The 144,179-nt window shown below is 36.2% G+C and overlaps 2 protein-coding genes and 3 long non-coding RNA genes across 5 annotated transcripts; 3 read left to right on the top strand and 2 right to left on the bottom strand.

Moving 5' to 3' along the window:
* The first annotated feature begins 4,148 nt into the window (after positions 1–4,148).
* Positions 4,149–9,111, top strand: LOC128207692 (uncharacterized). Its single transcript, XR_008256753.1, has 6 exons — positions 4,149–4,259; positions 4,666–4,785; positions 6,332–6,447; positions 6,854–6,973; positions 8,517–8,632; positions 9,039–9,111. It is a non-coding gene; the product is annotated as an uncharacterized LOC128207692 (long non-coding RNA).
* A 14,141-nt stretch (positions 9,112–23,252) lies between these two features.
* Positions 23,253–27,300, bottom strand: LOC128209441 (uncharacterized). Its single transcript, XM_052913466.1, has 2 exons — positions 26,905–27,300; positions 23,253–25,944 (listed from the first exon to the last, which is right to left on the bottom strand). The coding sequence occupies exons 1-2, from the start codon at positions 27,225–27,227 to the stop codon at positions 24,549–24,551; spliced, it is 1,719 nt and encodes a 572-aa protein (XP_052769426.1). The 5' UTR covers positions 27,228–27,300; the 3' UTR covers positions 23,253–24,548.
* A 14,247-nt stretch (positions 27,301–41,547) lies between these two features.
* Positions 41,548–44,244, top strand: LOC128207399 (uncharacterized). Its single transcript, XR_008256697.1, has 3 exons — positions 41,548–41,592; positions 42,419–42,508; positions 43,704–44,244. It is a non-coding gene; the product is annotated as an uncharacterized LOC128207399 (long non-coding RNA).
* Positions 44,245–67,325: 23,081 nt separating this feature from the next.
* LOC128207888 (uncharacterized) lies at positions 67,326–68,659 on the bottom strand. The gene is made up of 3 exons (XR_008256770.1): positions 68,627–68,659; positions 68,133–68,216; positions 67,326–67,513 (listed from the first exon to the last, which is right to left on the bottom strand). It is a non-coding gene; the product is annotated as an uncharacterized LOC128207888 (long non-coding RNA).
* A 20,443-nt stretch (positions 68,660–89,102) lies between these two features.
* On the top strand, positions 89,103–126,638 carry LOC128208461 (uncharacterized). The gene is made up of 8 exons (XM_052912024.1): positions 89,103–89,185; positions 98,955–99,170; positions 100,134–100,201; positions 105,418–105,493; positions 106,449–106,768; positions 117,083–117,298; positions 125,787–126,026; positions 126,399–126,638. Exons 1-8 carry the CDS (start codon positions 89,149–89,151, stop codon positions 126,636–126,638), a joined length of 1,413 nt encoding a protein of 470 aa, XP_052767984.1. The 5' UTR covers positions 89,103–89,148.
* Positions 126,639–144,179: the final 17,541 nt, after the last annotated feature.

Raw genomic sequence — 144,179 nt, 5'->3', positions numbered from 1 at the left:
AAGATTTCTGAAAGCTTATCATTACAACCTGGTTTTGTCACATAGCAGCATTTCTAGTTTATAAATAATACCCTACAATGTTTTTCATTTTATAAGAATATTGCATATTGATCCAATATGATTGGTATCTTTTCCTTACAGACAAACTTGAACTGTGTCATCTTGGAAGAGTGTGTCAACAGAATTCTATCCAACCGCCAGTCGGTGACATTGCCAGAATTAAAACTGCATTGGGCCACTCGCAGGAACCTCCTTATTCATGGTACCTTTTTTATTTATGGAGCCATCGTTTTTAGAGATATGTCTGTTTTTATTAGCTCACCAGAGCACAAATTGCTCAAGGTGAGCTACTGTGTTCAATCTTTGTCTGTCTATTGCCCACATTAATTTCTGGTGCCACTCACGGTAAGTCTCCATAATAATTTTAGTGGCCCTCCTCGGGTGTAAAATACATATTTAATCATAGGACCAGCTTATTATTTACTTATGGGTGTACCCAAGGGGTATCCCCATATATTAATTGATGATGCCACCCATGGGATTTACTCAAAGAAATCCTTTGACTATGGATTGAGCCGCGGAGTATTGCCCAGATTAATTTCTGGTGCCACTCACGGTAAATCTCCATAATAATTTTAGGGGCCCTCCTCGGCTGTAAAATACATATTTATTTATAGGTGCCACTCGTGGGATTTACTCAAAGAAATCCTTTGACTATGGATTGAGCCGCGGAGTATTGCCCAGATTAATTTCTGGTGCCACTCACGGTAAATCTCCATAATAATTTTAGGGGCCCTCCTCGGGTGTAAAATACATATTTATTTATAGGTGCCACTTGTGGGATTTACTCAAAGAAATCCTTTGACTATGGATTGAGCCGCGGAGTATTGCCCAGATTAATTTCTGGTGCCACTCACGGTAAATCTCCATAATAATTTTAGGGGCCCTCCTCGGGTGTAAAATACATATTTATTTATAGGTGCCACTTGTGGGATTTACTCAAAGAAATCCTTTGACTATGGATTGAGCCGCGGAGTATTGCCCAGATTAATTTCTGGTGCCACTCACGGTAAATCTCCATTATAATTTTAGGGGCCCTCCTCGGGTGTAAAATACATATTTATTTATAGGTGCCACTTGTGGGATTTACTCAAAGAAATCCTTTGACTATGGATTGAGCCGCGGAGTATTGCCCAGATTAATTTCTGGTGCCACTCACGGTAAATCTCCATAATAATTTTAGGGGTTCATGGTTGTAAAATACATATTTATTTATAGGTGCCACTTGTGGGATTTACTCAAAGAAATCCTTTGACTATGGATTGAGCCGCGGAGTATTGCCCAGATTAATTTCTGGTGCCACTCACGGTAAATCTCCATAATAATTTTAGGGGTTCATGGTTGTAAAATACATATTTATTTATAGGTGCCACTTGTGGGATTTACTCAAACAAATCCTTTGACTATGGATTGAGCCGCGGAGTATTGCCCAGATTAATTTCTGGTGCCACTCACGGTAAATCTCCATAATAATTTTAGGGGCCCTCCTCGGGTGAATAATACATATTTATTCATAGGTGCCACTATTGGGATTTACTCAAATAATCCATTTAGTATGGATTGAGCCGCGGAGTATTGCCCAGATTAATTTCTGGAGCCACTCACGGTTAATGGACGGTAGGCCCTCAAGCTTGCCTTGGAGGTTTGGTCTGACTAGTAGATGACCCCTTTTGATTTTGGGGCATTCAGGTGGTGGGGGGGCATAATGTTTAACAAACATCTCTTGTTAACTTGCATGTGCTATCCATGGGATATCTCTTTATTTATTGAAAATGCCACTCCTGTGTAAAATAAATATTTAGAGCTTCATACATATTTTTGGTACCACCGTAGAGGTGTCTCCCTGTATATTTATGGGGCTAGCCTTTTGGTGAATGTGAATTTTTATTTATAGGACCATCGGTGGGAGGCGCTGTATTTAATTGTTGGAGTCAATGATCTTGAGGTCCAACCGTGACAACATCTACATACCTGCAGCAGCCGTCCTACTGACTTGTACATTAATAGCCGGTAAGAATTGTACCCAAAGAATCTCAGAAACAACATTACTGCAAAAAGAAGCATGACTTGTTTTGAAAATTTGTACTTCAAATTCTACCATACTGATTTTCATCTCTTCTTGTTTTCAAAGATGTTTACATTGTGTGCATGCATGTGCTGGTAAATATCTTTGATTTTGTGCAAAGATGTCATTGTGGCACAGCAATGCATATGAATAGTAGTGAAAATGATGTTCAATACAGCCTTGTATTTTGGACACGAAATTTCTATTTGGAAGATTTCTGAAAGCTTATCATTACAACCTGGTTTTGTCACATAGCAGCATTTCTAGTTTATAAATAATACCCTACAATGTTTTTCATTTTATAAGAATATTGCATATTGATCCAATATGATTGGTATCTTTTCCTTACAGACAAACTTGAACTGTGTCATCTTGGAAGAGTGTGTCAACAGAATTCTATCCAACCGCCAGTCGGTGACATTGCCAGAATTAAAACTGCATTGGGCCACTCGCAGGAACCTCCTTATTCATGGTACCTTTTTTATTTATGGAGCCATCGTTTTTAGAGATATGTCTGTTTTTATTAGCTCACCAGAGCACAAATTGCTCAAGGTGAGCTACTGTGTTCAATCTTTGTCTGTCTATTGCCCACATTAATTTCTGGTGCCACTCACGGTAAGTCTCCATAATAATTTTAGTGGCCCTCCTCGGGTGTAAAATACATATTTAATCATAGGACCAGCTTATTATTTACTTATGGGTGTACCCAAGGGGTATCCCCATATATTAATTGATGATGCCACCCATGGGATTTACTCAAAGAAATCCTTTGACTATGGATTGAGCCGCGGAGTATTGCCCAGATTAATTTCTGGTGCCACTCACGGTAAATCTCCATAATAATTTTAGGGGCCCTCCTCGGCTGTAAAATACATATTTATTTATAGGTGCCACTCGTGGGATTTACTCAAAGAAATCCTTTGACTATGGATTGAGCCGCGGAGTATTGCCCAGATTAATTTCTGGTGCCACTCACGGTAAATCTCCATAATAATTTTAGGGGCCCTCCTCGGGTGTAAAATACATATTTATTTATAGGTGCCACTTGTGGGATTTACTCAAAGAAATCCTTTGACTATGGATTGAGCCGCGGAGTATTGCCCAGATTAATTTCTGGTGCCACTCACGGTAAATCTCCATAATAATTTTAGGGGCCCTCCTCGGGTGTAAAATACATATTTATTTATAGGTGCCACTTGTGGGATTTACTCAAAGAAATCCTTTGACTATGGATTGAGCCGCGGAGTATTGCCCAGATTAATTTCTGGTGCCACTCACGGTAAATCTCCATTATAATTTTAGGGGCCCTCCTCGGGTGTAAAATACATATTTATTTATAGGTGCCACTTGTGGGATTTACTCAAAGAAATCCTTTGACTATGGATTGAGCCGCGGAGTATTGCCCAGATTAATTTCTGGTGCCACTCACGGTAAATCTCCATAATAATTTTAGGGGTTCATGGTTGTAAAGTACATATTTATTCATAGGTGCCACTTGTGGGATTTACTCAAAGAAATCCTTTGACTATGGATTGAGCCGCGGAGTATTGCCCAGATTAATTTCTGGTGCCACTCACGGTAAATCTCCATAATAATTTTAGGGGCCCTCCTCGGGTGAATAATACATATTTATTCATAGGTGCCACTATTGGGATTTACTCAAATAATCCATTTAGTATGGATTGAGCCGCGGAGTATTGCCCAGATTAATTTCTGGAGCCACTCACGGTTAATGGACGGTAGGCCCTCAAGCTTGCCTAGGAGGTTTGGTCTGACTAGTAGATGACCCCTTTTGATTTTGGGGCATTCAGGTGGGGGGGGGGGGCATAATGTTTAACAAACATCTCTTGTTAACTTGCATGTGGTATCCATGGGATATCTCTTTATTTATTGAAAATGCCACTCCTGTGTAAAATACATATTTAGAGCTTCATACATATTTTTGGTACCACCGTAGAGGTGTCTCCCTGTATATTTATGGGGCTAGCCTTTTGGTGAATGTGAATTTTTATTCATAGGACCATCGGTGGGAGGCGCTGTATTTAATTGTTGGAGTCAATGATCTTGAGGTCCAACCGTGACAACATCTACATACCTGCAGCAGCCGTCCTACTGACTTGTACATTAATAGCCGGTAAGAATTGTACCCAAAGAATCTCAGAAACAACATTACTGCAAAAAGAAGCATGACTTGTTTTGAAAATTTGTACTTCAAATTCTACCATACTGATTTTCATCTCTTCTTGTTTTCAAAGATGTTTACATTGTGTGCATGCATGTGCTGGTAAATATCTTTGATTTTGTGCAAAGATGTCATTGTGGCACAGCAATGCATATGAATAGTAGTGAAAATGATGTTCAATACAGCCTTGTATTTTGGACACGAAATTTCTATTTGGAAGATTTCTGAAAGCTTATCATTACAACCTGGTTTCGTCACATAGCAGCATTTCTAGTTTATAAATAATACCCTACAATGTTTTTCATTTTATAAGAATATTGCATATTGATCCAATATGATTGGTATCTTTTCCTTACAGACAAATTGAACTGTGTCATCTTGGAAGAGTGTGTCAACAGAATTCTATCCAACCGCCAGTCGGTGACATTGCCAGAATTAAAACTGCATTGGGCCACTCGCAGGAACCTCCTTATTTATGGTACCTTTTTTATTTATGGAGCCATCGTTTTTAGAGATATGTCTGTTTTTATTAGCTCACCAGAGCACAAATTGCTCAAGGTGAGCTACTGTGTTCAATCTTTGTCTGTCTATTGCCCACATTAATTTCTGGTGCCACTCACGGTAAGTCTCCATAATAATTTTAGTGGCCCTCCTCGGGTGTAAAATACATATTTAATCATAGGACCAGCTTATTATTTACTTATGGGTGAACCCAAGGGGTATCCCCATATATTAATTGATGATGCCACCCATGGGATTTACTCAAAGAAATCCTTTGACTATGGATTGAGCCGCGGAGTATTGCCCAGATTAATTTCTGGTGCCACTCACGGTAAATCTCCATACTAATTTTAGGGGCCCTCCTCGGCTGTAAAATACATATTTATTTATAGGTGCCACTCGTGGGATTTACTCAAAGAAATCCTTTGACTATGGATTGAGCCGCGGAGTATTGCCCAGATTAATTTCTGGTGCCACTCACGGTAAATCTCCATAATAATTTTAGGGGCCCTCCTCGGGTGTAAAATACATGTTTATTTATAGGTGCCACTCGTGGGATTTACTCAAAGAAATCCTTTGACTATGGATTGAGCCGCGGAGTATTGCCCAGATTAATTTCTGGTGCCACTCACGGTAAATCTCCATAATAATTTTAGGGGCCCTCCTCGGGTGTAAAATACATATTTATTTATAGGTGCCACTTGTGGGATTTACTCAAAGAAATCCTTTGACTATGGATTGAGCCGCGGAGTATTGCCCAGATTAATTTCTGGTGCCACTCACGGTAAATCTCCATTATAATTTTAGGGGCCCTCCTCGGGTGTAAAATACATATTTATTTATAGGTGCCACTTGTGGGATTTACTCAAAGAAATCCTTTGACTATGGATTGAGCCGCGGAGTATTGCCCAGATTAATTTCTGGTGCCACTCACGGTAAATCTCCATAATAATTTTAGGGGTTCATGGTTGTAAAGTACATATTTATTCATAGGTGCCACTTGTGGGATTTACTCAAAGAAATCCTTTGACTATGGATTGAGCCGCGGAGTATTGCCCAAATTAATTTCTGGTGCCACTCACGGTAAATCTCCATAATAATTTTAGGGGCCCTCCTCGGGTGAATAATACATATTTATTCATAGGTGCCACTATTGGGATTTACTCAAATAATCCATTTAGTATGGATTGAGCCGCGGAGTATTGCCCAGATTAATTTCTGGAGCCACTCACGGTTAATGGACGGTAGGCCCTCAAGCTTGCCTAGGAGGTTTGGTCTGACTAGTAGATGACCCCTTTTGATTTTGGGGCATTCAGGTGGGGGGGGGGGGCATAATGTTTAACAAACATCTCTTGTTAACTTGCATGTGCTATCCATGGGATATCTCTTTATTTATTGAAAATGCCACTCCTGTGTAAAATACATATTTAGAGCTTCATACATATTTTTGGTACCACCGTAGAGGTGTCTCCCTGTATATTTATGGGGCTAGCCTTTTGGTGAATGTGAATTTTTATTCATAGGACCATCGGTGGGAGGCGCTGTATTTAATTGTTGGAGTCAATGATCTTGAGGTCCAACCGTGACAACATCTACATACCTGCAGCAGCCGTCCTACTGACTTGTACATTAATAGCCGGTAAGAATTGTACCCAAAGAATCTCAGAAACAACATTACTGCAAAAAGAAGCATGACTTGTTTTGAAAATTTGTACTTCAAATTCTACCATACTGATTTTCATCTCTTCTTGTTTTCAAAGATGTTTACATTGTGTGCATGCATGTGCTGGTAAATATCTTTGATTTTGTGCAAAGATGTCATTGTGGCACAGCAATGCATATGAATAGTAGTGAAAATGATGTTCAATACAGCCTTGTATTTTGGACACGAAATTTCTATTTGGAAGATTTCTGAAAGCTTATCAATACAACCTGGTTTCGTCACATAGCAGCATTTCTAGTTTATAAATAATACCCTACAATGTTTTTCATTTTATAAGAATATTGCATATTGATCCAATATGATTGGTATCTTTTCCTTACAGACAAATTGAACTGTGTCATCTTGGAAGAGTGTGTCAACAGAATTCTATCCAACCGCCAGTCGGTGACATTGCCAGAATTAAAACTGCATTGGGCCACTCGCAGGAACCTCCTTATTTATGGTACCTTTTTTATTTATGGAGCCATCGTTTTTAGAGATATGTCTGTTTTTATTAGCTCACCAGAGCACAAATTGCTCAAGGTGAGCTACTGTGTTCAATCTTTGTCTGTCTATTGCCCACATTAATTTCTGGTGCCACTCACGGTAAGTCTCCATAATAATTTTAGTGGCCCTCCTCGGGTGTAAAATACATATTTAATCATAGGACCAGCTTATTATTTACTTATGGGTGAACCCAAGGGGTATCCCCATATATTAATTGATGATGCCACCCATGGGATTTACTCAAAGAAATCCTTTGACTATGGATTGAGCCGCGGAGTATTGCCCAGATTAATTTCTGGTGCCACTCACGGTAAATCTCCATACTAATTTTAGGGGCCCTCCTCGGCTGTAAAATACATATTTATTTATAGGTGCCACTCGTGGGATTTACTCAAAGAAATCCTTTGACTATGGATTGAGCCGCGGAGTATTGCCCAGATTAATTTCTGGTGCCACTCACGGTAAATCTCCATAATAATTTTAGGGGCCCTCCTCGGGTGTAAAATACATATTTATTTATAGGTGCCACTTGTGGGATTTACTCAAAGAAATCCTTTGACTATGGATTGAGCCGCGGAGTATTGCCCAGATTAATTTCTGGTGCCACTCACGGTAAATCTCCATAGTAATTTTAGGGGCCCTCCTCGGGTGTAAAATACATATTTATTTATAGGTGCCACTTGTGGGATTTACTCAAAGAAATCCTTTGACTATGGATTGAGCCGCGGAGTATTGCCCAGATTAATTTCTGGTGCCACTCACGGTAAATCTCCATAATAATTTTAGGGGCCCTCCTCGGGTGTAAAATACATATTTATTTATAGGTGCCACTTGTGGGATTTACTCAAAGAAATCCTTTGACTATGGATTGAGCCGCGGAGTATTGCCCAGATTAATTTCTGGTGCCACTCACGGTAAATCTCCATAATAATTTTAGGGGTTCATGGTTGTAAAATACATATTTATTTATAGGTGCCACTTGTGGGATTTACTCAAAGAAATCCTTTGACTATGGATTGAGCCGCGGAGTATTGCCCAGATTAATTTCTGGTGCCACTCACGGTAAATCTCCATAATAATTTTAGGGGCCCTCCTCGGGTGTAAAATACATATTTATTCATAGGTGCCACTATTGGGATTTACTCAAATAATCCATTTAGTATGGATTGAGCCGCGGAGTATTGCCCAGATTAATTTCTGGAGCCACTCACGGTTAATGGACGGTAGGCCCTCAAGCTTGCCTTGGAGGTTTGGTCTGACTAGTAGATGACCCCTTTTGATTTTGGGGCATTCAGGTGGGGGGGGGCATAATGTTTAACAAACATCTCTTGTTAACTTGCATGTGCTATCCATGGGATATCTCTTTATTTATTGAAAATGCCACTCCTGTGTAAAATACATATTTAGAGCTTCATACATATTTTTGGTACCACCGTAGAGGTGTCTCCCTGTATATTTATGGGGCTAGCCTTTTGGTGAATGTGAATTTTTATTTATAGGACCATCGGTGGGAGGCGCTGTATTTAATTGTTGGAGTCAATGATCTTGAGGTCCAACCGTGACAACATCTACATACCTGCAGCAGCCGTCCTACTGACTTGTACATTAATAGCCGGTAAGAATTGTACCCAAAGAATCTCAGAAACAACATTACTGCAAAAAGAAGCATGACTTGTTTTGAAAATTTGTACTTCAAATTCTACCATACTGATTTTCATCTCTTCTTGTTTTCAAAGATGTTTACATTGTGTGCATGCATGTGCTGGTAAATATCTTTGATTTTGTGCAAAGATGTCATTGTGGCACAGCAATGCATATGAATAGTAGTGAAAATGATGTTCAATACAGCCTTGTATTTTGGACACGAAATTTCTATTTGGAAGATTTCTGAAAGCTTATCATTACAACCTGGTTTCGTCACATAGCAGCATTTCTAGTTTATAAATAATACCCTACAATGTTTTTCATTTTATAAGAATATTGCATATTGATCCAATATGATTGGTATCTTTTCCTTACAGACAAATTGAACTGTGTCATCTTGGAAGAGTGTGTCAACAGAATTCTATCCAACCGCCAGTCGGTGACATTGCCAGAATTAAAACTGCATTGGGCCACTCGCAGGAACCTCCTTATTTATGGTACCTTTTTTATTTATGGAGCCATCGTTTTTAGAGATATGTCTGTTTTTATTAGCTCACCAGAGCACAAATTGCTCAAGGTGAGCTACTGTGTTCAATCTTTGTCTGTCTATTGCCCACATTAATTTCTGGTGCCACTCACGGTAAGTTTCCATAATAATTTTAGTGGCCCTCCTCGGGTGTAAAATACATATTTCATCATAGGACCAGCTTATTATTTACTTATGGGTGTACCCAAGGGGTATCCCCATATATTAATTGATGATGCCACCCATGGGATTTACTCAAAGAAATCCTTTGACTATGGATTGAGCCGCGGAGTATTGCCCAGATTAATTTCTGGTGCCACTCACGGTAAATCTCCATAATAATTTTAGGGGCCCTCCTCGGGTGTAAAATACATGTTTATTTATAGGTGCCACTCGTGGGATTTACTCAAAGAAATCCTTTGACTATGGATTGAGCCGCGGAGTATTGCCCAGATTAATTTCTGGTGCCACTCACGGTAAATCTCCATAATAATTTTAGGGGCCCTCCTCGGGTGTAAAATACATATTTATTTATAGGTGCCACTTGTGGGATTTACTCAAAGAAATCCTTTGACTATGGATTGAGCCGCGGAGTATTGCCCAGATTAATTTCTGGTGCCACTCACGGTAAATCTCCATAATAATTTTAGGGGCCCTCCTCGGGTGTAAAATACATATTTATTTATAGGTGCCACTTGTGGGATTTACTCAAAGAAATCCTTTGACTATGGATTGAGCCGCGGAGTATTGCCCAGATTAATTTCTGGTGCCACTCACGGTAAATCTCCATAATAATTTTAGGGGCCCTCCTCGGGTGTAAAATACATATTTATTTATAGGTGCCACTTGTGGGATTTACTCAAAGAAATCCTTTGACTATGGATTGAGCCGCGGAGTATTGCCCAGATTAATTTGTTAGTCGTTGCTACGTTGACATTTTGTGTAGAATGACTGAGACTTTCACGAGTCCTAAACGCATATTTTGTAAATATTATCATTGATATGATTATCCAAACAATATTCAAATGATTCACCAATGCACATTTGTGCTTATGTAAAAATAACACATGGTTTGAAACTATGAGCATTTTGCATATAATGTCATTGTTAATGAGATTAACAGATGTGTTAGTCGTTGCTACGGTGACATTATGTGTAGAATGACTGAGAGTACTCTCACAAGTCCTTATGATACGCATATTTTGTAAATATTATCTTTGATATGATTATCCAAACAATAATCAAATGATTCACCAATGCACATTTGTGCTCATGTAAAAACAACACATGGTTTAAAACTATGAGCATTTTGCATATAATGTCACTGTTAATGAGATTAACAGATGTGTTAGTTGTAGCTATGGTAACATTATGTGTAGAATGACTGAGAGTTTCACGAGTCCTATACGCATATTTTGTAAATATTATCTTTGATATGATTATCCAAACAATATTCAAATGATTCACCAATGCACATTTGTGCTCATGTAAAAACAACACAGTTTTTAAATCTACGAGCATTTTGCATATAATGTCATTGTTAATGAGATTAACAAATGTGTTAGTCGTTGCTACGGTGACATTATGTGTAGAATGAATGAGACTTTCACGAATCCTATACACATATTTTGTAAATATTATCTTTGATATGATTATCCAAACAATATTCAAATGAATAACCAATGCACATTTTTGCTTATGTAAAAACAACACATGTTTTAAAACTATGAGCATTTTGCATATAATGTCACTGTTAATGAGATTAACAGATGTGTTAGTCGTTGCTACGATGACATTATGTGTAGAATGAATGAGACTTTCACGAGTCCTATACGCATATTTTGTAAATATTATCTTTGATATGATTATCCAAACAATATTCAAATGATTCACCAATGCACATTTGTGCTTATGTAAAAATAACACATGGTTTAAAACTATGAGCATTTTGCATATAATGTCATTGTTGATGAGATTAACAGATGTGTTAGTCGTTGCTACGTTGACATTATGTGTAGAATGACTGAGACTTTCACGAGTCCTAAACGCATATTTTGTAAATATTATCATTGATATGATTATCCAAACAATATTCAAATGATTCACCAATGCACCTTTGTGCATATGTAAAAATAACACATGGTTTGAAACTATGAGCATTTTACATATAATGTCATTGTTAATGAGATTGTGTTAGTTGTAGCTACGGTGACATTATAATATAAGATATATATATATATAAGATTAGACGAGAAAAAACGAGCATCTTTCAAGTTATTACGGAAAACCTGTTAGCCAATCAGTGCACGACATGGTAAAATTGGAACATCTTGGCCATTATCCTAATAAATATATCAAAGTTTACTGGAGATGGCAGAGTTGTAGTGATCGTGAAGGTCAATGCACCTGGAATAGTGATTATTATATATAGTACAAACATACCATGATATCTAATTGATGCTACCGAATGGTGACAATGGAATCACCTGGTCAAAAATGTGAAGGTTCTTAAAATTATTTATTGTTCCACATGAATTATTTTAGCTTCAATAGATCAACTTTGTGCCCTTTTTACTTTAATGTCAGTCATTTGCCAGGTCACAGTTCATCATAGCCAGTTATATGGCTTTCAGGAACATAATAAATTCTGTTTTGCCACAAATAGAAGAATAAAAACATGAAAAATTACAGCTCTTTTATTAAGATATGTGTCAAATTTCATATTATAACATTAAAATAGGGTTTGCAAACATATATTTGCTTGATCAATGTTGAATTCCAAACAATAACGAAAGTCGTGAAAATATGTGACAAACAGATTTCTTAAGTAGAGGTGTGGCAATTTTGGTTAATTGATATGAAATACTTTTATACGTTTTTTGCATAAATACATTCATGTTTTTTAAAGGCATGAAATCTGTTCAGTACCTTATATCGCATTCCGTTGCTGAGAATTGATCAACTTGTTCTGTTATCGGCTATCCCATCGTGACGTCATCAAATGGCAGATAATTTAAAATACGGTATAGATTATATTCGAAAGGGTGTATACGGTGAAGCATTGTAATGGAATCACACACTTCATGATTAATTTTTGCGGACACGAAAAAGAAATAGATTATTTGTGAAATAAAGCAAGTATTCATCTATAAAAATCATAGGCCCGCCGGGCGTACTGTCTACCTATTTTGAAAGGCCAGACGGATTTTTTATACGCCTCGGGCATCGGCTTATTTCGCAGACTGCAGTTTTAAGAAATTATCAAGCTGATCATAGTTTGAAATGATGCTGTTTTTGCCCTTCAGGGTATTATTACCTAAACAAGTGACACTCTTATTCAAAATCAATACATACAAATGTATAACAAACATGAATTTTGAGTGATAAATATTTAACTTCTTACTAAATAATGCATTAACGGAAGTTATGAATTACTGATAACAAGATTGTGACCACGTATTTAATAGCTGAAAGCGCAAATTTTTTAAATGATTGGTGAATGCTTAAAGATTTACTGTGATCAACTATAGTCTCATAAGGTAGAAATACTGTGTTTTCTGCACTTTTCTGTCAAAATTAAACTCTGTTTCCTTCATTAGAACCATTTTTTTGACATTTATTCATCCTTTCTGGTATATTTAAACATTTGTTAAGCCTTAAGGACAGTTGCCACGAAAAATAGCATGAGGAATACGAGCATTAGTTTGTGTTACTTTTTCATTAACAATAACCCGCAAGGTCAACGTCTACTTCCATTTCCAGAAAAGGTACTAAAATGTTGCGTACATGTAGATAGATTATGTGTGGAGTTTAAAGAAATAAGTCAACCAAACGATTATAAAAAATAGTATTCTTAATAAACAGCGATTATTTCCATATCAGAAGTAAATTTCATTGTTGTTTTAGCACGATGCGAAAGGAGACACTGAGGTGCTTACAGGAATTCAAGGTCACCAAGCCGAGCAAGATCTTGAAGTACTGTCAGACACGCTGGATGTCCCTCTAGCATTGCGTTGTTTGTCTGCTAAATCAGTGGCCTGTACTGCGGAGCTACTTCGAGAGCCATGATGAAAGCAGAATGGAGTGCGTGTAGAGTGTTGCATTGTTTGTCTGCTATTTGAGTGACCCGTACTGCGGAGCTACTTCGAGAGCCATGATGTGAGGGAAAATGGAGGGCGTGTAGAGGGTTGCAGAAAGTGGCTCACCAGAGACAAGATGTCACAGGCTGTATTACGCCTTCCATGAGACGGCACTCTTTCTCTTAAGCGATTTCAACAAGCAGTTTCAGCTATGTCTTTATATCAATTGATTGTATAATTATAAAAAGACAACACTCAATTTATTTGACATCATATTCTTGTCATTTTTTAACGTCATTATACTCTATTTAGTTATGTCATTATAATTGTAATGGGAAGATATGGGATAAAAACAACAACAAATAACAGACTCGTGGTTATTATATTATTTATTACTTATCATAATTATAAATTTAGTATGAACACATTTTAATGAATTGATCATGTGTAATGTTACAGTCTAACAGCAGTCAGATGAGTGTGATGGTCAGTGAGATACGTCGACTGCTGCACAGTCTTCACGGGAAGTTTGTGCGGACGAAGGTAATCATGGCTGCCTCAAATATCACGAAGGTCGACTACACCAATCACCTTTATCAGCACGAGGACAACAACATCGCTTTAGGTTGGCGCGCTTGCCAGTTCCTCAAGGAACACGATGTTGCGCCCTACACAATGGAGAATTTCTTCAGGTTGGTGAAGTCATATATTTAAAAACAAATTGAGCTACTTTCTTGGCATTGGCATTTCATGATAATTTGTCTAAAAAGCATATGAACAAGTTGAAATTCTTCTTTCAGCAATAGAGACATCCTGTGGGGAAATTTAATCAGTTTCGCGAGTCTCTGACAGCTTTTATTTCACGATTGGCCTTCACAACAGCCTTCAGTGGAGGATTGAGAAAACCCAGCCATGATCATCGTGGGCTGCGTCTGTCATCTAGCGAACCTATGTGTACAGGCTGCTTCTATTAGAATTGAAGACCTTGCCTGATCCAGTGTTAAAAGTCTGCACAGACATCTTTTTTAATTCTACCACAGGTTAGTAAATAAATGATTTAAAACACCACGCCCCCATATGAAAACAAAAGTGAGATACATTGCATATGGGTTTTTGTTTCTTTTATTTTCAGTGCTAAGCTGAAAGAAGTATACAAAGAGTTCTGGGCCTTCACAGACTCTGAGCCTATGAAAATCATGAAGCACTGTGCCATCCCATGGCTGAGCCTGGAGAAGTGTGTCAAAAGGGCCCTCCAGCAGTGGCCAGCGCTAAGAAGTTACTTCAATTCACATGAGGACGGTGATCAACCTGGCCGGGTGCAGCCTCTCAAGGAGAGCCTGACTGATCCACTGACACGGCTAATCTTCTCCTTCCTAGAGTACATCATCCCCATGATGACTGATTTTAACACGACATTCCAGGTAAACCGTGTAAACCTTTGAAAAAAAATGATCTAAGAATGTGAATTTGTTTGTCATCATTGCTTTACCAATTTTTAGCTCCACTGGCCGAAGGCCATGGAGCTTATGTCGTCACAGATTGTCCGTCGTGAGTTCGTGCGTGCGTGCGTGCGTGCGTGCGTGCGTGCGTAAACTTTTACTTTAAACGACATCTCCTCTGAAACTGATAAGCGGATTTTGACAAAACTTCACAGGAATGTTCCTTTGGTGGTCCTTTACCAAAATTGCTCAAATGGTTCCGGTCCATTGCACAATATGGCCGCCAGAGCTAAAAATAGCAAAATCTTTAAACGACATCTCCTCTGAAACGGTTCGGCAGATTTTGATGAAACTTGACAGTAATGTTCCTTGGGTGGTCCTTTATTAAAATTGCTCAAATGGTTCTGGTCCATTGCACAATATGGCCGCCACAGCTAAAAATAGCAAAATCTTTAAACGACATCTCCTCTGAAACAGATAGGCAGATTTTGATGAAACTTGACAGAATTGTTCCTTGGGTGGTCCTTAACCAAAATTGCTCAAATGGTTCCGGTCCGCTGCACAACATGGCTGCCAGGGCAAAAAAATAGAAAAACCTTTAAAGAACATCTCAGAAACCGATGATCAGATTTTGATGAAACTTAACAGAAATGTTCCTTGGATGGTCCTTTATCAAATTTGCTTCAATGGTTTCGGTCCACTGCACAAGATGGCCCCCAGAGGTAAAAATAGAAAAACCTTTAAACGACTTCTCCTCAGAAACCGATGATCGTATTGCAATGAAACTTGACAGAAATGTTACTTGCGTAGTCCTTAACCAAAATAGCCCAAACAGTTCTGATCTGCTGCACAACATGGGCACCAGAGCTAAGAATAGAAAAAAACGTTAAACTACATCTTCTCAGAAACCGATTATCAGATTTTGATGAAACTTTACATAAATGTTCATCGGGATGCCCTTTAACCAAAATTGCCCAAATGGTTCCGGTCCGCTGCACAACATGGCTGCAAGAGTTAAAAATAGAAAAACCTTTAAGGACTTCTCGTCCGCAGTCTTCACGAAAAACATTTTAACCTACTAGCCAGTTGGACTAGCATAATGGCATATTTTACTAGTCCGAATGACAATCTAGTAGTCCGACTATTTTGCCACATTATAAAACTGTATGCTTGAGGTAAATACCTATTTCAATTGAGCAGCTTGCAGTTTGAGTAAACATTTCTTTATTATGATGCTCATGCAGTGATAGGGAGTGACATCCTTCTGTTGGGAATAGTGCTCCTTGTTTTTCAGAACCTATGGGTACAATGTTTGTTTGGTGCTCCTTTACTCAAATTGCCCAAATCATTTCGGTCCACTGCACAACATGGCAGCCAGAGCTATTAAAGTAAAAAAATTTTTTAAATAACTTCTCCTCAAAAATTGATGATTGTATTTCTATGAAACTTGACGAAAATGTTCGTTTGGTGGTCTTTGCTTGAACCTTTTGGCCAGTGGAGCACAGGCACTAATGTGCCTCTTGTTTTATGACAGGCTGGTGCCCTTCAGTGGTCCAGCTAGGAGTGAGACTCTTTCCTGAGGTGAACCCTGACAGCCTTCAGGAAGAATCAGAGGAGTTTCTGCTCTCCCCCCTGGAGGACCTGTCACCATACAGGGAAAGGGTGGAGATACAAGACATCATGGATGAAGTCACTGTCAGGGAAGAGGTCACTGATGACTCCCTGTAGAACTTCTGGCTGACGCTGAGAGACAGGTAATCCCAGAAACAGTGTCCCAACCTCAGCACTATTGCACTGGCATGCCTATTCTATTCTTCATTCAAATTCTGACATGAGAGGTGTTTCAGCATAATGAAAACCAATTCAAACAGACTGTAGATCAAGGCTGATAGTGGAGAGCATCCACAATATCATGAGTAAGAAGTTGAATGAGCACAATATTATGTAGCTCATTTTGTTGCCCTTAAAGAACTAGTTAACTTAGGCAAAAAACAATTGTAATTGTATTTATTTGATCAGTGCTTTAAGACATCTGTGAATGTGCTAAGTATAGTTCTAGTGCTGTAAATTCAAAATGTTTTCAAAATTCATGTGTTTTCATTGAATTTTTTCATATAAATATATATATATATATATTTATTGATGATAAGTTCATATGTATATACATGTATAAGAGAATAAATAAATGTAAGTCAATATTCATTCTGTATAGAGTCTTATGTCAATTGGGCGCAAAATACGCCGCATAAAAATCCCCTGTTATGATATCAAAATCCCCTTAGAATTCAGACCAAAATCCACTGGAAAGCCTCTCGGAGGTATGGCATGTATGCTGTTATGAAAAATAGAAAAGGTATCAGCATGTCAAAGTAAGTGAATGTTGTTGTTGAATATATTGTGTTAAACATATTGAGCCATTTTCTCATAAATTGCATAGCAAACAAATTTAAATATAATTTTGAAGTTTTACAATTGAGTGGTGTCAATCTCAAACTCTAACTGAGGATGTTCATGAATAGTTAGACCCAGATATCTGCTGATAATGTGCAGAACACTGCAGAACTATAGCATTTGGTTTATATAATTAAAATGAATAAATTATTATATTAAATGATCTGCTTTGTAAAGAAGAATGTTTAATTGGTATTCAGTGCTGTCAGCTTGCAATAAATTTAACCACTGTCATTATAATGCGAAAATAGTTTAAAGGATATTCACATGAATCTTTGGAGTATGAATGTTGCAGCAAATCTAAACATTTAAGATACTTGATTGTGAACGTTTTTCACTTATGTCTCTTTTTCATTTAAATTATAGAGAAAGAGTATTGCTGACTCTACGAGGTCAAGATCCCCGCATTAAGGCGCCCCCTACATCCGAGACTATTGACTACGTCTGGTCACCATCCCTGAAAAGACAAGAGTCAATGCGATGTAGAACAACAATACTCGAGTATACAGATGCTTGTTATAGTGCACAAAAAAGGTATTATAAATGTAAATGACGAGGAAGGTCACTGAAGCTGCCCTTATTTAATACATGCCCAATTCAGTGACATCAGACACCCAGTCTGCAAGCAGTGAATATCCAATTGCTAGCAGTGCTTTGATTTTGTATGTAGGTACCCCTGGTGTACAAGATAAACCAGGGTGATACTGCAGACCAGTTCTCCATCAACTCTGCCAATGAAAGATTGGCTCTTGCTCAATCTCAAGAGATCAAGGACGTGTACGCATATCGAGTAAGCTGATTTTAAACATGTAGAGTACAAGGGTTTATTTTATGTTATGATTGCAGTAAGTTTCGGTTGAACCGTCTCAAATAGTAAAGTAACCGACCAGCTTCTACTTATTCTACTGAAAATTCATTATGTTTTCCAAATTTGAACCGGCCCTATTGCCATTTAAACCATCCATTTTGGCCAGCAGCCGGTTCTTATTTAGAACATTGCTGACTGTTGCAAAATGTGGTCATGTGTTTTGAGTGGAACAAGAGTGCCTGTATAAAACACCACCAACCAATCTCACATTACACCAAGGCCGGGACTTGACCTTGAGATGCCTTGTTGAGTGTGCTAACCACTGAGCTAACCTGACCACCAACCAATCTCAAATACACCAAGGCTGGGGCTCAAACCTGAGATGCCTTGTTGAGTGTGCTAACCACTGAGCTAATCAGACCACCAACCAATCTCGCATACACCCAGGATGGGACTCTAACCAATGAGATGCCTTGTTGAGTGTGCTAACCACTGAGCTAACCAGACCACCAACCAATCTCACATACACCCAGGCCAGAACTCGAACCTGAGACGCCATGTTGAGTGTGCTAACCATTGAGCAAACCAGACCACCAACCAATCTCAAATACAAACTGTCCGGGATTCGAACCTGAGATGCCTTGTTGAGAGTGCTTACCACTGCGCTAACCACACCACCAACCAATCTCACATACACCCAGGCCGGGACCCAAACCGGAGATGCCTTGTTGAGTATGCTAACCATTGAGCGAACCAAAGTGCCTTTATTACAATGTTCTTTGGGAGAGGTTTACTTTTGAATGCTGGCTTGCCTTGGTAAGTTGAGTAAACTAATAATCATATTGTCATTTTGTGAATTAATCATTGTTTATTATTACCAGGAAATGCATGGTTGAGATTTGATGGCATGGAAGCTGGTACCAGCAGAGATAATGGAATATTTCTATGAGGACATGAACAACCGTCTTCGCACCACTATCAAAGGCCTAAGTGAGGATTCTGTCCTACGCATCAGATACTGTGAAATCATTTATATTCGTTGGCATGAAATTTCGTGGTGTCACGAAAAATTACAATTTAGTGGGTACTTAATTGAATTCGTGGTTTTTCGTTTTTGAAAAAAAAAACACAATCAGAACTGCCATCATTCTAGATCGTCTGCATTATCTCCATGTGCTGGCCCATGATTTCTGTCTTCTACGTCACTCGGTTTATGACACTCGCTAAAGTTTCATGACATGCCAATTAGTGCATATACCCATGTCAGTAATCGATTTAATTGGAAATTAAGGTCTTAAAAGAAGATGTACCGTGATCATAAATACAGATAGGTGAAGCCATTGAATGCCAATTAAGAATTGTGCAAACTGTGAAAACACCGAGAAGGTCCATATACTTGAGTAAACAATTTCTGAAGATTGCTGATGTCTAAAAATTTAATCACTTTTGAATATTATCTCATTTCAATATTTATTCACACTTTTTGTTTAATAAGTATATGGAACACATTGTTTTGTACATTGTCACGTTGGAAGCTCAGTAACCTTAACCTCCCATGTAATTGAGTAATTATTTCATTAAAGAAAAAAATAGAGAACCAACACTCATCACTCACATCTTGTAAACATGTTTAGGCCCGTGCTCCAGTTAATTTGTTCATTAAACACAGTAAAATGTTTTGTTAAAGGCTGTTATAGTATATTAACAAAACAATGATAGTAAGATTTACAGTGAGACGGATATTTACGCTGTATACTGTGGCCTCTGTAACGAATAAATTAGACTATGTACATTACATGGCAATTGAAAAAGTGAATAAAGGGTTTATATATTTTGTGGGATCTTGAATTCCTGGATCACCCAACCCATGAAAACCACGAACATTAATGCCCCACTAACATTAATGATTTCACAGTATGTGGTAAGTTTAGGTTTTTGAAATTGGAAAATTACTCCAATTTAGAAAAAGATTGAAATAAGGTTTTCAAGAAAACATTTGTTGAATTACTACGCACGAAAGTATTTAACCAACTATTATACTCATAATTTAAAAGCTGGACTTAAGGCCCTGGTTGGAAATAAGCCTCAGAGGTTTTATAGGCAATCCTAGGTCCATTATACACTTTTTTACCTTGACTATTCGAAGAATAAGGAGAGCTATCCTAGTCACCCGAGCGTCGGCGTCGACGTAACCACTTATGATAAAGTTTCCAGACCACTTCAAATATTTTCAAAGTCCATTGACATATGGCTTTGAAACTTTGCACACTTGTTCACTATCATGCCCCCAACCTGTACACAGGAGGAGGTAACTCTATCAAGCATTTTGACAAAATTATGCCTCTTTTTCTACTTAGAATTTACGTTAAAGTTTGCGTACCACCTCAAATATTTTCCAATTCAATTTATGTAAATATCTCAGCACATCATGTATTGCATGCATGTTTCGCCAAAACCTTTCAATCCATACACCGAAAAGCGGTGGAATAGTCGAGCGCGCTGTCTCTATGACAGCTTTTGTTTGAATTTTTTTCAGATGAGCAATCAATAATGTTTAGGCTTAATCATTAAGAATTTCATCTTTCGCAGGTGTTTAAAGGCACCGCCTACTGCCACTTGTCTGATACACACTCCTTGTGTCAGACTTTGCGTTGACAATGTGTCAGCCAACCTTCTTAGTAAGATGACCTCAAGTAATACCTTCATGATTAAGAAAGCCTTGTTTAATACACTCACTCCGCCCATTCTTAATCGTCAAGATTTTATATCATATCATCTAACTATTACATAAACAAAATAAAATGTATGAATTACTTGCATTGGTTGAGGGCAAGATATTTATATTAATTTTTAAGTGTACATTTTGATCATTTCAAAACTTAAATCTTTACAACTTGATAATACATTGCCATTATTTTCAGTTCTATGTTGTGGCTGCAGACCGTGGAGTGCCAATTCTGCCATTATCCATCGATGTTACTGTTGTATGAAAAGGAGCATTCTGCAAGTGATGCCTGATGATGCTGACATTATGTAAGAAGGCCAAGAAAAAGTTATCTTTATTTTTTTAAGGAATACATTGATTGTCAAAACTTGAGGGGAGAGTGTGGATTTACTTTATTTCACTTGGTATTTTCATCGTAATTCTGTCGTTATTTGGCTGCGATATCATCTGGTTAAAACTTGAACCTTAGCCATAACTCAGATTTTTGTCCAAAATATATACAATGAATATGGTACACGTGTTGCTTAATACAAAATAAGGGACGAAGGTTGGCCTTGCTATATAACACTCTTACTCTTATTTTTCCATCCAAATATACTCGGATATGTACCTCAGATATGCTTCAATGAAATGGAATTTATATTTATATGCGTAATAAATAAGTTTATGACCATTGATTACTACGGATAAATTAATAAGTGGTAAAATGCAAACATGAAGAAAAAAGGCAGGTTAAACAAACGTGTAAATAAAATGTAAAAATGGTAATTTTGTATGTATTCGGACAGCGAAAAAAATAATTAATTTAAGGTGTCCGAACTCTTAGGTGAATTACTGTAAATGACTTTCTAAAGGGGTCTTAGCCAGTTTACGAGTAGACACTAATCGTCATTTCCTGAAGATGTAATTGCTGCCATTTTAACAAAGTAAATGTTTGTTAGATTTTTCGCCAATCATAAAATGCAGAATTGAGGGAAGTTGAGTCAATCGCTATTACTATCGATGACACGAATTCGCCCTTGTCATTGTATTGGCGAGGTGCTCATGTTTACGATGATGTTACGATAATGTTACAATTTATTAACTTTGAATTAGCAAACAACTAGTTGTCTAAATAGATAGGAAGTCTTCTCTACTTCATGCTTATCGGTATCCTCATGTTTCTTTGAAGAACCAGTAACACGTGTACCATATTCATTGTATATATTTTGGACAAAACCATGTTTCTTTATATTTTCATACATGCTAGACTTCACACTGTACTAGCAATTGATACAGAATCAGGAAATGACAGTATATGGTGATACAGATTTTTCAACACGGCTTGCTGTATTTTCCCTGTTGGATTTTGGAAAGGAAATTGATAGGCATTTAATAAGTCAATATATGCGTTTCTGAGTATATTTATTTGCCATCTTGCAGGAGGTAGTAACGATACAAGGATGGCGCCACCTAGAGGTACAGGACAGGGGAAAGAAAAACTCTCGACATGATACAGATAACACTACAGGTATTGTGAAAACTAGTTCTTATATGTTGTCTGTATGTATGTTTCATGTCGTCTGAGAATCATGGCAGACACATAGAGATGACTTTGTCCGGCAGCAGCCGCATCTTCAAACTTATCATTTAACTTGAAAGATTTGGTGTAGAGTCCTCGAATTTGGTATGAACATTGGTCATGGTCACTAGATGACCCCTATTTGTTTTGGGGTCAATTGGTCAAAGGTTAATTTAATGGTGACCTAAGGTTGGCAATCATTGCTCAGAAAATGCTCTTAACACCAAAAAGCATTTGTAACTGTATTGGAAATGAAAAATTTAAGGCTTCAATTTACACAGTATTTGCCAGTTGCTGTTTTGTGAATGTTGTGTAACTTGATTTCATGTTTAATTTTGTATAACCAACATACATGTTGAAATTGAGTGCCTTGAAATCCTAAAGAGCAACTTGAAATTGCTAGATGCAATATTTAACTTGCGAAGATTTAGTGTTGCAAAACATTTGAGTAACAACAACAAAGTCTAGCCATTGATTTTTCCTGGTGTAATTTTCTTAACAACAACTCAACTTCTAGCTTGGTATATATTACAATCTCTATAAACTATGTGTCTTTAACCAAAAGGTTCAAGGTACTCTTAAACTCTAAAGTTGAAATCTCCAGTGACATTTCAAAGGCAGTAACCTCAACTTTAGTAAATGAAGATATTTATGCATGTATGGTCTGTCCATGTTGTTACGTACGGTGTGTGTCTCTTATGTGTCCGTTCTGCCATAGCCTTGTGACTCTTATCAGTGCTTTCTCTAAAGATTTGGCTACTGGCCTTGTCCCTTTAGTTTCCATTGTATGATTAACTCGGAGAGAGGAGTCTTACAGAAGAAGATCCCTGGCATGTATGGTCAGTCTATGATGTTTCTTAGGTTCTGCATCTCTCATGAAAGGTTCTGCTATAGCCTTATGGCTCGAAACAGAGTCATCGCTTAAGTTTTGACCGCTGGCCTTGTCTCTGTAGTTTCAATTGTACAATTAACTTGAAGAGAGGAGATACAGAATAAGAAAGGTTGTTTTATACTAGAATATTTAATATGTTTTATATACACACAAATATTTAACATTTCAAAACTGCAGTTTAAATGATTTTACATTTAACACACTTAACAATGTACATGTTTATTCATATTTTTTTTAAATGATGACATCCAGAACTACATATCAGTTGTACATCTGCTAACCCTGACCCTGTATAATTTGATAAATTCATGTGAGTGGCGTAGTGTATCAAGTTATATTTTGTCTACTGGTCCTGATTTAAATATTAATGGAAAAATATAATGGCTGACTTGAGTTACCAACCATACCATAATTATTTTCAGCATATTTGAAAAATACTGTAATAAATTTATGGCAAAATTACTGCCATCCCATTCAACAAAAATAATATGAAACACTAACAATTTTTTTTGGACGCTATGCTGATCAAAGGTTTAAAGATTTCATAGTCATAAGTTAGTGAAAGATAAAGGCCAGATAACATTAAACGTTGATAATAGAATATGGTGATAAACTTATTTTATCATTCATCGTTTGTTAATAATAACATCATCACCAATCTCCTTGATAAGAGCGGTATAAAATGATGATTAAGTGTACCCATATACATTCAACATACCGAATGGTTATACCCAACATACACACATATCATAAACAGCAAACATGCATAAAACTGCATCAATCTCATTTTTAACCTTATCCAAATTTTTAACCTTATCCAGATGAAAAAGACATCACCCGAGAGACAAGAACAATCCTTTATTTCAATTTTTTTTTTACATTTTGGTAATAATTTGGTATCAGAGTAACAAGAAATATATTTGCTTTCAGAAGTAATACATTATTGATCACATCACCAACAAATATAATCATACTGTACTGAAATAGCCATAATTATACTAAAGCATTAAAATTGAAGAGTTTCAAGTGGAGGTTTTCATTAGGGGTGTGCTACCTTAAATATAGTACTATCAAAAGTAATGTCTAAGACTTACAAAGTGATTAATATGTCACAATTATGTGTTATAATGTAATGAATAAATATAATACAGAAAAGATTGATGACTTCTTTATAACAATTTGATAGACAAGAGTTGATGCACGATGTTCATGACATTGTAGAATCATTGAAGTGATTGAAACATCTAGGACATCCTGAACAATAAGAATTTAAAAGATTGAAACTGCTGAAACTGGTTATGAATATACATGTGTAGGTATTGATAAACATGGTGGTTTCTTCTAAAAGCAACCATTCAGCTGGTAAGCACAATTTTTTAACTGCATGCTTTTTCCTCTGACAATGTCTACTTAAGTTTCATCACCAGAATGTCATTTTGTTTTCCCCCAACGATAAGCCTGCTGGGGTTGGTGCTGTACCAGATTGAACTTGGATTGTTGATGCCATCGCCCTTCCTGACCAGTGTGGCCAGCTTCTTCCTGCCTTCTTGGTCAACTTGCACCACTGTACTGGATTTAGTTGAACTTACAAACACATGTTTACCCTCACTTGCATGTATACTGTAAGGCCAATCCAAGTCAGGGTCCTGCAGGGTGGCCAGAATGTTGCCTTGGGTGTCAATTGTGACAACCTTTCTGAGGGAAGAGGCGGATATGTATATCTGGTTTCCATCAGTGTTGAAGGCATAGCGGTTCACTGTAACTTTGGCAGAAGTGTCTTGATATACTTTCTTGACCAGCCTACCTTCTGTTGTGTATTGGTACAGGGCAGTGAGGGAGCCCACATACACCTGACCCTCATGGTGCCTGATGGAGTTACAGTAATGGTCAACTGAGAACATCCTGGTCATCTTGATGGTGTCAGCTGACACAGTGAGGAAGTGGACCTCATGTCTGACGGAATAGTGCCCGTCCACAGCTACTGCCACCTGATGGTCTGAGATGTTGCAGATGTCCCGTGGATACTCAGGGAGGGCATAGTGGGCTGTCACTTTGTATTTGCTGTCTAACACCTTTACTCTAGAATTGTTAAAGTCTACCAGAACAATCTCTCCACCTGGAAGTTCTGTCATACCAACAACATTACAGTCATGACTGTCTGTATTTAACTGTACTTTGAATGTTTTCTTCTCTTTCACCTTGTAAACCTTTGATTTATCCGAGGACTGTATGATTTTACCAGGTGACTGTTCAAACTGTGGATCAGGATTCTTCTGGATGTTTGCCAGTGTCTGCAAATCAGACAACAGTTGTTCAGCATGCGTGTCCAGCTTAAAATTGACAGTTGCCTCTGGTTTGACGGACTTCTCTTGAAGCAGTTTGTTGGCCTCTGCCATCTTGTTCTGGCAATTTCTGAAGCCAATGTAGGAGCTAGACTCACTGTCCTTGCCCCGGGCTTGGATGGTGTCCATTAAGGCCTGGAGCTGATCATGTAGGAGATCACAGTGGTCAATGTCCTTCTGTAGTGACCTATCCAGTTCAGCCAGGACACTGTTCATTTGTTCCACTGTCTTCTTCTCCAGCTCATCTAGCAGCTGGTTTAAAGTCTTCCTCAGATCCTTGATCTTGGTCAGCATGGACTTGCCTGAGGTCTTCAGGGAGTTCTGGTTCTCCTTTCTAGCATCTCTCACCTGGTTCAAGCTGTCTGTTACCTTGGTAATGTTGGCTGGAAGCTGCTTATAGTCAGCCGTCTGTTGTATGCCCCTGGCCAGGTCAGATATCAATCGGACGCTTCTGCACATCCTGTTACAATTATGAAAGGGAGATAATAAGCAGTTTAATGACATTTCGAATGTTAGCAGTGTTTTAGAATAGAATAATATTTCAACTAGGGATGCAAACGAATATTTGAATATTCAATCGAACGTTTTGCCTACTGTGTTCTTCGTCTGTCTTGTTTTGACAATGATTGGCCCGTTATGCCAAAGGTGTAAATTTGATGACACTATACACGCGTCATATCAGATATATTGTAATAATTCAATAAATAAATATTGTAGTAATTTTGCATTTACTGGCTGTTAGACAAGTGACATTAATCAAATTCCAATTATTTTGGGTACATTCAAATGACCATGCCAATTAAGGGTTTAAGAGATCGGCCTGTGTACCAATGTGTTATCTTCACTGCTATCAAGCTTGGCGATATTGCTCAAATCGCCCTGATGGTATGAAGGACATGTGCTAGTAATGTGCTTTTAAATAAAAGCTATTTTCCATGTTTCGATATAACGCTCTTGCCTTGAAAAGTAACTGAATGGTTTAGCGTTTAAGAATATAAATTATGTCCTGCATTGTTGTACAATACATAAGTCAAAATCGAGGTTTGGTCATGGTGTCGTTTTCTGTAAATATATTTTGTAAACATCAATCCCAGAACAAGGCTGCAAGTCTTACGTTGGCCCATATCGCCATTTAACCGGTCAAGTACGAAATTCCCTGATCTTATTTTGCATTGTTTACAAATATAAACGCACAGGAATTGGAATAATTTGATATTTTTAAAAATGTATCGCTTTAAAACAACTATAATTAATGCATGACTGAACCAAAAATGTCTGTAAAATGTATGGAGGAAGATACAAAAATTGTAAAGGGTGAATTTGGACAAGTTTTGGCTCTGAAATAGGTCTATAAATGCCTTGTGTTTCATGATTATATACTATACAAAACTTGTAAAGTACGGTAGAAATAATTACTAACCTATGGTTCACTGTAACGCAGAGTTGACAACAGAGCTCATCGTGTTCCTCACACAGCAGTTCCAGGACATTCGGATGGTGTAGGTGGCATAAAGCCAGGGTGTTACCCTGCCCCACCCACTTGTCCTCATCCTTGCGGCCTAATACAACATGGCGTTTGTGTATTTTGGCATGGAAGGTCAGGCACTTGTCACAGTAAAATTTTGAGCAGTCCCCACAAAAATACTTGGCCTCTTTGTTGAGATGTTCATCTTTACACACAGAGCAGGAAAACTCATGTATCTCATCAGAGGCAATTGAAATAGAATGTCTCGATGATGCCATTTTGTCCTTGTATTCCAGCTAATATCGCACTTGGTCAGTTTTCCATTTTAATTTAGATATAACGAGTTTGAAACGGTTGGGTTCAAAGTTGAGTTTGAAAATTCTGTTTTTGGATCGCTAATGTGTTTCAAGATAACTTATCACAAGCCATATGTCCCATTCACTCTGGCTTTATCAGGTTTTAACAAGGTATTCGAGCTGATAATTTTTTTAATTTATTTCTGTGCAACCTTAAAGTCGAAAGGAAACGTTGTCTTTTTTTAATATTTTCATGATACAAGTTTACAAAATGATTTCTATACATAATTTAATTATGCACGTTTATGGCTGATGTTCAATAGCTCCGCCTTTTCTGTTTTGCTTACGTTCAATAGCTCAACATACTGGGGATGTTTCACTTATTGGCTTTTACTCTACCCAATTATTGGATAAGGAGATAGCAGATTATGAAAAGACAGGTCATCTGCACATTACACAAATACACAATAAGCTGTCATAAGACAATGGCAAAGCTTAATGGGAAGATGAATGGGCAGCATGGCACATTTTCGGTAAAGGGGCAGTTTGGTGTAGGCAGGTGCTCAAAACACTTCGTGGAAACACTACTATCATGAGTATTGCACAATATGTCTCAATTATGACAGCATGATGATTCCTATAATAGAAAGGGCAATAACAGGATAGAAGGTGTTAATAGAGCAATTGTGAAAAGGCTCTACCCAAAAATGGGGCAAGGCGGTAAGAAAGGGGCAAGGGATGGTGCAAGGACGAACCGCCCTCAAAAAATGGGCTGGCTGTAGCACTGGTCATGGCCCATATGGCTATGGACCTATACACTTGCTTGTTTTTTTTTCATTGAAAACAACCTCGCATGTATGCCTGTACATTCCTAGAAGTAGTTCATAAAATTGATGATAAGATATTAATGAATTGTGGTGATTTAACGTGTAATTTGTATTACTAATTTGAAATTAATTCCCAGTGAAGTTTATTATTGCATTATTCCTAAGAGTGAAGACCTTGGGTTTAACAGCTAAATTATGTTTCCCCCATCCATTGCCCTGTCCGTCAGTCTGTCAGTCTGTACATCACACTTCGTTTCTGCGCAATAACTATAGAACGCCTAGACCCAGGAACTTCATACTAGGTATTCAATTCAGTGGTATAATATTTATTCTCTTGTCTAATTTACTTTGATTAAATATTTATAAAGAAACACATCTCCTGTAAAAGGTTGAAGATGTTTTAATCTATTTCCTATTGCAATACAATTAAATTGACACCTATTCATAACAAGACTGGGGAAGAACGCGGTAATAGTAAGTATCTGTCATGCGTCACCGAAGAGAACAACTGACGTAGGTAAAATAACACAAAGTTTACACATGCATAAATGTTCATGAATATGTTTAATGTTTAATCTTTGTTAATTAAAGGGAGAAATAAAATTAAATGAAAAACGTTGTTTGTTTACTTTTGTATTATAAAAGGGACGCTACTCACATAACACGATGAGTAGTGGAAGGTAATAGAATGAGTTGTATCGGTAAAAGAAAATCGGAATAATAGGCATATACCCGTATGTCAGTTTAACATTGCTCTTGATTTAAACGCTTCCATATTTTTATGCTATACTTTGTAAAATGTTTTCATTTAAAGGGGACAAAGTAAAATTATTGTCACTATCAAGTGTTTTCAAATCGGCTAAGGTGTGAAAAACACATGCCGCCTTTAATTAGAAAAACATACCGATAGACCAAACTGTAGCGATAATAGAGCTGTTTGTTTGTTCTAAGGGCGTGTTATTACACTTGGCTGGAGGTGTTCATTCTTGAAAGGATATCGTTTACGATAATCTATCAGAAAGAATACAAATTGTCAAAAGCGGTACTTAAGTGCCACTATAAATAATTCTTGAAAGGTTATCATTACGATAAACCCAATTGTCAAAGCGGTACTTTTAAGTACCACTTAACAAAAAATATTTCTTGAAAGGTTATCATTACGATAAACCCTCGGAAAGAATAAAACTTGTCGTTAACGGTACTTTTTAGTGCCTTAATACCTGCTTCCCAATATGGGAAAGGCACGTGCATCCTTCACAGTATGTGAAAAGCTAGCCGTAATAAGCTACACTGAAGAACACGGCAACCGAGCAGCTGGTCGGCAGTACTCCCTAAATGAAGTCAACGTTCATAAATGGTGAAAACAGAAATCCGAACTGATGACCATGACGAAAACGAAGAAAGTAAACCGAAGCAGGGCAGCGTTCTACCCCGGTATTGAGACGGCCATCCTACAATATGTCAAGGAAAGACGAGATAGTGGCGTGGCAGTATCAACCCTTGATGTTCACTTAGAAGCAATGAAGTTGGCCAAAAAGCAGAATATTCAGTCAACATTCAAGGCATCACAGGCGTGGGTTGCCGGCTTCATGAAACGACAGAACCTCTCTATCCGTCGACGTACCCACATAAGTCAAAAGCTTCCAGAGGATTATGAATCTAAGATCACAGACCTTCAGTGTTTCATAATCAAACAAAGACTGAAGACAGAGTACCCACTGAGTCAGATCGGAAATGCAGATCAAACCCACTCACGTTTGACATGCCGTCGCTTAAACACCTTGCATACGAGGGGGTCGAAGACAGTAACAGTGAACACCACATGCAATGAGAAGAACCGGTTTACCGTTATGTTGGCATGCACAGCCATAGTGGCAAGCTCCCCCCTTTTGTGGTCTTTAAGAGAAAGACCCTACCCAAGGGTGTGAAATGGCCAGATCGTATACACGTTTGTGTCCAGGAAAAAGGTTGGATGGACCAGGCCATGTGCTACGATTGGCTATCGGCAGTATGGGATAAACGACCTGGTGCTGGCATCAACTGCTTGTTGTTGGTTCTCAATGCATTTAGAGCACATACCACACCAGGAATGAAGGAAAGGATGAAAGACACGAAAACAACATTGGCTGTTATCCCTGGTGGATTAACTTCAATACTTCAGCCCCTAGACTTATCCATCAACAAACCGATGAAGGTCGCCTTGCGTCGCAAATGGAATGATTGGATGGCCGGGGACAGCCATACGTACACAAAGGCCAGAACAGAAGGGAACAGCTCGACCACAAAATCATCACACATGCCTTCAAAAAATGCTGCATATCCAATGCTCTCGACTGAGGATGACGTTCTCTGGGAGGACCATGTAAAACCAACAGCCACCAACAGACGAAGAAGGAGAGGAATGCTGTGGTTTCTATAGTAATAAAACACCGGAGATGACGGAAGAAGAAATTGAAAGATTCTTCAACAGTGACGCCAAGGACATCGATGACGAATTCGAAGGGTTCGATGCAAGCGACATCCGGGTGAGGGAATGAGACTTGACTGTGCTATTGTTGCTATTGCTATGTGTGCTGTTCTATCTAATAAATGGTGTCAATGATGAAATATTAATTTTTATTACCCCTATCTTAAAAAAGACCCATCTGGATTAAAAAGCGGACAGTTTATGTTCTTGTGTATAATACACAGAAATATGTCAGGAATATCCGGTGTCATCCAGCTGAGAGATCCAGTCCAAGGTGTCTGTTTAACTTTATTACCCCATCATAAAATTGTTTACAAAAAAGAAAGCCGATAAATGATTTTCCGGTATGAATAAAAAGATCTAGATCAAACAAAAGGCTTGCACATGACCTATTTTACAGTCTCAACTATGATGGACATTATATTAGCTTCACAGAAAATTTACCCATCATTTTCTCATTTACTAATTGTTTCTTTTGTTTGTAAACAAAATATTACCTTTAAGTAAATATAATCTCAATTGATTTTAATGGTAAACTGAACTGACGTAATATATTTAATGATTTACGCATCAATGAATTTGGTAGAAATTCCATACAGTACTCAGCTCGTGGTCTTATTACGTCACAATGGGATATCACACCTGCAATTGGGAGTATAAACACCTTCTCAATTTAGCAGACGATATTTTCAAGGGAAAATCAATACACAAAAGGTTAAACTTTAATTTTATAAACATCCGGGATATTGTTTACAAAAAGAAAGATGCAAAATTGAAATGACCCTATTGAAATATGCGAGCCATGCGTTTACATCCAGTAATGGATACGGTCGGCCAGATGCGTATACATCTGCTAATGAGCTATGTCGGCCTATCTCGTATACATGCGCTAAAGGGTTAAAGCTTATAATGCTGAATTTCTTACTGGAAGAATTCATATGAAGCTGTATTATGTTATTTCTTATTCCAGGCATACCGTTCAACATACAGAACCTGATCACCAGAAGGTCACCCAATCAGCCAATGCCAGAACAGATATCTGCTGTCAAAGATGCCAACTGACACCACAAATACCTAGCAGAGCAGGGACCTGCATGGCGCTCGCAGTATAGTAGGTTTTGTTTGTCAAAGTTATCTCTTAAAGAAAGAAATCATTCTAAGGCCGCAAGTTGATAATTTGTTATCTAGATTTAACCAGAAAAAAAGGAGGCAGGCGAGCGAAAACATAAGAATACCGGTACTTCTTTTTGATTTAAGGCAAACCAGAGGCGAGTGAAAGCAAAAAGCAAAAAGAAATAAAAATGTATATTTCTTACCAAATATATCGCACAATTACATGTATGTAAAGAAATGCTTTTTAATTGCAAAAAAGGTTTAGATTGTATTACATGAAAATCTTTCTCATGTTAAATAAATGGCAATAAGGTCCAGTGCTTCACTACTAAATTTCATTGCCACAGCATTATAAGCATAATTTAAGACTGTTAATATTAATTCATCATTTGAGCTTTTCCAAATGTTGGGCAGGTCTAAATTTGAACCACTTGACGCCAATGAAAAAATTGTTGTGACTCTTACATGGCAAAAGATGGAAGATGTTAATAACACAGATAACATTTAAAAATAATAATAATGAAACTATGGATTAAATCTTGGGACAATATTATTGAAGCAGTATCAAACAGATCCGCAAATGTGGCACCAGTCATAATATTAAGTGTAGTTGGTGAAATAGCGATGTTTTCGTTTCAAGACCTCGCATTGGTGAAAAATAACATGATGGCTGCCGTTGCTTCAGTGCCATTTGTATGATTACCATACAGACAACTTTAATACCAACTGATCAGTGATTATTTTTTCAAATAATTTTACTGTCTGTACCTGTTCAATGAAAAAAATCATTGCGATAAGACCAAAAGATTAGAAAATTAAAAAGGTAATTTTATTTATAGAAGGTTTAATTTTCTGCCTTTACCAGTGGCAAGTACATGTAGGCCTGGGCCTAAAATTCTTTTGAAAAATGACAAAATTTAAATGGCCAAAATATGCAATCAAAACTCAGTTCATGGGCAAGACTTTTTGATATTATCAATTGATATTTATATCTCAAATAGTTGCCATTTTCCAATATTGTTTATATTATGTCATTGGCGGCAAACCACTGTATTGTTGGTTATTTTAATCAGGTGAGCATTATATAGCCCCTTTGTTCTTCTTACTCATTCATTGAATAATCGATTGATTGAAAAATTCATGCATTTATTTATGCATTTATTCAAAATATTGGTAAATTAATTCTTACGTTTTTGCTTTTGTTTGTGTGCATTCATTGATTTTTCCTTCTATTTTCAGTCTGTTCCCGCCTGCAAAACTGTCTTTCAACACCTGCGCCTCCCTCAGGTGCTCTGCAAGAATACACATTCGGCTAACTAAGCCTGTTCCTGCCTGCAAGACCATCGTTCAACATCAGCGCCGCCCTCATGCGCCCTGCAAGAATACGCAAGCAACAAACAACGCCTGTTCCCACCTGCAAGACCGTCGTTCAACTGCAATAATACGCAATCAACTAACTAAGTCTGTTCCTGCATGCAAGACCGTCGTTCAACATCAGTGCCGCCCTCACGCACTCTGCAGGAATACTTTATCAACTAACTAAGCCTGATCCTGTCTGCAAGACCGTCGTTCAACATCAGTGCCTCCCTCATGCACTCTGCAAAAATACTTAATCAACTAACAAAGTCTGTTCCTGCCTGCAAGACTGTCGTTCAACATCAGTGCTGCCCTCACGCACTCTGCAAGAATACTTAATCAAATCACAAAGTCTGTTTCTGCCTGCAAGGCCGGACTTCAACATCAGTGCTGCCCTCACGCACTCTGCAAGAATACTTAATCAACTAACAAAGTCTGTTCCTGCCTGCAAGGCCGGTCTTCAACATCAGTGCTGCCCTCACGCACTCTGCAAGAATACTTAATCAACTAACAAAGTCTGTTCCTGCCTGCTAGGCTGGTCTTCAACATCAGTGCTGCCCTCACGCACTCTGCAAGAATACTTAATCAACTAACAAAGTCTGTTCCTGCCTGCAAGGCTGGTCTTCAGCATCAGTGCTGCCCTCACGCACTCTGCAAGAATATTTAATCAACTTAAACTAAGCCTGATTCTGCCTGCAAGACCGTCGTCCATCATCAGTGCCACCCTCACGCACTCGGCAATAATAGGCAATCAACACCTAACTATATCTGTTTCTGCCTGCAAGACCGTCGTTCAACATCAGTGCCGCCCTCACGCCCTATCATGTCATTGGGGGCAAACCACTGTATTGTTGCTTATTTTAATCTGGTGAGCATTATATAGCCCTTTTGTTCTGCTTGCTCATTTATTGAAAAATGGATTGATTGAAAAATTCAAAAATTTTATGCCCCCGAAGGTGGGCATATTAAAATCACACTGTCCGTCCGTCCGTCAAACGTGTGTCTTGCTCAAAAACTCGTGTCCGGGCTGTAACTTTGTCTTGTATAGACAGATTTTAAAATAACTTGCCACATGTGTTCGACATACCAAGACGATGTGTCGCGTGCAAGATCCGTATCCCTACCTCTTAGGTCAAGGTCACACTTCGGTGTTTATTCACAATGGAATGCTGCATATAAGGACATAGAGTATGGGTTGTCATGTCCGGGCTGTAACTTTCCCTTGTATGGACAGATTTTAAAATGACTTGCCAAATGAGTTTGACATACCAAGACGACGTGTCGCATGCAAGACCCGTTTCCCTATCTCTAATGTCAAGGTCACACTTAATGTTTATTCACAATGGAGTGCTGCATATAAGGACATAGAGTATAGGTTGTCGTGTCCGGGCTGTAACTTTCCCTTGTATTGATAGATTTTAAAATAACCTGCCAAATGTGTTCCACATACCAAGACGACGTGTCACATTCAAGACCGGTGATCCTACCTCAAAGGTCAAGGTCACACTTAGTGTTTATTCAAAATGGAGTGCTGCATATAAGGACAGAGCGTATAGGCTGTCGTGTCCGGGCTGTAACTTTCCCTTGTATGGACAGATTTTAAAATAACTTGCCACATGTGTTCCACATACCAACACGACATGTCGAGTGCAAGACCCTTGTCCCTGCCTCAAAGGTCAAGGTCACACTTAGTGTTTATTCACAATGGAGTGCTGCATATAAGGACATATAGTATAGGTTGTCGTGTCCGCGCTGTAACTTTCTCTTGTACGGACATATTTTAAAATAACTTGCCACATGTGTTCGACATGCCAGTAAGCATTTCCTTAAATTTGCCGATTTATCGCCAAAACTGGCTACCTGCCCTCGGAAAACAGTAACAATGCTATCATTGACCAAAACAAGGTATCGAATGAGGTATGCACGAAAAAGAATGGCTATAAATTGTAATTTTGAAGAATAAAATGCACTGAGTGAGGCGGTAAACCTAGTAAGAATGTGTATTATTTTCACGAGATATTTTAATACACACATTATTTTCATCTAAAACAATTGCTCTTCATTCGGTGCACAAGGTCGTTTCAGAATCCAAAGAATATTTTTAAAACACATAGAAAACTGTGTTAATACTCACCAAATCGAGAACGTTTTTCAGCCAAAACAGTGAACCAGGAAATATGGACGCACCTGACATTCCTGCCCTTGTCTCTTGTTTGGAAACATTTTTGACGAGATGCTTTTTTAAAGCTGCACTCTCATACATATACCATTTTTACATCCTAGCTTATTTTTTGTTTTGAAAAGAGCAAATTTTAGCATAAATATCTGCAAACCAATTATAAAAGATGGCTGACAAAAAATCAGAACGTAGATTTTCTTATTTCCGTTCAAAAAAATTAATGTTATATGGCTTAAATTTTTACTAACGGTTTAAGAAATATGCATAAAATATAAAAAATTTAACTTAAATATAAAAATCTGCGATCTAATTTTTTGTCATCAATCTTATCAACTGGTTTCCATAGATTCTCGCAAATATTGGCTCGTTTCAAGACAAAAAATAAAAAATTGTCAAAACATGTAATCTGTAAGAGTGCAGCTTTAAATATTGATTGTGAAATTGAACAAGTTCTTGAATACACGGATAGAGAAACAACAGAGTTACTACAAAATAATTTAACCAATGTTGACAGATCCATGGCAGAAGAACCATCCCAAATTTCAGAAATAGTAATTTGAAGAAAATTCAGAAATGTGAATGAAGATCAGTTTCTCAAAGAAAATGTAAACAAATGTGCTGTGAAAAAACAACAGAAAATCATCTTTGTTTTCCGGCAATTTCTTTTTTTCCAAGGGAAACACCTAACATACAATTTATTCCGCCTGATCAAGTAAATGACTTGATCTGTAATTTGTTGCTTTCTGTAACAAAAGAAATGGGGAAGAGTATGAACTGACAAGTTTGCGAAGCTTTGTCAGCTCAGTAGACAGACACTTGAAGGTATTACAATCAAAAGTATCCAGCAGAACCCGGAGTAAACCGTGCATTGGCGTATATACAAAATGTTTTTGCATTTTCTTAAATACATTGCTGTACTATAACAGAATCTAAATGATGCCACTTTGGCATTGTTGGGCAACTCTTGGAATTTAAGATGGCGTCCAAGGTGGCCGACATTGGACAATTAAAACCCAGAGTGAACAGTGCGTTGGCGTCTATACACAATGTTTTTGCATTTTCTTAATGGCATGATTGAACCATAACAGAATCTAAATGATGCCACTCTGGCATTGGTGGGAAACTCTCGGAATTCAAGACGGCGTCCAAGATGGCCACCAACACACATTTTGTACACTGAGTGAACAGTGCATTGGCATGTATACATACTGTTTTTTGCATTTTCTTAATGGCATGACTGTACCATAACAGAATCTAAATGATGCCACTCTGGCATCTGTGGGCAACTTTCGGAATTCAAAATGGCGTCCAAGATGGCCAATTTGACAGACAATTTGTACGTTGAGTGAACCGTGCATTGGCGTCTATACATAATGTTATAGCTTTTTCTTAATGACATGACTGTACCACAACAAAATCTGAATAATGTCACTCATCGGTGGGCAACCCTCGGAATTCAAGATGGCATGAAAGATGGCCGCCAACGGATAGTTTGTACCCGGAATGAACCGTGCAATTGGCATCCATAAAAACGTTCCTGTATTTTCTTAATGGCATGACTGTACCATAACAGTAGCTGAATTATGCCACTTTGGAGCGATGTTCATTGAAACGACCTTTATGAGGTATGGGCATGGCGCCGGTTAAATAATAGGATTCACACTCAAGCCTGAAACTCTAAATATATGGGCACTCAGTCTGGTTGTATGTAGTCAAATGGTACATAACATCGAATTACTTTGCCATGGAGAACGGCCAGAAAACACAAGCAAACATAAAGAAGAGATGAAAAGCAGGATATAAACCGATAGAAAAGACCGCACTCTTATCCAGACCAAGATCAATCAATGCACTCATCCACTGCGGCCCATCAACAAAATGTTGCAATTGGTACGAAGCAAATGAAAGACTTTGAAAACGGATGGCCAAAATAATTCAACGAAGCCACTCCGCGAAGCCATTCCGCAATCATTTACAACATATGCTGCATCAAATAAGTCAATTAAGATAGGCAAGTTAAGATCATTTGACATGGAGTTGATCTATATCAGAGTGATTGGTCTGCAAGGCTGACACGGGAAATTGACTTGAAATATGTGTTATCATTTTAATTGTTGCCTGTTCCCACCTCTTTGTTTACTGCATCAGGTTCTCTCAGAATTTCCAAATCAAAGTCACAATTGTAGAAGACTTTACAGGTAGACACGTCTGCAAGAACATTGTCAAAGCAGATAGAGTGTTATAATTGACGGCGCTGCAATTTTATATATAATTCGCTGGCCCACAAATGGAACGGTCATGGGTTACATTTTCTAATTTAGGAGATATATTGAAAGGAAACTGGCCAACTGCAATGTATACCTTGTATTTGACAGATACGGACCATAGTGTACCAGAAAACAAGAAACAGTTGATTTCTCTCATATGTGACGATTTTTCGTCAAATGTAACATTCACAGAAACGAAACGGGCTCAAAACACAAATTTGTTATAACTGGGGAAGATGATGTACCTCTCAATGTTGCAGAGAGTGTAACGGTAAGACGGGAAGACATACGAACAACAAATGAAGAGGCAGATAATATCCTTGTTCATCAAATGGTTCTGGTTGCCAATGACACCCAAATACAGTCTTTCGTTTTGATTGTATCTCGATAAAACTTGTACAGTATTTAGATATCCATCAGAGCTTGGTTCCTTTCGAAAACCAGCCAGATCCGCCTATGCATGCTTAGATTATGGGCCTAACCTATTTTTAGCCAAGTCTGCATGACCAAATTTGTCTATTTTTATCAAAGTTTACATGTAAAGTCAAGTCTAGGATGAAAGGGAGGCAACTTGCTTTTTTGGTTCTGCAGTTGATTTTGTGAATTACTTCGCCTTGTTCTTGTTGAAAGGCCAAACGCCATTTTTTTAGCTCTATTGGCCAAAGTGTCTGTAGTTCTCGCATTCATCTAAACAAAATTGGTTGTGAATTCAAATTATGCCCCCGGGGTCATTACTGGCCATGCCCCAGGGTTCACAGGTTTGGTATACTTCAATTTGGAAATGTTTGAAAATCTTTTAGTTTGTTCGCACATCCATCTAAGAACAATTGCTTATGAATGATTGTTCAAATTATGCCCCTGGAGTCATTACTGGCCATCCCGAGGAGTTCGCAGGTTTGGTATACTTCAATTGGGAATGTTTGAAAATCTTTTTGTCTGAACCAGCTATGCAGACACTTGCTATTTTGAATAAGGCATAATTTAGTGGTCTGCTTCCATGGTTGTTCAGATTATGCCCCTTCGGTCAAAACTGGCACTGCCCTAAGGGTCACAAGTTTCCTAGAGACTCAATACTTAGAAATATTTTCAAAATTGTTTCAAACCAGAAGGCTCATACCTTTGATATTTGTTGTGGAGCATCATATGATGACTGTCTAGCAAAACAGTTGAAATTATGCCCCTGGGGCCACCCCTTTTGACCTTCTTTTTTATTTTTAAACCTACAGCAATGATTTTTGGACCATGTGTACAGTTTTGCAAACGAGCATCAATGTTGTCCTCAGATGACCTTGACTTTGACCTTTTGACCAACTTTTTTTATTTTATAGCTACAGAAAATTAATGAAATTTAACCATGAGTACAGTTTTGAAAGCATTTTTTTTTAACAGATGACTTTCTTGGCACATATTAAAAAATTCATGCAACTAATCTGCTTACTACACTTTCTGTCTTCAGATGTTGAACGTGCAACAGGTAACCCAAACACAAAACGTGAACTATATGTTTGTTGCCTTTTACATACATGCTCTGGATTGAAAATGACCACAAGAGCCATGCCAGTAGATCATAGGACCTTATGGGCCTCTTGTTTAGTACACCAAGTGTCGTTGAAAGCATTAACGGAATCCCCAATACAAAACCTAGCAGTTATTGACATCAACACGACTAACACAGATATAATACTGGATTTACCAGAGGCTCATGCATTATTCGGTTGTGACACAGTGGCGTGTTGTTATTGAATCGTAAAGGGTACAGCAATAAAGGTTCTTAAATTTCATTAATACACATTCGTGCCTATTGGAAATAAAACATCGACTCTAGACGCCATCGTCAGGGAATCAACGTCCTTTGTTGCTGCTTGTTACGGGCTCGACGGAATAAATGCAATGTCAGACGTGAGAATTGCTGCATGGGCCAAAAAGGATGGAAAGTCTCCAGCATCAACACCAAAGCTCACTTCCCCCAACAACTGAATCATTCATTGATAATGTAAAACGAGCGCATAAGTGATAAGTGAAACTGATAAGGTGTTCATGGGAAAGCCAATGCCGTGCTTTAGTATGCGATGCTGTTGTAATAGCTGACGACTGTCATGCAATGTGTCCACTCACTGACCATCCCTGGGAAGAGCTCCTCATACAGACATACCAGTACTCACTGGAGACACTGAATGCTTTATTCACATACAATATCAGGTGGGGGCTTAAGTATATTAAAAAAAATGTTGCTATTTTTTTCCTACAAATTATATGAATTGTTTTTAAAATGTCCACCTTTCACCCAAGGGGTTGTGGGAATGATTCTCACCTAGCTAACTTTTTCATGGGGTCACAAACTACATGTAGATTAAATCTTGGAAATTTAGAGGCAATATATATGGTTTAATGTTTATGAAACTTAAGCGGAATGTTTTCCTTTCAAAAATCATGTCCAGAAGCTAATATTGGTATTGATTGTTCAGACTGGTCAGAATGTTCCCCTTGATGTTATCTAGGTAGACTTTAAAAGTGGGACTCACATGGGGTCTAAAATTGGTTGTTTGGTTGAATCTTAAAGAAAACAGATGCAATTGTTATATGTCCGCTTGAATCTTCATGAAACTTATTCAAAACAAAATCTTGGCTTTTAAACAATATAGAAATAGAAGATGCATTACATATAAAAAGGTACTTACAACTATTAAACATAAATTAACTTTTAATTTTGTGTCGTCTTCTTTTATTGTAATTTATCTTATCTGATTTTCTTATACAAATTAATCCAGATTAATGCCTAAAATTTCACCCCGACTTATGGACAAGTTCATCTAAAATCAGTTTTGGACTATGTAAATATGGTACTTTGTTTTTAAGATGTGATGAATTAATGAAATAGGTGTTGGCAATAGCATGTTCTAAATCATTTTAGCTTGTCTTTTTTCTAATAATCTAAGTCTTGGTATTGTGATAGCCTAGGTATTGTGATAACCTTGCTATTGTGATAGCCTAGATATTGTGATAACCAATGCTATTGTGATAGCCTAGATATTGTGAAAACCTTGCTAGTGTGATAGTCTAGGTGTTGTGAAAGCCTAGTTGTGGTGAGAACCTAGCCATTGTGATAGCCTAGGTATTGCTCTAGCCTATGCATTGTGATAACCATGCTATTGTGATAGCCTATGTATTGTGATGACCTAACTATTGTGATAGCCTAGGTATTGTGATAGCCTTGCTAATGCTATAGCCTATGTATTGTGATAACCTTGCTATTGTGATAGCCTATGTATTGTGATAACCTAACTATTGTGATAGCCTAGGTATTGTGATAGCCTTGCTAATGCTGTAGTCTATGCATTGTGATAACCTTGCTATTGTGATAGCCTTTGTATTGTGATAACCTAACTATTGTGATAGCCTTGCTAATGCTATAGCCTATGTATTATGATAACCTTGCTATTGCGATAGCCTTAGTATTGTAATAACCTTGATATTATGATACCCTATGTATTGTGATAAGCTTGCTATTGTGATAGTCTAGGTATTGTGATAACCTTGTTATTGTTATAATCTAGGTGTTGTGATAGCCTAGGTATTGTGATAACCTTGCTATTGTGTTAGCCTAGGTGTATTGATAGCCTAGGTGTTGTGATAACCTTGCTAATGTGAAAGACTAGGTGTTTTGGTAGCTTAGGGTTTGGGATAGCCTAGGTGTTGTTAGAACCTTGCTATTGTGATAGCCTATGTGTTGTGATAACCTTGTTATTGTGATAGCCTAGGTGTTGTGGTAGCCTAGGGTTTGGGATAGCCTAGGTGTTGTGAGAACCTTGCTATTGTGATAGCCTAGGTGTTGTGAGAACCTTGCTATTGTGATAGCCTAGGTGTAGTGAGAACCTAGGTGTTGTGATAACCTTGTTGTTACTGTCTAGATTTTGTGATAGTATAGGCCTTGAGATAATCTGAGTATTGTGATACTCTGGGTATTGTGATAGCCTTCATTGTGATAGTCTAACTTTACATCGTATTTACTTTTCTAGCTGGTGGTGGTGGTATATTACAGTGATTCCCCATTGTTGATGGTCAGACAACCATGACAACCGTGCCATTAACATCAGCCAAAACCTGTACAGCCCAAACTTCGAAATGCAGAACTATAGAAGTAAAAAAAGATATTTAAAAAAAAATGTGCAAGTCTTCTTACATGTAATTGTTCATTCAACAGCTTAATGAATTGTGTGAAGTTTTTAGGGATTATTGAATTCAGAAATGGCTGTTTTTCATCACATTTATAGATCAATATGCAATATTAACTATCATGATGTATTGCAATACATAGTTATACTCACAAAGATTGATATTTAAGCCATTTCAGGTCTTTTGAAAGGAAAAGAAACTAATATTTTAATTATTTCCTTATTTGAAGGAGACATTAAGGGCTTATTCTAAACACTGTAAAAATTCCAAGTTTTTTAGATAAGGCGATTATTATTTCACAAAATGTCATATTGGGTGATTTTTCCCAAAATGTCTAGGGACTTTTTCCCAAAATGGGCAGAAAAAGGCCTGTCAGATACTTGGTTGTCATTGTTACTCTCAAAGATGATGTCTTTCCAATAAATCCTGTCAGTGGAGTCTCAAATACTTAAGGGTGTTGCTCAGTGTATGCTTACATGGTATAAAGATGAAATATTTGCATAAGATTCTATGGCATACCTGTAGACAGTGTATGGTTGTAGTTATTTGCAAGATAAATACAAAAACATACAAAGTTAGTAAATATATTTCTATCTATACACTCCCAAGTCGAATAGTTAATAGTTATAGGTAATCATATGGTTCATGTAAAATATACCCGATCACAAAACAACAATTACCATTAGGCTGGTCAAAACGATATTTTAAAACACAGTCTGTGCATATATAAACATGGATATTAATACTGAACCTCTTTACATGAAATCAAAATTTGTCTTCTCTTATTTCAGTTCAGTTTCAGTTCCAAGTTATGTCAAGCTGTGACAATGGCATTGTTCCACTTACAGCGGTGATCCAGTGCGGAAACTATGACTCCCAAGGTAATGATCTCCAAGAACACACAAGTGAAGTGTGGATGTCCTCATTGGATCCTGATATCACAAGAGTACATGCAGAACTCTTAAGTCTGTCAACAGTAAACCCATAATTTTCTGTATTTTGAAATATCTTTCAAATTTTTAAAGCAACTTTAAATACTTGTTGTCCAAATGTTTTACTGGTAAACTTGCCAAAGAACCATGTCAAGTTGTAACGTGGAACCAGAGCACTCGCGAGGGGGTGACCTGGGCGAAGTGGTGGCTTAAAATTCTCAGAATTCGTAAAATTGAAGAGATATTAACTTTGCCAAAAAAATTGAGTCAAAACATCAAAATAAGCCATCCAGATAGATCAGAGAGACATTGAAATAGCCGAACATTTCACAGCATGTGCATATCCAGTCAACCTGCGAGTGTTCTGTCAAAATATCTCGATAAGCCATTCAGATAGTCTGATACAAACAACAATAAGTGTTGACCAATCAGAGCTTTTGTCTAGTAAAATCATGATCGATGCGCATGACAATGACAGCATGTGTTTGTTTGTTGATGATAATTAAAATATATTAACACCTGGATAGGCCCGTAAAATGTTCCATACCTGTGAAAATCGTCCCCAAGAACTTGTTTGGTTTGCAAACTTACAAGTGAAAAGAATTCAAGATAAGAAAAATAATTACTAGATATCCAATCATTAAACCTCAGTAGGATCATTTATACCTAGAAAATTGGTTAGGCAACCTGTGGAGTCTTCAACCAGGTTAAACGGCCAATGGCCCAATTTTGTTATCTGACTCAAAACGCAAATTTTTAGAAAAAGAGACTGGAAGAAAAATTGATTTACTGACAAAACTCAAAATCTCTAAATCACTGAACATGCATCTTTGGACTGGTACACTCAAGGTGAGAATAGTTTTTGGCATTGTTAATTATGTAGATGATGTAAAATTGACAATGCCTGTTATACCACTGGGCTTGAAAACCCAGGAAAAACCACTTTAGACATGCAACATGTAAGTTAAACTACTAGTATTAAACATGGGTGGGAAAGAGAATAAACAAATGAATTAAGAAATAAAAACATGAATTAGCATAGTTAATGTGTCATTTTTAATATTAAACAGATTGAATTAAAATATAAACAAATAAGAACTAGAATACAATTTTAAAACAGTTGTGTTATTTTTTTATTTTTCAGCCAATCAACATCTGAGTGCAGCCCATGTAGAAACTATAGCACAAACTTCGGAAGGTTGAGATGAAACATGTTGTGGATTATGTTAAATTCATTTGGGTTAATTATGGCAAAGTATAAATGACTCCCTGTCATACACCTCCTGAGCCACAGTGTGTCTGAACTACAAAGTGCCATTTCCCAGGTCTTCCTTGAAGACCGTGTTTAGTCTACTAATAAGTCAGAGGTATTTTCAATAACAATTGATGAAAGCACTGACAGGGGCAAAAAGAAAGACTAATCATTTATTTCCCAAGTGTCTGTGAATCTGGACTTTACTTCTTCCTTCTGATCAGTGATGGCTCATCAAATGCAAAAAGCATTGGGTCATTAGTGGTGTAAGAACTAAAAGGCAAAGGGCTTGACATAAAAAATATGGAGGGCATTGAAAGTGATGGTGCAAGTGTAATGACAGGGAAGACTGGTGGTATTGTCAAACTTCTCCAAGGACACTCCCCATCTCTCATAAGGGTACATTGTGCAGCTCATAGAACCTCGCTGGCAACTTCACAGGCAGCAAAGCTAGTTACACACATGAAAGAGCTCTAAGATCAAACAGACTCTGTGCTATCCAAAGCCTGCTGAATATACCTGAACTGAAGTTTTTCAGAGGATCACTCAGTGACATGCAGTGTAAGTGGTCTACCAGACATACTCAGCCTTGTGTATGGCACTAGAGTGAGAGGCCACAGTTGAAGCCACGTAAATGTCTTCTGCATGAGGTTAACCAGTATACGTTCATTGCTATTACAAACTGAATGATGGGCAATGAGAAATAAATTGACCAACACCAGACCATTGAGTGAGTCAGACTGTAAGTCAGTGACTGATGCCATCCGGAATAATCTAACATTAGAAGATTTCAGTGACGAGAGTGAAGATGAAACTGACAATGTTGGCGTATCTCCTGAACTGAGATATTTCATACAACAACAGAAGATCCTGAGCAACATTACACCTGACTACATTGATAAATTGAAGAACAACCTTGAAAAGCAGTTCACTGAAACTGAAGTACTGGAGAGCATGAATGTCTTTATCCCTCAAAACATCTGCTCAACTGATCCAGTTGCAAAATACGGTGTTCAAGAACTTCAACAGCTAGCTGCACACTTACCCAACAAATCAAGAGATATCAACAGAGTTCCAGATGTATAAGCGTTTCTAGTAGGGCAAATTCGGGTAACTACGGACAATCGGGCAACTTCGGACAAAAATGATAAAATTGGTGTAAAAATATCTAGGAGCGGTTTCCCTACTTCAAAGAAATATGTATTCAGCACATTCAGTGCTTTGATATTGAGATTAACGACAACTCTTGTTTGTTTAAAAAACACGTTATTCGCATGCGCAAAGGAAGTCACCATAACTTCCTCTTTCGTCACACCAAATCTTGCGGACGGCGGGGAAATTTGAAAGCTCATTTTATAGTATCAATTACGGGGTATGCGCATACTGAATTTGACAATTATAAATTGTTTTTGAAAGTTTAAACTATATAATGGCTTCTATAATTATTTTACAACATGAGAATACCAGCAAATGCATTCAACTGAGATAAAAATAATGTGTCCAAACTTTCCCTGGTATTTTTATTACTTAAGTTAAAGTACGGACGGTTTAAAAACCAGTGCTAATTTCCACCAAAAAGAGGCCCATCAATAAACCGTGTCATTAATAAACAAATTACAAAAGATTCTGGTTTCAACATGTGAAATAAAAACAATTTTTCCTAAGTAGAAAACAGGGTAGTTTTAAACATTATTTATCTTTTTAGGAGCAAAGTATTTGACTATGTCTACGATAGTGAATATACAACGTCGAGAGATTGGAAGTTCACACAGTTTTGACGGCATTCGCATAGATATGGAGAAGAAACTATTAGAACTTTTCAAATCCGAATATGTATATGATCACCATTTAATATACGTATTATATAACGAACTGAAAGAAAGAATGCAGTCTAGCGATTATATGTTAGCAGTGTTGTATAACATTTACATGGATTTGATTATCAAATGTGACGATATGAGCATTGTTTGGTTAGCTAATATATATTTGCATTCAAAATCCAAGACACTTATATATACTGCATCGTTTGGTAGAAACAATAAGGGAAGAGTCACTTTGAAGACAATGTTTTATTTGAATAAAATGTGCATAAACATACAAACATAAAAACGTACAATAAAACATTGAATATGGTTGTAATTTCAGTTCATAGATTAGTATCATTCAGTCCAATCACATTTTGAAGCATGGTACGTGCTTCATATCTTGCTTATAAAAAACATGGATCAAGTAAATGAAAATAATGTTCAACTTACATATTAAGATTTACTTTAAGACTAAAAAACGAGCTTTCTTTTTGCATGTTAAAGTCATCACATAGACAAGTCTGCGCAGAACATGGATATTTAGGTATCTCATCGAAAAGGTCCCCATCTCGAACTTCCAGGCTCCATCACGATTATGTCAGCCATCCTGACTTTGCCATATCCTTCGAAACTGAAACACTGCTACAAGACTCATGGTCAAGAATGAGTGTGAGCAGTGCTACACACATACCCCTGCCCACACACACTACTTAACTAACAAACACTGTTCAATACAATCATTTATAGGTTATATATTTTATACATTTGTTTTAGCAAGTAATAAACTTGCTTGTATCAGTAGGTGCTGATATATCTGAGGGTTTAACGAGGGGGGGGGGGGGCTGTCGACGCAGTAAAGCAAGGTGTTTTGAATATACGAAAAGCAGCGGCGACGTATCATGTGCCACGTTCAACAATTGGGGATCGAATTAGCGGAAAACACGACTTGCATGTGCCGAACAGAAGACCCCCTCACATCCCAAGAGAAATAGAAGGCAAAATTGTAGACACCGTCAAAATGGCAGCAAGACGCGGGATCACTCGGAGACAAGTACTTGCTAGAACAAACACTGTCTGCAAATGACTTAAAATTGGGTCAGACTACACCAACTTCAGAGCCGGCAAGGACTAATGGGAGGGACTTGAGCATCGACATCCCGATATTGCCCTTCGGAAACCTGAACGGCTGACATCTACTCGGGCTAGGATGATGAACAGAGAAGTATTGGGCAGATACTTCAATGATTTGGGTGAGTAGATGTTCCTTAAAATGTACTAGTAATAAATTTCGAGAACTCGAAAGCTTTAAGTTTCAGGTGTCATCACCGAGTCCATTTGATAAAAGTACACATTAAAAGCTATCACAACGTTCCCCAGCCAGAATCGAACACTGAATCTTTATAATAATTTGTAGTTGGACTCACAAACTGTGCACTGATTTACGGTCGTTTCATTACAAAACCACCCGGATGTTTATTAACATTGTCAACACTGCATTAAACAGACCAATTTCCCATATCCGCATATACTTGAATGAATGAATAGAAAGTGGTACACCCTATACTGTTGTCCCTCTATAGTATACCCCCTCACCTGGATTGTCAAACCTCGAGACCACTCTTCGTGTTGTTTTTTAATTGTCGAGTCAAGTGCTGCATAACTCTGATGCAATACTAAAATAAAACTTGTTAACGAATTTAACGCAATGGCACTCATTAAAGCATTCTTTTTACTAGACATGTTTTGTTTTTTATTGTTTCTAGGCACAATCATGGAAGGTCTAAACATCACAAATAAGCCAGAAGACATATGGAATTGTGACGAAATGGCAAAAAAATTTGAACATGATCCTGTCAAGGTGGTCGTGGAAAAGGGGAGCCAGTGCCTTTCAAGCAGTAAGTCTACTAACATAACAATCATGGCTTGTGTAAATGCCTCTGGTAGACGAATGCCCCCCATTGTAAAGGGGGAAGACGGCGCGTTCTCTGCATGGATTTAATACAGCAGCTGCCCCCGTGGGAACTCGTTGGTTCTATCGGAACAACGGCTAGATGGACGATGCCATTGGAGAAAGGTGGTTTGACGAAGTATTTTTGAAATTTTGTGAACCAAAACGGCCACAATTGCTCATTCTCGATGGCCATTCTTCCCATGAGACGCTGGGGATTCTAATGAGAGCAATAGAAAATGTCCATATACTGTCACTTCCACCACATACGACACACATGCTCCAGCCTCTGGACAAGTCTGTATTCGGGCCGGTCAACCGCAAGTACAACCAAGTATGTTCGGAGTTTCTACAGGAAAACCCATTACACCAAGTCAATATGTGGACATTCCCCTCCTAGTTTCGTACGGCCTGGTGACAGTGCCGTCATCAGTTCCAACATAGAGTGGATTCAAGGCATGTGGGATATATCCACTTGACGCAGATGTCATACCGGACAAAGCATTTGGCCCAAGCGAACCCACAGATAAGCCAGCTGTTATGCTTGCTGTACCAACGACAGATCATGGCGGCCCACAGATATCTGGTGATGCATGTAGTATGTCCCTGTGTAACACCACGGTCGCATCAGCGCCTTCAGAGTCCACTCCTGAACAGTCAGCGATGCCAGATATGCCACTCGAAGACCAGTCTTTACTACCCATTGGTACTGATCCATCCACTGATAATGGGCTGGCCTCTGATCATTATCTTGAAACCTCTGTATCGAGTGTTGATGATCTATCTGAAACACGCACTGCTGTTGATAATCTGCTTGCATCTTGTGGAATGATGAATGTCACAGGCGAGTCACTCGTGCTTAGTCCAACCAAGCAGACTCAGGAGAATGGCTTAAATGACCTCCTTGATATAAGTGACACTCTTCAGCTTAGCTCACTTCTGTCTGACAAAGATGTAATTGTACAGCCACTTATTGATGAAAACGGCAACCAAATCGTCCTGAGCTTCACAGAGGGCACACCCAAAAAAGCCACTGAAATAGAGAATGAAATTACCAATATTTTCGTTCCACCAAGCCTGCAAACGCCTTAAAAGAAAGAAAAGGCAAAATATTATATACCACAGATTGTTAACTAGCGAGGATATAATAAATGAAAAACGCAGAGTTCAGTCGATAAAACTGGAAAAGGAAATGAAACGCAACCAGAAAAATCATGCAAAAAAAATAAAACGGAAAAATAAAACAAATAAGAAACCTGCAGCATATGCCTATTACTATGTCTGTAAAAATGTAGTTAATTGAAATGTTCGTCTTTCCAGAAAATGTGTAGTTTACATGTACATGTACATATGCAATTATGCAGATTAAATTATTTGAATATATATGTTAAATTTAATCTCAAGAAAATTGTTGACAATAATATAAAAACAAACATATTTTTTAAAAAGACACTGATGTCCGTACTTTCCCTACCGTTTTATATGTCCGTATTTTTCCTACCAGCGTCCGTACTTTACCTACATCGTAGTTACCCTGATTTACCTTACGTCAATTTAACACTAATAACACGGCTTTGACTTCTTTTGTATGCGATACCAATGAAAAAAGCCGTCGGAAGAGTTTGCCGAATGATGCACATAAAAATTAGGCAGGTAAATGCTTGTTTTGCAGTGTATTATTGCTTGCCAAGCGCCTCTGTGCTAAAAACTGTCCATAGTTACTCAAATTTGCCCTAATTTATTAAATGTGCTAGGTACTCTGATGAAATTCAAGGATTTACAAAACATGATCATGTTATTCTAATGTTGTACTGTTATTCCTATTGCAAGTGTGCAATGTAAATGGATTAAGCAACCAGACCCAGATCAAGTCTGAACTCAGAACATCCATTAAGTGTAAGACATTGGACAATCTGATGCACATCTCAGAGGATTGACTGGCACTGAGAGACTTTGACTTAAGTCATGCTCTTGGCAAGGCAGATAAAGTGAGGAAACTGTATCTTGTATAATGTAACAGTATAGTGAATGTGTATAGACATAGCTGTAGTATGGATTAAATGTTTGGTTTTTATTAAAATATAACTATTAGATTGCCATTGCCATCTAAAATGATTTTTCACCTTTGCTTTATATATATATGTTTTTTGAATAAAGAATCTGTAGAAATTATCTGTGTTTATTATTTGAATACAAAAGGGTATCCATACCATCCAATTAAAAATAAGAGAAATAAGAATACATACATTATAATAATGATCTCTTTCCAAAAAACTTCATAAATTAGGCACACATAAGAGATTCATCTATATTTATAATAACAAGAAATATCAAATCTCAACAAAGGTGCTACAATTAGTTCTACTTTCCCTAAAGTCTCCCCACTTCTTTCTAATTTGACTTGAAGGAGACTTGATTCACTTCTCCAAAGATTTTCAGCCTAGTGAGAACCCTGAGTGGAACAATGCTTGCATCGGCAATTGGAAATTATTAAAACTTGTACGGATTTATTTCAGCTTGGTTGTTGAGACACACTGTCAGATGATATGAATCACTTAGAAACTCAGGTAGTACTCAGGTGTCTTTAAGAGGTCAAGAAAGTACTCCTGATGGGGATATAAATAACCTTCAGCCACTTGATTGAGATATGAAAAATCAAATAACCAGACCACTTTCACCAACTGGAATTAGAATACAATCTACATTTACAGCCAATGAAATTGCAGACAGGCATTCATGAAGTACTAGGCTTAATCATTAAGAATTTCAACTTTCACAGTTCTTTAAAGGTCTGCCCACTGTCACTTATCTGATACACACTGTCAGAGTCAGATTTTGGGCTAACAATTGAGTCAGTCAATGAGGATGTATTTTAAGTCAGTTAGATGACCTGAATTGGAATCTGAATGATTAAGAAGGGCTCTCCTTTGCTACGCTTACTCCACCCATTCTTAAGCATTTGATTCATGTCATCTAACTATAACATAGTTATTGTGTAGTGATATAACACTATTGATACTTATTGTTTTATGTGTAGGTCTACCTGATGTATGAGACATCAAACGAGGGTGATACTCAACTGACCAGTTCTCCATCGGTTCTGCCAATGGGTGATTGACTGTATGCACATACCTAGTAACTTGATTTTAAATGTAGAGTTGAAAATTTCTTGGAAAGATTGCAATATATTTCTGTGAGTGGGAACTTCAAAAAGTTTAAATAAGATGGGGTTCTGTTTTTGTAGGAAAAAATGTGCTCTTGGAAGCTATATCCATAATGCAGTCAAAGATATCAAGCTCAGAGAACATGAAAAAGTACATTAGAAGAATACAAAAGATTTCACAAGAAAGTTAACTTCCATCAATTTGAATTATTTTATAGAGTAAGTAGTATTTATATGTCTAAACAAGTATGTAGTTGGTCTACATTTATAAAATCCAGGTATGTGAAAGGGCATACAGGAGTATATCTTTTTATCCATCTACCGAAGCATGTGCAATAGTGTGGGTTAACAATGACCCCAAACAGTGCACCACTTTCCAGCATGGGGATCTCCTATACACGCTCAGTTATGACCAGCTCCTCGGTGTGTCCTTCAGAGAAGTCAGAGCATGTGATGTGAACTTCCAGCATGGGGATCCTGAATACATGCTCCGTTATCACCAGCACCTAGCTGTGTCCTTCATTGAATGCAGATCAAGCGATGTGAACTTTGTGAGTACTGCCTGCTTTGAAAGTTAAAATTACTTACATGACATTTGGGGGGAATCTGAGTGCCTGTAGAAAACAACATAAACCAATCTTACATCCACCCAGTCTGGGACTCGAACCTGAGATGCCTTGTTGAATGTGCCAACCACCCTTCCCTAAATTTGCCACGAATTGGACGTGGAAAATGGGTGGCAGTTGGTGGAGTAATGGAACGGGTGGCACTTGGTGTAAAACGATGAAAAACAGAAGAAAATGGGACTTTGATTTAATTTTTCACCATTTTCCACCAAATGCCACCCCAACGTGGCAGTTGGTGGAGTATTGGAACGTTTTCCACCAAATTCCACGTGGCAAATTTTTTCACCAAATGCCACCCCAATGTGGCAGTTGGTGGCGTATTGGAACGTTTTCCACCAAATGCCACGTGGCAGTTGGTGGCAAATTTTTCACCAAATGCCACCCCAACATGGCAGTTGGTGGAGTATTGGAACAATTTTCCATCAAATGCCACGTTCAGTTTCTTTGATCTTTTTTTCACCAAATGCCATGCCAATGTGGCACTTGGTGGAAATTACGTTGCACTTGGTGGAAATAAAATCATGGGATTATGAAGTATGCATACAACGACCTAAGAATAAAAAAAAACACAATTCTTTGCAGTCATTTAGTTTCATATGTACACAAAATATCAAAGGATCACAGTTGATGGTGAAGAGCTGTCTGCATTTCTACATTTGGAGAAATCCTGAAAACAGTTTTAATATTATTTATTTTGGAGGTTTCATTTGAGCTATCATTATTCAAAATATATTTTAAAATTAGATGCATAAATAAAATGACAACATTAAAAACATACTCTTAAATATGTTTCTTCAGCTTTGGGCCTAGCCAGATTAATACCAAGTATTACAACAAAATTATATATTACCATAACTAAATATAGAATCCAGCCTCATACATTGAATCATTGCAAATATGTTTTATAAGAGCACTGGTCTATGTATTAGCAATGACAATACAGGTAAAAAGTTAATTAAACTACCGGTTTTGGTATTTTGAATATTGAAATGTCAATAACCTGTTTCTTTTCTTTAGTGATGCACATCCGGTTGTTGTTTTCTGCAAGTTTGGCTATACTTCTTCTGCTATAGAAGTCCTCTATTCATATTTCTTTCTGAAAAAGCGATCATTTTAATAAATCTGTTCAATATAACAGGGTTTGCCTCACCAAGATTCACTTGAATATCTTTATTTTTTCAAAATCATGCAGCCAACAACATGAATAACACCAAGGCTTTGTCAATACCTCAACTATTTTTCTTAAAAACACACACCCTTAAGATCATATAAATCTACATCTTTTCTTGACTGGCATTTAATATTGTTTATCTCACCCTTTATATTGTTTATCTCACCCTTTATAGCACTTAGCACTTTTAAATAAGTATTAGCTAATATAATATGATAAAACTATGAGGTCAGTCTTCATTATAAGTTATTGTTATATTCAAATATTTACCACAAAGGTCTTAGAATCTTGTCCAAGTACATTGTCATCGTTATGGGGGGTTTTGTCGGGAAAAAAATGTGTATAAGATTTCTTTATACATCTTCAACTTGATTGTACAAATTGAATGATACTTTTTAAACTTAGTACATTCCTTGACTAAGTATTTGTCATAATTCTTTTGGAATTAAGACTTTTAGTGAAACATACTTGACAGTACATGCATAAAGCTTATCTCTTAGTCAAACTTTAAACAAAGACAAAGAGACTAATATGTGTAAAAATAAAATAAAATGATAAGTCATGATCTTTTTTTGTTGTTAATATGATAAAAAAAACCAGTTACCTTATAATCAATCCATTTTATTAAACAAAACTTCACATTTTTTTCTCTCACTATTCAAAGTTCCACAACTGTCAGAAGATTCAAATATTTTGAGATTTTCCAGCAGAGAGGTCATTCCGAGTTTAAATCAAACATTAATGGGATCCCTGTACCTTTGGGGAAATAGCAACAGAGCACATGTACACAGAAGAGTTTAACTCATCATTATCATGATCATGATAATCATCATCACATTGTTGTTGTTGTCATCATCATCATCATCATCATCATCATCATCATCAGCATCAGCAGCATCATCATCATCAACATGTTGTTATTGTTGTCACCACCACCACAATTATCATGATCACTATCACCACCACCACAATCATCATCATCACCAATACCACCACAATCATCATCTTCACCAACACCACAATGAACTACCAACAACACCACAATTGTCAAAATCAATCACCACCACCACAATCATCATAATCACCACCACCACCATCATCATAATTACCACCACCACCACCACCACCACCACCATCATAATCATCATCAATAGAACCACCAATATCATAATCATCATCAATAGAACCACCAACATCATAATCATCATCAATAGAACCACCAACATTGTAATCATCATCAATAGAACCACCAACATGATGGAGAGTAGTAGGACATGTAGTTATAGTAGTAGAGGGAGAAATCCCCAAAAGTAGTATTACCAGTTAGTTTTAAATAGTAGCATATGTAATGATGCTAAAACAGCAATTGTCGTAAATGCTATTCTTATTCCATGATGATAAGTAATGGTTCCATTTTACAGAACTCTTGAGATTTTCTAAGTCTTTTTTCACCAAATGCCACCCGAAAAATTAACTAAGTCCAGTTTTTCACCAACTGCCATATGAAAAATTAACGAAGTCCAACTTTTTCACCAAGTGCCACATGAAAAAAAACTGAGTTCAACTTTACACAAACCGCCACCTCCAGTTGGGTGGAAATTTCATGGCAGTTGGTGGAATTCTTGATATTCCACCAAGTGCCACCCATTTTCCACCAAGTGCCACCCATTTTCCACCAAATGCCACCCAAATCCATGGCATTTGGTGGAAGTTGGTGGCAAATTTAGGGAAGGGCGCACTGAGCCCACCAGACCACCAACCAATCGCACAAACACCTAGGCCGAGACTCGAACCCGAGATGCCTTGTTATGTATGGTAACCACTGTGCTAACCAGAAAATCTATAATTCAAATAATTCTTAAGGGGAAGTACATAAATACATTTTAATGCTGGTTTGCATCAATATACAATCATGCACAAGTTAAATCCTTACATATCAATAGTTAGCATTGGTAGGTTAAGTAAACAAATAATCTTACTGTCATTGTTATTTTGTGATTTGATCATTGTTTATTATTATCAGAGAGCAAATAGTGAGATCTGGAACAGTAGAGTGGCATCAAAGCCGTACCTGCAGAGACCCTGGAGTATTTCTACATGGAAATGAACACCGGTCTTCTCACCACCATCAAACACCTTAGTGAGGATCCTGTCCTACCCAACAGATATGTGGTAGGTTGAGTGTTGTTTTTGAAGTTAGAAAATTGCTCATGTTTAGATGTAGATGGAAATAATGTTTCAAAGAATACATTTGATTAATATAGTGACATTGAAAAATATAACATACTATTGAGCTCTTTTAAAAATCCTGAGATTTTGCAAAGATGCATTTTTAGTAAACTAAATGAAATATATGAATTACTTGCATTATTCGAAAACAAAATTGTGATCTTTTATGTTAAAAACCTTTTATTTGCATGATTGTTAAACTTTGCGTTAATAACGCATTGCCATAATTTTCAGTTCTCTGTGGTGTCTGCAGACCGTGCTTCACTAAATGGAGTGCCAAGCCTGTCATCATCTGTCCATGTAACTGTCAATGTTATCTGGAACAGGAATGCCCAAGATCTCCACCACAATGCATATGAAATCGCCATCAGTGAGTTCACAGGTGTTGGCAGGATCATTCTGCATTCTGCGGGGAGATTGCAAATGTAATTTACTTTGGCCAAGAAAAACTAATCTTTAATTTAATTGTCTTTGACTGAGGATTGTATTCTATTTCACCAGGTATTGTGATTGCCATTCTGTGCAGCTATGTCATCTTGTTAAAACTTACACCTAGGCACATTACCCAGATATTCACATGACACTTGGTACACCTGTTGCTGAAGACAAAATAACAGACAATTGTTGGACTTTGCTCCAAATATAGTCTGATATGTGCCTCGGATAGGCTTAAATGAAATTTCAAAACAGTTCTAAACTAGAAAATGTGTGTAAAGTTTACTGTAAACCTGGAGAATAATCTCATTAATATATAAACCAGCTTTTCCCGCAAAGAACACTTTTGTTTGGCTTGAGAAAATCCCCCAAAAAATGTTTTTATAGAATAGTTGTTAGAAATGAGCCTAGGAAGTTACATTATTTATTTCTTTAAGCCTTATTATTTTTGTAGAAATCCTAAGGATACATTTTCCAAATTTGAATGATTGATAATGGATGTTACATATACATGTAAGAATATACATGTATCTAACAAAGAGATTCAAAATGAAGAAAAATCAGCCATTGAAAGTAATACATTATTGATAGACACTAGTGGTGTTGTCCATTTTGAGATGTCATGAGAATGCGTCCCAGTTTGAGATTGACCACTTGAGTGAGAGGTTGACACCTATCCACTAGACCGATCTCACCCTGGTGGGGATCGAAACCCATGACCTCCTGTGAGGTCAGTACCACTAGACAACTCTCACCCTGGTTGGGATTGAACCCATGATCTCTTGAGTGTGAGGCCAATACCTACATGTATACCACTAGACAACTCTCACCCTGGTTGGGTTTGAACCCATGATCTCTTGAGTGGGAGCCCAATACCTACATGTATACCACTAGACAACTCTCACCCTGGTTGGGATTGAACCCATGATCTCTTGAGTGGGAGCCCAATACCTACATGTATACCACTAGACAACTCTCACCCTGGTTGGGATTGAACCAATGATCTCTTGAGTGTGAGGCCAATACCTACATGTATATCACTAGACAACTCTCACCCTGGTTGGGTTTGAACCCATGATCTCTTGAGTGGGAGCCCAATACCTACATGTATACCACTAGACAACTCTCACCCTGGTTGGGATTGACCCCATGATCTCTTGAGTGGGAGCCCAATACCTACATGTATACCACTAGACAACTCTCACCCTGGTTAGGATTGAACCCATGATCTCTTGAGTGGGAGCCCAATACCTACATGTATACCACTAGACAACTCTCACCCTGGTTGGGATTGAACCCATTATCTATTGAGTGTGAGGCCAATACCTACATGTATACCACTAGAACACTCTCACCCTGGTGGGGATCGAACCCATGACCTTTTGAGTGTGAGGCCAATACCACTAGACTTCTCTCACTTTCTGTTGTCTTTTTTATCTTTTATTTCAAATATGTTGTTTTTTCTTGCAGAACTTGGTGACATACTGGTTAGTATCTTTAAAATGGCAACCTCACTCTGAGTGGAATCCCCACTTTCGTGGTAAGGTGTTTTTCTTTTCAGGTAGAAATTGTCATAATTAGATTGATTGTTGTTCTTTTCTGAATTTGTATTGTTTATAAAGACACACATTGTATTACTTTGAATTTGTGTGATTGTTTAACATTGATCAAGGGAAAATAAAAGTAATCTAGATTGAGATTAGCTTGGATTTACATTGATTTTATAAAGTTGATCCATCAATCAAAACATTATTCAAATGGCTAAGTTTATCCAATTTTAGATGATAATTGATACGAGAACCTGGCTCCACAGCGGTATCCTGTGCCTCTCATGTTATGGTAGCAGCCATAATTACAAGTAACCCCAACGGCCCAGTGTTTTCGCACACAAACCACAATGCCAACCATCTCTGAGTACCTGGGCGTGGACCAGAACATGCTGGTGAGTGGTGACCGACGGTGATCTCCCAGTCGTAAGTCACTCTTTCCATGTTTGAATCATGAACTCTTTCTTTGATAAATATTATTGTTTGATGTTTTCTGCATTGTTTCAGGTGATAATATATATTTAGAAAAAATAAGTTTAATTTACAAAGCTTTAAACTTTATGTTCATTAAACTAAGTATATTTTGAATCCTGAAACATAACATGATATTGTGACATATTATGTGAGCTGTAAAATATTTGAATTTATTAATACATGAAAACTCAATGAAAAAAACAAGACTCTTTGTTAAGTTTGTCAATTCTTTAACAGGTTTTCATGTCCTGCCTTTTTCTGTAAGTTCCAATATAGTTTTTGAAAAAAAAAAATGAAAAAAAAACTAATCTTGCAGACATCTTGATTTACAGCTATCAGTCATTGCCAAGGATGCAGCCTGCAGGCAACCCATTAGTCATCGACATCAAGTTAAGTGATGTTCAACATCATCTGCAACAACTGTATGCCCTGCAACTTTTGTCCAAACGGAATATAGGGCCAGGATTTCTGACCAGTGGATGCAGTGGGAGAAACTGTTTGTAACAAGAGCCACTGATGCCGATTGTAGCATTTCTGACAGCTGAGATATGCCTCAATGCCAAGTTTGACACCAGCATTGATTCCCTGAACTCTGACATAAATACTAACTTTTACATGTCAGAAAACCGCACAGTGCAAGTGAGATGGTCACCTCTGCGGACATTTTGAACATCAACATTCCACTAGAACAGAAACAGTCCAGGTTTGTAATTATTTCAGAGATTGGTCAGGTTTGCAACATAATAAGGTTATACCATGTTATATGAGGTGCTTCTTCTGATTGTTTTGTTGTTATGTTGTCCATTCAAAAATCAACATTGTTGATTAAATTTGCTTTTGTTTAAAAATGCTGGAGAAGAATATAAGTCTTTTCTTTTTACACAATGTATAAGATGGCAAGATTTGTAGTTTTACATTATGGCATTCATCCATTTAGTGTTAGTGAAATTCTGGAAGTCAATAGGATTAGCTCTAACTATGGAAATCCATCAGTATTTGATGAGCTTTTTTTCTTCATTTTTATTTTCAGTCAGTCTGTCCGCACACACGAATTGGTATATATTTGATGAATGGGTATATATTGGGTACTAATTCCTTCATTCCTTATAGAAGATAAATTTGTTAGGTAGCGCTTATTGGTTAGGGTTAGTAGGGCATTAGTGGGTATATTTTTATAACAACAGCAAAATGGCTGACTTCTTGTTTTGCTATAAAAAACATCTTCTCTGAAACCACCAGTCCAAATTCACTGAAACTTTACAGGAAGCTTCCTTGGGTGACCCTCTACAAAAATACAACAAGGGGTCACGATTGATCAACAACAACAACAGCAAAATGGCTGACTTCCTGTTTTGCTTTAGAAAAACATCTACTCTGAAACAACCAATTACAATTCAATGAAACTTTACAGGAAGCTTCCTTGCCTGACCCTCTACAAAAATTCAACAAGGAGTTACGATTGATCAACAACAACAACAACAACAAAATGGCCAACTTCCTGTTTTGCTTTAAAAAAAACATCTCCTGTAATTTACCAGTCCAAATTCAATGAAACTTTACAGGAAGCATCCTTGGGACTTTACAGGAAGCTTCCTTGGGTAACCTTCTACAAAAATACAACAAGGGGTTGCGATTGATCAACAACAACAACAACAATCTGGCCAACTTCCTGTTTTGCTTTAAAAAAAAACCCATCTGCTCTGAAACTACCAGGCCAAATTCACTGAAACTTTACAGGAAGCTTCATTGCATGACCCTCTACAAAAATGCAACAAGGCATCGTCATCAATAAAGATATGTTTAAAGTGCAACATTTTATTAATTCTTTATCACAGAGTTGTGGCCCTTTGCTTAGGTGAGCGTTTTAGGGCCTACATGGCCCTCATGTTTTTATTATTATTATTTTTTGTAGAATATGATAGAATTGTTATTTGTTGATTCCAAATATCTGTCTTCCATCATGACGCCAATGACCACAGCCTGGCGGTCCAGTACCCAGTATACTGAAGCATCTTCAACACAGAAACAACAGAATAGTCACAAACTTCTACATCAGTGCCATCCTGTAGTATAACTCTGGAAACATTGTGGTGGTACAATTAATGGAATGTAATTGTGTGTATTGTGTGGAATTTTTGTCATTTGTTGCCAAAAAATTATTGATAATGATTTGTGGAAGAATTTTCTCGAAAGTGATAGGATATTGACATTCTTAACTAACTAATCAAGTGTTAGGATGTTTTTATGCCCCCGAAGGTGGGCATATTAAAATCACACCATCCGTCCGGCCGGCCGGCCGGCTCAATAACTCATGTCCGGGCTGTAACTTTCCCTTGTATGGACAGATTTTAAAATAACTTGCCACATGTGTTCGGCATACCAAGACGACGTGTCGCGTGTAAGAACCGTGTCCCTACCTCTAAGGTCAAGGTCACACTTAGGTGTTTATTCACAATGGAATGCTGCATATAAGGACATAGAGTATAGGTTGTCGTGTCCGGACTGTAACTTTCCCTTGTATGGACAGATTTTAAAATAACTTGCCACATGTGTTCGGCATACCAAGACGACGTGTCGCATGCAGGACCCGTGTCACTACCTCTTAGGTCAAGGTCACATTTAGTGTTTATTCACAATGGAATGCTGCATATAAGGACATAGAGTATAGGTTGTCGTGTCCGGGCTGTAACTTTCCCTTGTATGGACAGATTTTAAAATAACTTGCCACATGTGTTTGACATACCAAGACGACGTGTCGCGTGCAAGAACCATGTCCCTACCTCTAAGGTCAAGGTCACACTTAGGTGTTTATTCACAATGGAGTGCTGCATATAAGGACATAGAGTATAGGTTGTCGTGTCCGGGCTGTAACTTTCCCTTGTATGGACAGATTTTAAAATAACTTGCCACATGTGTTCGGCATACCAAGACAACATGTCGCGTGCAAGACCCATGTCCCTATCTCTTAGGTCAAGGTCACACTTAGTGTTTATTCACAATGGAGTGCTGCATATAAGGACAAAGAGTATAGGTTGTCGTGTCAGGGCTGTAACTTTTCCTTGTATGGACTGATTTTAAAATAACTTGCCACATGTGTTCCACATACCAAGACGAAGTGTCACGTGCAAGACCTTTGTCCTTACCTCTAAGGTCAAGGTCACACTTAGGTGTTTATTCACTATGTAGTGCTGCATATAAGGACAACTTTCTCTTGTATGGATAGATTTTAAAATAACTTGCCACATTGTGTTTGACATACCAAGACGACGCGTCACGTACAAGACCCATGTCAATACCTCTAAGGTGAAAGATACACTTAGTGTTTAATCACAATGGAATGCTGAATATAAGCAATAACAGTGTAGGTTGTCAAGTATGGGTGATATTTTCTTATCTTCACAGGCAATTTAAAATAACTTGCCATATGTATTTGACACGTAAAGGCGAGATCAAATTTTCATGTACTGACCTTGTTCATAGGTCAATGTCACATTCGGGGGCATTCGTCACATACTGTGACAGCTCTTGTTCGGTTTAAATCTTATATAACTTTACAAATACTGTCATTTAAGTAGTCATCTGTTAAAGATATAATTTTAAAGATTTAAGCCTTCTCAGATTATCAAATACAAGTTGTAAACTAATATCACTTTGGATTTATTATTAAAATCAAGCTAGACTAGACCAATGCACAATAAAAAATATTTTTGAATGAAAATTAATTTAATCATATGCCAAGCAATAATCAAGAAGATGGATACAACATTTAGAATCCAAATAACAGGTGTGCAAGCTTAAGATGAAGGTCACAGTTGAAGGTTAAAGGTTTGATTGGTAGATTTCATGTCCACTACTTATCTCGTAACCCCTTGGAAATATTTTCATGAAACTTGGATAAAATGTTATTGACATTATAATGACATCGAAACCCACACTCAAGGCAAGATCACTCAAGGTCACAATTCAAAGTTAAGTTTTAAAAAACATCAATTTTATGTCATTATTTATTTTATTTTTCATTACAGGATCTTAGTCTTAACTTCAAACATAATAAATCTGTTAGAATGTCGCAGTTGGCTGAAAGTAAAAAAAAGGAATCCATGCAACTTCCAATTTTATTTCTGGCTTTAAATTCAGTTTGTACAAATAAATATCAATATAACAAATATATGATCTTAGAATTACTTCATTGAAAAAGCCTCCAGCTCCATGTCTCATAAACACTTCCAAGAATGTTCATGAAACTTGTGTAAAATGTTCACTTATTGAGGCAACATGCAGAACCAACATTCCAGGCATGTATAGCTCAATGTCAAGGTCACAATTAAAGGTCAATCATTTAGGCCTTAGATGTTGGTTATGCTGTATGGCTGTTTAGTATCTCTTGCACTCCTTGTAGGATTTCCATGAAACTTTGGGTCAAATATTCACCACATCCAGATGCACAACTCACGTTTTGATGATTCCAGGCGTACCAGCTTATGGTCAAAGTCACATTGCAAGGTCAAAGGTTTGAGATATATAAATATATATATATTATGTCTACTGCATACCTATACCCAAGTTTTATGACACCTTTGTCCAATGTTCAACTCATTAACACATTACCCACAATCCACTCCATATCTATCAACGTCACATATTGTCAAACAGAATTAGACATGGGGGTAAGATGTTTGTTTCTGTTTCCAAAAACAACTTTCTAGTATTTGCACATTTTCTAGGCACCTTACTGGAAATTCATTGAATTAACCTGTGTTTTTGTATTTCTGTTGCTTGATGGATGATTGTTCACAATGGTAATAAAATTGGGCAAAAGCATGATAAGTTAACAAGAAATTAATTAAATAAGTTATTATGCATCTGGGTAGAAATTTAGTATGTTTTTAATCATACAAAGTTTTTGATGCAACTTAAAGTCTTCAAACTTGGTATGCACATTGGTTATGGCCAGATGTCCCCTGTTGATTTTTTTGTCAATAGATCATAGTCATGGTGACCTTTTCTAGAAAAATGGTGTGTTCCCTGGACAGGTGACACACCCGATTGGTGGAATGATAGATAAAGCCTAAACAATTGATTGGGGGTCTCTTCATTCATTGAAAAGATGCAAGTTATGCATTTGTATTTACCGTACATCCCAGATTGGAAAAGTACAACATTCAATACAATGGATCAAATTATAAATTTACAGGCATAATTATGTAAGTGCCAGGTTAACTATGATAGTAAGGATGCAGTTAAGGTGGAAATGGCACATGTAATATGGATTACGTTTCTGTGCGAATGTGATGATGGCAGCGGGGACTCAATGCTTTTGGCTACTAGAGTGAAGTGTTTAAATATTATGGTTGCCCAGGTTTCAACATTTAGTATAAAAAGCAGCCAGGGCTGTACAAAGAGTGCCAGTTCCAGTGTGCGCATGGTACCCCATAGAATGATGTTTGTGTGATGGGAAGGGCTCCTGAGGCGACAATTGTTCATATGTCTCTGATCAAAATTACTGGGGTAAGATAGCATATTGATTGTCCATGTTCTTAATCATATTATAAGTGAAGTAGGGGTTTTATAGGAAACACACATCGTCACATCTGTCCCATTTTTGTCCAGTCCATATATTTCTCATTTACTGATAATAGTTTGTGTCAATTCCCTTTCTTTCTCATTCATGGTTGGATTGTAATATTATTTGGTTGAAGTGACCACCATATCACCCTTAAGTCTAGTGTCCTTACCTTTGAGGTCAAGTTCACAGCAACCATTTGAACTTAGAATGTTTTGCTTTATAAGACCTATTGATAATATTGTCACATAACAGTACAAATATTTTGTTCAATGAAGGAAGTATTGGAAATAACTTAGGTATGATTCCCCCATGCGGGGGTATTACTCACATTCTATGATGGCTTTAGTTAATGTCTGTAGACTTATATGAATCAGATTTGAATATGAGTAAAAATGAGGTGTTCTGTTGCTGGTGTGTTCTACTCTGTATTAAGGCTTTATTTTCTTGACTTGCTTCCTGCGTTTGCAATGTTTGTTTTCATGAAGTTTCAGCTTTACTGGTTTAAGATTCTATAAAAAGTGGTTACAACCAAGTACATATTTTTTTCAGGTACCATTTGTGAAATCAAGGGTAACTTAGGTGTTGGTGAGTGTGACTTATACTAGACCAGAAAGTACTGTAACAAATGCCCCAGGACCATGATGACTAACACCTGCCCCAGGACCATGATGACTAACACCTGCCCAAGGACCATGATGACTAACACCTGCCCAAGGACCCTGATGACTGCAACCCCTTGTACCCCTGTTTGCAGTGGTGTCAGTGCAACATCTCTGCCTGTGGATTGGATATCGGACAATAATATTGATACTGCCAGAGGGAGTATCTGGATCACCTGTCAGACAGTCAAGGTTAATGGTGAGTTAATGTTGTACACCTGTTTGCAGTTTGGTCAGTGCCACCATGCCTGATGTTGTTGTTGGTGTATTGGGCAACAATGGTAAGGCTTGTAGATGAAATATCTGCATCATCTGTCAGACAGTCGAGGTCAATGGTGAGTGTATGTTGAACCCCTGTCCCCCCCCCACCCCCCTGTCTGCAGTGAAGTCATGGCAACATCCCTTCATATTGGTGGCATATCGGGCAACAATAATGGGACTGCTGGAGGGGGGGGGGGCGTATCTGGAACATTTTTCAGACAGTCAAGTATAATGGTAAGTGTATGTTGTACCCTGTTTGCAGTGGGTTCAGTGCCTCCTTCCTGAATGTTGCTTGTATATTAGGCAACTATGATGGGGCTGCCTGTAGAAGTAACTGGCCAGACCCTGATGACTGCAACCCCTTGTACCCCTGTTTGCAGTGGTGTCAGTGCAACATCTCTGCCTGTGGATTGGATATCGGACAATAATATTGATACTGCCAGAGGGAGTATCTGGATCACCTGTCAGACAGTCAAGGTTAATGGTGAGTGAATGTTGTACACCTGTTTGCAGTTTGGTCTGTGCCACCATGCCGGATGTTGTTGTTGGTGTATTGAGCAACAATGGTAAGGCTTGTAGATGAAATATCTGCATCATCTGTCAGACAGTCGAGGTCAATGGTGAGTGTATGTTGAACCCCTGTTCCCCCCCCCCCTGTTTGCAGTGAAGTCATGGCAACATCCCTTCATATTGGTGGCATATCGGGCAACAATAATTGGATTGCTGGAGGGGGGGGGGGGCGTATTTGGAACATTTTTCAGACAGTCAAGTATAATGGTGAGTGTATGTTGTACCCTGTTTGCAGTGGGTTCAGTGCCTCCTTTCTGAATGTTGCTTGTATATTAGGCAACTATGATGTGGCTGCCTGGCCAGACAGCCAAGATCAGTGATGAGTACATGGTGACTATTTTCAGGCAAAGTTATATGTGAAAACAGTACATTTAAACACTGCTATTCTGAATACTGTTTATACGGAATTATACCTATTTTGAAATTATTTTTTGGTCCAGATTTTATTTCTTCTATGTTTAAATTTTTTATCAATAAGGCCAGAGTTTTTTTTATTTTTCGTTTTACGGGAAACTTTTCAAAAATAAGCGCCAGGAGGAGGGAATAAAATTAAGAAAAAGATGTCGAAAAATGAGTGTCGCGAAAAAAAATAAAAATAAGATGGATTTTTCGTCTTTTTTTCGGAAACATTTAAAGAATGTATGTTTTGAAGTTGTGCACACTTGTTTCTTAGTCCATACTGCCTGTTGTATAATAGATCTGTATAATAAAGTCAAAACAAGATGTCATTTTCACAAGTAGTCACAATAATGCACCAGTCAATTGTAACCAGCCCCCCACCCAGGTCTGGAGAATAGTGGAGACTTTCAGTCCAGCCAATCTTGATAAAACCCCTCCCTGCGTAGAGACAAACTACAGTCTACTGGTCAAATCCACGCAATATTCCCCTGTACCCCGGGGTAAGGCCCATTCCCCACTATTTTCGGCGCAAAAACAAAACCACCGCATTCACTCAGCACTGCAGGGCCACTTGGAAGGTAAATATACGGCTCATTTCTCTTGTTATCCCCTTTATACCCCTGGACCTGGGTGGCCATGGTTACAATTGACTGGTGCATAATCTGGTGCATATATGCACGTTTAAGCAACTTATTTTAACATTAATTTTGGATATTCATTTTACTCCCTAAACGCTACAAGTCAACTGATTCACACCAATGTAAATATATTCTTCAACTGTAACTCCACAGTATTTAACACTGCACTTTTAAATAAAAATTAGTAAAATTATACATAAATTATTATATGTGCATGATTTTAATATGAGCATATATACTTTTGTTGAGCTTTTTATAGTCACTGAATTTGCACTGGCAAAACATAAGGCATCTGGCACAGTGTTTGTGTCTAAACTGTTGATTAATATCATTTTGGGTACATATATTGAGATAAACAACACATCTGAAGAAATTTAATGTCTTTGATATACGAGAATAGAAACAAGGTATGTAACTCAAACTTAGTTTCTTAATCAACATACTAACAATCCATTTTAAAATGGGTGACATAAAAAGAGAAACCAATGCCCATTAGCAACAATTGTGAATCATGATTTCTTATTATGAATCTTGTATATCAATAATGCTACTGAAGTTTGGCAATGTTGAAAAACCATCCATAGATTATGTTGTACTTGCATTTATTTTCAAACACCGTCCTCGGTGCAAACCCTGACTTTTAACAGGTAAATTCTGTCATACGTTTTGTGGATTGTTCTGCCGTATCTATTGTGTTACTGCTTCTTAACTAACTCTTGCAGATTTATTGTAATAATAAGCAGCTCTTTGTCCAGTGGAAAATTATGTTTGATGTTAGTTTGAACATTATTAATTTTGCAATGATAATACTGAGTCACTCTCGCTGACACGATGTTGCCCAAGAGTGTGGTGTTGTGTTGTGGTGGAAAATGGAGAAAAAACACTTGTCCAGCTTGGTGACCACTAACCAAACTCACATGCCCCCAGACCAGGAATTGAACTTGGTGATATGCAAGTGTGCTAACCGGATAAACTAAATGTGTTTACATTAATGACACTTACCTCTCAGTACTGTTTAGGAGAATTTGATCCTCTTCTCAGCCACCAGGGTGGTACGGTAATTGTGAATTATGTAGCGTATGTAGCTGATGTTGGCTTGATTGAAACGCCTAAAAATGTGATTATTGATCAAAGCTGGTAGCTAGATGTGTGTGGGACAGTTTCTTCCAGTACCAACTATATAAAATCAGGGATAGTTGCGAATTGAGAATATGAAAGCCTGTCGCGGACCTTGCGCTTTGCCTTTTGCTGGTCGACTATAAAAGAATTATGGACCCTTGACAGTACTGCACCGCTTTAACAATGCCAGTGATAATGGCCTTGACAGGATACTGCCTGTACGAAATTTTCCAACCGTAAAACATACGTAAAACTTTAATTTCTACGTACGGAATCATGGAAATTACGCCCAGAATTGAGAAAAATAAAGAACAATTTACGTGTGCTAAACAGAAGGAAACTGACCGTAAAAGTGGACGTTATATTTAAATTAACCGGAATTTCGGAACAGGAATTTTTATAAAATTCTGTGCGTAAAAATTTCCGTACGTAAAATTAAGATAGAATTTACGTGTGCTAAACGGACGGAATCTGACCGTAAAAGTGGACGTTATATTTAAATTAACCGGAATTTCGGAACAGGAATTTTTATAAAATTCTGTGCGTAAAAATTTCCGTACGTAAAATTAAGATAGAATTTACGTGTGCTAAACGGACGGAATCTGACCGTAAAAGTGGACGTAATATTTAAATTAACCGGAATTTTGGAACAGGAATTTTTCAAAAATCTGACCGTAAAATGGCACGTAATATTTAATGTAACTGGAATTTACAACATTTCTAGAACTCAATTTATTGCTTTTCACTACATGCCTGCTTAAACTTTTCCAACTCTTGTTTAGATAAAATAATATAATTTTCTTTCATATTATTTATTATATTATATACTTTATTTACATTTGCATGATTTTATTTTTTTGTGATTTTAAAATCAATAAACTGATTATAATGATATAATCTGCAATATAAATTTATCATGAAATGAAGAGACACTAAGTCTACAAAGAAAATAAAAGTTATAGTGTTTTTGGAATCGTCTGTGAGTTTTATGTCCATGGTTATTAACACAGACTCAACTTGCTGGATTGATGATGCCTTTTTTCCCAGTCAGATCCAAATGTATTCTGTCCAGCAACTATGACGTCACAAAATCTGCAGTAAAATTTAATATCATGTAAAATTATTTTATCACTAGTATCAAAATGCATCATTTTTAATCCATTTATACATTCTCAAGCACACTTTATCATCCTCACAGCTTAAAGTAACTCGCTCATGATTCTGGACCAAAAATAAGCTTTCCCGGTTATGCATCTGAAAACACTTATTTATCATTATTTTACTCTATCATATCAAAATTGCAGAAAAAAATGCATTTAAAGCATAAAAAAGGATTTTGGTTATAGTGGGGTTCAAACCAATGCCGGTTAAGTCAAGAAAATATTAGAAAACAGCAGGCTTGTCCACACAGCCACCAGGACTTATACAGATTGGTGGATATGTTGACAAGGACATGCCCAGCAGTCAAACCCTGTTTTATGGCTTTGGGCAATGGCTAGAAGCATGCAACAAAACACACAAATGCAAACATTCAATCAACATAGCTTGCATTTTGATTACCCATCACATAAAAATGTTACTCATCACAAATGTGTTGTTGTTGTTTTTTACATGAGTAAAAATACTGCTTTAAAACTATAAGACTATAAAAACAGCATGATTTCCATATAGATATATTTCTTTCTGAATTAAAATACAATCCTTCACAAACCTATGAGGGTAAGGTCTGCTTTATATGCTCCCAACTGTTACTTTCGGATCTTGTTTTCTCCCTCGCCATTGAATAAAAAGCCATCTACAAGCATTTTAACAAAGAATAACATACATATACAGAAACACATAATTAAAACTCACAATTTTACTGTCAGACTTATCACTTACAGTTTCTTAAGTTGATAGTTATTTAAGTTATTTACATATATACTTTACTTTTTATTATGCAATGTATCATGCATGTACATTCATATGGCTTTTGACACACTCAGTTTAAACATTTCCCTTTTCCACATACAAATGTAAAGTTCTGACCATGTTTTCTACAAAAATACAATCTGAAATACCATGTGTTATGAACTCACAGTGAGGGGAATAGCATTATTTTACTTATCTATAGCATATAACTTTTTAAAAGACTCATAATTATGTAACAAGTAGGATAATATGAATGACATATAATTCAAGATACATTTTGAAATAAGTGTTTACCTTCAAACCATGAGAGATCCTGATTATATCCAGAAAACAATAGGAATCTTCAGAAGGTTAAATCACCATGGCTGCCATGTTTACATCAAGAAAATCAGAAAACCCGCCTGAACATTTGAAATCCACTGATCTTATTGGCTACTTAGCCCTGATTCTCTGCATACTCACTGAAATTTTCTGTCTGACCTTAGATAATCTGATAAGCCCAGGCAATGTGTACTGTGGGAAATAGTTTGGTCAATAAACTTAAACCGAGCACACTGATTAAAGGCTTCTAATTTCTGAAGAATACAAAACTGAATTATTTATGTTCATGTTTTGCTTTAGAAAAGTGTATTGTGTGTAAGAAAGAACAATTAACATTAATAAGGTTATAAACCAATAACATTAGAATGTATGTTTATCTTTTTGTGCTTTCTTAAACTTATGAAATTTTCTAAGTTTGAAATTACGGCCAGAATCAGTTTCCAACCGTAATTTTGTAATATTTTGTATATTTTCTGTCCGTAAATGAATGAAGTTCCAGTCCAGGTACATAACTTTCCTGCCCACAAATAAATTACAGCCAGATTACGAGCGTAAATATGATATTCCTGCCACTTTCCTGCCAAATTCTGGCCGGATTCCTGCTGAAAATTTCGTACGGGTGCGGCACTTAAGCTGGCTCGTCCTAGAGAACTCATACTGAGCCCAAACTGAGCTCTGACCTTGAAGCTTAGAGAGCCTTACACTGTGCCACCTCTTATTCCTTCGTGACACTCAAAATTAAGCCAGGAGCTGAGATTTAAGCTGACTAGGTTACCACTACGATCTTGTTTGCTAATCTGACTTCATTTTTGGTGGGTTGATTGTTGAAATAGGTGCAGAATACAAGTAGACCGGGCCTCAGTGCAATATTTTCATACAAACAAGGTAATTGGGACACATGGAGGGTAAAGGAAACAGCAGGGCAGCTTATGGAAAAATTGAAAAATCCAACATCATAACACTTACAGCAATAATGGAAATGCATAAAACTACTTACAGACATCACTAGCATATTAATGTTAGTTAAATGTTGATGTCAAATTATGACTTCATACTTTGCCTTTAACTTGTCTTCAATGTATGTTTGATTCGTGTGTGTTTTTTTTTTGCATTTGTCGACTGACCTACCAACTTTGTCACTATATGATACTATTTTGAAGTCATGGATATCTAACACAAGAGATTTTGGGTTCAATCCCCACCAGTGGAACTTTCTCAGTACCTTAAATACAAACTTGAGTGTGATTCTATAAGCTATTAGCTTTTCTGACAATCATTGTAATAAAAATATTTATTTAAAATAATTAATAATATAAACATTATGTAATCTATTCCTAATTCCAGGCATATCGTTCAACATTCAGACCCTGATAGCCTCATTTCATGCTGTGACAACAACAGACCATACATCTCTCACAGAGGAGGGCCTCATACAGTTTCTCTAAATTCACCCTAGAGAGCTTTGCCGATGTGGTTGTTTTCAAGAGAGACTTGACGGAGTATCCAGTTAAATTTGAGCTCCAGTATTGATTCATTTAAAACTTTTGAAGATATGAACTTTAAAATTAATAAGTTTGCTTACAGTAACAATGCATTCTTTTATGACAAGTTATGTAACTCAAACTTAAATATTATCTGATAGATGCCCCTTTGTAAACTTATAAAAAATCCCAGCAATTCCTGTAACTTTTCACACAACTTGAAAAATACATATACATGCATTGGTCTAATGTATGGGTATGATTTATGACTATTTTTCACTATTCCCATATTATAAGATCTCACATTTTTAGGTGTACACTGAGGTTTGTGTGTTCTGGTCAGCTTGGCATGTACAAATGGTTACTCAGTAAAGTCATGAAGTGACACAGAAGTGGTGGTTATTTTGGATAATATTTCCTATGTGCAGGTAAATTTTGAATTAACACTACTTTTCTTGCCTAAATAATGTTATTTTTCTATCCGTTGTTTGTTGTTTTTGCCATTACTGTTTCTAAACAAATAATATAGTCAGAAATATCATGTGATTATTCAAACATAGCCAAACAAGAGTGCGTTAGCTAAGAAGTACAGGTAGATAACATATTTGCCAACGACTTATGTATTTGTTTGCTCTCTTTAAAAATTGTGTATAATCCTATATATTTGAATGTGTACTTAAGTAACGGTAAAATGTTGGATTCAGATTATGAATTGAACTAACAAACGTCCATAGTGTCACCATGACCAGATTGTGCAACAGCACATTCATGTTTCCCAAAATCAAAAAATGTCCATTACATTATGCAGTGTATATATACCACATGACAAATTGCGTCAAAAATGCTATGTCGGAAGGCAACATTTTGCTACGAATGCTTTTCTTTAGTCTGTTAACATTTTGTTTGTATGATTTTGTGATAAAATGACTTTATATTTGAGAAATAGTATGTGCATCATATCCATGTTTCAGCATGAATGTTACCCTTGCATACAAACAGGAGTGATGCCCCTTGCAACCAGAAGTGATGTTTCATCCATGAGTGGCCATGGTATGAATTTATCAAAACATTTGAGTGATAAGATTTTAGACTATTTAATGCGGATAATAATGAAAAATGTCACGAATTTGAAAGAGCTCTGTCACTTGAATTACCAAATTAGTTTTTCATTGAAGAAATAAAGGAATAGTTAGAAGAAATTGCAGCCTGTTAAGTTGAGACTAAAATACAATATTATACATTGTTTCAGACAAGCAAGAAGTGTATTGGCCAGACCTATGTCATTGATGGGCGGATTGTTTGTTGGCGAACCCGTCCAATTCCACATACAGCAGTTGTTTGTTGGCGGCATTGTTCAACAGTATTTCAGGACTTGCCATTTTGCATATATAAAGACTGATAAGAGTTAACCATTGAACAACACAGCTGTTGTTGTTGTTGTTGTTGATGATGATAATGATGATGATAATGATGATGATGCGTTAGTTACTTTTTGTTTTTTATAATTAGTATTTTTATTTCAATTATTTTTATTATGAATTTACTCAATATATTATGTTGATAATGGTAATTTATTTAATTATGTTCTGTTCACTCACTCTCCCACTCATTTATTCATATAATCATGTATTTATTTAAGCAATAGTTATGCTAGTTACCACCGCCACCCATGTATTAAATCATTCACTTACTCACTCACTCTGTCGCTCACTCACTTGCTCACTCGCTCGCTCGCTCGCTCACTCACTCACTCACTCACTCACTCACTCACTCACTCACTCAATTCATTTATTCAATCAATCATTCATTTGTGTATTCATTTATTTATGCAATACCATAGAAGTTTCTATTTATTTATTGTATTATACTGTTTGATTTGATTTGTTTATTATGTAACTTTCATGTTCCCTGTCAAGCTGTCCCATGTATTCAATCATTCGTTCATTAATGTATTTATTCACTCAATCACTCATTTATTATGCCCACCTTCGAAGAAGAGGGGTATATTGCTTTGCACAGGCATGTCGGTCGGTCGGTCGGTGCGTCGGTAGACCAAAGATTGTCTGAGTGATAACTCAACAATTCCTGGACGTATGGTCATCAAACTTCACATGAAGGTTGGGCCTGACCAGTAGATGACCCCTATTGATTTTGGGGGTCATCGGGTCAAAGGTCAAGGTCACAGTGACCTTTAATGGTAAAATAATTTTAAAGTTTGTCCGAGTGATAACTCAACAATGCCTGCATCCATGGCCTTCAAACTTGACATGGAGGTTGGGCCTGACCAGTAGATGACCCCTATTGTTTTTGGGGGTCATCAGGCCAAAGGTCAAGGTCACAGTGACCTTGAATGGTAAAAGGTTGTCCGAGTTATAACGTGACAATGCCTGCACCCATGGCCCTCAAACTTGACTTGGAGGTTGGGCCTGACCAGTAGCTGACCCCTATTATTTTTGGGGCTCAATGGGTCAAAAGTCAAGGTCACAGTGACCTTGAATGGTAAAAGGTTGTTCGAGTGATCTCAACAATGCCTGCACCCATGGCCTTCAAACTTGACTTGGAGGTTGGGCCTGACCAGTAGATGACCCCTATTGTTTTCGGGGGTCATTGGGCCAAAGGTCAAGGTCACAGTGACCTTGAATGGTAAAAGGTTGTCCGATTGATAACTCAACAATGCCTGCACCCATGGCCCTCAATCTTGACTTGGAGAATTGGACTGACCAGGAGATGACCCCTATGGTTTTTGGGGGTCATCTGGCTAAAGGTCAAGGTCACAGTGACCTGGAATGGTAAAAGGTTGTCCGAGTGATAACTCGACAATGCCTGCACCCATGGCCCTCAAACTTGACTTTGAGGTTGGGCCTGGCCAGAAGATGGTCCCTATTGAATTAAGGGGTCATTGGGCCGAAGGTCAAGGTCACAGTGACCTGGAATGGTAAAAGGTAATCCGAGTGATAACTTGACAATGGCTGCACCCATGGCCCTCAAACTTGACTTGGACGTTGAGCCTGGCCAGAAGATTGTCCCTATTAATTTTAGGGGTCATTGGGCCAAAGGTCAAGGTCACAGTGACCTTGAATGATAAAAGGTTGTCCAAGTGATAACTCAACAATGCCTGCACCCATGGCCCTCAAACTTGACATGGAGGTTGGGCCTGACCAGTAGATGACCCCTATTGATTTTAGGGGTCAAAGGTCAAGGTCACAGTGACCTTGAAAGTAAACTGTACAATTCTTGGACCTATGGTCATCAAACTTGACATGAAGGTTGGGCCTGCCCAGTAGATGACCCCTATCGACTTTGGGGGTCATCAGGCCAAGGTCAATGTCACAGTAACCTTTAACGCAAAAAAGTTAACAAATCTTCCCCCACTGATATCTCAACAATGCCTGAACCTATGATCATTAAACTTGACATGGATGTTAAGCCTGACCAGTAGATCACCCTTATTGATTTAGGATTCATAGATCCAAAGGTCAAGGTCACAGTGATCTTGAATGGTAAAAGGTTGTCCGAGTGATAACTCAACATCCGAACCCATGGCCTTCAAACTTGACTTGGAGTTGCATCTGACTTGTAGATGACCCCTTATGATTTAAGGGGTCATCCAGTCAAAGGTCAAGGTCACAGTGACCTTGAACGAAAAAAACTTGTCTTGTGATAACTTGACAAAGCCTGCAATTGTCCATATAATCCTGACAACATGGCGCTCAGGGGGGGCATAATGTTTGACAAACATCTCTTGTTTGTGTATTTATTCATTCAGTGACTCACCACACACATCTCCTCAATCACCCACTAATTTAGTTTTTAGCTCCACTATTCAAAGAATAAGGAGGCTCTACTACACGCCTTGGCATCAGGTTCTAGTTTTAAGGCAAGTTGGCATTTTACTTATCGGGTATGTTATAACTCCAATACCCTTCATTCAATTCACTTAAAACTTCACACAGTTATTCAGGACCATTATAAAATGAGGTTACATAATCCATATTATCCTTTATTAACTATGTTTTCACAAAGTGAAACCTGGTTATAAGAATGACAAACGTCGTTGTTCGGGCGGGCAGGCGGGTGGCCGGCCAGGCAGCGTCAAACTCACCTATGAAACGGAATTATTTCAGTAAGGGTTGACATATCTTGACCAAACTTGGTATATCGGAAGAGTTTATGGATGCCATTCATGGGATTGAGTTTGGATTCCCTAGGGTCAAGGTCAAGGTCACTGTTACTAAAGATAGAAAAACGGTTTAAAATGAATTACTTTAGTTATGGTTGATACATCTTGACCAAACTTGGTCTATATAAAGAGTTCATAGGTACCTTGAATGGGATTGTGTTTGGGGTCCCTAGGGTCAAGGTCAAGGTCACTGTTACTAAAAATAGAAAAACGGTTTAAAACTGAATTACTTTAGTTAGGGTCGACATATCTTGACCCAACTTGGTATAAAGCAAGAGTTTATGGATACCTTTCATGTGATCGCGTTTGGGGTCCCTATGGTCAAGATCACTGTTACTAAAAATAGAAAAACAGACACAGGCTGAAGTTCTTCTGTCAATCATTGAAAACCTGGTTTCGTCGCATTGTTACTAGCGTTTCTTGTTACTTGTTACTTTATTAAGCTCCCCTTCGAAGAAGAGGGGTATATTGCTTTTCACATGTCGGTTGGTCGGTAGGTCAGTCAGTATGTCCGTAGGTAGACCAAAGCTTGTCAGAGTTATAACTCTGCAATTCCTGGACCTTTTGGTCATCAAACTTGACATGAAGGTTGGGCCTGACCAGCAGATGACCTCTATTGATTATAGGGGTCAAGGTCAAGGTCACAGTGACCTTTAATGGTAAAAGGATTTTCAAGCTGCTCCGAGTTATAACTCAACAATGCCTAGTTTATTATATCAATTTTGGCTCCTGATTGACTAAGGTACTAGTGCACTTTGTGTGAGGTATAACAAAACATAACACAATTAGGTTACATATCTCCATATTAACTCTAAATTTAAATTATGGCCCTTGATTGACTTTATATGCCCCCGAAGGTGGGCATATTAAAATCGCACCGTCTGTCCGTCCGTGTGTCCAGCTCAATAACTCGTGTCCGGGCTGTAACTTTCCCTTGTAAGGACAGATTTTAAAATAAGTCGCCACATGTATTCCACATACAAAGACGACGTGTCGCGTGCAAGACCCGTGTCCCTACCTCTAAGGTCTAGGTCACACTTAGTGTTTATTCACAATGGAGTGCTGCATATAAGGACATAGAGAATAGGTTGTTGTGTCCAGGCTGTAACTTTCCCTTGTATCAACAGATTTTAAAATAACTTGACACAAGTGTTCCACATACCAAGACCATGTGTCGCATGCAATACCCGTGTCCCTACCTTTAAGGTCAATGTCACAGTTAGGTGTTTATTCACAATCCATTGCTGCATACAAGGACATAGAGTATAGGTTGTCGTGTCCAGGCTGTAATTTTCCCTTGTATGGACAGATTTGAAAATAACTTGCCACATGTGTTCCACATACCAAGACGACGTGTCGCGTGCAAGACCCGTGTCCCTACCTCTAAGGTCAAGGTCACACTTAAGTGTTTATTCACAATGGATTGCTGCTTATAAGGACATAGAGAAAAGGTTATCGTGTCCGGGATGTAACTTTCTCTTGTATGAACAGATTTTAAAATAACTTGCCACATGTGTTTCACATACCAAGACGACGTGTCGCGTGCAAGACCCATGTCCTTACCTCTAAGGTCAAGGTCACACTTAGGTGTTTATTCACAATGGAGTGCTGCTTATAAGGACATAGAGTATAGGTTGTCGTGTCAGGGCTGTAACTTTCCCTTGTATGGACAGATTTTAATATAACTTGCCACATGTGTTCCACATACCAAGACAACTTGTCACGTGCAAGACCCATGTCCCTACGTTTAAGGTCAGATCACACTTAGGTGTTTATTCACAATGGAGTGCTGCATATAAGGACATAGAGTATTGGTTGTCGTGTCCGGGCTGTAACTTTTTCTTGTATTGACAGATTTTAAAATAACTTGCCACATGTGTTCGACATACCAAGGCGAGGTGTCGCGTGCAAGACCCATGTCCCTACCTCTAAGGTGAAAGAAACACTTAGTGTTTATTCACAATGGAATGCTGAATATAAGGACATAAGAGTGTAGGTTGTCAAAAATGGGTGTTTTTTTATGTTCAGAGGGAATTTAAAATAACTTGCCATATGTATTTGACACGTAAAGGCAAGATCAACTTTTCATGTACTGACCTTGTTCATAGGTCAATGTCACATTCGGGGGCATTCGTCACATACTGTGACAGCTCTTGTTTATACTTTTCTTCTCACTTTTTTTTATTGCATAGTTATATTTTTTACCAGGTTTTCATAAAGTGATCATTAAGAATGATGTGTGTCATAGTTCGGGCGGGCTGGCAGAAGGGTGGCGTCAAACTCACCTATGGTATGGAATAGTAAGTTGGGTTTGACATATGGTGACCAAACTTGGTATATAGCAACACCTTTCGTGGGATTGCTTTGGGCCCCTAGGGTCAAGGAAATTGTTACTTACAATAGAAAATGGTATAAATTAAATAAATAATTAAATAAATGTAGTTAGGGTGGACATATCGCAACCAAACTCGGGATATAGAAAGAGATTATATAGATCTTTCATGGGATTGTGTTTCAGGCTCCGAGAGTCATGGTCAAGGTCACTGTTACTAAAGATAGAAAATGATTAAAACTGAAAAACTTTAGTAAAGGGAGACATATTCCAACCAAACTTGGTATGAAGGAAGATTTTATGGGATTCGTTTTGAGGTCCTAGGGTCAAGGTCTCTGTTACTTAAAATAGATAACTTTTTGGTACTTGACAGCTTTAATTTGAGGTGACATATCATGAACAAACTTGGTATATAGGTAGACTTTATGGAAGACTTCCAGTTTATAGCATTTGATGCCCGTAGGGTCAGGGTGAAGGTCGCTATTTTTAAAAACAGAAAAAAAAACAGTTAAAGCTGAATCTCACAAGTTCTTCTGTCAATCTTTGAAAACCTGATTTCGTGGCATTGCACCGTTCCTTGTTCACTTGTTTTTCTTTTTTTTTTATAGCTTTTGAAAGGCACATTTTACTTCATTATTGTATTCATGTCTGAGACAAAGCGGTGTATAGTCAAGCTGCTACGACAGTGCTTATTCAAACACTAGTCTATTCTCTTCAATTACTCACTCGTACACTTGTAACTCATGCATCCATGCATTTTTAGCTAACCAGAGCACAAAGTGCTCAAGGTGAGCTATTGTGATCGGTCTTTGTCCTGCGTCTGTCCGTCCGTCCGTCTGTCAACAATTGCTTAAAAAACTTCTCCTCTGAAACTACCTGGCCAAATTCGATGAAACTTCACAGGAAGCTTTCTTGGGTGACCATCTACAAAAATACAACAAGGGGTCACGATTGATCAACAGCAACAACCACAAAATGGCCGACTTCCTGTTTTGCTTTTAAAAACTTCTTCTCTGAAACTACTAGTCCAAATTCAGGGAAACTTTACAGGAAGCTTCCTTGGGTGACCATCTGCAAAAATACACCAAAGGTCATGATTGATCAACAAAAACAACAACAACAAAATGTTAAAATCTGATAGTTATGTAAAGTTAACTCTTAAAACAAAGAATATGGTCTCTCTTTTTGTTTGAGATTCCACTACTTTCTATTTTTAGTAACATGGGAATAGATTTAAATTTTATTAAGCCTTAAACATATTCACTTCTAAGGTAATTATTGTTCTTCTTTTGTGGTTCATAGATTCAAATTATTAGTATACACTTAATTCTTTAGAAGAAATTTCATTTGTACTTAATGATAAATTTAATAATCAGACTTTTCCATTGAACTTCATGTAGATTATTCTAAGCTACAATCTTATCGTCTGTGTTGATAGTGAATAAGCCTTAATGTTTTTCAAGAAAAAAAAGGTTTTGAACATGTGAAGGAAGGTGCTGAATGTGTTCTGATATTTGATTGTTAGACCTTAAGGCAGTTTGTTGATTTTATTGGATGGTGCACTGTTTGTTGTTTGTGTGTCTATACTAAAAGTTTTTTCAGTGTGCAGGCAATTGAACGAAGTCCTGTGTGGAAGTCCTGTGTGTGTGCATGCAATTGAACAAAGTCCAGTCAGTGTACAGGCAACTGAAAAAAACCTGCCAGTGTGCAGGTATCGGTACCAAGTGCTGTCAGTGTGCAGTCAATTATCAAGTCCTGTCAGTGTGCAGGCAACTGAAAAAAATCCTGTCAGTGTGCAGGTATCTGTACCAAGTGCTGTCAGTGTGCAGTCAATTATCAAGTCCTGTCAGTTTGCAGGCAACTGAAGAAAGTCCTGTCAGTGTGCAGGTATGAGAATCAAATTCTGTCAGTGTGCAGTCTATCATCAAGTCCTGTCAGTGTGCAGGCAACTGAACAAAATCCTGTCAGTGTGCAATCAATCACCAAGTCCTGTCAGTGTGAAGGCAACTGTGACAAGTCCTGTCAGTTATTATCCAGGCAACATGATTGACCAGAAGAGCTTATGCGATGGTAATGTGTACGTAGTATGTGTGTCCGTGCGTCTGTAAACAATGGCTTGTGAACACGATACAGTCTTCAGTTTTGATTGTATCTTGATGAAACTTGTACAGTATCTAGATATCCATTAGATTTCGGTTGCCAGATCTGCCCATGCATGCCTAGATTATGGGCCTTGAAATGATTAGATTATAGGCCTTGATAGTATAAAAAAATGCTAATGTGTAAAAAATGCTTGCGAACATGATACAGTCTTCAGTTTTGATTGTATCTCGATGAAACTTGTACATTATTCCGATATCCATAAGAGGTTGGTTCTTTTCGAAAACAGTGATGTTGACCACACAAACCTAGCCAGTAGAGCATAGGCCCTTTTGGGCCTCTTGTTTTCCAATGTACTGCACTATAAAATCTAAAAAAAAAATCCGTTGACTTTTGTTTCATAGTTTAATAGTTGCAATTTATCAAAGGCAATTTTTAACTCAAAAATTAAAAGTGCTTTCAATAAAAGAAATAAGGTGCCTGTTTCTTATAAGGAAAGTTGCATTTAAATCAGTCAGTGAATGGCTGCAACTTTTTCATTTGTTGTTGCACTCTTACACCAACTCTGCTGAATGACTTATAACTGCAGGAATCACTGACTGGAAATACCATATTTTGAATTGGTATTATTACAAACTATTTATTTTCTCCTTTTACATTTACTTTGTAGAGACTGTAAAGTTACCTTTTTAATTACAAAAACAACAATTGAATCTGCTTTTGATAAATGAACAAGGCGCCTGTTTCTTTACAAAAGTTGCATATTAATCAGTCGGTGAATCACTGCAACTTGTTCACTTCTTACCACACTCTAACACTAACTCTGCTGAAAGACTTACTTTAGTGATTCACTGACTGGAAATATATATTTTTTCGGTATTTGTACATATTCATATAAATCTTTTAAATGATAATCAAATAATATATGATCTTTGAAATGTAGAAGAAACATTTTTCTTCAAAAAAATAATTTAGCCTACCATTTAAAAACTACAAAAAATCTAGTATTTTAAATATTTTTTTACATTAAATAGTGATATATTATTATGCCCCACTTCAAAGAAGAGGGGTATATTGCTCTGCACATGTCAGTCGGTCGGTCGGTTGGTCCCTCAGTAGACCAAAGCTTGTCCGAGTGATAACAATTCCTTGACGTATGGTCATCAAACTTGACATAAAGATAGGACCTAGGGTAATCGGGTCAAAGGTCAAGGTCACAGTCACCTTAAATGGTAAAAGGATTTTAAAGCTTGTAATCAAACTTGACATGGAGGCTGGGCCTGACCAGTAGATGACCCCTATCAAATTAAGGGGGGTTTGGGTCAAAGGTCAAGGTCACAGTGACCTTGAATGATAAAAGGTCTGATTGGTAATTTTACGATGCCTACACCCATGGCCCTCAATCTTGAGGTTGGGTCTGACCAGTAGATGACCCCTATTGATTTTGGGGTTCATCGGGCCAAAGTTCAAGGTCACATGTACCTTGAATGATGACTTGGAGGTTCGGCCATGACCCTTGATTTGTGGGTTGGGCCTGACCAGTTGATGACCCCTATTTATTTTGAGGGTCATAAGGTCAAGGTCACAGCGACCTTGATGGCAAACTCGACCTATGGTCATCAAACTTGACATGAAGATTGGGCCTGAACTGTTGAAGACCCCTCTTGATTTTGGGTCGAAGATCAAGATCACAGTGACCTTTAAAACAAAAAAGTTAACAACGCTTCTCCCAGTGGTATCTAAACAAAGCCTGGACCTATGATCATCAAACTTAACTAGGGAGTTGGGCCTGACCTGTAGATGACCCGTTTTAATTTAAGGGGTCATCAGGTCTAAGGTCAATGTCACATTGACCTTGAACGCAATAAGCTTGTCAGTGTGATAACTTGACACTGCCTGCAACCATGGCCCTAAAACTTGATGTGGAGGTCCATGCATATTTCATTCAATTGTCCAAATCAATCCTGACCTGGTGCTCGGGGAGGGGTGAGGGGGGGGGGCATAATGTTTGACAATCATCTCTTGTTATGTCTCCCCCTCTCTGGGGGAGACATATTGTTTTTGCCCTGTCCGTCAGTCCGGTAGTCCGTCAGTCCGTCCGTACGTCACACTTCGTTTCCGATCGATAACTGGAAAACCGCATGACCTAGGATCACCAAACTTGGTAGGGAGGTTGGTCGTGATGTGTAGAGGATCCCTATTGTTTTTGGGGTCACTAGGTCAAAGGTCAAGGTCGCGGCGACCCCCAATATAAAAAACATTTCTGCTCAAAATCTTGAGAACGGTTTGACCTAGGTTCACCAAACTTGGTAGGGAGGTTGGTCATGAGGTGTAGAAGATCCCTATTGTTTTTGGGGTCACTAGGTCAAAGGTCAAGGTCGCGGCGACCCCCAATGTAAAAAACATTTCCGCTCAATATCTTGAGAATGGTTTGACCTAGGTTCACCAAACTTGGTAGGGAGGTTGATCATGAGGTTTAGAAAACTCCTATATTTTGGGGGGTCACAAGGTCAAAGGTCAACGTCGCTGTGACCTCTAATGTAAAAAAATATTTCCGTGCAATATCAGGAGAATGCTTTGATCTAGGTTCACCAAACTTTGAAGTGAGGTTGGTCATGATGTCTAGATGATCCCAATTGTTTTGGGGGTAACAAGGTCAATAGTCAAGGTCGTGGTGACCTTCCATGTAAAAATCATTTGCGTGTAATATCTTTATGTCTCCCCCATTCATGGGGAGACATATTGTTTTTGCCCTGTCCGTCAGTCAGTCCATCAGTCTGTCAGTCAGTCAGTCAGTACGTCACACTTCGTTTCCGCCCAATAACTATAGAACTCTTAGACCCAGGAACTTCATACTTGGTATGCTAGTTGGTCATGACAAGTAGATGACCCCTATTGAATTTGGGGTCACTAGGTCAAAGATCAGGGTCAACGTGACCTTGAGGTGAAGAAACGGTTTCCACTCAATAACTAAAGATCCTTTGGGTCCAGGAACTTCATACTTGGTATGCTAGTTGTTCATGACTATTAGATGACTCCTATTGATTTTGAGATCAAAAGGTCAAAGGTCAAGGTTACCTTCAGGTAAAAAATGTTATGTTGGCAGTGACCTTAAGCTTAAAAATGGTTTCTGCTCAATAACTAAAGAAAGCTTGTACCCAGGAACTTCATAGTTGTTCATGACTAGTAGATGACTCCTATTGATTTTGAGATCAGTAGGTCAATGGTCAAGGTCACCGTGACCTTGAGGTGAAGAAACTGTTTCCGCCCAATAACTAGAGAACGCTTGCAACCAGGAATTTCATACTTGGTATGCTAGTTGGTCATGACTAGAAGATGACCCATATTGATTTTGAGATCACTAGGTCAAAGGTCAAGGTTGCCATGACCTTGAAGTGAAGAAAAAGTTTCCGCTCAATAACTAAAGATCCTTTGGTTTCAGGAACTTCATACTTGGTAAGCTAGTTGTTCATGACTAGAAGATGACCCCTATTGATTTTCAGATCAAAAGGTCAAAGGTCAAGGTTACCTTCAGGTAAAAAAATGATACGTTGGCGGTGACCTTAAGCTTAAAAATGGTTTCTGCTCAATAACTTAAGAACGCTTGTACCCAGGAACTTCATTCTTGGTACGCTAGTCGGTCATGACTAGTAGATGACCCCTATTGATTTTGAGATCAGTAGGTCAAAGGTCAAGGTTGCCATGACCTTGAGTTGAAGAAATGGTTACCGCTCAGTAACTAAAGAACACTTGCACCCAAGAACTTAATACTTGGTATGCAAGTTGGTTATGTAGATGATCCCTATTGATGTTGTGATCAGTAGGTAAAAGGTCATGGTCACGATGACTGTGAGCTGAAAAATGGTTTCCGATCAATAATTGAATAACGCTTGCGCCCAGGAACTTCATACAATGCAAACTTCGGTTATATTTTCCATGATTAATCAACAACACTTTCTTCTCTTCACTATTTAATATAATCGAATAAACCAAACTTCACTGTTGGTTTGTCTCCAGTCCAAAGTTACAAATTTCATGTCCATCATTTATTTTTTCTCAGCTACGACCACACAATAGGGGAGACAAGCGCTTTTTCAAAAAAGCAATCTCTAGTTTTTATTATGATTTTATTATTTGATTATTTCCTATTAATCAAATGATAAATGCGGAAGAATAAAATGATTGAACAATGTGTTTAATTTCTTAATTGTTGAAAATCTAAGATCATATGACAAACATAATACTAGTTATCGTTTTGTGTACAACGTTATCTACCATTTTGATGACATGTTTTACGTCATGAAAATGGTTGACATGTTGTACACAAAAATAATGACATATTCATTTCTTTACCACGTGATCTACCATTTTGATGATATAGATGACCAATAATGGCAAGTGCTACACAAATTATGGAAACAAAATGGTAGTATAACAATGGAAGAAGAAGAGACTAAAATATTGGAAGGAGAAGGGGCTTAAATATTTGAAAGTAAAGAGACTAGATATTGGAAGAAGAGACTTAAATATTGGATGGAGAGGAAAATAACATAATGGAAGGAGAAAAAAAATCAAATATTGGAAGTAGAGGGGAATAAAATATTTGAGGGGGGTGGGGCTCAAATATTGGAAGCAGAAGGGACTTGCATACTGGAAGGAGAGGAAACTAAAATATTACAAGAATAAGAAATTGGAAGATGGAGGGACTAAAATATTGGAAGGAGAAGACACTCGGATGTTAAAAGCAGAAGAGCCTTCAATATTGGAAGAAAGGGCCAAAGTATTTGAAGGAGAGGACTAACCTATTGGAAGGAGAAGAGTCTTAAATATTGGAGGGGGGGGGGGGGCAAAAATATTGGAAGGAGAAGCTACTAAAATATTTGAAGGAGAAGGGGTTAAATATTGGACGCAGAAGAAACTTCAATATTGGAGGGAGAAGGAGCTAAAATATTTGAAGGAGAAGTAAAGGAAGGAGATGGGATTTTTTATCAATTGGAAGAAGGGACTAAATATTGGAAGGAGCAGAGACAAACCTATTGTATGGAGATTAGTCTAAAATATTGCAGGCGGGGGGGGGGGGGGCAAAATATTGGAAGGAGATGTGCTTTAATATTTGAGGGGGAGTGGGGCTAAAATATAGAAACGAGAAGAGACCAAAATATTGGAAGGAGGGAAGACTTAAATATGGGGAAGAATAGAGACAACTGAAATTTGGAAGGAAAAGCCTAAAATGAGACTAAAATATGGGAAGGAGAAACTATTTCAATAATGGAAGGACAAGGGGCTAAAATATTTGAAGGAGAATTTTTTTTTCGAAATATTAGATAGATTTGACTAAAATATTGGAAGAAGAAGTGACTTAAATATTGGAAGAATTGACTGGAATATTGGAAGGAGAGGATATTTAATTATGGGAAGGAAAAACCACACTAAGATATCAGAAGGAGAACATCTTAATATATGGGAAGGAAAAAACACTAAAATATCGGAAGGAGAACATCTTAATAAAACAAATATTGGAAGTAGAGGAGACTTAAATATTGGAAGAAGGAGGACTAAAATATTAGAAAAGACCTATGTATTGGAAAGAGAAAGGGCGAAAACGTTCGACAGAGAAGAAACTAAAATATTAAGAAGAGAAGTGACTAACATTTTGGAAGGAAGAGGACTTTAAATTTGAAAGGAGAAAGGACTACAAAATTGAAGTGAGACAAAAATATTGGAAGAAGGGACTGAAATATTGGAAGGAGAAGCTTCAAATAAATATCAGAAGGAAAGGGGAATAACATATTACTAGAGCAAAAAATATTTGAAGGAGATGGGACTAGATATTGGAAGGAGAAGAGAGTAAAATATTGGAACAGGGGACTAAGATATTGGAAGAAGGGGCTAAAATATTTGCAGGAGAAAGAAAAATGAAAGAAAAATGACTAAAATAATTATTGGAATGAGAGGAGACTAAAATATTGGAAGGAGAAGTATTAAAAGAATTGGTGGTAGCTCAACTATTGGAAGAAGGGACTAAGATATTTGCAGGAGAAAAAAATAAGGGGAAGTGACTAAAATATTGGAAAGAGATGACAAAAATCTTGGAAGATGAGGTAACATACATATTGGAAGGAGAAGAGTTAAAAATTGGTGAGGGGCTAAACTATTGGAAGGAGAAGATAGTCAAGTATTGGACGGAGAAGGCACTTAAATATTGGAAAGAATAGGGACTAATCTATAAGGATGGAGAAGGGACCTTAGTATTGGAAAGAGAAAGGACGAAAACATTGGATAGAGAAGAGACTAAACTATAAAGAAGTGAAGAGACTAACATTTTGGAAGGAAGAAGACTCCTGGTCTTATATCATATAGGTTATGATACGCTGGGGTGCCAAGGATGATTGGAAGGAGAATAAAATACTGGAAGTAGAAATCCTTATATGTTTGGAGGTGACTCAAATATTGGAAGGGGAATTGAGAGACTAAAATATTCGAAGGCAAAAGGACTAAATTTTTGGAAGGAGAAAATACTAAAATATTGGAAGGGGGATTAAGAGAGAAAAAAATATTCGAAGGAAAAAGGACTAAACTTTTGGAAGAAGAAAATACTGAAATATTGGAACAACAAGAAGAGACTAAAATATTGGAAGAAGGGACTAACTTGATGGAAGGAGAGGAGACTAAAATATACTGACTTTAAGAAGAGAGAAGACAAACATTTTGGAAGGAAGAGGACTTAAAATTTGAAAGGAAAAGGAATAATATATTTGAAGGAAGAGAGACAAAAATATCAGAAGAAGAATAAACTGAAGTATTGAAAGAAGAAGAGACTTAAATATTGGAAGGAAAGGGGACGAATATATTGGAATGAGAATAGTCTTAAATATTTGAGGGGGGCTAGAATATTAACAGAAGAAGGCACATACATATTGGAAGGAGAAGAGCCGAAATATTGAAGGGAGTGGGTAAAGTATTGGAAGGATAAGAGACTAAAATATTGGAAAGAAAAAGGGAATAAAATATTGGAAGGAGAAGAGTTTAAAATATTGGAAGAAGAATATATTATTTTTTTTATTTTGGAAGGAGGAGCTAAAATATTTGTAGGGACTAGATATTGGAAGGATAAAAAATAAAATATTGGAAGGAGAAAGGATTTACATATTGGAAGGAAAAGAGACTAAAATATTCAAAGCAAAAGAGACTAAAATATTGGAAGGAGAAGGGGCTTAATTATTGAAAGGAGAAGAGAATAAACTATTTAAAGAAAAAAAGACTTAAAACATTGGAAAGAGAAAAAAATATTGCAAGAAGAAACTTACATACTTGACAGAGAACAGTCTAAAATATTGGAGGGGGCTAAATATTGGAAGGAGAAGAGACTAAAATATTGGAAGGAGAAGAGTCTAAAATATTAGAGGGGGCTAACATATTAGAAGGAGAAGAGACTAAAATATTGGAAGGAGAAGGCACTAATATATTGGAAGGAGAAGGACCAGATATTTGAAGGAGATTTGACTAAAACATTGGAAGGAGAAGAGCCTAAATATTGGAGGTGGGGGGGGGGGGGCGCTAAAATATTGGAAGGAGAAGAGGTTAACATATTGGAAGGAAAAGAGACTTAAATTTTGGAAGAAAAAGATAGTTTTATATTGGAAGGAGAAGAGATTTAAATATTGGAAGGAGGAGAGACTAAAATATTGGAAAGAGAAGGGTCTAACATATTGAAAGAAGAAGGGACTAACATATTGGAAGGAGAAGAGATTAAAATATTGGAAGGAGAAGAGGCTTAAATATTTGAAGGAGAAAGGACTAAGATATTCGAAGGAGAAGAGACTTAATATTGGAAGGAGAATAGACTTAAATATTGGAAGTTAAAGGGACTAATTTAACATATAGGAAGGAACTAAAATATTTGAACGTGGCGTTCGACAACGCTGCACTCTTTCTGCTCTCCTTTTTAATATAGTTGTTGAAGTTCTATCAATTAAACTGAAACAATGCAACATATGAAGGTATAAAAGTAAAAGAAAACAACATTAAAGTTACCCAACTTGCAGACGACACTACTTTATTTCTTAAAAACCATATAGAAATACCTATTGTTTTAGAAATAATGGAAAACATTCGGGTCTTAAAACTTAACAAGATGAAAACGCTAGGTCTCTGGATAGGTAAATCGAAAAATTAACCCGTCACTATGTTACATGGTGTACAATTTACTACAAAACATGTTAAATCTCTCGGCGTCTACTTTGGAAATAATAAAAATGAATGTGTAAACCTAAGTTGGACCGACAAAATCAAAAAGTGTAAGCAGCTAATTAGCACTTGGAGTTAACGAAAACTTACATACTTTGGAAAAATAACGGTCATAAAAACATTACTTTTTCCCAAGCTTGTTTACTTAGCTCAAAATATTGTAACTCGCGATAATATTTCTAAGATTTGTAATTAATTCAATGATCTTCGATTTTTTCCGGAACGGAAAAAAAGATAAAATCAAGCGTAAGACAGTTATTGGTAACAAACTTGAAGGTGGTCTAGATATGCCAGATTTTAAGTTATTTTCTAAAACCATGAAAATAAAATGGGTAACCCACCTTATCAGTACAATAAGCGCAAGCTGTAAAACAATACCATCTCTTTAATATGTATGACCAATTCGGCAAGAACTTCCTTATTTTCTTCATGAACATTAATTGCCTCTATCAAGTCCTTCTAACCAATTACAAACACATTGAGCCTTTTTAATAAGACTTACTGTCAATATGGATCCATTTTTTCACAAATGTCTGTTCATCTGTTAACACAAAGCTAGAAATAAAGTTTCAAAATAAACATCTACCCGAAATGACAAAGAAATTTACCAGCTTTTTATTAGGCAAGTTTTTGAAAAACCGTCCATTCATGGTTACTGGAATCGCCGGCTTCAAGAAAAAGTAGAATGGAAATCATGGTATTATATAAATCATAAATGTATTGTTGACAAGTCAATAAAGTTAAACAGTTCCAAATTAAACTGTTACATAATCTTGTGGCAACTAACCTGAACTTATTCACGTTGAAATTGAGAGACTGTCCTTTATGCATATATATATATTGCCATGAAGTAGAAGATTATGAACATTTTTTATACAGTGTTCTACTTTATCAACTTTTTGGAACACCATAAATTCCGTGTTTAAAAAATGTGGTATAAACAAACATCTCAACAACATAAAATACATCTTGGTAGGATATAAGATGTACCAAAAAGAATATAATTGCATCAATATTGTATTGAGCCAAATTTGCTACTGTATTTATAAAACAAACTTCATCAGTGATAGGAGAGCAAAACACATTGTTAATTTGAATCATTTATTTTATGATTTGCCTACTTTACAGACGTTCTTAAAGAAAACAATGTGAATGTTTGTTTTCTGAATGAGTTTATTAACAACATTAAACACATTATCTAACAATATATTAAATATATGTATATTCATGTCAGTTCTATGTATCATTATATATGTATAGCTGTACGGTTATATATTCTTCTAAAGAAATAAACGGACTGTGAGTAATTGCAGTTCCAAAGAGAAAATAAAATATTGGAAGGAGAAGGGGCTTAATTATTTGAAGGATCGAGAATGGACTAAAATATGGGATGGAACAGAGAGCCTAAAATATTGGAAGGAGAAAATACTTTAATATTGGAAGGAGAAAGGGCTAAAATATTTGATGGATACGGGACAAGATATTGGAAGGATCGAGATTTGACTAATATGATTGGAACGAGAAAACACATATTGGAAGGACAGAGAACTAACACATTGGTAGGAGATCGAAGAGTAAAAACTATTGGAAGGAGAAGATACTAAAATGTTGGAAGTAGATGGTACTAAAATATCGGAAGAAGCGGCTTAAATATTGAAAGGGGGGGGGGGGGCTGAAATATTGGAATTGAAGACACTTAAATATTGGAAGAAGGGACTAGAATATCGGACGTTGTGGAGACTAAATTATGGGAAGAAAAGATGACTCAAATATCAGAAGGATATTGGAAGGAGAAGGGGCTAAAATATTTGTAGCAGAAGAAATATTTTAATGAGAAGAGATTAGATATTGGAAGGAGATTGGACTTAAATGGAAAAATAATACATTTATATCTTCTGCTACAAATATTTTAGCCCCTTAATTAGATATAAATGTTAAATTCAATGTTTTCTTTTTTATAAATATTGTTGTCAAGATATTCTGTTTTGTATGTCATATATATATTTATGCATTCATAAAATACCAAAGACGTTGAGTGGATAGAACGTTGACACGTGTGACAAACGTCATCAAGTGACGTCATCAATGTGTTTCGCAGAAATTAATGGCGTCGACAAGATGAAAAAACGCATAATATAAATTCTGAGAATGAGACATGCAAATTGGTTTAATATTGCCAATTTTGCTGTTAGGTGAGCTTTTTAATTATCCATGCATGTATGTTTTTAAGCTAACCACATCATGCCAGACCTGGCAGATGCATCAGCTAGGTGGCTGTATGCTAATGAAATAATTACATTGTGTAAAAAGTTTTTTAAGTCAATAAGTGTGATATATGTTGCATATTATTCTGAATTGTTTTTATTTGCTTCTTTACTGCAGAAATGCTCAATAACAATAAGGCCTTTAAATTCAAATGTGTATGCATTTCGGACGTCAACTATATCGGACGAAATGGTAAAAAGACTGCTTACAAGTTACAGGGATAAATTTGTTTCAGAGAGGTTCTACTATTATTTTGATTGCATTTGGTATTGTTTTTATCATAAAAGGTATTAGCAACTCAATTAAAAACAGCTTTGGCTGAAATTATATTGTGTGTAAGAAAGGGTATTGTACTTATTGTTTCTTTTTTAATCCAGGGTAAAAAAATTAACAATACTAAAAAAAATCAGTTTCAAATATAGCTTTTTGTGTAGTCACATAATTCGCCATATGCACAAGGAACGCAGGAATTATGATTATGTTATAACTTGGTCAGAATGTTCACCTTGATCAAGTCTCATCCACTTGTAAAAGTGAGTCACTTCGGTTCAGTACTAGGCAGGCCTTGAAAAATTTCTTAAGGGTCGACCTGAACATCGACTTGCCCCGTGCACAAAAAATTCTCACCCTACATTTTCAAAAACAAATTCAGGTAACAGTCTGATGACACATTAGATAGTTTTGCAGCAATTAAAATTTACTATTAAAACAAGTTGTTTCAAACATTTCTTTTCATTCATAAAACCATAGACTATTAACTTTTGATATGCTTGATTATCATAAATTTAAGTGTTCTTTTCCTTACTCCTGGAGACTTACTTCTGCGCGATTCTGTTATGAAGAAATTAAACACTCACTATCTCAGTGTCGACCTTTTGCATTTGATAAAAAACTTATACTTGACCAACATGAAGTTATATTTCTGGTTTTATTATAACTGTTTAAATGCGTTTTTATTGCGCCTTGTTAATTTTTCCAGAGCATGACTTGAAAGAATTTGTGGTTTTGAATTCAAACTTTATTTACATAATATAGATCTTATTGAGGAGAAGTCCAGTGCGCCGGAACCATAACTCTGGGTGTAATATTTTTTTATTTATTGCCATTGTCTGGAGCATAACTTGAGTTTTTAAGGAATTGACTTCAAACTTCAAATACATACGGATTTCATTGAGGAGAAGTGCAATTAATAGGAACCATAACTCTGTATGCAGTATTTCTTTAGTTATTGCCCTTTGTTCATTTTCATACTTAGTCTGGAGAATAACTTGAAAGTCTTTGAGGTATCGACTTCAAACTTCATAAACATCTAGATCTCATCCAGGAGAAGTGCAGTGCACTGGAACTATAACTCTGGGTGCAGGTTTTTTTTTATTTATTAACATTTGTTAATTTTCATACTTTCTGTTTGTCTAGATTCTTTGTAGTATTGACTTCAAACTGCATATACATTTAGATCTCATTGAGGAGATATATTCATATATTGCGCTTTGTTTCTTTTCCTTGTCAGCAGCATAATTTGAAAACTAAATTGTCGAACTTAATTAAACTTCATACAATGGTAAGGCACAATTAGAGGAAGAACAGTGAAGCAAGCTGCATAGTTATTGCCCTTTGTTACTTTTTCTTGACAGCAGCGTAACTTGAAATTACTGGATGGATTTTAATTAATTAACACACATAAGTTTAGCATGATAAGTGGAAATGCAGTGTACAATGTTATGACCTCGGAGTTATGGCCTCTTTTTAAAGAAATAATTTGCTGTTCCTGTGTCCAGGCGGCATTCAGCAGGTATTTGTCACTCCTGTGACAGCTCTATTTTTATTGAAAAGTATTAAATGTCATGCTTCTGTTCTACTTCATCAAAACAACCTTGACTTCTTAAGTTTAAAAACTGCTTTAAAGCTGCACTCTCACAGATTGAACGTTTTGACAACTTTTTGTCCAGTTATATAAGACTGCTGACAAAACAATTGATCGCAGAATTTTATATCTAAGTTCAAAAATTGATGTTTTATGCACTTTTCTTGGTTTAAGTCATAAAACATTAATTTTTGAACGGTAATATGCAAATCTGCAATCTTATCTTTTGTCAGCAATCTTTTTTCATTGGTTTGCAGATATTGACGCAAAAAATTCCTCTTTCCAAGACAAAAAATAAAAAAGTTGTAAAAGCGGTAAATCTGTGAGAGTGCAGCTTTTAAAGGTCTGACATTATTGACAAAAAACAACAACATAAAAACTGTAAGGATTCTAGTATGTTTGGTTCTAGTATGATCCCCATTCTAGTATTGTTGACAGTGATGTGATGCTTAATTTAGGTGGATGAAAGTTGTGAATCAACTCAACATACGTATGTCCAATTTCGGGGGATTGTCCAATTTCGGGGATATGATCCCAATTCCTATGAAGTAACTCCAGATGGAAACATTTTTGAAACTTAGTAACAGCTGCAGACATGAAGCCATCTTAGAGGCTGCCATATTGTTTTTTTCAGTCCAAAGAAAAAAATCTGAACACATTATGTAGATTCATATTCACCACTTTTGTACCAATCAAATTCGTACCGTGTTTCATATCTATTTTGTCCATTTTTTTTCTGATTTATGAAGAAAAAAAGTTGGCTGTAAAAATTTCTGATCAATCGGGTCTCGTGAACCATTCATATTATTTTGTTTGGCCTATGATGCTTCCCATTAACAGAACTTAAATACATGAAATTGTACCAGATAGTTTAGAATACATAAAAAGTAAAATCTAATAATTAGGACATTCACATATGTATACATGTAAACACAGTCATTTAAAAGACACCTGAAAACAAACAGTATCTCATCAAATTTTAAACATAAATTATATATATATATATGGGTGGTTTTCAAAATAATGAGGCTTTTTCTGTTATCTCTCCTAACTTTTATTCCTTTCACTTTTGGAAAGATTTGGCAGGCACATTATGGGCCAATCAATCTTGTTAAGAAAATTGTTGAGTTTCAAATGAATGGCTCAGCAAAAAAGTTATGACAGACCCCCATTCATTTAAAAAAGAAGATAGAATATTTGATTCACATTGAGAACACTACCATTCCATTTAAGCACTATTTATATTAAATTACTATGTTATTTTAATAACTTTAACCTGCCAGCTTTATATAAATAACATAGTTTTATTATTTCATACATTATTTTGTCCGTAACTCAGATGCATGACATATTACCCCCAAAATGTCCCCTGTGCACCTTTTCGGTTGTTAGTTGTCAGATTTCTATAATTTCTTCAATCAAATGATATTCTGCTGTATTTCCCAGAAAAGAAAATTACAACAGATGCAAAAACAGTTTTCAGCCCCTCACATACAGAGATTTGAAGCATCTGCATGGTTTAAAGCAATGTCCCCTGTGCACCCTGTTTTAGCAGATTTCAATAAAATGTCATAAACTAACAAATATGGTGCTATTTCCACATTCTGAGAAATGTGTATTTTATATTTAGGCATCACTTGATAGTTAAGCAACTTGATGGTAAGGCCAAAAAAAAAAAATGTGTGTTTCAGGTTACATGATCAAAAAAAAATAGGGACGGTAGGCAGGCTTTTTTTTTTTTTTTTTTTTTTTTTTTTTTTTTTTTTTTTTTATACCGTCACATATTTGGTATCTTTGACAACTACTATATGATGCCATTAAAGATGCCATTTTTCGATGTTTTGAATATTTTATAACATTATAATAATTTAATTGGTGCACTTTCAGGACCATACATGTACAATATTTAAATGAAGACCCATACAACCAATTACAGCAAACCAAAGGAAACAAGATGCTGCACATGTTTATGTTTGTCAGTTTCTGTTAGGACGTCTGTGGAAACACCAAATTAGTACTATTATCCTGTCATTTTTCTTGCTAAAAGATCAATATTAAAAACAAACAACTTGTATTTTTATTTCTTTGTTTCTTTATTACTATCAATAAACCAACACTGTGAAGTCAGAAAGGCTTATTTTATCCATTAACCCTTGACTCCATGTATGCTACATTTAAAAAAAAATGCATTGTATTCTAATTTTGATCACTCTTGCAAATATTATCGAAAACTGAGCATTTGCTCCTGAGGAGCAAATGCTCCATTTCCCATATTATTAAATACAAAACATTCATAATAATTAATTGGAATTTTATGGGAAAAAATAAAATGCCAATTATGAATGTTTTGTATTGTGTTTTTAATGTTAAATATTATTATTAAAGGATTAAATGTAGAGTCAGTAAAATATACATTTAGCTTTCATGCAGCTTTGTCAAAGATATATAGCCCTAACTCCAGTTACTTGATAAGGCTGTGCACAGTATTTCACACTTCACAATTCCAACACAAGTATATGTTATTAATTCAAACAAAAAGGGTATGTGTTGCTTTCATACATTTAAAAAACAATGCAGCTTTCTGCAAAACAGTTAACTCTGCTTATAACCATATTGACATACCTCAAAATTATCATCGTTATATCGGAATTATTATCATTAAAAGCGAAACATTTAATTTTATATTTGAGTCACTAGCAGAGATAAAATACACACTCTGAATTTCAAACAGATTGCATACAGATGAGACGCTGAGTTAATCGGTGTCTCATCTAAATGTAAACTTTTCAAAAGCTATTACTATGACACCCATAGCATGCTGTAAAGGCTGTTTAAAAGAGAATCAACAGATCAGTATTGGTACAAGCAGTATATCACAATATCCATTATATCAGATATCGTTACAACCGGAGTTGACAGAAGTTTGCATTAAATATCGGTAACACATAAAAATAATCAATTTATTTTCCATTACTATTAAATAAATATTCTCTTTATAGCAATGAAATATTTTTTGAAACCAAAAGTTTATATTTAGTTGCAAAAAAAATACAAATAATGTTCTCAATATATTAAGCACAAGTTGACAAGGTTTTGTAACCCCAGGGCCTGATGGCACGTTATACTGGTTGAACTGGTTTCAATTAGGTAAAAGGGTGATCCTTCAAGAGCAAGAAAGCCAAGAAAGCCAACTCATATAGAGAAAATTGCAGACTCGGTTTTATTGAGTCTGTTCATGAGTAGTAGTTAAAGATGCAACACTACTCACGCCCCCTAGCACCCCATCCCATGTTCCAAGAAATCCCATGTTCTTGGATTGTTTATCTATAAAGGATGCATACATACATACATACATACTGCCGGGAAAAAGAAACGCAGGGTAAACATTTCCCCCATAGACTTGCATGCATTTCACTCTCTGATAAAAAGTTAATCCTAATTTGTACTCTTACATAATTACCAAAAAATATTATTCACACAAGCCAGACATAATTTAATAATGACATACTGACAAGTTTTATTTTCGAGTAACATTGATCTTTTAAGAAGTTTCAGCAGTTTTAAAATGGTCAAACTTTCTTAAACAAACGATCCGTGGCCTACCATATTAAACAAGCTCAAAATAAACCTGTACAAGTTTGTCTGGTATAAAACTACCGGAACTTTTAACCATGTTGGAACATACATTTTTCCATGAAAATAACTGTGGTATTTTTCAAGTCTCTTAAAAATACAATGCACATTGATACTCATAAGTTCCTGAGCAGAATATATTTATATATAAAGCTGTGTCATGAGAAAACACTTATTGCATTGAAAATCTAAACCAATGAATATCTCTCAATTACATTTGATCAGGTCCTTCTAATTTCCAGGGGTAGAAAATAAAATTCTGCCTAGCTAAAAACAGAATAGACCTTAAAAATGGGTCTACACTGTTTGCCATGCATTAAGCATTAAAGAAATAACAGCATGGATTTAGGAAACCAATATGTTAAAGTATGTATATAGATTCTACTTCTCTGAAAATTACAGCAGAAAAAAACACAAGTTCTCACCTAAAAAAAAATTGGGCATGGGTCTCCCTATATTTAAGTGTTTTTCTCTTTTTTTTAAACAGACCAATTGAAAGTTGGGGATAAGGCAGAAGTTTTGAGAGGGGGTGGGGATAGGTGGTTCATTTATCCTAATGAAAACACCTCCCCCTCTCTATTCGATAGATGATACATAAAAACACTCACCTCTGTGTCACACATCTATTAAGTTTTTCTTTCTGGTGCATGTCATAAAAAAAAATCCAGCTGTCAACTGAATTTCAAATGATGTCTACTGGTCGGCAACCAGTGACATTCGCGTACCAGTTGCGGCCGTTGGCATTTTTCTTGTCAATAACAACTCGGTTTTTGTTAGGTTTTTGTTTTTGTTTTGCAGAAAAACGTACAGAAGTTCAGAATTGCCGCATAAAATATCATGAAAAAATAATTTGTTTACATATAGAATGCCAACAGCCGCCACTGGAACGCCGACCAGTACAGTTTTTATTTTACCTTTTCGTCATGCCGAGTGCCAGTGATCGACACTGCTTTGACGATCTTTCCAGTGGGGTGGTACTCTCGCCAAATCTGCCCTATTTGGTGGCTTTGGTTTACGCTTCTTAAGCATCGAATGCCCTCGTAATGGGGACATTTCTTTATGTTGAGTGACAGAATAGCAGACGCCATTATCTGTCGCCTGCTTACTCCTACTCAGTGCGCTCAGACGCTCTATCGATTTTTCCGGGATGAATAAAATACACGTTTAAAGCTTCTGACGACATTGAGGAATATTTGGGTAGGATAAAAAAATTACGGTCGGCGGGCGCGGAACAGACACGGCCGGGTAACCGGAAACACACAAAAAATTTTTTTACGCCTAAGTGTGTTATAAATACTTTTTTTATTATTTAATTATAAAGCCATTAAATGTTTACTTTTAAATGTATATCAAATTAATTTAAGTACAGTTTCAGTATTGAGGCACATAAGATAACATATTTTGTTTAAATATTCTATTTTGATTTTATCATGACAATTAAAAAACATAAATCAAATTGAAATTATTCATGTAATGCTTTTATATGTGCAAGGTATTGTATGCTTGAATCAGTGCACAGGGGACATTTTTTTCATATGGATAGCAAATATACCAGATTATAATTTTGTACAGGAAATAAGTACCCTAGTGGAAAAGCTTGTAGTTAAGCTTCCTTTTCCAAAGAGATCACATAGAAAATATGAAAACAAATGAAGAAAAGACTGTTGAAAATATTAACACAATGAAGTCTAGGAAGCGCAGAGAATGACTTAGGAAAGATCAAAAGTTGCAGAAAGTGTATGACAGAGATCAAGATACTGAGAAAAAGAGCAGAATGTGCCAGGTGTTGCCCAAACGCTAAGAAAGAGGACAAATAGATCCTATACATGATTTACAAATAAAAGAAAAGGAGAAACTAAAGAAGCAGGGGCAGAAAAGAAATAAAATGAAGCGAAATGAGGAAACAATAAAAGTCCAGAAAATGACGGACAGAATAAAAGGAGAAAGGTTAAAATGAGAAGATATGAATACACACAGTTGAAGCAGCATCAGTTCAGAAAAAGCACAAAATGCAAAACAACCCCTTCGGAAGGATTCCATGGCATGGGCCTCCACAATTAACCGTCTGGTAAAGAATGCCACACCAAAGTGAAGGTCTTAAAGTAAGTCATGTTGTAGAAAATTACACATTTGGTGATGTCTGTCAGTCATAGTCATAAGAAAAGTAGGCAAACCAACTAAATCAGGAAAAAATTAAAAAGGCAGTTAGTATACACAAGCAATGCTAAGAATATGTGGAGTTGCAAGAAAAGTCTTTGACAATTTAAGCACCTAAAAATGGACCAAAGTAAAACCATGTCAAAGCCAGGTGAATTTAAATCCTTGTGGAAACCAAAAGTTGAGAATTTTCTTGAATTTAATTCTTGAATAATGCTTAATAAAAATACTATTCTATTGAGTAGGATGCCAAAGGCAAAGAGGTATCTTTTAAATTTAGACATGTGAATTAAATTTAGACATGTTCACATAACTGTTTAATGGTAACAGGTACATTGAGACCAAAATCTTTATTCCACTCTGTGGACATATTTTATTCCATTGTTTAGAAATTTAGTTTTGTAGGCTCTAATATAATCTTTCAAACATTTACAGTATTGTTTCAAGCTTTACTGAAAGTACAGTTCCTCTTATTGTAAAAATGTTTATCAGGAAAAGTTAAGTTACAAAAATAATTACATAATTAAAAAATATTACTTGCATTATGATTTGTCCCCTGTGCACTCTTTCCATTATTTAACAAAGTATTAAACATGTATGAATTCTAGTACTTTATATTACCATTGATGATATTTTCTTATTTTTAGACTCAATATGAAGTAATAAATGTTATATATGTTATTGTTTGCTGTAAGTTGTTCTCTTAGCCACTATTTTCCATTTGCATCATTACATGCTGTTGAATTTTGAGGAAATTGTTGTGAAAAATTTGATACTGAAGACATTTTGAGGAATACACTCTATCATATACACAGAAATGTCTTAAGTTGATCACAAATCATTATTTTATTAACATGAAAGTGAATAATAATGCATATTATATTGGCCTTCAATATGTGTCCCCTGTGCACTGAAAAATAGTTAAATTTTAAGTTACAATACATTCTTGAAATTTGGTCTATAAAGATGCATAAGGTGAGGTTAATGTAGATTTTTCCCTTATTTGATTCTTGTTTTAATTACAGCAAAAACTTTGTGAGGTGACAATTTATATTTGGTTTCAAATTTAGACAAAATGTGTTGATTTTTTTTTCTTAAACAACTGAGTTATTATGCACCTGACTACACACAGGTACCAATTACTGATTATACAATTCAGAAAAAGCATATGATTTATGCAAGGTTCTTGTCATAAGACACTTATAAATCAACCATATTGTAAGAAATGTTCGCAATATTTGGATTTAAGGTCACAATATTTTTTTATATGTATTTTCTGATACTTTCCCAAAGTTGTTTCTGTGTAATTTGAAGTATTTACTTTCATGTAAAATACTTTCATGTAAAATAGGTGACAATCATGAAAACTTGGTTTGAATTTTCAACCCCTATGTCACACTTTTGCCTCATTATTTTGAAAACCACCCATATAATTGTGTATGTTTGCAGAATTAAAACAAAAAAACAAAACAGTTACTAGTTCAATTTTGCTGCAATTGATGTTGTTAAAAGAATTTCTTACAACATGCTCTATTATTATAATGTTACAAATTTAGATTCTTCTAGTATTTGGTATGTAGTCTCATATAGTGGTTCTTTACCAAGAATGTTCAAATTTTTCCCCTTGGGTCAAAGCTTGCCCCTCCCTTGCAGTCATAAAAGTATATATCAATCATGTGTTTCCAGTCTGGAAAGATAAATGTAACCTGAGGGCATTTTGCTGATAATGAGGCTTTTTGAGTAACCCGACCCGCAGTGTGCCCGAGTGTTGGATTTTTTTATCCGGCCAGGTTTTTTTGCTTTCTAATTGGAATGGGTGTTTTCTCAAAAGAAGCACCCACAATTAGCATATGTCAGAAAGTTAAATAAAAATATTGCGCCAAAATGCAATTATACAGGTTTTTCATTCAGTGCTATCTACAGGTTGAATTGTAGACGAGTTAACATTCATTTATGGTTGTATTTTGGTTAACTTGTCCCCATATAAGTAGCATCAAGATAAACAAACATAACATTGTTATGTATGATTATTTTGTTTTCAGCTGCAGGTACAGCTCAAGCAGCAAATCGATCAACCCTGACTCATGTGGATGTGTTAGTACAGCGTCATGATACTATTGAAAAGTGTGCTAAGGCGTGCTTACAAAAAGGAGAAAGTATGTGCCGCTATTTCAAGTTTGTCAATGCGACAAGGCAGTGCTACTTGTCATCTAAGGTTCATCCGGACGTTAAAAACACAGCTCCTGGTTCTGATAAAGGTAAACGATCTTTATCAGTTGTATTTCAAAACAAGTATTCCAATTTACTATCAGAGACTAATCAAAACAGTAGAGTTAATTTTATTGTGTATTATGCACCAGTCAATTGTAACCAAGGCCCCCCCAGGTCCGGGGTATAGCAGGGACTTTGACTTTCGGTACAGCCAAACCCGGGTAAAAATCCCCGCCCTGTGGGGACGAACTGGTGGTAAAATCACCGCCAAATGCCCCCGCACCCAAGGGACCCTAGGTAAGACCCATTCCCCGCTATATTTTGCACGGGGACACCTGAAAGGTAAAACACGGCCCTTTTCCCCGGCTATCCCCGGTATACCCCCGGACCTGGGGGGGCCGTGGTTACAAATGACTGGTGCATTAGTTATATATCAAATAAAATAGAAGTTATCATGCATAAGCATACATCCACCATTATGTATTTGTGAGTTAAAGCCAGCTGTTGGCTTGTCTTAGAGCATTGTTTGTCACCAGGCAACGATTATTTTATTCTACTTTGTAATCATCATTAAATACAATATATGTTAAATAGCGTTTAAAATTTCCATAACCTGATTGATTAATAATTTAATTGATTTAATAAGTACTGAACCAGGATTGTCTGATCCTTCTGACTTTTCGCATTAGAAGAGAAATTGAGGCAAATTTGTTGAGCATCTAAAATGCCTTCCAAAATTATAGTTATTTTAGGAAAATCTTAAAATGGTGTTATAATTATTCATAAGTACAGAAGCCTGGAGGAGATTTTACCACCAGTCTTTGTGGCTGTATTAAGCAACTGAGCTAATGGAGAAAACAACAACACCCAAACTTTTGCATATTAAGTGTTAAGTATAAAACACATTTTGAAAAAACACTGTAAAATCTCCTGTCTTTGTTATTAATTTCAATTATCGTTATAAACTATCCTGGTATACCTTTTTATATGATTTCTAACTTTATCACCAGGAAATGGCACCAAGCTCTGGCACAAACTACAACAATATCAAGTCCATAAAAAGCTTGGAAACTTAAAGGTTTGTTTTAAATTAGCAAACACGACTCAATATATATATATGTAAGAAATATAACACACCACTGACTGGGGGCCATATGACATTTATAAGGACTGGCCAGTCAGCCAACAAAGGTATATTTGGACCGAGGTGTTAGCCCTTCTCTAAATTTGCCATGAATTGGAAGTGGAAAATGGGTGGCACTTGGTGTAAAATGATGTAAATCAGAGGAAAATGGGACCTTGATCTAATTTTTCACCATTTTCCACCAAATGCCACCCAACGTTGGCACTTGGTGGATATTACGTGGCACTTAGTGGAAATAAAATCATAGGATAATGTAGTATGCATACAACAACCTAAGAACAAAAAAAAAAACAATCATTCTTTGCAGTCCATTAAGTTTCATATGTACACAAAATTACAAAGGATCACAGTTGATGGTGAAGAGCTGTCTGCATTTCTACATTTGGAGAAATTCTGAAAACAGTTTTAGTATTATGTAATCTTGAGGTTTCATTTTAGCTATCATTATTCAAAATTTATTTGTAAAATTTAAAAGATCCATAAATAAAATAACATTTAAAACATACTCTTAAATATGTTTCTTCAGCTTTGGGCCTACATGTAGCCAGATTAATACCAATAATTACAACAAAATGATATATGAGATAATATTAGAATCCAGTCTCATACATTGAATCATTGCAAATATGTTTTGCAATGTTTTATGCACTGGTCTGTTGTATTAGCTATGAGGATACTGTTTTTTTCCCAATGCAGACAAGGTAAAAAGTTAATTTTACAACCGGTTTTGGTATTTTGAACATTGAAAGTCAGTAACCTGTTTCTTTTCTTTAGTGATGCTCATCCGGTTGTTGTTTTCTGCAAGTTTGGCTATACTTCTTCTGCTATAGAAGTCCTCTTTTCATATTTCTTTCTGAAAAAGGGAACATTTTAGTAAATCTGTTCAATATAACAGGGTTTGCCTCACAGAAGAATGTTATTTGTTCTAAAATTTGTTATATAAATGTCTTTGGAAACATGTGTATGTACCAAGATTCACTTGAATATCTTTATTCTTCCAAAATCATGCAACCAACAACATCAATAACACCTTGAGGCTTTGTCAATAACCTCAACTGTTTTTCTTAAAAACACACACGCACTTTAGATCATATACCAAGGTCCACACAGGATAGGAAAAGTCCTGGAAAACTCCTTGAATTCGGCATCAGTCCTGGAAAACTCCTTGAAAATGACATTGTCAGAAATATCCTTGAAATGTCCTGGAATAATAAAAATTTCCCATGAAAATTTATAATTCTCCTTGAAATTGGTCGCACAAACACTGTCTATTAAAAAAAATCATGAATATTTACATTGCTGACCATCGGAAGTCAAATTTCATCGACGAAATAGACGCCGTAAAAAGCGCCGTGATTTCCAGGTCTTAAACCCGTTTTTTTACACTGCCTTTATAGTGCCACGCGCAGAATAGAATGTTTCCGGTTGTTTACTTCTGATAATCCAATAAAAATGTCTTCGCGAGGAAAATGTGTGTTTAGAAGTGAATGGGAGGCGAATGAAAACTATAGACGATGGCTTCGTCCATTTAAGGCCGACAAGACAAAAGCGCTTTGTATTGTTTGCGATAAACTGTTTGACATATCAAATATGGGAGAAGCTGCACTGAAATCGCATGCGAAGGGAGATAAGCATGTAAATAACATGTCGAGGGATCAAAATAACAATGTTTCATCAAAGATCACTTCATTTTACAAGTGATAGTAAGCTTGCAGCTCTTAAACAATGTTAGGCAGGGTAAGTAACCAACACTAGCACCTTTATACCGAACACGGTATACACTCCTGGAAAAAATATTTTAAGTCCTGGAAAAGTCCTGGAATTTGATGATGACAAGTCTGTATGAACCATGTATACAACTAGCTACATCTTTTCTTGTCTGGCATTTAATAGTGTTTATCTCACCCTTTTATTTGTCAATTATTTTGGAAAAAATAAAACATACTTGACAGTATATGCATAAAGCTTATCTCTTAGTCAAACTTTAAACAAAGACAAAGAGCCTAATATGTGTGAAATAAAACAAAATATGATTAGTCATGATCTGTTTTGGTTGTTAATATGATAAAAAAACAGTTATCTTTTAATCAATCCATTTAATTAAACAAAACTGCACACAATTTTTCTCACAATTCAAAGTTCCACAAAATGAGCACTAGTAACTGTCAGAAGATTCAAATATTTTGAGAAAATTTTCCAGCAGAGATGTCATTCAGAGTTTAAAATCAAACATATAATGGGATCCCAGATGTACCTTTGGGAAATAAGCAACAGAGCACTTGTACACAGAAAACTTAGTTTAACTCATCATTATCATGATCATGATAATCGTTGTCATCATCATCATCATCATCATCATCATCATCATCATTATCATCATCATCATCATCATCATCATCATCATCAATAACAACATGTTGGTGTTGTCACCACCACCACAATCATCATGATCATCACCACCACCACAATCATCATAATCACCAACACCACCACAATAATCAAATTCACCAACACCACAATCATCCACCAACAACACCACAATTGTCAAAATCAACCACCACCACCACCACCAGAATCATCATAATCACCACCACCACAATCATCATAATCACCACCACCACAATCATCATAATCACCATCAATAGAACCACCAACATCATAATCATTATCAATAGAACCACCAACATCATAATCATCATCAATAGAACCAGCAACATGATGAGAAGTAGTAGAACATGTAGTTATAGTAGTAGAGGGAGAAATCCCCAAAAGTAGTATTACCAGTTAGTTTTAAATAGTAGAATATGTAATGATACTAAAACAGCAGCATAAACAGCAACTGAATGCTATTCTTATTCCATGTTGATAATAAATGGTGAATTCTGCTGAATTCCATCTTACAGAACTCTTGAGTCTTTTTTACCAAATGCCACCCCAAAAATTAACTAAGTTCAGTTTTTCACCAACTGCAGTTGGTGAAATTCTTGATATTCCACCACCCGTGCCAAAAAAGCTTCACAAACGCGGTGCTTTGAAGTGCCACCCATTTTTCACCAAATGCCACTCAAATCCATTGCACTTTGTGGAAGTTGATGGCAAATTTAGGGAAGGGAGCCAATGTCCATTCACCTTCAGGGGCTCACTTTAACTGGCTTATAATGCCATATGGCCCGAAGTCGTGTATATAATATTATAATATATATTCCTTAATATTATACCGAACATTTTATATTACCATTTGATATTTCGATAGTGCTTTTGATCCGTTTTATTGGACAAAGCAATTCATGTTTACAGGCGACAATTGTTCGCCGATGCGAAAATCGCAAGTTGTACTCATGATTTTTATGATGTCAGCAGTCCATATTATTTTTTGCGAGGTCCGGACCGGCCAGTAATATGATTTGGACCGCTGACGTCATAAAACTGGATTTTTTATTAAAATACTCTTATACATGTATATACGGACCGATTGACTATATGTACAAATTAGGCCTAAAATAAAAAAATTCTTGTTTGGAGTAACGCAACCGACCCATAAAAATCGTTGCCGACTCAAAAAATTTTTGGTATTTTGATCCGCGAATTTTTTTTTCAACGCCTCTCCGCTACTATTTTCTGTTTCTGCTTTTTTCTTCTGTTTCGGTTCTTTTCGATTTGTAGACACACTCGTAGAGCTTCGGTTTTTATCGCTGATCGCAATGAGCGTTTCGAAAACATGGCTGACTGCAAGTTTGTCGAACGTGAACCGAACGAAATTACGTTTTGTGTGACAATAAATTACTTAAATAAAAAAATTAAAAACAACTTTGTAAGAAAATTCAATGTCGACTACACATGGTACGATGTATTTGATATTTTAATGGAGAATGATGAAACAATCCCGGAGAGCTACTACAACTTCGAAAAATTGTCAAAAATAACGGTTTCGTCAAAGCCCTCAGAGATTGCAACAGAAAAATTTAGTCCACATTCATATGACAGGATTTCAGTCTTAATTGACTTTGATAAAACTTTAAAATATGTAACAATTGACATTGAAGACCCATCTAGTAGTAACCAATCACAGACTGAGACAGACAGCCAAACTGCTCATGCTTTGAAATTAAAAAAATAAAGGATCAGAAGTTAAGATGTTTGTTGTTCAAAAGTTTATTACAATGCCTTGAATAACTAGTGTTATGTAGTGAATGTACTGTACACAAGATCCAGTTGTCGTTGGAGAAAAAAAAAAAAACAAAAAAAAAACCCTACCTACCTACCCACCTTAAAAAATCTGGGTAGGGTTACTCCAAACAAGAAATTTTTTAAGGTTGGCCTTAGGGACACATTTATGTAAGGTATTATGTATGTATATAAAGAATGCTTTTTGAGATATATTTAGTAGGCTGTGGTTTTATAGATGGATTTTGAAACAGAAGTCAGTACATCAAGATGACTTGTATATAATGCATACTCTTTAAATCCATTTTATGACCAAAATTAGCACATTAGTCATTGCACAATTTGCTGATCTTGTTCACAGTCTGAATTTTATATAGCAGGCTTTGTTGCAATTTTATGCAAGTGCTGTTTGTTGTTTTCAAATGAACTAAGCGTTTTTGAAAATTAGTGGAAATGTTCTACTTTCGTTTGTAAACATGCATATTATGTTTGATAACTCCATAAACAATATGTTTACAAAATAACAGAATTACGTGTGAAGATTAAACAAATTTATATGGCACTGCATTCCCTGATTTCTAAAAAAAGCCCTCATAATTGTGATATTATATAAAATAACGAGTCATACTTACGTTTTTCGATGATATCCGTTCTTTTGCTCTAGCTCGGAAGTGGCATTTGCTCTTTTTTATACACAGCTCCTAAAAGAGCTGGAGCCACTGTTTCGCACTCGTGATTAAGTGTTCACATGGGTTTCTCTTTAATCAACGAATTAAATCATATATCATTAAATTATGTTCCAAGAACTTTGAAGTTGTGAAACTGACTGTTTGAAGCCACTGTTGGGGCAGTACTTGGAATGTACTGCTTCCTTTAACTGATTGGCAAGCCAATTTCATTAAGTTTATTTGCAATCAGTTGTATAAGCAAACTTGTTGTACTGTTTTATGTTGTTTTTATTTCAAAGTTTAACTGTCAATTTCCAGGAAGTCAAGCATAGGCTGACAGCTTTGAAGACAACCATTGACAAGAAGATAGCCAGGACAAACAGAGTTGACAAAGGTTCATTTATTTTAAACCCCAAACTTGGACATTATTTTACAGTGGTATATGTGGTGCTTTTGAAATTAATTACATATTTTGTTCATACGTTTTCATACATATACATGTACATACCAGTCTTCAAAATTACCCCTGTCTGATTTTTAAAATAGGTCATTTCACTTTTGGACAGGCAGTTTAGACTGTTTTGCCTGTTGTATGGACATGCTATAGTTATTTTTACCAAAATGCTTTTCTATACATTAATTTTAATTGTCATAAGCAAGGTTTCTTATAATGTTAAGGATTAATCCTTAAATCAGGTTTGAGAGCCTTTAACTTCAGACTATTGTAAAGTTGTAAAGACTGTTTTTTGGTTGGACATTTGCATCAAAAACAGTAGTACCTTGAAATGAATATAAGTGACTTTGGAAACAATTGCAAAGGTCTAAGCCCCTTTACCCTAAATTTGGGAATGAATCCCTCATACTCAGACAGACCCCAAGATATTTTTCAGGATTGACAATTTTCAACTGTTAGAACACCTTCATCAGTAATATGAAGAATAGAAATTTTGTTTATTACGATATAAACTAAAAAATCATTTCTATCATTGTGTCCATGGCAAACTGGTAGCTCTTCGTTAAAATATGAAAATAATAAAAATATTAATGTTACCAGTATCCTGGAGTAAGTATTTGTAAGCAAAAATAAAATTACTATGAAAGGGCCTGCAGCATGTATCCTTTGATGTGGATCTACTTTTTGTGATTTAAACTTCTGGCACTGATAAGCAATGGGAAAAGTCCAAAGTTTCCTGAAAATGCAAAATGTCTCAAATGAGAACAGATTTCTTTGGTAATTCATTTTTCTCTTTGGACAACTTTCAATGATTACATTAAACATGGAAATGTCTAGATTCAAATAATCATGTTGCTCTGCCCATACATGTTATGATTAAACTTAATATTTCTAGGTATAGTTGGATCAAGGAACAAGCAATCCAAGGTTTTGGCAGTTCATCAAAAAATCATCTTGACTTTGGCAAGAAATGTCGTTCAGATAAAAAACACGATGACATGGCTACATGACTTGCAGAAAAAAATACGAGGACAACTGGATAAAGCTTTAACAGGAGGAAACTTCGCAAATGGGCGCTTGAAATATTTCGTTGCATCGAACGTGATGATATTGAATGAACAGAAGGCATACAGACAGGTTTTCAAGAAACTTCAAAACAGGCATCGACGACTACAGAATAGAATTAGGCAGCTGACTAATGACGTCAGAAACAATGTAAGTTGAGTAAACTGCATGTAGGTAACATTATGACTCAAATAAGGTACTGTTTGGAAGGTGATTAGTTTCATTATAACGTTACATGCAGGTAACATTTTTAGGTGATGTGTTGTTGATTATTGGAAAAAAATCAAAACACGATTGAGGTTAAAGTAACAACTTAGGAAAACTCATTCAGAATGCCGAAAATAAAAGCTTATTTTCTTGGTGTTTAGTGAGAAATTCTGCACAAAGGCCTTTATAGAAGCCAGTGCCCTTCTAAATTAACCAATTAATGACTAAATGGAAATTGGTCAGTTGTTTCTGATACTTATTAAATGGAAATTTGGTGATTGTAATCAGCTTTATGGATTTGTGGTTTTCAGAGCTCTTCTAAATGATTAAATGTGAATCTGTCCCACGATCCCATTAGCAGAGGCATGAACCTGAACACTATACTATATTACAAAACATAAAACTTCTATCATGCCAAAGATTGCAAAACCTGTTATTTACATTTAGTTTCAACTGAATTAAAAAGCAAATGTACAGTCTGTAACACCTTTATGAATGTACTTTGGGTAACTTATTTTACATATTTTTAGAAATCCAGTGAAAGAAGTCAGTTGGGCTAGTCATTTACGTGACGTTTGACTAGCCTGAATTAAAATGAACTAGCCTGAATATTTTGTTCAAAATTTTTCTTCAACAAGTCACTGGTAATTTCAAACAACAGCCAGAATAAATCCATTGTGCTATTTAGAAATATGTAAAAACATAGTACATTTTGTTATTCTTCAAGTACAAAACAATGAGAAAATGTCAGTTGCAGGCACCGTTTTTTCTGGGTTCTCAAAATGTTTCAGTTGAACAAAAAAAAAATCTCAAATAGTAAAGTAACCAACCAGCTACTACTTATTCGTCTTAAAATTAATTTATTTCTACCAAATTTGAACCTGCCCAATTGCCATTTAAACTGTCCATTTTGGCCGGCAGCCAATTCTTAATGAGAACACTTTTTAACTTTATGTTTTTTTATAATGGAACGTTTTTCTTATTTAGCATTTCTTTTTTCGGCTGAAAATTGGGCTGAAATTCAGCCCATTTAACAATGATCATACTCAAAATTCACAATCTAGGGTACTAAGTGTTTTTGGACATTTTCTTTCAATTTTTGCTTGCTGAAATATAGGGGATATTATGATAGGACGCTTTTCTGGTGACCTGTATCACGTCCAGTTCGGTGTGTAAACACGTATCGGTCGAGACCGGCTACATGTTTACTCACCGAACAAGACGTGATGCAGGTCACCAGAAAAGCATTTTATCGTAATATTCCTTTTATTATATACCTGCCTATTTAATTATTCCTTTTTATTTTACGGCTTCAATTTGATTTAAATTTACTGCCATCTGTCAAATGCACGTATGAATCGAATGTGTTACATAGTTTTGTGTAATGAAGTCAAGGGAGGCTACTACAGCGAAACGAAGTCAGAATTCACTTTATTGAGCAAAATAAGAACAAAATATTTTATATATTAGCAAAATTAACAAATTGCTAATACGAAAATACATATTAAATGTCACAGCATAAAAAAACAACAACCTAAAAATCGGTACTTATTTTACAATTATACACTGATGGTCATTTCCTGTAGACGTAACACGGCCATTTTTAACAAAGTAAATATTCGTGGGATTTTTTGACGATCATAAAATGCAGAATTGAGGGATGTTCGTGAGTCAATAGCTATTTCTATCAATGACGCGAATTGACTTCTTCTTTGTATTTGTGAGCTGCTCATATTCAGGGTAATTTATGGATAATGCAACAATTTACATGTATGTACTTCGAGTTCGAAAATGGCAAACAACTAGTTCACTGAAGTAGCTGTCTTTAGTGTCTAGATAAATTGGAAGTGTTCTATGCTTCGTGCTAATCCTGATGGTTCTTTGAATAACATGGGAACCATGTGCCTGGATATTGACATGCTTTTGGAGCGTGAGTAAAGTTAGATCATTGTAATGTATGTATTTAAAAGTTGACAGGTTTTACCAGTTTATTTTGGTCATATATTTTTAGCAATGCGAAAGTAGTTCCGAGATAATACACGGTACTCGCATGATACTGAATCAGAAAACGACAGTATGGTGATACCGAGTTTTCAATACGGCATGATGTATTTTCACTGTTGGAATATGGAAAAGGAAATTGATATATGAGGCATATAATAAATTATTTTATTATTTATTTGTGGAAGTTTAATACCCAACGCTGATGACATTAAAAGCATCATGTGCTTCCTTGTACATGGGCAAAAAACTGAAGACTTGTTAAGGGCAGCAGTCCCCCACAATTACACATTTTTGTAAATGTGTACACGGGACACGATGCTGTTTATTATACGCCATAAGTATGAACATTCGGGAAATATCTCATCATCTTTGAATTTACTTAGGAACAAACTATGAACATATGGAATATATATGCAGATTTACATGTTATATTAATTTGTTTTGGGAAATGAACATCAGGCTGCATGACATTCTGTATTTATCATAGTCAGTGCTCAGATTAAACATACTGAAAACCCGTATATTACTAGCTCACCAGAGCACAAAATGCTCAGCATGGGCTATTGTGATAAGGTGATTGTCCGTCATCCACCCGTCTGTCGGTGGTCATCGCCATGATCCTTCAAACAACTTCTCCTCCTAATCCATTTGGAAATTTCAGACATTTTCAACTAAACTTTATAGGAATGTTCTTTGGTTGGTTCTCTGCAAGATTCCTTCAATAGAAGCAGTTCCATGCAGAGCTTGGGTTCTCATGGCAACCAAAAGAGAAAAAAAAAAATTCTGAGAAATCGCAAGCCTGATTGCAATATAATTTTGCTTCTTAGGTGACCCTGTATTAAATAGGTGACCCAGTATCAAACTGCTTCACCCCATATTGATTCTTAAAAATCAAATGCCAGTTAGATAGGGCTTTTTACTATATGTCTATATGGAAAAGTTTGAAAATCTTCTCCGAATCCGCTGGATTATTTACAAATAGTTTCATAGAAATGTTTTTTAACCCGGTAGGTTGATTGGTAAAACAACATGGCAACAAGGGGGCAGGGCTAATTTTCACTATATGTCTATAATATAGAAATCTTTGAAAAGCTTCTTCTCGGAAATCTGCTGCCCTACTTTTAAAATAATCTCTCAGAAATGTGCCTTAGTTGACCCTGTATCAAATTCCTTCACCCCATGTTGATTTGTAATAAAAACATGGCCGCAAGGGGACAGGGCTACTTTAGGCTATAATTATGTCTATAAAGAAAACTTAAAAAAAATTTTTTTCAGAAACTACTGGCCCAATTTCAAATAATTTCACAGTAGTGTTCCTAGAGTAACCCTCTGTCAAATTCCATCACCCCATGTTGATTCATAAAAAAATGTAAGCAAGGGGCATGGCTAGTTACAACTATATATCTATATTGAAAATCTTCCCTTCAGAATATATTGGCCAGAGTTCAAATAATTGCACAGAAGTGTCCTTAAGGTGACTCTCTGTCAAAGTCTCCTTCACCCCTTGTTGATTAAAAAAAACATTACTTAGAGCGGGGCTAGTAACACCACTATATGTCTTTATCAGTCAATGCGAATGTTCATCAGACAGTTGGACTTGTCCAGTACATTTCCATTTTCACTGATGAAACTTCTGTTTTGGTCTGTCACAGTGTCCGGTGAAAAATTACAGTCAGCACGGTTAAGTTTTCAGAAATTTAACTATCAGTTTGTATTTGATAGTTAAGAGTGAAATTACTAAATTCCATGGGTGTTTTTCACCGAGGTGGTTCCCGGCAATCACATTGATTTAAATTTGATAATGAATATTCAGTGTTGACACTCTTTCCGCTCTGTTTAACCTTGTCAATAACATGAACTTTACTTTCGTTTATGCACAAATGCGTCTGATTTTGACCTGTAGTTCAGTAAGCATACTTCAATTCAAAGATAAATTAAAAGGTTTAGATCTAACTACTCCAGTGTTCAACAGGAGGACTTAAATAATAGGATTTTTGAGGGAGGCAGGGGAGGAAAAATGATGACTTAAAAAGAGAGATTTTCCTTTTCGATTTTTTTTTTTTTTTTTCTTGATGTTTAGCTTCTTTTTCTTTGTTTTATAACAGTAAAACACATCCGACAAAGAAAATTTTGAAATATGTTATAGGGGGGAATCACAAAACCTATTTAAATAAGAGGCTTGAAATTAAGATTTAGGTTCATGTTACTAAATTCTGTTTGACACATTGAGACAGGTAAAAATTTGTTGCGACAGGTAAAATTTTACTGTGTAACCTGACACAATGTCCTGGGAAGAGAAAAAAGTTTTGGTGATGTCTGCTATAATGGAAAACTTTAAAAATCTTCTCTTCAGAAACCATTTTAAAAGAATTTCACAGAAATGTTCCTAAGGCGACCATTTAACAGGGGCGGGGCAAGTTTTCACTATCTTTCTATAAGGAAAATCTTTTCTTCAGAATACCATTGGCCCGATTTCAAAATATTTTCACAGAAATTATCCTTAAAGGTAACCCTTTTATCATTATTTTTGGGTTTGTTTTTGTTTTACAATATATAAACATGATGAACAAGTTTTCTGACAAGGTATATTAATCCAACTTAGAAGGAGCAGGGGTCGACACTAACCATTTTTCCAAGGGATCCCGAAGGGACACCCAACATTTGAAATCAGGTGTCCCTTCCTGAAATTAGGAGTCCCTTCCACTTTTTACATTTTTTTTCATTGTTGAGCCTGTTTTAATATCAAATTCAACATCCTTTTACTTTTCAATTTGTAATGCAAGTATACACCACCATATTATACATGTTTTCAGCAGCATGTAATGACAGGTATATAGTAGTTCTGGCTTCCATAACTTTAAAAGTCCCTTTTTTAATTTTTTGACATTTACGCGAACAGGTCTATCAGCACTATAAAAACTGTTCGATGAAGTTCTTTAGCTAGGTTTATAGTAGCACTGAATGGCAGTGAGGTATATTTTGGTCTCTAAGTTGGTAGATTGGGTTCAAAAGCGGGAGAATGTCTAAGTCACTTTTGTTTTCAGTCAAAAACAGAGATGGATACAATGTAAACAAAAACTTGATGTTGTTACTATTTTTAGATTTTTAGAACATACGCATAAAATACATCATGGTTCAGGGTCTTGTCAAATGTCGGTGCTTTTCATTAAGAAACTGTAGGAATATAACCTCTGGCTTGTGAAAACTCCAATCAATATTTAGTAGAGCTGTTGATAGATCAATCAGACTGCCCAACAGTGGTAGTGCATACTGGAAGAGCAGACGACCAAAAATTGTGTATACATGTTAATTTTTGCGCCAAAAAGTCATAAAATTTTATAACTTGATTGAATTAATGAATAAAATCCTGCAAACTTTATTTCTATTATTTTTTTATCAAAGCATAAAATATATGTCTTTAAAATTAACAAAGAATATTGATAAGTTGAATGCCAATTAACAAAGAATGCTGAATGTAGGATGCTGTTCTTTTGTGTCGTAAATGTTACTGTAAATACTCAAAGGTCGTATCATATTATATAAAAGGTATCACCAGAGTTGGCATCTTTTTGGGCGGTTCTGACACATAAGCAAAACAATTCCACGTAAGTATTTTACCGATAATAAATCTCTGTCAGCTCTGACCTTGTTCAAAATGTAAACAACAAAACAGAAGCGTTAACCTGCATGCGCCTTGTGAAATGACCTGTTTATTTATAGATTCATGACGTAACTATAGTCAAATAGTCAGCTATACTTTCGCTTTGATAAGTCCGATAATGATAATTAATAATGTCGTTTTGACATGTGCTGTCAAGAAATTTAGGGGAGCCCGAATTTAGGTAATAAATTAATTAAATGCTACTTATTCATTGATATTTAGCGTTTATCAGTCAAAAATTTAAGTGTCCCGACGGAATACCGGACTTCGGAGGAGTTATGGCATATGAGCCGTTTCAGTGGGGGGCGTCCAGTATGTTGTCCGATTAATAACTTAAGAGCCTTTTGTCCGATCAGGTGAGCGATATAGGGCCATCTTGGCCCTCTTGTATATATGATTGCGCTAACTAATCCTATAAAAGCTTTAAATTTTCCAGTTTTATTTACAACTAGAACATGTAATGAACGAATAAAAAAACACTTATGATATCGCTATCACTAACAAGTTAAAATACTACACATGACACATGGAATTTCATGAAGCACAATGAGAATATCGTCGCTATTCAATCATGATACCATTAGGGTTAAAAGGGCTGCAAATTTGTTGATTTTTTAATTTTTTTTAAACCGACGCAATGCCATTACACATTTAAATGGCGGGAATACTGAATTACTAGTTTTCAGAGAACAAGCAAATAGAAATATTTGGTTGAAGGTCAAAAAATCTAGAAAGTGAAAGTGTTTTAATCAAATTATCACTAGCATATAATTTCGGAATTTAAAAGCCTAATCCAGTTTTGCCTAATCAGAATAGTGCCAATTTTGACCACTCGAAGTCAGCAAACAAATACCTTTCAAATTTTGCCAAAATTGTACGGGGTCGCAAACTGAAAACTAGCTTTTTTGTTGGACAGTGGAATCTTACATACAACTTCAATAATCTTAAACCTTTTTATCATTTTAATACTGGCATTTAGTTAATTCACACAAATATGTAGTAAATTAAGTAAAATATGACACTGATTTATTTCAATTTAAATCGACTAAGATCTTGAATGAGCAGTCACTGAATTCTTTAAAATGATTTCCATTTTAAAAATTTAGACATTTTCAATAAGATGCTCTATTCTTGCATACCGGACGTGTGTTTTCGGTCATGTGGCCTCACTTCTTATTTCATTTATTGTATGGTTTATGAAAAATATATAATGCCATTTCAATAAATAATATGTTTGCAAGACTTTTAATTAAAATTGAAAATAATTAATCATAAAAAACTAGTTATTTAAAAATACTGCGCTCTATGACATCAGAAAACAACGTCGCACACGCTTTTTGGTGTCATTGTACAAAAGTTCCGTTTCTATGTCAGTTTTTCAACAGATTGATAAATTTAGATATACAAGAAAAAATATCAATCTCGCACACGCTTTTTGGTGTCATTGTACAAAAGTTTGGTTTCTATGTCATTTTTTCAACAGATTGATAAATTTAGATATACTGTGAAATCATTAATGTTCGTGGGGCATTAATGTTCGTGGTTTTCGTGGGTTAGGTGATCCACGAATTCAAGATCCCACGAAATAAAGACCCTTTATTCACGTTTTCACTTGCCATGTTATGTACATACTCTAGTTTATTCGTTACCAAAGTCGCAGTATACAGCGTCAGTACCCGTCTCACTGTATATCTTACTATAATTGTTTTGTTAGTATATTATATCTGCCTTTAACAAATTATAAACCAGATCATTTATATGTGTTTTATGAACCAAATGACAGAAGTATATGCCTAAAGTGTGTTGTTCATAAAAATCTCCAGGTTTACAAGATGTGAGTGCTGAGTGTCGGTTTTCGATTTTTTTCTTTAATGAAATGATTAATCAATTACATTGGAGGCTGCTGAGCACCCAACGTGACAATGTACAAAACAACCTGTTCATAATACTTATTAAACAAAAACGTGTGAATAAATATTGAAATGATTTGTCAATGATATGAAATAAGATGATATTCAAAAGTAATTGAATTTGTAAACATCAGCTTACTTTTGGGATTGCTTACTCAAATATACGGACCTTCTCTGTGTTTTCACAGTTTGCAAAATTCTTAATTGGCATTCAATGGCTTCGCCTATACGTATTTATGGTCAGGGTACATCTTCTTTTATGACCTTAATTTCCAATTCAATCGATAATTGACATGGGTATATGCACTAATTGGCATGTCGTACCACTTAAGCGAGTGTCATAAACCGAGTGATGTAGAGAACGGAAATCACGGGCCAGCGCATGGAGATAATGCAGACGATCTTGGACGATCGCAGTTTCGATTTTTTTTTCAAAAATGAAAAACCACGAATTCAAGTACCCACGAAATTGTTTATTTTCGGCAAACCACGAAATTTCATGCCAACGAATATAATGATTTCACAGTATACAAGAAAAAATATCAATCATGTTTTTCTGGTCTGAATCGAAAAATCCGACACTCGGGCACGCTGCATGACCGGTAACTTGGCAAGCCTCATGACCGGCTTACGCACGTGCCCTCAGGTCAGATTTTTCTATCCGTACAGGAAACACATGAAAGATACTTATATACTTGCATACCAGATGCAGGGATAATTCTATGTCAGACTTGCAATAAGAGAATTGCTCCCATTTGTCCAAAATTGGTGAGAGAATATTAATTTCTGTGAGATTTTTATAATACATGGATAACGCAGTGATAAAACAATGCATAACAGTGACTTTATTCATGAATATCAATATATTTACAAATTTACAATATATAGATCTGATATAGTATATACACTTGTTTGCCTATAAGGAAACACTTGTCAACAGTTCAGACATCATGAACATTCATACTCATCATACTTGAGCAAAAAAGGATTTAGCTGAAAATTGTATTGTTTTGGGAGATGAAGGATTTCCTTTGTTGTTTTCAAATGAAGCTGGTATTTTATTTTGGTCTAACAATGTTTTCTGATTTGACATTTTGACGCTTCCAATATTGTAGACGCCTTTAAAATGCAGTAGTAACCCGCATAAACAAAATTATTCCAGGTCGCTAAAACGCTTGAAAACAAGTGCATGGGTGATATCGATCAAAACATTCGATAAGACAAATTTATGCATAGGGGAGGCAATTTGTCAGTAATTCAATTAATTTAAACAAGAAGCCATCGGAGACTGTACATGTACAAATGCTTTATTTTGTAAAAACCACAAAAGGGAAATGCACAAAATAAACAAACTGTGGTTAAGCATGAGAATATCTCGCATTTATGGGATTTGGATGCGATTTGAGCAATTTTAGTGCAAGAAATCGCAAAAAGCGCTTACTAGAACTATTCCCTGCGGATGTGTGTGTCTGGTCATGTGAACAGTGCTGGAAAACCCTGTCTCAATACACCATGTGCAACAACTTGCCACATCTTATTTCCTTTATTGTATCATCATGTTTATGAAAAGTACACGGAAATGCCATTTAAATAAAGCGCAGTCAAATATAAGTAAGCAAGTCCAATAACTTAAATTGAAACTAAATAATCATCAAAAATGTGATAGTTAGAGGAACTTTTTGACCTCAATAGTGATCTAAATTACAAGGCTTCATGAAGTTAGTAAACCATGTCATACTTGCTTCTTGCAGAAATGTACAAAAATGCATCTTCTACATCAATTTTTCCACAAGAAAAAAAAACAATTATATTTTTCTGATCAAATTCAAAATGTTTGACCCTCGGGCATGCTTTGCAGCCTGTAACTTGGCAAACCTTGTAATTTGCTAGTTTAACTTTAAACACCCATGCCCTCAGGTCATATTTCTGTATCTGGACTGGAAACACATGACAGATACTTAAATTATATGGCCTAATAATTTGTCATATCCTTGGTTTTCAAGAGTTCAATTTAGGCCATAAATCTGAAACTGATAAAGAATTTTATTCAATTTTTGTATGGTTTCTGGTGGTTAATACAGGTTTATCAGTGAAATAAAGTGATATTTCACTGTTTCAAACAGCAAGCTCTCAATTCTAAATCGAACATCAGAGTAAACTGAGCAGGGAAACAATTTCAATGGCTTCATTTCTGAAATGACATTTATAGCGTTCCCAAACAATTTGAACCGCTTTTCTTTAAAAATACAATTGAATGTAATTTTATATCCTTTATTGGCTTTTAAGGTATATAATAAAAGAAAAACTGTTGGTTCCAGTGTTAGATCTCAATAAATTTCACCCTGTGAACACCAAAAGTTTTTTACTTGTACCAATATAGCCAGTCATAGATTGGTGGATTAAGTCTGATAGATTTTCTTGCTTGCTTTAATTTCAATTTACATGTCTTTTAATTACAGCAATAATTAAAAAAATAAAGTTCTTTTTATTGATATAAAAAGACTTGCAGGTTTGATGTTGTACTAAAAGATTTTAATTAAAAAGTGAAAGAATGGCATTGATTTTTTCTTGCATTCTTGCGTACTATTCATTATCATCAGAATATATATTTATGTATTTGTCGTCTAGAATAATATCATTACAAATGTTAAGGTGTGTTTTTTTCTTTCTGTATTCTTTCAGGGAGTTACAGCTCTTAGGCTGATGAAGAAACTCACTCGAGGCATCGTCAAGTTGGCTCAAAAGGGGCACAATGTGAATGTTCGTTTAAACAACGCGTGGAAACTCCTCTATCAAGTGAGGAATCAAGGTGGCGTTAGTCACAGACAGATCAACATGTTGAGAAAGTTCCTGCAAGCTTTGCACCTGAAAGTGAATCAGCTGGCTGCACTTCCAGCAGTAAGTAAGAGTTTTTATACCCCCGACAAACAAAGTTTGAAGGGGGTATATTGGAGTCACCCTGTGGTCGGTTTGTTGGTCGGTCCGTTGCAATTTACCTTGTCCGGAGCATAAGTTAAAAACTACTGGATAGAATTGGATTAAACTTCATACAATGGTAGAACATTTTATAAATGAGAGGAAGTGCAGTGTACAATAACCGTAATTCTATTCTTGCTTATTACTGAGTTATTGCCCTTTGTTACCTTTTTTTGTCCGGAGTATAACTTGAACTTGTACTGGATGGAATTCATTGGAACTTCATACAATGGTAGAGCACAATGAGAGGAAGTGCAGTGTTCAAGAACCATAACTATACTTTAGCTAATTACTGAGTTGTTGCCCTTTTTGTTTTTTTTTGCTGTCCTTTTTTTTTCCAGATATTAACTTGCAAACTACTAGATGGAATTTATTGAAACTTCATACAATGGTAAAGCACAATAAGAGGAAGTGCAGTGCACAAGAACCATAACTCTATTTTAGCTGATTACAGAGTTATGGCCTTTAATACTGTTTTCTTGTCCTGAGCTTAACTTAAAAACTATTGGTGGATAGATCATAATGAGAGGAAGTGCAGTGTACAGGAACAGCAATTCTATTTCAGCCAATTTCAGAGTTATTGCCCTTTGTTACTTTTTTCTTGTCTGGAGCATAACTTGAAAACTATTGGATGGAATTTAATAAAGCTTCATACAGTGAAATATCATAATGAGAGAAAGTGCAGTGTACAGGGACCGCAATTATATTTCAGCTAATTACATAGTTACTGCCCTTTGTTGCTTTTTCTTGTCCGGAGCATAGCTTGAAAACTATTTGATGGAATTTAATCAAACTTTATACACTGATAGATCATAATGAAAGGAAGTGCAGTGTACATCAACCGCAATTCTATTTCAGCCAATTACAGAGTTATTGCCCTTTGTTACTTTTTTCTTGTTCAGAGCATAACTTGAAAAAAAGTAACTTAACTCATTTATAGATGGTTATAGGCAATCGTATATTCTGTGCTTTAGAACATCAAATATATCAGTATTAACATCCAAGTATTAGCATCACTGATATTGTTTAAAGCCTTTTTTCTAACTTTTAAAAACATAATTTAATAAAAATAAAACGCCGGGATACATTATTACAGCGCGGAAATAGCCAAACAAGCAAAAACTCATACTCGGACTGAGACACGACCAATCCATTTGTATGGTTTTGACATCATTCTGCTAAACATAGAGCGCATTGAGACAAAAAAATGGTTTAAAACGACATGAATAGAAGTAGTTCTTTGGAGTTTGTGGTCTTAAGACTACCTGCGCGCAGATAGTCTAAAAATGAATAACTGACGATAGTCCATAAAATAAAGTTGTCATTTATAGGTTGGCTTTCCAAATAGTTGACTGCAATTTCATATCAGGGCGGCGTTCGGGGGTATTAATCACCTTCAGTGATAGCTCTAGTTTTAGAATAATCTTAATTGTATGTTGGCATGTATAATCTTGGAATCCAATTCTTAGCAACTTCATAATGCATTTATAAAAGACTTATAATTATGAGTCCCCTATCGTTTTCACCAGGAAAAACTATAGGTTGACTGTATGGCTGTCTATTTGTTTGCAAATTATCTCAAGAAGTACACAAGCTAAGCTTATGAAACTTGGTATTTGGTTAAAGGACAATAAGGAGACTATGCATGCCATTTTTATAAACCATAAGTTAAGATAAGATAAGGTATTTTCATAGTTGCATCGGGTCATTGTCGTTGGCAGCGTTGTTGTGCAAACACTTTAACCTTGGCAATAACTTTTTCAGTTTGGTACTTGGTAGACATGTTGCCAAAGACAATAATATGTACATGTATAGCAAGGCTTATACCTCTGACTTATATAAGTGTCAAAATATCTCCTTTTTTCAACAAAAAACACATGGAAAGTGTAAATGTCTTTCCATCCGTTTGGAAAAAGTTGAGCCTATGATATCTTTTACAAAAAGTATGAAAGCTTAGTTTATGAGATTGGGTATGCGGTTAGAGGCAAAATGGAGATTATGCATCCTATTTTATCATTTTAACCTAAGGAAGAGTTTCCTATTTTTCTGTTTGACCAAACGTTCCAACATTTTCTCTTTATATGATGTCATCCGTATATGAGGTTATAGGTATTTCCCTTCGTTTGTTTTTTGAGCTGTTCATATAGAAAACTGTATATACCCATAAATCCTATATGTTTATGCGTCTGTCCTTCCGCCCTCTCATACACTTGTCCGGAGAAGAACATAAAATTATAATGGATAAATTCCATTATTGATTTCATTATCGGGGTATAAACGCAGTTAAGCTGGTTAAAGAGGGAGAAATCCAATCCCCACAATGACAACAATCACGCAATTCTTAACTTATATTTACACCAAAAGTTCATTATTTCTTTCCAGATTTGTTAAAAATTGACCTCATTTCATTTAAGAAAACCATACAGTAATACTTTCTCACCCATGCTGTAAAAAGAACAACCCGACCATAAACAGTTTATCATATATAACAATTACTCTAATGGAAAAATGTTATCACTTTTAAAAGTAATATTGAACTAAAATGACGATAAATTTAATTTATCATAAATTAACACTTTCCAACATGTTGATTTAAATTTTTGTGGCCTGCTGACACAAAAGCAATAAAAAAAACAATAAGATCAACAATTTTCCATTTACATGTATATTACTATTTGATGAATTGCATAATCATATATCTGAAGATGTTGCATTTATCGGAAAATATTAGCAATTGCCGAAAGGCAAGTGCAGTGCGCATGAACAACAATCTACCTTTCATTCATTGCTGAATTATTATCCCCTTTTCACTTTTACATACTTATACATTTATAAGGATGCTGCTTGTTTAGACCATAACTAAATCAAAGGGCTGATAGCGCTGCATGAACAGGGTTTTATACGGGTTTTCACCATTATGATTCACGATCATGTGTGTATAAATAAGGTGCTGATATGTAGCACAGTGAATCTACAGGGGCCTCCCCAGGTTTATTGAAGCATGATGGTAAATGACAAATTGATATTTTATTGACAATAAAGTTAACGTCGCTGTGTAACCAGGCAAACCAGGATGGAGAATGTAACCAATCCCAGCAAAAGACTCCATCCTATGGTGTTACAATATGAGTAAGGCTTGCCAAGGATTTATTTACCAGAGAAATAAAATAGAAATTGGTTGATCATCCAGGGTGAATTGAAAAAAACATTTCCGGTTGGTAATTAGACAGAGTTCGACACTAACGGTAGTCCGAGACTACCAGTTTTGTGCTCGGACTACAAGAAATTTTAAGTCAATAGTCCGTCGGACTACTAGAAAAAGTAAATATGACATCAGGTAATTGAGCATAAAATATTTATTACGTTTAAACTTGCGTAAAACGTGTTGTTAAAATTTTAAAAAAGCCGAGTATCACCTGTAAATACTCATTCTAAAGTTTGCCGAAGATGGCCGAACAGTTCCGGACAACCTAGACTGTTAAGCGAGTTTCGCCTGTATAGCCTTTCGATCAATATTTAAACCAGTCTGTAGAATGTCTTTATTTAGAAAGGGAAAAACCATTTTGCACTGTATGGTGTGTTTTAATCGTCAGACACGTGAAAGTCTGCCAGTGTCAGCGAGGTAGATTTGGGTTTAAAATGAGGTAGAATTTCTAGATCCCTTGCATTTTCAGTCAGAAACAATGATAGATACGATGTTAGCAAAAACTTGATGGTTGTTATTATTTTTAGATTTTCTGAAAATATGTTATGGTTATTTATTTATCGTTTAGAGTATTGTCAAATGTCGGTGTTTTGATAAAGCAGACAGAAGGAACATAATGTATGGCTTGTGAAATATTTTAACTGGCTTTTAGAAGAGCAGCTTAAAAAATAATCATACTGCTCAAAAATGTCTAATTCAGTGTAAGTGCAGACGACGGCAGAAATTGTGTGCGTTAATTTTCGCGCCAAAATGTCTTAACATTTTATACATTGAAGTTAGGGCCAATAACAATTCTTATCTAACTCCCAATTAATTAATAACATTTTGAGAATTAATTTCATTATATTTTTAAAGCATTATTGTATGTCCTTTTAATAGATTAACAAAGACTACTGAATAGTAGGATGCCAATATAAATTATCAAATAGTGCTGACCAGTAGGATGTCTGTCATTTGTGCCGTAAGTAACGATCTCGGTCGAGGTGTCAATTGATTAATTGCACTATTTTCCTGAAAGTGACAGATTATGGGGTATTTTAGCATGGTTTTTAGATTTTTATTCTGGGGTAATTATGTCTCCCCCTCTCTGGGGGAGACATATTGTTTTTGCCCTGTCCGTCAGTCCGGTAGTCCGTCAGTCCGTCTGTACGTCACACTTCGTTTCCGATCGATAACTGGAAAACCGCATGACCTAGGATCACCAAACTTGGTAGGGAGGTTGGTCGTGAGGTGTAGAGGATCCCTATTGTTTTTGGGGTCACTAGGTCAAAGGTCAAGGTCGCGGCGACCCCCAATATAAAAAACATTTCTGCTCAAAATCTTGAGAACGGTTTGACCTAGGTTCACCAAACTTGGTAGGGAGGTTGGTCATGAGGTGTAGAAGATCCCTATTGTTTTTGGGGTCACTAGGTCAAAGGTCAAGGTAGCGGCGACCCCCAATGTAAAAAACATTTCCGCTCAATATCTTGAGAATGGTTTGACCTAGGTTCACCAAACTTGGTAGGGAGGTTGATCATGAGGTTTAGAAAACTCTTATATTTTGGGGGGTCACAAGGTCAAAGGTCAACGTCGCTGTGACCTCTAATGTAAAAAAATATTTCCGTGCAATATCAGGAGAATGCTTTGATCTAGGTTCACCAAACTTTGAAGTGAGGTTGGTCATGATGTCTAGATGATCCCAATTGTTTTGGGGGTAACAAGGTCAATAGTCAAGGTCGTGGTGACCTTCCATGTAAAAATCATTTGCGTGTAATATCTTTATGTCTCCCCCATTCATGGGGAGACATATTGTTTTTGCCCTGTCCGTCAGTCAGTCCATCAGTCTGTCAGTCAGTCAGTCAGTACGTCACACTTCGTTTCCGCCCAATAACTATAGAACTCTTAGACCCAGGAAATTCATACTTGGTATGCTAGTTGGTCATGACTAGTAGATGACCCCTATTGAATTTGGGGTCACTAGGTCAAAGATCAGGGTCAACATGACCTTGAGGTGAAAAAACGGTTTCCACTCAATAACTAAAGATCCTTTGGGTCCAGGAAATTCATACTTGGTATGCTAGTTGTTCATGACTATTAGATGACTCCTATTGATTTTGAGATCAAAAGGTCAAAGGTCAAGGTTACCTTCAGGTAAAAAATGTTATGTTGGCAGTGACCTTAAGCTTAAAAATGGTTTCTGCTCAATAACTAAAGAAAGCTTGTACCCAGGAACTTCATAGTTGTTCATGACTAGTAGATGACTCCTATTGATTTTGAGATCAGTAGGTCAATGGTCAAGGTCACCGTGACCTTGAGGTGAAGAAACTGTTTCCGCTCAATAACTAAAGAACGCTTGCAACCAGGAATTTCATACTTGGTATGCTAGTTGGTCATGACTAGAAGATGACCCATATTGATTTTGAGATCACTAGGTCAAAGGTCAAGGTTGCCATGACCTTGAAGTGAAGAAAAAGTTTCCGCTCAATAACTAAAAATCCTTTGGTTTCAGGAACTTCATACTTGGTAAGCTAGTTGTTCATGACTAGAAGATGACCCCTATTGATTTTCAGATCAAAAGGTCAAAGGTCAAGGTTACCTTTAGGTAAAAAATGATACGTTGGCGGTGACCTTAAGCTTAAAAATGGTTTCTGCTCAATAACTTAAGAACGCTTGTACCCAGGAACTTCATTCTTGGTACGCTAGTCGGTCATGACTAGTAGATGACCCCTATTGATTTTGAGATCAGTAGGTCAAAGGTCAAGGTTGCCATGACCTTGAGTTGAAGAAATGGTTACCGCTCAGTAACTAAAGAACACTTGCACCCAAGAACTTAATACTTGGTATGCAAGTTGGTTATGTAGATGATCCCTATTGATGTTGTGATCAGTAGGTAAAAGGTCATGGTCACGATGACTGTGAGCTGAAAAATGGTTTCCGATCAATAATTGAATAACGCTTGCGCCCAGGAACTTCATACAATGCAAACTTCGTTTACATTTTCCATGATTAATCAACAACACTTTCTTCTCTTCACTATTTAATATAATCGAATAAACCAAACTTCACTGTTGGTTTGTCTCCAGTCCAAAGTTACAAATTTCATGTCCATCATTTATTTTTTCTCAGCTACGACCACACAATAGGGGAGACAAGCGCTTTTTCAAAAAAGCAATCTCTAGTTTAGCATGGTTTTTAGACTTTTTATGTTTTTTAAAATTGAAGGCCAAACATTGTTTTGAAGAATGTGGAAATTTTAAGATTGAGACAGATAAGAAACATGATCAATCAAACGGTTATTCTGACAATGTTTTTTAAGGAAAAGTCTAACAAAACACTGAAGGAATCCGTTGCAGGCTTGCATTTTTTTGGACTATCAGAATTTTTGCTGGACTACCTGGATTTTAGATCCAGTAGTCCGAGGGACTACCTTGTGAAAAATGTTAGTGTCTAACCCTGTTAGAAGTTGGCATAAACAAAGACTGTACTAATTATTATTTGAATATGATTCTTTTCAGGGCCACTGTTAAAATTTTAAATAGTATTTTAAAATAATACATACATTATTTATATAAAAAATGGATTCTCACCCCGGAGGAACGATAAATAGATAATATGCAAGGGCTGGTGAATTATTGAAACAGCATAGAAACAAACTCCACGAAGCCTTCCTCCCCATAAATGTGTGGGGTTTAATAAAAGAAAATGAAAATATAAAAAAGGGTGAATGCTTGTGCTATTCCCAACCAAGAAAATGAAATACAATATTATACTAATCAAACTTTACTCATTAGCAAGAGTTTGCCTATGTTTGCATTGTTATTCACAAAACAACTTTGAAAATACAACAGATTAAAGAGAAATAGTTTCTTAATTAAAATGATCAAAATTAAAATAATTGATTTTAAACAATTGTAAATGAAACACCTAAAAAAGTTATTAAATCCGTGATATTTTCTTATACATGTATATTTACACCAAACCAGCAAAAAAATATAACTCAATTCATTTCAATGAAATGCCATTTTCAAAAAAAAATACACAAACATCCGTCTATAGATACGTACACTATAAAAAATATATAAAATAAATTAAACAAAATAAGTCTTGAAAAATCTTTAATTTCAAAACTTTTTTTTTCCTTCTTTGTCTATATGGTCAGCAACTCTCTTTTATTTCTATATCGTCAGCTAACTCACCAGCACTTTAGTACATGCCTGAGATCATTGTGTCACGTGATGGAATGATGCGCTTTGAGTGGATAGTAATTCTTTGTTTATGTTTTGATGTTCATTCATTTTGAGGCGCAGGGATACTACTTTAATATTATCTTTATCTAAGTTCAACAAATTAAATGATTATAATAGATATTGCGTTATAATTGCTTCTTGCTTTGTCAAATCAAGCTCGATTATTGGAAACATAGCTTGCAATTTATATAGTCCGCATTTTCTCAAACTTTATTTTTGGTGGTATAGAGGCAGACGACACATGTAACTGTTAATAGGCATTTTATGTTGTGAGTGTCGAGTTTGTGGCTATACTGAACACGTTGAAACCAACCCTGTTAAAAAAATCAGGGATTTCAATAATAGGATATGGATTATAAGATAGCAATGAGAGCAATTGCATTGCACCAAGCTTTAATTCTACCTGCCATATGTACTTAATAATCTCACCATATATATTTCATTATAGGTGCTTGTTCAGGCCATATCTCACTGAAGGGATTCCATCATGCTCTTGTCTGGAGAATAAATTAAAAACTACTGCTTGGCTTTCAATGAAACTTGGGCTATACCCACAGATGCAGAGCACAAGAACCAGAGTGTTGTATTCCCATATTTATCCATATATTTGCATGTTTTAAAAAAAATCAACTTGTCCATAATGGTACAACCATTCACCTTTTACCGATATTTGTATTACTGGTACATTTGTTGCCTTTTTATGGATAATGGGCATTCAGGGAGTGTCCATCGCTGACAGCAATATTGTACACTTGTTTTTTGGGGGGCAAACAACATGGTTGCAATGGCTCAGACTGGACCTGGAACTTGGCCGAAGGCCTAAAATAAAAAAAATATTGTTTCTTAACCCATGTATTTGTTTTATTTCTTTCATATTAAAAATAATACTAGCAAAAAAGTTTAATGCTAAAAATCCTTAAAGAGGATATGGGAAAGCTACAATGACTTAAGTTTTTCATCATTCATTTATGATTTTCAGGCCCTTAAAGGAGCAGCCCTTAAAGACCTGACGGCAATATTGATGCATCTTGCCAGAATCGATGGTTTTAACAAGCAAATTGGCAGCAAGATGTCATCAACCCAGAACCAACTGGCAGGAATGATGGGGGGACTGACTAGTGTGCTGTCTTTCATGCATACCCTGCAGAATCAACTGACTAATGAAAAGTTGAGGACTGACTCTATAATGAAAGATATGACCAATCTGAGGCAATCTAGGGTATAAACATTTTAAAATTTTATACAATGATTTTTAATAAAACCATGATATACCTCGGATAGTTTATACAGAAATTAACTCGAAAAATCCTGAAAAATAAAAACATCTTTATTTCAGGGCTTTTCCTTGCTGAAATTTCTTTCTAGGAAACCTCATTTCCAACTCACTATTCTGGAAGATTGGAATCCTATAAAATAACTGCCCAAATCCATAGCGGAAGACCCTGAAATGATTTCCTCAAGTATCAGTTATGATTGTGCACTGTAAAGATTTAATTATTTTACTGTTGATTCTCCTACTTCTATTAACCAATATCTGTATTATGAGAATTGAGAACCAATATGATATAAAGTTATTTTATTTTTTCTTCAGGGTAAGGGTCTACCTAATATTGCAGCCCTAAATTCAATGTCCATGCAAGAATTGTTCATTATCTTCAAAGTGCACAAAATACTTGCAAGCAAACTACAACAGACTCAAGGCAGCCTCCAAAATCTGTCAAGACAGCTCGCTAGGCAACATAAAATCACACGGAAAGTTAATGTTGTGCTTGTGGCGTTTCAACGGTTTTTTGAAAGGAAAATACAGAGGACAATCACATGTTATGAATAGTCTGTAAATCTGTATAATGGTCGTAAGGGTTTATTTAAAAATAAGTGCATGAGATATTTTTTTCTTCCATTGTAAAGGCTTATTGTTTAGTTAAAAATATTTCTTTGAACACACAAAAGGTATCGGTGTACAATATTGTGAATTTTGGATACCTGGTGACCAAATATCATAAGCCCGCCTTCAAAGAAATCAGTTTTTTTTGCTTTGCACACCTATTACTGTTCTCCAACTTGGTGGAGAGGTTTGTCGTGACCTTAAATAACCCCAAAGATGCAAAAATACTAATATGCTGCCAGTATGGTGGCATACATGTAGATGTTTTACAAACATTTCTTGTTCTTTAATTATTGTTTTCAATTTGACAATGCTCAAAAAGGGACATTTGTCTCCTACTTGTGACAGCTCTTGCTAAATGGTATCATTTGAAAGGTTATGATGTGTAGGGAAAAATATTTTACTCATAGATGGAAAATAATATTGCAAACAAGCTTTATTGGCCTTGAAAGATTGCAAAATAGGCCATTTGAAATAAATTTGAAATTAAGAGCAAAATTGTAGACTTCAATTACAGTACATTGTCTATAATGCTTTAATGGTAATTTATTATATACATTAGTATTCAGCATACAATGCGCTTTCAAATGATATCAAAATTATATTGGGTCATATTGCATCAAAAATAAACATTATTATTACCGGTAGTGCCATAAAGAAATTACAAGCTTATTTGTACATTGCATATACCTTAAGCAATATATAAACTCGTATAATTATGTCTAAAAATTTAAAAATCCAACCTCGACTCAATGAAGTTGACATGAATTCCAGTAGGCCAACAATGAGGAAATTTACGATCTTAAAGCTGCAATCTCACAGATTGACTGTTTTGACAACTTCTTTATTTTTTGTCTCGGCAGGAGCCAATTTGTTCATTAATGTTTGGAAACCAGTGATATAATACTGCTGACAAAATATCAGTTTTTAATAATCACGTCCAAACGATTGTGATATATTTTATTGTGAGCAGTGTACGCGAAAACACATCGGACTGTCGGACATTGCCGGTAGATTTTCAAACTGTCTGTCATATCTTTAAAGAACATAGGACAGAATTGTCGGACGTTTATGTCAGGGTAAAACTGTTATCCGAATTTAAAATATTATGAATCCTTTGACAACTGTCATTTTAACCAGATGTTTATATTCCAAATCTGTGTAGTACGCATGCGCAACAGATGGAACTTCCAGGTATTTCCTGAAAAGACATAATTTCAACAGAATTCCCAAATTAATTTTAAACTATGACAGTTTCTTGATATCAGGTCAGAATAATGAACATGTATTAACATAATTATGTTAGGCCTAAAAAAAAAAAATTGTTTGGTTAGGGTTACATCCTTAAAAAAAATAGGTAGGGTAGGTAGGCTTTTTATTTTTTTTTATTTATTTTTTTTATTAGGTTTTATATAAGAAAATAATTTTCATCATTGGAGAATGGTGTTAAAGCTATCTTCTGTATAAGCATTTAAGGTTTAAACTTAATATTAAAAAGCAATTTAAAAAAAAAACGAGATTTTTTTTTTTTTTTTTTTTTTAATTTTTCATTTTTTTTTTCAAACTGACTATAAAAACGGTAGGGTCGGCGCCTATTCCGTAGGTAGGGTCGGGTAACCCAAACCAAATGTATTTTTTTTTTAGGCCTTGGTTTAATAATCTGTTTTTGTTTTAAAGCAATTAATGGTACATTTTCGACACGACAAAATTTTACTCCAAAATTGCAATGTTATTGATAACTCAGTTCCGCACTTTAAACTGGCTGTCACGAGAGATTCTCGTGTTAAGGTAAATGAGGTCATAGCCTTGTTATAAGTCTCTTTGGAGAAGTCAACAAATATGTTAGGGTTAAAATATATAATTTGTGCTAAACTCGATACTCGGTAGTAGGAAAAGAAAACTGTCCAATAGTGAAAAAGTAAATCCTTCCAAAGTAACAAGGCACTCATGTCTAATGTGACAAGTCAAAATTGTGTGTGAATGAATAAATTATGTTGAAGTCATATCCTGTTATACATTTATGACATATTATACAACTTATTCCATTATCTACATGTTTTCTGAAAAACGTCTTACGTAACATGAAAATGTCCTGCTTAAACTATGAAGACGTCAGACAAAATGTCCAGCATGTCCAAAAAGTTTTCGCATGCACTGGTGTGAGTTGTCGTGTATGACTGAAGTAAAGGCATAGATACCAAAGACAAAAAAGGATAGAACAGTCAAAATTGTCAATCTGTGAGAGTGCAGCTTTAAGCCTTGTAATCATTATTGAAACAGCCCCCCCCCCCCCCCCCCAAAAAAAAAAAAAAATAAATAAATAAATATGTTTAATAAAAATTTGTGTATTTCAAAATCAGTCGTAAAATTGAAGGTTTTAATTGCATTAAAACAGTATTGTATAGCAAAATATATGGCTCCCAGCTTTGTCCTAACTTGACGTGCATGATGTCTGACCTATCCTGTTTGGTAACAATGATATGAAAGTGTATCATATTCTGATTTTTATTCATGAAGCTCACAAATTTTGAACCGGCAATTGATAGGTCTCTTAATTAAAACAAAGCAAAACTGGTGTGTGTCTGAGATTTACTTCCCTCCAAGACCTACTCCCAGATTGGTGCAGGGACCTATCTTTAATTTATTTATAATTAGTTCTAATGTTTGCCTGTACCTTTTTCGCTGGCTAAAAAAGGTAGAAACATTATTCACTAGGATTTGATGCTGTTTACATTGTTTATCGGCCTAATATTTACTTTTGCTTTTTGTTAATAACAAATTTATTTAAATCTTCAGCTTAAACCTGTTAAGCAGCAGGTTCGAATGATGGGTTATAAAGCAGGACAAATGAAAAGCTTTGTTGGAAAGCTATACAGAACTATGAATAAGGTAAGTTCTTTTATTTGCCATGCATGAAAATGTTTTAAGCATGGCATGCCAACTTCCGTAATGGTTCAAGGTTTATTATACTGTTACATTACAAGCATATTTAGAGGGGTAACTGGTCTTTGTCTGCCAACAGCCAGTTTCATATATATAGCAAAATGTTTGCAAATTTTATGTCTGTAGCTTTTAGAATAGCTAATCGCATTTATTCAATTATGATTGGAGTTCGAGAAATCAAAGATGGCGTCCAAGATGGCTGCCAAAACACAAACATATAGAGAATATTAAGTATTCATATTTGCTAGTTTTCATTTATACTTTTTAGTTTCCAATGACATGTATCAACTTTTATGTAATGCTTAGTAATGCTCAAAATAGCGGCTGGGTTATTAGTTTTTATGTGTAGACTCATACTTATGGGGGGATTTATGCCGCAATTTATCGCGTGGTATACACACACTGTTCTATTAATATGAAAACCATAAAAGTTAAGTTTGTGTGTCATGTTTCAGTTTTCACATAAAAATGCTAACCCCAATACCTATTTTGAGCATTATTAAGAATATTTGGGGTGAAAAAGAAAAAGCAAAAATAGTAATAAAGTATAATTACATTGGTTTCATTACGTAACTACTTACATATTATTAGTTACCCAATGAGTGTGTATTCCCAAACACCCCAGCTTAGTTTTACTAACAGTGTAACAATTGTATCAATTACCGGTACACCAATTTATCGAATGATTATAACAGTTTTGAAACTTAAGTGTTGATTGCTTAAGATAAACAGATAATAAATTAGCGAACAAAAGTAAGCTCCAATAAGGAAATATCTCCATTTTGTTTTTTCCTTGTGGGGTAAAAAAAAGAGAGGGTTATATGGCACTCCCTCCACATGATGGCTCTCTTAAGACCAATTGGATATCGTTGTTTATGTAGAAGGTGAGATAAATACTCCCAAAATTAATGTTTTTTGGCAGACATCTTGGACAGCTCTCTTGGATTTCTACTATATTCGGCCTCATGTGTCTATAACCTTTTCGGTAATAAATGTTCTGTTTCGTTCTTCTGTTCATAAAACTAAAGCCTGATTGAAATAATAAAGAATCTTTATCAATCCTTTACTTTTTTCAGGAACATTTCGAGGAAATGAAGGCAATAAAAAAACTCCAACACAGAATGCAGTCAGACCAAAATTATAGAACGAGATTTAGAAAGAAGGCATGGAAAAGCATTGTGAAAAACCGTGAAATTTTGAGAAAACTGAACAAGCAGATGTATATACTTCGGCGTGGAATGAGGCAGACGAGAGGCAAAAGAAGAATGTAGCAGAACAATGTCAAAAGACAGGGAACGGTTATATTTTAGTCTCCCTGGAAATTTTAATTATGAGCATTGTGCATATAATGAGAATTATTTATAAGAATATGATGAGCATCTTGCATATTTATGATGATATAAGTATTGTAAAAACAATGGGATTCATGAGTATGGTAAGCATTTTGGTGCCTTTGACAAGGTACTGCACCCAGCCCTAAGTTTATGTTACATACTTAGGATGATGTATATTTTCAACTTCATATATATGACATTTCAATGCTAATTTAACATCCTCTTGTTGTTACAGTCTTATGACTAAGGTTTATGTGATATATTGTGATCAATACATGTCGATATAATATTAAACTAAAATTAATGTTGTTGTTAAAATTGAAAATAAAATAACTACTGCAATTCCATAAATTGTTAATTAATGTTGATTGCCACAGCATGGTGAGCTTCTGCATATTTATTTCCAGGCTTGGAGCTAACACAAAATTCAATTCAAATTTTATTACTTTGTCATTTTCTTTCATTATTCAAATAAGGAAACTCATGGGGTTTTTTTATTAAAAAGTTTTTTTAATACACATTTTATAAAGTGAATGGATTAAATCAGGGATAAGGAACAAGTAAAAGCAAAATATATCATGTTTTTATTTCATGTAGACACCAACATGGAGGTGTCCAATGTCCACATGCCCTACGATTCCCTTGTCACAGCAAGCAGGTTCTCCATAACTGCAGCGGAAATTATCACAAAGGGGGAGGCTTCATTTGATGTGTCAGGTACAATGAGTTTTTATATGAACTTCATGGAAAATTAGATGAACTTAAAGGAATGTTTGGATATTGTATGGGTTTGATTCCATATTTGTCCATGTTGGTCTGTTGGCCACTAATATAAAGTGGGTACCCATATAACACAGCCTCTCCAAATTCCTACCTTACATTATTAGCTCAACAATTCTAAAAATAAGGAGGGCTATACTATTCGCCCGGTGGCGGCGTCCGCTTTCAAGTTTTAGGACAAGTTCTGATTTTCACTTAAAACCAATACTCTTTATTCAGTTCACTTAATACTTCACACAGTTGTTCAGGACCATCACGCAATGAGGTTAGATAACTCCATCTTATCCTTTATACTTATTATGGCCCATGGTTGACTAAGTTATGGCCCCTGGTTTACTAAATAACTTCTAGAGCAGGTAAAAGTTTTAGGACAAGTTGGGATTTTTATTAATAACTTCTTTGCCCTTCATTCACTTCACGTTATACAGGAGTATCACACAATGAGGTTACATAACTCCTTATTACAAGTTATGGCCCCTGATTTACTTAGGAACTTATGTTAAAGTTTTATTGTATGTTAAAGTAGTGGGCAAGTTGGGTTTAAAATAGAAAACTTCAATACCCTTCACTCAATTGACTAAATACTTTCAACAATTATTTACGACTGTCTTACACTAAGGTTACATATGTTAACTCCATTTTAACCCTAAATACAAATTATGGCCCTTGATTGACTTTTTTTATTTCTTTTGACAGGCACATTTTTATATATTCTTAACCAGGTTTTCACAAAGAGAAAATTAGTTATTAGAATGACTTGAGTCGTTGTTTGGGGAGGTGGTGGGAAAGCAGCGTCAAAGTCTATTGTATCGAATTATTGTAGCTAAGTTATACAAATTGTGATCAAACTTGGTATTTAGGGAGAGTTTATGGAGACCTTTAATGGGATTGCATTTGAGGCCGCTGGGATCCAGGTCAAGGTCAAAGATACTAAGGTTGACATGGTGTGACTAAACTTGGTATAAACATAGTGTGACCAAACTTGGTATAAGGCCACGTTTATGGAGAGCTTTCATTTTATTACCCTTTGAACCCCTAGGGTCAAGGTCCCTGTTACTAAAAATAAATTACTGTTTAGTACTGAATAACATTTACATACTGTAAACACATATGAAAACACCTTCATATGTAGGTAGAGTTTATGGAGGGCTTCAATGGGATTGTGTTTGGGGCCCCTAGGATCAAGGTCACTGTTACAAAAAATAAAAGAAAGCAGTTGAGACTGGATCTCATTTGCCAATCATTAAAAACCTAGTTTTGTCACATCGTGGTTCTTGTTTATTTTTTAACTTGTTTTTTTTTTGCTTTTGACATATATGCACATATATATTATCATTATTGTATTCATTTCTAAGACAAAGGGCGTTGTCGAGCGCGCTCTCTTATGTCATCCAGTAATTACTTATTCTACTTAGTACACATCACATACATACATCAGATTTTAAATATTTTTATAATTGTGCACCGGCACGGGTGAGAAAGACTAAATTGTTAGCTCATCTATTGTCTGTTCCTGAGTGGGTGGGAGTTCTCCTATGATAATTAACCTATAGATTGATAGATAGTTTATTCACTTTAAGCTAACAGCCCATGAGTAATACATATTTCAAACAAAAATATGGAGAATAAAACATTTCCGGTATGCAAAATGATAATAGTTATCTTATGGTATACATTTTTCATCAATTTCTATATCAGACATATAGATATTTTCAAAACTGATTAACAATTGAATGTGAGATGCAACCCAATACAATTTGCAACGGAATATACTAATTTCAACAATAAAATGACGAGTGAAAAAGTTAATTCGGTTGAATAATGATTTACAGAAACATTGCCTTATTCGATGAATTTTCAAATATCCATATCATGTCAGATATATCTTTACATGTAACTAATTGACAATGTTTTTTGTATGGTTTTCTAGGCCTTGTGGGTGAGGGTAGCCTGTTCTCAGATTGTAGAGACTTCATCATTGGCCCAGTTAATGTCAGCGCAGGAGTGGGTGGAGGTGAGGTCATGATGGATATGGTCATTATGATGGTGACTCCAACTCGGGTATGGCTTGGACTCAGTTGATGGGAACTTCATTTTGAATATCTTTTTCTCCTTGTCTGACATTGTAGTTCTAATTCATACATATACAAGGGCTTTCTTGCATACCGGACGTGTGTTTCCGGTCATGTGACCGGTGCTGTAAAACCCCATCTTACATACCCCATGTAAGATGAGTCACGCACAACAACGCGCCACTTCTTATTTCTTTTATTGTAAGGTTTATGAAAAGTATATTATGCCATTTCAATAAACCGCAATCAAATATATATTATGTTAGCAACTTACACAATGTCGAACGCGTTTTTTGGTGAATTATACAAAAGTGCGTTTTCTACGTCAATTTTTCCACAAATTCATAATTTTAGGTATGCAAGAAAAAATATCAATCATGTTTTTCCGGTCAGGATAAAAAAATCAGACCCTCGGGTACGCTGCGTGACCGGTAACTCGGCAAGCCTCGTTACCGGCTTACGGGCCTGCCCTCGGGTCGGATTTTTCTATCCATACCGGAAACACATGATAGATACTTATAGTACCAGTAAATAGTAGAATCACATTTTATTTTCCATATTTAAAAAAAAATGATGAAAATCTAGCAATTTATGTCGGCCTAATGCACCAGTCCGGGGAATAGTGGGGACTTTGACTTTCGGTCCAGCCAACCCCGGCTAAAACTCCCGCCCTGCGTTGACGAACAGATGGTAAAATCTCCGCCAAATGCCCCTGCAACCCAGGGACCCTAGGTAAGGCCCATTCTAGGCTATATAAAAACTGAAGACAAAACCTTTGCATTAACCAGGCACTGCGGGGCCACCTGAAAGGTAAAAACACGGTCCATTTACCGCGGCTATCTCCGGTATACCCCCGGACCGTGGGGGGGGGGGGGGGTGTGGTTACAATTGACTGGTGCATAACGTTCAAACACGATAAAATTTAAGAATTGTAATATATACCTTATTTATTTTGAACTATCAAGTAACAAAAAATCATGAATAGTGGTAACTTTATTAGTTATATGCTATAACTGATACACATACATGCCATTTTCACCGGAATTTCAGATCCCCCAGAATTAAAATATATAAATATATATATATATATATATATATATATATATATATATATATATATATATATATATATATATATATATTTATTTATATATATATATTTATTTTTGAGAGAGATTTTACAACAGGCAATAATGACAAAGTGAAACATAGTATGTGAGTGAAACTGAATGTAAAAAAACAACACCACAAGGGAGAAATGACTTCATGAATTGCAATGAATATTTAAAAAAAAAAGGTTTGATATAAATGCCAAAATGAAACTTTTACCAGAAGTGATTAATGTATTTGTAATTATGACCAAATGCAAAGAAATATTACTATTAGGAAAATAGAAGAAATTAATAATATAGCCCATTCACTTATTGTCTTAATGTCATTATAGCTTATACAGTGTGTATACCACATGATAAATTACGTCATATATGCTACGTTGGACTTATTAATCAAAGATAACTTTTCTTTTACCACACCATTTCAAATGAAACAAAAAGCAGTCTATTTCATTTAAAGAGCCCTGCCTTTGTTGTATCACTGGAGTATGATAAGGTGATTAGTTTTATCAAACACTTCGACAAACCTGTTTCCAAACTTATGTTTTGACAGTTCTCTGTCAGTTGACCGTATTGTGAAAAGGTTTGTGGAAGTGTTTTAAGAAACTAAACTCTCAATCAAAATCTGGTAAAGACCGAAGCCGTGGCTCAGTAAGAGGCGAGACTGCGCTTTGTTTCATTTAAAATGATGAAGAAATAGGAAAGTTATCTTTGTTTCAAGTCTTCATTCGAAGCAAAATATTGCCTTCCGACGTAGCATTTATGACGCAATTTATCACGTGGTATACACACACTGTTATAGTAGGCAGAATTTTTCCTATGACATATTTTGTTCTGCAAGTGCATTACAGTATCACATGACAGTGCATCATAAGAATATGATGAATCATGATACTGTATATAAAATAATTCTGTAAAATTCATAAAGTTAAAGGTTTTCATAAATATATCTATACATTTTTTCGTATTTACGTCTTAAAATTCTTTGAAATTTCGCAAACTTAGACCTGCTAAAAAAATCCCCCTGAATACTACTAAAATCCCCCTGAATTTTCAGCCTTTCTGAACAAATCCCTTGGAATGGTCTCCAGAAATATGGCATGTATGGAAACAAATGAACTTGTGTACTGTGCACAGTGAATTACCCTGTTTGAGAAATTTATTCTTGTAAATTGGTGCATTATAACATTTCTGCACATATTTTTATTTGAAACATCATAGTACCAATATAAATATGACATCATAGTGTTAAGTTTCAAACCTCAGATATCCTTGAATGTCTATGGTGCACATCTTAACCATACTAGTGTAAGTAATGCACTTCAGGAAAAATGTTGACGCTTAGAAGATAGGACTTGCTGACCAGCAACATGATTGTATAACCTAAAAGATGAAAAGTAGGGTAAGATGGAGGAATGTTGCCTAGGCAGCTGAATATATACAAGCCGCATAGCCATTTTTCACAATGATGGTGGTGTGAGGCTGCCACATAGATAACCGCCATTCCACACACTTCATCAAAGTTCTCACTGTCAAGGATGATATTAGCCACAAAGTTCTCACTGTCAAGGATGATATTAGCCACTAGATGATGAGACAACTTTGAATAGAATAATTTTGCCCTTTGAAGTTTGCATTGCACAAACACTTTTGAGGGTTTTTTTCACAAAACAACACAATTTAAGTGTATTAATTTTATCACTTGTCATTACAGATCTGCATTTTTCTTTTGGAAATGTAATTTGTTAAAAATGTGCTTTCAGATTTGCCTAAGAAAGAGCCAGTGAGAAAACTCCGTAAATCCTCTGAGGTGCCTGCTTAGGACCCCCTTGCCCAAAAGTTCCCTGAAGTGCCAGCTTAAAAGAACCACTGGGTACGTATATTTTCTCTGATTGTCCTGTCAGATTCTGGTACTCAAGGGTTGCTGAATTCTGTCATTGAATTTTTAGCTTGACTATTGAAAGAATAAGATTGCTTAACTAGGAGCCTGGTGTCAGAAAGGACAGAGTGCTGAGGGACATAAAAGCACCTTGTATTGGGCAGTGAACAATAAAAGTATTATGAAGTTCTTAGAAAATGCAAGAAACTATGCTTTGAGTGAGCCAAATTAGGCTTCAGCTACTAAATGTGTAAAGTTTGTTTTAATTCATAATCACATTTGAAGTTTTAAACATAAAAAGGAAAATTTGTTTATCTTAAGCATTTGTTTATCTTAAGCATTTAATTCTTTGAAGGCAGGAGGGTGCACATTCAGGTCACCATGAAGGCAGAAGGGTGCCATGAAAAAAGGCATAAATCTCTAACAAAACCCCTAAAGGTCGACATCAAGCACACAGAATTCAAAGCTAAACCAATATATTAAACATTAACCAATGCAGGTGGCCTAAAATTCTGTTGAGGTTTTGACTGTTGTCACTCAAATTATTATGAGACTCATTCATTTAATGTGCAATGCTTTATTTACCATACTCTGGATCTGTGGCCACTCCTTGTGTTTTGGCACTCCAGCTTTTTGTACTCTACACACGTTTAGAGGTTACAGTCCACTTACTTTGATTTTGTAATAGCAATTGCGTTAATATGAATGGCAGGCAGGGGTTGGGTTGTGGTTAACCAGTCTTGCATGGCCGTCAGGAAGTGTATTTCCAACAATTTACTACTTGTCAAGGTGCATACATGCCATATTTTCTGAAGACCATTCAGGGGGATTTGTTCAGAAAGGCTGAAATTTAGGGGGATTTTGGTAGTATTCAGGAGGATTTTTTTAGCAGGTTTAAGTTGGCAAAATTTCAATGTTTTTTTTAGACGCAAGTACGAAAATATGTATTCGCATATATTTTGCAATGAAAACCTCTAACTTTTTTATTATACAGAATTATTTTATGTCATGATTTATCATATTCTTATGATACACAGTCATGTCATACTGTAATACTGTAAATTAAATTTACCTTCCTCCAAAGTCTTTTAAAAAATTCTGCTTAATACTATCAGCTCTGATGACGTTCAGACACTAAGAGAATGGAATGAATATTAATTTCTTCTATTTTTCCAAAATAGTAATATTTCTTTGCCTTTGATCATTACTTCAAATTAATTAACCACTTGTTGTTAAGGTTTCCTTTTTTACATTCAGTTTCACTCACATACTGTGGTTTCACTTTATCATTATTGCTTGATGTAAAATTTCTTAAAAAAAAAAAAAAATGTTGTTTTTTTTTAAATTTCGGGGGATTTTTACCTCCCGCCGGGAGACCGGGGGATGGATCGAAATTCCGAGGGATTTTTCCCTCCACCGGGGGATATGGAATGTAAGCAAGGTTGGGGTGCTGGTGGTAGTAATCATCATGGGTCTTATGTTAGTAACCTCTGGTATATGTTTGGGACAAGTTGGAACTAGCAGTGATAGCTTTGGTTTAAATTGAATTGTGACCTCTGTCAAGACGCTATTCCTAATACATATTAATTAACAATACTATATACAACAGATTGACTACAGGCTGGGTTTTGTGCCTTACAACTCGCCATCTTTACTTGTTATTAATGCATTTTATTTTATGTTTAATGTAAATGCACCGTTATCCTCCCATATTAGTGGAACAATAATAAAACGTAAAACGGTATTGGTTTCAGATTACTTTATTACACATGATACAAATAATAATGGGAAATAAAAAACAAGTTTAATTAATAGCATACAATACAAAAGTGTCCATTGGCCATTAAACTGATCCTGACCAAAGATCAAAATTACACAGAAAAGACTAATATTTTTCTCAAAATATAGGTTTTATTGAAGAGAATTTACATTATCTTCTCACAAAGAATAGCACGAAAACGACCTGATGCTGAATGATGGTCTTAAATATGAACAGTAGAGCCTCTAGAGAAGTTATTGACTCTATCATCAGTGTTCGTGTGTACCTAAGGTGATCACTATGGCAGATCGAAATGGGTTCCAAATTGTGCGTGTTTTAATTTTAAGGAAAGGAAACATACATATTTTTTAGTTCTCAAATTAACATAATTAGAAGCTATAGATATAAATATTTCTGCAAATCTTTGTTCAACAAGATGAATTCAAACGAAATATTTCAAAACAAAGAAAAAAGGATAAATAAACATGTGATAGCAGGCGAAAATTCCCATTACAGAAACCAAGGGCACAAACAAAGGCAGCAACTTGAATACATAAGATGATCGAGTTTTAATATTTATTTGCAGCAATATCTCTATTGTTCGAGCAACTACTTGTCACATCATATGTATACCATGTATTATTTTACAACATTACAAAATTTAACCAAAATACAATGCCAGTTTGATGTCTAATGGCGATGTCGGACCGACATCGTGATATCGACGTTGATACATCATTGTATTTAAACTGCCGAAGTCGCGACCTTAATCCAACCTACCTATAATCCAGGATTTATCCAAAGTCATGTGTTTGCTGGGATGTATTTATAAGATGTTAATTTGTTGAAATCAATACTTTAACTATTAATTGTGTCTCAACTTGTGTCTGCTGGGATGTATTTATAAAATGTTTATTTGTTGAAATCAATACTTAAAATATTAACTGTGTCTTCACTTTTTTGTTCCATTTCAATTCATGAGAGTTTCACTAATAATCTTCCAGATGTACCAGACAGCCTGACACACAAGCAGCCCACAGCGTCACCAAGAGACAGCCTGACACACAATCAAGCCACAGCATCACCAAGAGACAGCCTGACACACAATCAAGCCACAGAGTCATCAAGAGACAGCCTGACACATAAACAAGCCACAGAGTCACCAAGAGGCAGCCTAACACACAATCAAGCCACAGAGTCACCAAGAGACAGCCTGACACACAATCAAGCTACAGAGTCACCAAGAGACAGCCCGACACACAATCAAGCAACAGAGACACCATGAGACAGCCCGACACACAATCAAGCCACAGAGTCACCAAGAGACAGCCCGACACACAATCAAGCCACAGAGTCACCAAGAGACAGCCCAACACAATCAAGCCACAGAGTCACCAAGAGACAGCCCGACACACAATCAAGCCACAGAGTCACCAAGAGACAGCCCGACACACAATCAAGCCACAGAGTCACCAAGAGACAGCCCGACACACAATCAAGCCACAGAGTCACCATGAGACAGCCCGACACACAATCAAGCCACAGAGTCACCATGAGACAGCCTAACACACAAACAAGCCACAGAGTCACCAAGAGACAGCCTGACACACAATCAAGCCACAGAGTCACCATGAGACAGCCTGACACACAGTCAAGTTACAGAGTCACCAAGAGACAGCCTGACACACAGTCAAGCCACAGAGTCACCAAGAGACAGCCTGACACACAGTCAAGCCACAGAGTCACCAGGGACTAAATCAGGAATAAGGAACAAGTATAACACAAAAATTGTATCATGTTTTTATTTCATGTAAATATATTGATTATATCTGGAGAAAAATCAAATCTTAATATGATTTTCTGTTGTTAAATCAACAAAGCATTCATAATTTGTGGGGAAATGGCTTTAAAACTAAAATATTTTCTGCAAATTCATAATAAAGTTGTAAAGAGGAGTAATTTTAAATATAAAATAAGGAATTAAGTACTGGTCTGACACTAGATGGATTAGTAAAAATGGTTGGAGACAATCTGGTGCTTGACAGAAAAGTATAAGATACTGGTGAAGATGCTCTCTGTCTCTAGAGTGGTGGAAGGCATGCTGGCAGTGTCGTCATTGATTTAGGGGTTAGTAATCTATCTTGTGTAGTGTAGATGGAGTAATAGAGCTGGTCCAGAGTAAGGGAATGGACTGTAGGTAGTGTCTACATGGTGGTAGTGACTAGTTCTATCTTGTGTAGTGTAGATGGAGTAATAGAGCTGGTCCGGAGTAAGGGAATGGACTGTAGGTAGTGTCTACATGGTGGTAGGGACTAGTTCTATCTTGTGTAGTGTAGATGGAGTAATAGAGCTGGTCCGGAGTAAGGGAATGGACTGTAGGAAGTGTCTACATGGTGGTAGGGACTAGTTCTATCTTGTGTAGTGTAGATGGAGTAATAGAGCTGGTCCGGAGTAAGGGAATGGACTGTAGGTAGTGTCTACATGGTGGTAGTGACTAGTTCTGTCTGTGTAGTGTAGATGGAGTAATAGAGCTGGTCCGGAGTAAGGGAATGGACTGTAGGAAGTGTCTACATGGTGGTAGGGACTAGTTCTATCTTGTGTAGTGTAGATGGAGTAATAGAGCTGGTCCGGAGTAAGGGAATGGACTGTAGGAAGTGTCTACATGGTGGTAGTGACTAGTTCTGTCTGTGTAGTGTAGATGGAGTAATAGAGCTGGTCCGGAGTAAGGGAATGGACTGTAGGAAGTGTCTACATGGTGGTAGTGACTAGTTCGACGATATTTGAGCAAATCTCTGCATTTGTTTAAGGGTTCCAGCTGTCAGTATCTAGTTTCAACACTATAAATGATTTGCCACTCTTTATTATGCCCCCTTTTGAAAAAAGTGGGGTATATTGTTTTGCACATGTCGGTCGGTCTGTCTGTCGGTCGGTCGGAATACCAAATGGTTTCCGATCAATAACTTGAGAACGCTTTGACCGAGGGACCTCATACTTGGTATGTGTATTGGTCATCACCAGCAGATGAACCCTATTGATTTTGAGGTCAGTGGGTCAAAGGTCAAGGTCAGTGTGACCTTTACATGAAAAACGGTTTCCGATCAATAACTTGAGAACGCTTTGACCCAGGAACCTCATACTTGGTAGGTGTATTGGTCATGACCAGCAGATGAACCCTATTGATTTTGAGGTCAGTGGGTCAAAGGTCAAGGTCAGTGTGACCTTAACATGAAAAACGGTTTCCGATCAATAACTTGAGAACGCTTTGACCAACGGACCTCATACTAGGTAGGCTTATTGGTCATGACCAGCAGATGAACCCTATTGATTTTGAGGTCAGTGGGTCAAAGGTCAAGGTCAGTGTGACTGTAACCTGAAAAAAGGTTTTCTGATTGTCCATATTTTATTTAAGTGTCCAAATCCTACTAACAATTTGGCTCCCAAGGGGGCATAAATGTTTCACTAACATCTCTTGTTTTGTAATAAAACTATTTTTTTCATAAAAAGTGCATTTACAAACAGTGAATGAGTCCCTTTAAAAGTTTGTATTAAATTAAAACTAGCCTTCTGTTTTCTACCAATTTCTTTTGCAGAAATGTGGCATGTTACTTCCGGAACAAGACCAGACGGGAGATATTAAAATTGCTTTGGGGGAAATTCTGCTGGAGATATTCCACGTTCACGCCTCACGGGAAACCAGCGCACTACAGCTCGAGATCAACGTCAAGGTTCCGTGCTCAAGATGGTTGATGATTTTAGCCACTCCATATTATACACACATGGAGCGAGAATTGGTCGATACCCTGAAGTATGTGACTTACGTATTTAAGCTTGTTTAATGTAGACAAATATTTAAAGCAGTCCTCATTTAAAGGTAATTTCCATGTATGCTTCCAAAATAAGAACAGGCCCCAGTTGAGTGAAAATACACATTTAATTTAAATGTCAATGCTCTGCTAGGAGTCAGATAACTGTCTGGAGACTTTATTCAGATTTCAGAGTCTGTCCATAACATACTGTCTGGAGACTTAATTCAGACTTGAGTCTGACCATAAGTAACGTTTTTGAGACTTTATTCAGACTAATGACATTTTAAAAACATATAAACTGCAACCAGAAGAAAAAGTAAGAGTTAAAGTTATTTTTTTTCACGATGACAGCACAGACAAGGAAACAAATGCTCAATATGTCAACTTTTTCCTTCAGACTTTATTTAGACTTTAGTCTGATCGTAAACTACTGTCTTCAGACATTATTCAGACTTGAGTCGTGACTGTAAATTACTGTTTGGAGACATTTTTTAGACTTGAGTCTGATTGTAAATTACTGTTTGGAGACATTTTTTAGACTTGAGTCTGATTGTAAATTACTGTCTGGAGACATTATTCAGACTTGAGTCTGACCGTAAACTACTGTCATGAGACATTATTCATACTTGACTCTGACTGTAAATTATTGTCTGGAGTCTATTCAGACTTGAGTCTGACAGTTAATTACTGTCTTGAAACTTAATGTAATTTGATACTACAAATACATTGAAGCTTATTATTAATCAAATTCTTTTTGCTGTGTCAGTCTCATGTTTTCCTTGACACCTTTAAATTAATTACATACAAAATCATACATATTTGCACTGTAAGATGACTGAAGGATCTGTTTCACAAATTTTATTTGGGGAAATGTTTAAACTGCGTTAAAATTGGGTTATCTCATTTATTATTTTGAACAAACACCAAGCAAGCAGTTACTTGCAGATACCATTAATGGATGTGTTAAGGACGCACCCATGGTGGGAAGCAAGAAAAAAAAATACTCAAAATCAAGAAAAAAAAAATAAAACCTCTTATTCCACAGATAGGATGCAGTGAAAACTGTCAAATCAGAAAGCCACGATGTTTGTTTAAAGTGCAGATTTTTATATGGATCTCAAAAATGGCTCTGGTTATTGTAAGCAATGCAATATTAAATATGAAAACAAAAGTATGATTCTCTGGTAAATGTCTAAACAACTTTAAAGCAAATGTATGTGCTTCAGATTTAAAACTTAAAATAAAAAGAAATCGCAAAATATCATCAATATTATACACTATATTGATTCTGTGAATACTAATAATGATATTTCCTATTTTAAGACTAAAGGAAAATATATGTTTATTATGTACGGTTAAATTAATGATTTATACATTTGGAGGGTTAAAATAGTCCATTTAAAGGGCATTTACCGGGGTAGTTAAAAAAACAAATGCAAAGAAATCTATAATTTGAGCAACATTAAGGAGAAATATTCAGTATCTTGGTTTTCCTTATTTGTCATAACTTCCTCTCTGACGAGGAACATATTTTGTAATGAACATATAGACAAACAGCGTATAGCACTACTGTGATTATGGTGGTGGTGTTAGTAGTTTATACTCCGGGTCCCGGCGTGAGCACATTGAAGGGTCCCAGAGTGACAGTTCAACCACCGCACACCTATCCTGGGCAGAACCAGTACTGGGTGCCTTCACCTCTGCAAGGAACTGACAACTTCTGTACATGCCAGGGGCAGTGGTACAGTGCGAATGGCCGTAGAAAGGATTTCATAACCAATCACAACAGAAGTGACCTGGTC

Source organism: Mya arenaria, chromosome 11 (genome assembly GCF_026914265.1).
Source record: "Mya arenaria isolate MELC-2E11 chromosome 11, ASM2691426v1".
NCBI lineage: Eukaryota > Metazoa > Mollusca > Bivalvia > Myida > Myidae > Mya > Mya arenaria.
This window is presented reverse-complemented; position numbering and strand designations above follow the sequence as displayed.

Excerpts from the sequence above, each read along its gene's own strand:
- LOC128209441 (XM_052913466.1), bottom strand. The coding sequence starts at position 27,227 with ATGGCATCATCGAGACATTCTATTTCAATTGCCTCTGATGAGATACAT. Across the intron at positions 25,945-26,904 it reads TGCGTTACAGTGAACCATAG|GATGTGCAGAAGCGTCCGAT; the intron begins GTTAGTAATTAT and ends TAATTGTAACAG.
- LOC128208461 (XM_052912024.1), top strand. The coding sequence starts at position 89,149 with ATGCAAATTGGTTTAATATTGCCAATTTTGCTGTTAG. Across the intron at positions 100,202-105,417 it reads AAAAGCTTGGAAACTTAAAG|GAAGTCAAGCATAGGCTGAC; the intron begins GTTTGTTTTAAA and ends GTCAATTTCCAG. Across the intron at positions 105,494-106,448 it reads GACAAACAGAGTTGACAAAG|GTATAGTTGGATCAAGGAAC; the intron begins GTTCATTTATTT and ends TAATATTTCTAG.